General features: G+C 36.4%; 2 protein-coding genes across 7 annotated transcripts; one reads left to right on the top strand and one right to left on the bottom strand.

The window, feature by feature from the left end:
* Positions 1 to 62,467: 62,467 nt before the first annotated feature.
* LOC128857493 (protein GVQW3-like) lies at positions 62,468 to 62,902 on the top strand. Its single transcript, XM_054093245.1, has one exon. The coding sequence runs from the start codon at positions 62,468 to 62,470 to the stop codon at positions 62,900 to 62,902; it is 435 nt and encodes a 144-aa protein (XP_053949220.1).
* A 15,340-nt stretch (positions 62,903 to 78,242) lies between these two features.
* LOC128857928 (serine-rich adhesin for platelets-like) lies at positions 78,243 to 143,813 on the bottom strand. Of its 6 annotated transcripts, none has more exons than XM_054093785.1 (2): positions 100,669 to 104,724; positions 78,243 to 85,313 (listed from the first exon to the last, which is right to left on the bottom strand). In XM_054093785.1, exons 1-2 carry the CDS (start codon positions 101,839 to 101,841, stop codon positions 85,257 to 85,259), a joined length of 1,230 nt encoding a protein of 409 aa, XP_053949760.1. In that variant the 5' UTR covers positions 101,842 to 104,724; the 3' UTR covers positions 78,243 to 85,256. The 6 variants fall into 6 exon arrangements, with proteins under 6 accessions (XP_053949760.1, XP_053949756.1, XP_053949757.1 ...); XM_054093781.1 differs by lacking the exon at positions 78,243 to 85,313 and adding an exon at positions 141,934 to 143,813 and having other exon boundaries at positions 95,087 to 102,230; XM_054093782.1 differs by lacking the exon at positions 78,243 to 85,313 and adding an exon at positions 141,934 to 143,813 and having other exon boundaries at positions 95,087 to 102,218.
* Between the last annotated feature and the right edge of the window lie 366 nt (positions 143,814 to 144,179).

The following is a 144,179-nucleotide window of genomic DNA, read 5'->3' as shown; positions in this document are numbered from 1 at the left end:
ATTTGTATTCTTAGTTTTTTGGTTTGTTATAATTTTTTCCAAATTATTCGCCTGATTGCATTTGTTTTAAAACGATCGTTCAATTTACTGAAAATAGGTATTGTGATTTTGAATTCATTGATTTTCTATAACCTTTTTTTGACGAATTTTGATGAAATACCCTTACAATATGAAGAAGACCAAGTCTGTGTATATTTTCCTATCTTCGTTGTTTATGATATTATTATATTTAGGCTACTGCCAAGCCCACAATACAGACTTGAATGTTTCCAATGAATTCCAATCCAATGATAAATTTATTAATTTACTGTGTTTTCATTGTGGGGCGCAAAACATTAAAGGCGACCCTCGTATTCAATCATCTTTTCAACCAGAGTAAAATGATGCGCTCTCTAGTTATAAACACGAAATTTCATTGATTTTAATGCGTTTTATTAGAAAAAAATTCTGTTTTTTTCAATTAAACACCCGTTAATTGTACACTTTAGTTAATTTAATATGTAAGTTACCTATATTTCTTTCTATTCATTTCTTTTATCTGCATACAATAGCAAAGAGGACCTTGGCATTGTAAAACTTGAGCACTTCTTGCGTAGCTTAGCTATAAAAGCCACAAAAGGACATTTAAGACGCCTGCAAGCTAAGAAATTTATCTTCACACACACACACTGAGAGCAGTTGAACGTGCATTGTAGGTCTACCGCTTTGCACGTACAAATCATACGAGCCATACGTGTCTAAATTGCAAATCACGTTCATTGCAGTGGCACTGCGGTTTATGGGGTTTCTTAACTCCATAAACACGTACACGTACACGCACACACATACATATCTTACTTATGGTATACACAATCAGCCTTAATACCCAACCACTATTATTCTCTTAGACTCCTTTCTACTACTCAAAATCCACTACCAACACAAACATCCAAGCATTTGGTATCTTCATTATGCACCAACTTCCAGCTTGAGCATTTCCCCTGTTTCTCTTTGCCTATCTCAAACTTGTCCTTCAACCGCCTGGGCATATTTGAATTTCAGCTCGTGTCATTGCGCTTGGCCTACCATTACATGGAATACTACCACAAAATGCCAATTCGTTCACTAAACGAGCTCTGCCCGCAGGCGTTTGTTGTACAAATAACATATGTACATGATTTGTAGCAGCATTTTAGGCGTCACAACTCTTTTGTCTTTTTGACAGCACACAAACATTGCAAACTAAAAAGTAAACAACGTTGTTTTTTTTTGTGGAGGATACGAGTATTAAAAGCGCTTGACTTTTATTTGGTGTGTTTTGGATTTTGTTTTGTTTTGGGTATTTCGTACTGTAGTTTGTCCTCTTCTACGGTTGTATGCGGCTATAAATTGTGATTTATTTGTGCTACATGCGGTAGTGCAAGCATGGTACATATACTTACACACATTCACATATACAAATGCAGGTTCACAGATACCATGTTTGCTTAGAAATGCTTTAAACGAGTTTCTGGTGTTGCAGCTTTCAGATTTATTGGAACAATTACGACAAAACAAGGTACAAATGAATATAAACCTCGGCAAGCAGTAAGATAATGCAAAGGCAACTGAAAGTTTTGATAAATTGCTTTGAAAGTGTAATAGAATAGAAAACAAAATAAAAGAAAAGAAAGGAAAATATGGAAATTAATTAAGCGGTTACGTCAAGTTTTAATTTTCAGAAAATCAAAGAAAAATTTCTTGATTTAAAGGTTTCTGCAGCAGAGTTATCACTGGGAATCTTTTGTTTAATATAATTTAAACAAATTTTTTAGTGTAAACAGAAGTCGAAAATTTCAACAATTTATAATGTATTATTGACCACCACAGTTATTGCAAAACTGGTAAAGAAATATTCTTCAAAATGGGTACGCTTTTTTCAAGACATAAACAATTAAACAGGGTTTTCTCGAAAAAAAAAAATAAAATTGTACAGGGTTTCATTGAAAAGTAATGAGCCTTCCCGCGCGGAGCGTCTGCCAAGCGTTCAACCGAATCGGCTGGTGGGGGAAAATGATCGTTGGACCTTCCCCTTCCACTAGAAACCGGTCCCAGTTCGCTGGCAACAGCGGTGCAGTCAACATCGCTCCGCGCGTGAAAGCTGTTTACGGTCGATCAGTTTATTGAAAATTGAACTGTTGATTTTGACTTCGCCTACGATTTTGTTTTTTTCTTTTTCTAAAAACAAACACAGAATTTAAGGGGGCAAATAGAGTAAAGTCGGGTATTGTGGGCACCATTTACCTTGATCTTAATTTCTGCCAAAATTATCGTAATGGAAAAGCGATTTTTTTTTCTTTCCAACAGATATTGAATTATCCTAAGTTTTTATTGAAAAATATACCTAATATAATCGTTTTCGTCTGATCATATAGAAAAACTAAAACCAACCTCAAAGTTGATTAAAAGAAAAATGGTGAGTAATGTGGCCCTGGGTCACTATATAAAATCACCAAAAACAATTGTAAGAGTTAATAATAAGTCAATGAATTTATTTATATATTGTATTTCTTTAATTTTAATTAATGCCCTTCTTGGTTGACTATTTAAAAAAAAATTATTAAACTTAGGTAAATATAAATCAACATTCTGTATAGCAGATGGTGGAAATTTGTGTTTCTCATACTCTTGCTTAAGTAAATCGAAAAACATTTTTACATTTTCTTTTGTGAAACCCATTGCTATATTAAAAGACGTTCCCGTTGGAGAGCGAAAACTTAACTCATTTTTTGTGCCTGCGCAGGAATCCACGCAGCCCACCTTTACCTGCACATTGCTTAAGGACCGAACATTTATTTGGCACTTTCTATCTTTCCGCCAATTGATATGCCAGGGAACGAATTTCGTGTCTTGTTAGGTCGCAAAGTCTTGAGTCTATTTCTAATGTATATTTTACAAGGTCTTTTTCTGTGGCTTCCCCCAGTATTAGCTTACGTCCAAGTGGGATTTTTAAAAGCGAGCTAGGGGATGCATTACTCCGTGCCATTCTTTGCAATGTAAAACGCAGCACATCAAAAGTCTTTGACGCAAAAAGTGTGCCCATCTCCTCATTCCTAAAAGCTACAGTGGATTTTTTCAACATACCGGGGCCCCATTTCCCTGTTTCTCCATTTTTGGCTAGTCTAAATACATTTGTACAGTTGGGAAATACAAAACAGGAAAATTAACGAGAATTAGGAAAATACTAAGGGAGTTATGTGGGCTACTGGTTCACAATACCCGACGCAGACTAGCCCACATTAGCCACTGTACCACTTACAAGAAAAAAGTATTACAAACTTTTGCTTGAATACTTTAAAAAGAGTTTCTTACCGCAAAAATGCAGAATATTTGAATAATTCTATCTGAGCTTTCACACTCTACAAATAATCACTTGCTAAAAAATACCATTAATATTACACGCCACTGAAAAACAAATCGACTGCACTTCACAAAATATTTTGATCAATTACTCATCAGTAAAGAGTCCAATTCAAAAGGCGAGCAGCGTAAAACAGCCGTTAGATGAATTTTGAAGTTCATAAGCAATATTTCTCGTGCATGTTCGTTATTATGAAAAATACAGACGTTGACCATTTTACCCGTGCACGATAACTTGAAAAGTTATTGACCGACCTCCCTGAAATTTGTTGCACGCATCTTTTTTATGATATCACTTTCTATGTGAATTTACAATTTCGAAAATTTTTCGAAAAAATAATTTTTTCGAAGCAAAAGTAGAGAAATTCGCCCCATAATTCATTTTTTTTAAGCATTTTATTCCGCGAAATTTTTTTTTCATTTTTTTAAATTCATATAGAAATTATTACATTAATAAACAAAAAAATGTTTGGTTTTTTGTATTCAGGCCACTGACGCCGATGCTATACTGCTACAATGCCCGCCGTTTGAGAAACCCCGCTGCGACCTTCCTGAAAAAATTGGTCGTACATCCGCCATTTTAAATGATTAAAAAAAGGAAAAATTATATTATTTTAATGTTTATAACCCAAAAACCGGTCCATTGAGTTACTGAGAATCGAAATTTCGATTTTGAATTTACTAAGTTGTTTTAATTTTATTTTTTTCCTATGCTATCAATTTTTTTTCTGAAGGAAATGTTTAATATAACCAAGTGGTCGATGAGTTTACTGAAAACTGAAGTTTTGATTTTGATTTCCGAATTGAAAAATTCGACTGAAATTTTTCTGGAAAAAAAAAAATAAAATTTTATGACACAAAACGGTTGTTCAATTTGCCGAAAATAGACATTTTGATTTTGAATGGATTGATTTTTATGATTCTTTTTTTCAAATATCAGGTCAGTCCATAAGTTTGTGCGTATTTTACCCATAATTTCACTTTTGTAAGATTTTTGCATACAAAAATTTATTCGCGGAATATAACGGAACTATTTACATTTTCTTTGATATATTGTACATTTAACAAGTGATTTTAATCGCGGATAGAAGCACGTGTTGTTAAAAAATAAAATGGAGTCTTCGAACGCGTATAAGAGGCATATTTTGTATTTTTTTTATGAAAGTGGTGAAAATGCAACAACTGCTGCTGCTGAAATAAACACTGTTCACGGAGAGGGTAACGTGAGTGTAAGGACTGCGCAAAAGTGGTTTTCCAAATTCCGAAGTGGTAACTGCGACGTGGAGGATCCCCCCGCGCGCTGGTCGTCCTGAAGTCTTTAACTCCGACGCCTTGCTCGAACTCGTGGCAGCTGAGCCAAATTTGACAGTCGATATGATAGCTCAGAGGTTAAATTCATCACATGGAACAGTTCACAGGCCCCTGGTGCAATTGGGAAAAGTTTCAAAGCTGGGAAAATGAGTTCCGCATAGACTTTCCGTCGCCAACCTTCAGCAGAGAGTGAATGTGTGTTCTCAGCTGCTGCAACGGCTTGAAAATGAAAGTATTTTGAGCAGATGATGATGAAAAATGGATCCTTTACAATAATCCTGTTCGCAAACGCCAATGGTTAGATAAAGATGAAACACCAGAACCGACCCCTAGAGATGGCCTTGACCCCAAGAAGATTCTCCTGTCTATTTGGTGGAATATGGCCGGTATTGTTTATTATGAACTACTGGAACCAAACCCGACGATAACTGCTGATTATTATTCCCATCAGCTACTTAACAGAAATCGACCGTCTTCAGTGAATCGACGCAAAGTTTTGTTTCACCACGACAACGCAAACCTCATACCGCAAGGCAAACATTAGGCAACCTGAAGGAGCGCGGATGGTAGCTAGTGCCGCATCCACCATACTCTCCGGATATTGCACTTTGTGATTATCACCTTTTCCGTGGACTTCAATCCCATATGAGTAATAAGAACTACTACTCAAAAAAAGGTATAAAATGGGATATCGAAGCGTATTTTGGCTCCAAGGACAAACAATTTTTAGAGCAGGGAATTAAAAATTTGCCTAAACGTTGGGAAGACATTGTAAACAATGAAGGAAAATATATTATTGATTAATAAATACTTTAAACATCTTTTTTATTAATTTTAAAACCACCTTTAAAAGCGCACGAACTTATGGACTCGCCTGATACATTGAGCGCTTCAGTAGGACTGGTGCTAAGCGCTCCTGTAGTTAAGATACACGCTGTTCTTTGTGTCTTGTGCAGCTTAGTTTTGTTGTATTTCTTTTCTGTTGCAGGCCACCAGACTAGTGCCGCATAAGTTAGTATTGGCCTTACAATGGCTGTGTAGGTCCAATTGGAAAGTTTTGGTTGGATACCCCATTTGTTACCCAACATTCTCTTACACGTTTAAAGTGCTATATTCAGATTGCTATTGTTCAGTACTATCAACAGACTGACTTATACCAATATCAAAAAAAAAAACAGTAACCGTTTTTTGTTTACCAACCAAAAAATAAACACATTTTATCGAGTTAATTTTCATGGCATACTGCTAATCTCTTCAGATTATGTTATTTTATTAGGCTTTGATATGAAATAGGTGGTAAACTAGATTTTTAAAATTTTTGACTTATACCACTTTCAAAATCAAGGGCTCAATTGTTAATTTTTTTTTTTGAAATTTTTCTAAAGTCAAGTCAAAACATGATTTCATTATGCTATGTTTTTATTTTTGTAAAATAAAGCAATTGACTAGCAAAAAAACAAAAATTATTGAAAATCCTCAGTTTTTCGGTTCTCCAATCCATTAAGCAAAAAAACTCATGATGAGTTATTTTAAATTGCAAAGTAAGTAAAAGTAAGAAAGTAAGCACATCTTGAACAACTAGTGAATTTTTGATACGTTTTGGAATAAAATTCAAATAACACTTACAGTAAGCAAACAGCAGTTGGATAGGCTATTGGAAACTCACCTGGAAATAGACATAAAAATATGAAGAGTTATTTAAAGTTTATTCAAATATAGAATATAAAACTAAATTCATACACGCATGAAAATATTAAATTGAACAAGCAAGTAATGTTTACTTAATAGTAAATGAAATAAAAAAGTTTAATAATCACTCATTATATGTATTTACAGAGCCATATCTCACGATGTACAAGAATACTTTGCAAAGGGTATACTAAAAAGCAATTTGTGTGTTACATCGTTTCAAAATAGAGGAAAGAAATTCTTATATATTCTACCACGTGGGGGAGAATTCAGAAGGTGTGGTCTACATCGGACCATTAACCGGCTCTCAGCAATTTTGAGGGAATGAGCTGATTTGCTGACGTCATCTGAGATGTGCCGGCGGTGTGTTTACGGCAAAACTGAGATTGTATTAATGGGTGCTCATTTTACTTCGTTGCTGTCTGAGCCACGATTAATTGGACGAGCTTAAAAATTCGTGTGAGATGAGTGCGCAGGATTTTTCTGCCGAATCCCCTATGACTTCGCAAGTGAAGTTACTCTCACAATTTTGCTTGACGGCCAAGCCTGCTGGATCAGCAAACCTTGTAATCTATCTTTCTTGCTTTCTACAGCACTGTCAAGACCCAGAAAAAAAAACGGAGTAGATGACCACAAAACGTATTTTGCTTCAAGACCAAATGCATTATTGAATGCAACTGCAAAGTGGTGATTCCAACAATTTCTTTCTGCTAAAATAAACGGCGAAACACGCCTTGGTAGATCTATTGCCAAAAATGTCAATGAAATCATTAAAATCGTCAAATCGACGCGGCACGTGAACAGTTATTACTAGGTTCTTTAATAAGTGTCGCGGTTCGATACGAAAATCACGATTTTTATGGTTTTAAATGCATTTTATTATTCAGTATAGTCTTCCTGAACATCAATTCACTACTTCCAATGAGATTCCAATTAATGAATTCTATCCCTGAAGTGAGCATCTGGAAGGGCTGCAAAATACACTTCCACAGCTGTTGTGAACTCATCATTTGATGACAAACGCCTTCCACGCATGAATTTTTTTTGGTCTAGTAACAGATGGAAGTCGCGAGGAGCCAAATCTGGTGAATACGGTGGATGCTCCAACAATTCGAAATTTAGTTCATGCATTTTAGCCATTGTCAAAATGCTCTTGTGACACGATGTCTTGTTCTGATGGAAGATGATTTTTTTCTATGGCAAACTGGGTATTTTTGAACGAATTTTTTCTTCAGCTGGTCTAAAAGGTTATATTAATATTCAGAATTTATAGTTTTTACCAGTTTGCAGATAATCCACAAATAACATTCCTTTCGCCATCCCAAAAAAAATTTTTTTTTTTTCAAGTTGACGCCATTTTGTGAATTTTCATTTTTCTTTGATTTGGCGTAATCCGATAGCGACATTCTAACTAATGAAGAATTTTTTAATTTTTTTGTTTTAGATCACTACAAGGGTTGGAATCAAGTCAACCATGGAGGACCGTTTTTTATGTAGCCCCCACTCCGCCAGGCTTGTAATTCCACGATGTTTTTGTTTTTTGTTTTTTATAAATGTTTTTTTATACTCCGCCAATATTAATAAAAACCATAAAAAAATGAATAGTAAAAATGTTTTTCGTTTTTCTTTTATCTTAGTTTTAAAAATACTTAAAATCAAGGCGTCTAGACCAGAATACCCCCTTAAGTTCAGCAACCCATATTTCTATTGCACTAATTGATGGCGAAAAGTCCTTATACATTTTCAACATTCGTTCATAAATTTTCTTTGCTTTTACACCTCCTAAAAATAAAAACTCAATCCCTGCACGATACTTGATTTTTTTCCCGGGTAGAAAATACTATGACACGTCGGCACTAAATGGCTTGTAAACAAAGAATGAATTGACAGATTGAAATGAAAATTCACATATGTTCATATGAAAAGTGTAGCAACTTACAAAAAAAAAGTATGCTAGTAGCAACTGTCCCCTAATAGAACCACAAAACTTATTGAACATCCTAGTATATTTTCTCAATTCATAGATAGCCCGCCCATACGGAGGGACCCTTTATAATCCTCATAGAAATCCTTGACCTCTTAATGGTAAATTGCTATGCAAATTACCTACATATGTACTGCCCCTAAGAGTTATCCGAAAGGTTAAACGCACACGTAAACATTTCATATGGTAATCCACTGTTTGGCGGTTAGCCACTATTTGCATAATTACAAAGTAAATATGTGGCGCAAGAATAAAACAGGCCTACGATCCCAAAGCAACATAGCAACAACGAAAGTCAAATTAAGCGTTAAACAGCAACAACACACTACAAGCAACAACAACAAAAATCTACATGTATAAAATTATTTCTGTTTGCTCATGAAAACAATTAGTTGCCACATAAAAGAGTAATATCCCGTAATCGAAAGCCATAGTGCGCGAAACATTCAATTTTACGCCATTCCACCAGAATGCTTTGGCATATGATAGGCATATCAAAATATTTATTTGATTATGAAAATGCAAATCATCATAATGCGAATTTGCATTAATCAAATGCAAAGCTTGCGGTTGGAGTTTAAGGGAATGCAGGCATGTGAAAACACATCTAATTTTAATACGGTCATGAATATGTACATATGTATGTGTGGAGCAGCATGTGCATACATAAAAAAGAGATTGTGAAGAAGAAGGTAAATCATGCGAAAATTATGGAAATTACTTCATGACACTGAACATATCGAAACAATACACGAATGCAAGCGAAACCGAAGTGTGAGAACTGCTCGGCTGAGTAGTTAAGAGCGGGAGCAGGTAAGTGAGTAAATACCCTGTAGGTTATTTACACGAATTGGGGAAACAAATTTTTGGTGCTAATCCAACATCACTTAGCCATATGAGAACCATTTCGCCAGTACCCCTGCGCTCCTGAGTAGAATCAAACATAGAACAACTGGAATACCAGGCATGTTGACTATTGCCCAGCTTAATGCGCAGAGAGAACAGTTTAAGGTCTCATAGATAAAATTTTCGAATTTAATACTGGTTATAAACTATCGAAAGCCAAAACAAAGTGTTTTACAGTAAGAATAAACTATGAGCGCTAAGAGCTCCTCGCAAAATTTAACATTTTGTGTAGACTTTTGGAGGTCAGCCCAAAACATCAAAGAAAAGGTTGAATGATAAGAAGGAGCTCAACAGCACTATGACTATGGTTATACCTCTTCGTGCATTTCAGGATTGTTGCAAAATGTTTTCATGCACCCTTGCAGCAAAAATAATAAAGATTTTCATGCTATTTACGTTTTATAGACCGAGGCTTTGCATCAGGAAAAAATTAAGCCCATCACAATTTTTACTTGTTAAAGACTACCTGTGATGAATGCCGTGTAGAAGGTTGAACGTAGACTTAGGAGAAAAAGGGATCAGTTTAAGGGGGTATTTAGGTCTTAGAAGTTTGAAAAAATCGATTTTTTTTTTTTCAAAATTCGATAGTTTAAGTATTCAAAAATATCTCCATAAAAGGATTTTTCAAAATTCGAATTATTTTCAAAGTAACAACTATTTTAGTGACGCGACAGCTTGACTGGTTTGAGCGGCCGGCGAAATTTAAACGTGTTTTTCTCGAAACTACTACTTTCGATACGGTCGGCACGATACCTCAAGTTCTAATCAACCGATTTGCTTGAAGTTTATCATGAATATTCTGTAAATATATCTCTACCGGATGACGCACGAAAAACTGGAAATTTCAATTTTTTAATATGTGTAAACAATTCGAGAAAGCTTAAAAATTAGGTAAAAATCGACCTGAATTTTTGAGTGGTCGCCATTTAATGAAAAAAATGTGTTTCCCTTTTTTTCTGCGTCATACGATAATGACATTCATATTAATTAAGAATTCGTCATCTTTTTTTGTTCAGATGACCACAAGGGTAGAAGTCCTGACGCCTTTGTGCGCCTTAATATATAAATAAACAAATGATAAAAAAATGGATAGTAAAGACATCAATAGCTTTTTTTATTCACCGTCAAAAAATGCTTGGAGTTCGGGCCTCTAGACTAGAATACCCCCTTAATACCTCTTACGTTCTTCTAATACTGTAAAATCAATTTTTAGTGATGATTTCGACCTTACCTGAAGGACCTTTCGACCAACAACGAAGGAACAGAACCGTGTTAAGAATTTAAACAATTACAGTAGCGGTCAAAATAATAGCAGCACAACATATTGCAAAGTTTTGAGTATTTAATGTTTTCTTTATATTTTTTTTATAAAAATATATTTCATGCTGCAACAAAAATTATAATTCTTAGACTTTCAAACTTTGTACAAGACTTTTAACAAATTTTGGTTGCCGGTGTAGAACACTGTTTTCCATTAACAAAAATTTCGAATGATGAAATGAATAATGAATAATGAATTATATGGAAGCAAATGTACAAACCGTCAACAAAAAAAAAAGCAACAACAAAAAAAGAAAAATCTACGCACACTTTGAGTACAGTTGAGTGAGTGAATAGTAAATCGGCTAGAAAATTGTAAAATCAGAATTTTTTTAAGTTTCTTATAAAAAAATTAAATAAAAAACAAATTAAATTAAAAAAAAATTTATTAAAAATTTGAAAATTTTATGAGCATTTTTTGAAATCTGTTTAAATATTGTAGAAGTTTTTGTTGAATTAAAAAAAAAATTAGATAAATAAAAAATGCAAATAAGAAAATAAATAAAAAATACAATTAAAAAAGCATTTGAGCTAATATTGGCAACAAATATAGGCAAGTAAATTGGCTACAAAACTGCGAAATCAGAATTTGTTTAAGTTTCTGATTTACAAATTTGAAGATTTTATGAAAATTTTGTGAAATTTGTAGAAATTTTATACAAAGCTCAAAACTTTGCGATACATAGTTTTTGTTGTATTTAAAAAAGTATATAAAAAAATGTAAATAAAAAAAATAAGAAAAATTTGTATAAAAAAAGAAGAAAAAAAAAGAAAAATTTAAATAAAAAAATAAGAAGAAGAAAATATAAAATAATAAAAAACATTAAAAAAAATTATCAAAAGTCCACTTTAATTTGGGGCAATATTATATTAGCAAGTAAATTTGCTAGAAAACTGAGAAGTCACAATTTGTTTAAGCTTCTGACTTAAAAATTTTAAAATTTAATGAAATTTTTTTTACAATTTGCTTAAATTTTATACAAAGTTCGAAATTTTGAAATATATATTGTAGTTTTTATTGTATTACAAACAAAAAACAAAAAAAAAAATAGAAATAAAAATATAAAAAATAAGGAAATAAAAACTAGAAATAAAAAAGCAAATAGTCGAAACTTTGGAATATGTTCCACTGCCATTCTTTTGACCGCCACTGTATAGTTATTTGCACTTGCCCTAGCTACTTTTATCCCTACCACTACGATTTCTTATCATATTGCAAAAATTATAGGCACAAAAATGCAGAGTTATAAACAATCTACTACAGTGAAACCGGCCTTGGGCGGACAATCACTGTCAGTCAGCTTTTGCCCGTCCACGAAAGCTGTCCACTCAAAAGAGGGTATATTCTGCCGATATATAAGATTTGGTATAGAAAAAATGTGCGCTCAAGGGAAGTGTACAGCTAATGAGGTATCCATTAGGGGAGGTTTCATTGTATTTTTTTATAAAAATATAATTCAGACTACAACAAAAATCATATAATGCAAAGTTTCAAACGTTGTATAACATTTTTCCAAATTTCATAAAAAAATTTCAACATTTTTCTAGAATTTTTATAATTTTTTCGGTATCTAATTTACAGCGCAATGAATTTTAGGGTAACAAAAATACAATTGATTTTTGACAATTTTTTTCCCCGACGTATCACGCTTATTCTTCCCACACAGTATATGCTCAAATTATTTGTATTGAAAATGGTAGTGTTTAAACCACATAAAAATATCGAAAAAAGGATATGGCGGCGAACCAAAAAACTCAATTAAAATTAGCGTAAAGAAGCTCGATCTGTGGTGACTAAGAGCGTCATTCGTAAGCACATTGGTCGGTGCATACATATGTAACTAAAATGGCACATCGCCAGTAGAGGGTTAAACAAGAAATCAGGCACTTTTAGTTCGTAAAAGAGAAGAAATTAAATACAGGAAAATAATTAATATAGTTTAACATAAACTGAAGAAAAATGATTTTCTGATGGCTAAAGAGGCAACTTTTTCAGTGATTATAAGCATGCCTGCTATATAAGTGTGTGTATGTACGTGCGTGGAAGTGAGAAAGCAATAATTTTGCACTTTTTTCTTATTCTTCCTTTCGAATTTTCTCTCTTTTCACACTTGGCTGCAAAATGTCTTTCGTTATTTCAATTAAGTTGAGTGATAGTACAGTACAGATGGTAAGAAAATTCAATTTGTCTCGACGCTTATTTGCATTTTAATTACAACATACAAGCATACATATGTAGCGCTCTTATAATAATCACTTCAATCACTTACACGATATAACTACATACAGCACTTTCTCCTCACAAGCACACACATGTGGCGAGGTGTGTTATAGCTTAGGAATATTGTTAAGCATAAGAATATTGTTTTTTTTTTGTTTTTTGTTTTGTAAGTGCATTTCATCGACAGCAAGAGGCTGCTGTCTGATGGATGAGCACAAGTGTAAACATCTCTCAACAAATACATAAATACATGCACACATATGCTTTCATACAAACATTGCAGTTGATAGAATGCGACAACTCAAGCAAGCATATGTCTTCATAGAGCTTAAGAGCACCACAAATTTACATGCACGTATACTCGTATCACAAGGCACGTAAGTATTGACAATTCGTATAGTACTCGTAATTTTTCATTTGTGCACTCGTTTAGCATGAGCAACACTTTGTCAACAGCATTAAGAATACAACCTCCTGCATTAATGAGAGTGCATAGATAAAAAACAATAGCTGTTGGAAAAAATGTCACCTGCAATCATATTTATTAACAATGATACTAAAAAGCAGTGAGGCAGCAGAAAAAATTGAAAGCAAATGTTCCAGGGAAAAAAACTTTGAAATGATTTGCCTAAGCTGTTCTGCGAAATACGCAATGGGTATTGCTAAAAGTTTGCAGCACGCACAGCAGCTGATAATTGAATGACAGAGATGCTATGTATGTATGTATGTATGCATATTCGCAAGAAGTAAGGTGTGAAAAAGCAATGAAATGCGAAGTTGTGAGTAAATGTAGTGGAGTGAGTAGATGAAATATTCTTAGTAATCAAATACTTTGAATACTTTTAGTCAATTTCTAAATCAGTGACCCTCTTTGTTTCTTTGACTAAGACCAATTTTTTAACTGCGAAATATAGTACATTAATATTTTTTTTATAAAATTGTTTTTTTTTTTATAAAGATTTTTTAACAAACATTTTTTTTTTATTTTTTTCTATATTTTTTTTTTAGTTTTTATAAAAATAATGGACTATATCACATTTCCACAAAATTACAATAAAAAAAAAATCAACAAATTTTATAATATTAAGGAGCGCCCGAGCGCCTTTTGTTAATTGTTGAATAACTCGAAAAGTATTTGTAGGATTCACTTCAAGTTTTCATACAATATTTTTAAGATATTATATTTTAAGAAACTGCAAAAAACATCAAATTTTTTGAAAATTTTGACTACCCCTTTAAGCAAGTCTTTGTTTGCTTTTATTTAAAAAAGTGTTTTTCCTATGAATTTGTTCTCATACATTTTTTTTAATGTTTTTAATACAAACATTTTTTTTATGAGTTTGCTTTAAGACATTTATTGTTTCAATTTTTTTATTAAAAATTTGTTTTTATAAAATTTTTTTTACAAAATGTTTTTATAAATTTTTTTTTACCCAAATTTATTTTATATAAAAGTTTTTCAACAAATGTCTTTTTAAATTGTTTTTAATAAATTTTTTTTAGTTTTTATAAAAATAATGCACTATACTTTTATTATATACAACACAAAGTTTCAAACTTTACACAAAATTACAATAATAAAAGTCTACAAATTTTTATAATATTAAGCATGTTTTTGTTTGCTTTTATTTCAAAAACAGTTTTGTTCTATGAATTTGTTTTCATAATTTTTTTATACAAATTATTTTTGTTTAAATTTTTTTTCTAGGTTTTTTATACAAATTATTTTTGTATGCATTTTTTTCTATGAATTTGTTTTCACAATTTTTTTTTTAATTCTTTTTTAATTTTTTTTTAAATTTTTTTTTTATAAAATGTTTTTTACCAAATTGTTTTTTTATAAACATTTTTTATACATTTTTGTAAAATTTTGTTTTTAAATAAAATTTTCTTTATAATAAAATAATTTTTATTTATGATATTTTTTCTATAACTTTTTTTACAGTCCATACTACATGCAACACATGATCGGCCACAGCAGCCGAATGGGTTGATGCGTGACTACCATTTGGTAGGTTCGAATCTCCGTGCATGAATATCAAATATGTAATAGAAACAGTTTCTTATAAAAGCGGTCGCCCCTCGGCAGGCAATGGCGAACTTACCGAGTGTATTTCTGCCATGCAAAAACTCCTCATAAAAACAATTTGCCCCCATTTGTAGAGCAATATCAAGACGCACGCCAGAAATAGCAGGAGGTTCTCGGCCAAACACCTAACAGAAGTGTAGGTGCCAATGATTTACTTTTTTTAATCCCTACCATATACCATACAAAGTTCTAGACTTTGTACGAAATTAAAAAAAAGTATACCAATTTTTATAAAATTAAGTAAGTCTTTCTTTGTTTTTTTTTTTTCAATAAGAGTGGTGTTTTCTAAGAATGTGTTTTAAACGCCTTTAAAATTTTTGTTTTTTTAATTTTTTGCCCTTTTTATTTAGTTTTTTTATTTATTTTTATTGAAATTAAAAGTTTTAATATATTATTTTATAAATTTTTTTTTTAATTTTTTAAATGACATTAAATTTTTAAATTTATTTTTTTATAAGGTTTTTTTTAATAAAATTTAATTTTTTAATATTTTTTTTTTTTACAGTTTTTTTAGTTTTTTTAATGAAATAAAATTTTTTAATATATATTTTTTTTTAAATTTTTTTTTAGTGTTTTTAATAAAATTAAATTTTTTAATGTCTGTTTTTATAAAGGCGTTTTTTCAGTTTTTTTTATGAAATTAAATTTTTGTTATATTTTTTATAAAGTTTTTTTTTAGATTTTTTAATAAAATTAAATTTTTTAATATATTTTTTTTAATTTTTTTTTTTTATTTTTTTAATAAAATTAAACTTTTTAATACAATTTTTTTCTATATCGTTTTTTGTGTTTATAAACTGTGCCCAGACGCTGTCTCAAAGAGCTGACATACCCTTTACCGTTACATATATTGTAAATCACCAATTTCAAAGTTTACTGCAAGATTTTCTGATAAGTAACATTAAAAGCTTCAACAAAGGCGATAAGTAATACAAAAAGACTGCCCATAAAACTGTATTCATTTAAGAAGAAAAAGAGTGATCATAAAAAAAATCGACCTAAAATTTGTCTACAAAGAAGATAAGCATGCACTTTGTCGTTGCCATTTTCTGCAGAGTGAGAGAGAACATAAAACATACAAGCCTTTTAGCGAGCACTGTGCGAAATAATAATGACGCTGGCACCAAGGGAAGGTGCCGATGACAGCAAGAGCAACATCCGCAGGAAAACAGGATGCAAACAAAGGAATACCGATGCGAATGGAATGAAGACAAACACATATTAGGAGTATGTTTGTATGCGCGTGTATGTGTGTATGGGTGTATGAGTGTAATTTACATAACAGAAAATAGAAAAGAGAATAAATAAATAAAAATAAAGGGCCAACACAATGCAGCACCAACAGCCAACTACATAGCAAGAAACAACCACTACAACAACAACAAAATACCACGACTATATGCTAATAGCAACGCATGAAACCACTTAAAAGCTACGCCAATAATGGCATCTACACAGCAGCAGCAGTCGACGTCAACAACCACAACGACAATGACAAGCACAACGACAAGAACAACTATGCCAAGAGCAGCAGCATAACTGCTTGAGAGGCGCATGTAATGCAGCTGGAACTGGTGGCTGGTGGCTGGTGGTTGGCGGTTGACGGTTGGTGCTTAACGGTTGGAAGGCTCCGACAACCAAATGCCACGAGCACTCGAATAGAGACACTCGAAGCGACTTGGAACGCTCTGAATGACGTTTGCACCGTTTGGCAATTACGCTGACAATTGCCTTGTGCATTTAAGTGGCGCGCGCAATGGCGTCAACAACGGGAGCAATGACAGTGTTAACAGCAGTAACGATACAACAACAACAACAAACAACTACAATAAAAGCTATAACTATCACTGAAGGGCTGTGCGATGCTGAAACTATAACCTGCGTTGTATAACATTTTTACTGCGCACAAAAAAGCAAACACGCACGCACACATCCATGTGACGATGTGACGATGTAAAAATGTAAGAACAAAAGCAGAAGCAAGCGCTGGAGGACGAGGAGGAGATAGAGACGAGAGGTTGTTAAGTGCTCGTGTGACATCAACAAATAGAACGTGATCGAAAATTGACAGGCAACGGTGTTGTAATAAAATGACAACTTAAAAACAAGCTAAAGTAGGAGTAGAGCTCGAAGGATGCGACGAACAAAAATAGTGGAAAAATGTGAAAAATAGTGAAAGAAGCATGGCAGATGTAACACTCCCTCCTCAGGTATAAAAGGATAGTAGTATAAAAAAAGTAAAAAAAGAAGAGCGAGAGAAAGTATTTTAAATGCAATAAAATTTACTCAAGGTGGCACAAAATTAGTCATCCAATTTGGAGTTTCAATGACTTTAAAACAAAATAACTACATATACACTCATAAACCAAAACTGTAGTAGTTATAAGAGGAACTAAATATCGGAATAGAAAAAATGATTTCGAGTAATGGACATCTTTATTTTACCTTTTACGTGCTCCATTGCTTCCCTGTTTGTGTACTGCAGCTGCCTAATTCACAAGTGTCAATTATGTTTGACGTAGGACGCCATTTGGAACAATTATAAGTCTTCCTATAGGGTGATTAATTTTGTGCCACCTTGTACATATTTAGTTGAGTGGTGTTTTTATATTTTCTTCACTTTACAACGGTTTGTTTGCTGTTTGGCAAAGAGTAAGTATTCTTTCGATGGAACTCTTTCTGCTCTACAAAACCATCTTAATTGTATTAAGTACGCAACTAAGTTCTTGTTGTTTGTCAACAGACGGCGCCAGCAGTGTGTGCTAGTCGACTCTAACATAACCTAAACGTCATAAACCAAGCTTAGACATATTGTAAACAAACTGCTTAGACACATTAGTGATTTTGTTTTGGTGTCATAAACATCCTTTTGGTTTTGTGAAAATGTCTGATTTTGTGCCGAATAATCGTCGTTTGCGGGAAGTGTTGATTTTCCTCTTTCATTCGACAAAACGGCGGCTGAAGCGCATCGAGAGCTACAAAAAGTTTATGGAGATGCTGCTTTAAGTGAAGCAACGTGCCAAGATTGGTTCCGTCGGCGGTGATTTTAATGTTGAGGACCGTCCGCGTGAAGGAAGGCCAAAAACCTTCAAAGACGCTGAATTGGAGGCATTGCTCAATGAGGATCCGTGTGAAACGCATGAAGCGCTTGCTTCAGTATTAGGAGTTACCCGCCAATCCCTTTCCAAGCGATTGCATGCTTTGGGAATGATTCAGAAACAGGGGACTTGGGTTCCTTATGAGTTAAAACCAAGGGATGTTGAACGTCGGTTTTTCGCCTGTGAACAACTGATCCAGCGGCAAAAAAGGAAGGGTGTTCTTCATCGCATCGTGGCGGGTGATAAATAATGGATTCTTTACAGCAATCCAAAGAAAAGAAAGTCATGGGGACTACCCGGTCATGCTTCTACGCCGTCGCCTTGGCCAAATATTCATGCTGCTATGTATTTGGTGGGACCAAGTTGCTGATATTTATTATGAGCTGTTAAAACCAAGCGAAACCATCACTGCATCACTGGGGACCGGAGTACTGCGTGAGAAGCGGCCACAATACATGGAGAGGCATGAAAAAGTGATTCTACAGCATGACAACGCTCGGTCTCACGTTGCTAAACCCGTTAAAACCTAGCTGGAAACACTGAAATGGGAAATCCTACCCCTCCCGCCATATTCTCCAGATTTTGCGCCGTTCGATTATCACCTGTTCCGATCGATGGCACATGGTCTAGCTGACCAGCAGTTTCATTCATATGAAGACATCAAGAAATGGCTTGATCCGTGGATAGCCTCAAAAGATGAACAGTTTTACCGCGACGGTATACGAGATCTGCCAGAAAGATGGGGAAAGGGAGTAGCCAGCGATGGGCAATACTTTCAATGATTCACATGTAACCATTTTTTCAAAATAAAGTTGTATTTTCATCAAAAAACAGCGAGAACTTAGTTGCGCACCTAATATTTTTGAGTTATCTATTTTTTTATTACTTTTGAGGCTTTTTAATGGAAAACCCAGGAGGCAAAAATCAACATTTTCGACATCTGCTCTTCCTTGCTTTGCATCGAGGTCAAAAAGCTGCCGCAGTAGCCCCGGATATTTGCAACGTGTATGGTGAAGGGGTCATAGGAGAGTCTTCAGCACGAAAATGGTTTGCAAAGTTCAAAAATGGCGACTTTGACGTCGATGACACATCTCGCAGCGAAAGGCTTTCTGAATTCGATGAAGAATGTCTCAAATCACATTTGAAGGAGAACACTGCCCAAACTAGTCATGAATTGGTGGAAAAAAGGAACTGCGATCATAAAACGATTCTCAATCACCTTGACTCAATGGGATTTACCGAAAAATTGGGAACCTTGGTGCCTCAGGAGCTCAACGAAAAAAACAAGGAAAGTTGCTCTCAAATTGCTTCTCAGCATCGCGGCCACCATCGAGCAATACGCGGTCATAAACAGCGCTTTTGGACCGAATCGTCACGGGAGATGAGAAACGGTGCCTATGCATCAATATGAAGGAAATAAATGAGTGGGTGGCTCCAGGAAATATACCGAAGTCGAGAGTCAAGCCGGGTCTTCATCCAAAGAAGATCATGATATGGGTTTGGTGGGTCGGCGAGGGCATGGTGCACTGGGAAATGCTCGAAAAGAATACCACGGTCAACAATGAGCTTTACATTGCCTAGTTACACCGCGTGAATCACACTATTCGACTGAAAATACCTGATCGACATGACCAAACCATACTCCTTCATAACTAGGCCAGCGCCATGTTGCACAAGTCGTCGAAGCCGCACTCCAAGAGCTCGAATGGGAGGTTTCTCAGCATCCGCAAAATATTCATTTAGCATCCCCCAAAGATCCTTTAGCATCCGCTCCTTTAGCAACTGGCTCAAGACTTCTTTTATACCAGACCAGTCGATTTTTTTCGGAAGGGGATCAACAAATTAGTCGAGCGGTGGGAAGAGGTGGTAAACAGTAACGGCGAATATATAATTGATTGACTTATTGATATAAGTATTGTTTTTTGTTTATATAAAAGTTTTCGGTAAAAACGGTACGAACTTATTTTCCAACCTAATAGCAAGTGCGCTTTAAGTGCTATGACTACTTGCACAGAGTTAGGATGGTAGGTTCCAATAATCTTAAAATCTTTGATTGTTTCTGAACTTTTCCATGCTAAAAATTTTAACTTTCAATAAGGTTTGAGTATTGTCAGACCTCAAACATTTTTTTTTAAGTCACACTGCGTTCACTTCATTAATTTTTCGTGACCATTTGACCAAAAACTCAAATTCACATTCCCTAACTTGACGCCTTCTGCATCCTGGGTATTCAATAAGCTATTCGGTACTTGGCAAGACCGTTCCAAGTTCATAGAAGACATTCAGTGTGCAATCATTGCGAGAACTGAATACCGTTTCGAAAATCGAGTAAAACAATTGACTCCAGAGTGGGGAAAAACGTTGGCAAAACTATATTTGGTCGACGAGGTAACACTTTAGATATTATTTAAATAAATTTGCTAGAACAAGTAAAAATTTTAAAGTTTGCCACCACTCACCATTCAATATGATCAAAACAGTATTTGAATTTTTTTATTATATTTTGGCATTTAAATAGCTGACCGCCAATTTGGTTTGCCACTAAACGTCATTTTATTATGACTGCATTACATTTATTTTAGGTGTGACATAATTTAAAAGCATACTAATTAATAAAATTATTAATTATGATGTTAATGCACTTGAAGTTGACACTTGAGTGGGAGCACACAATGGCACTAAAGGGAAATAAATCATACTTACAGCCATACAAATACAGTTGCGAACATTGAAATCCGGTAATGTGAAAAATCGCGATGCTTGCTGAATTTTGGTGCAAAGGAAAGGGGGAAAAGTTATAATGAACGCAATTTGCCTGAACCACAAGTAAGCTCAAAATATCTCGAAATGAAGATGAGGCGGCAAACCACCTGCCATCGCCTACCTGCGAAAAGTGCAATTGAATTTATTAATACTTCCTTAAGCGGGTATTTAGTGCAGAATTTTGAAAAAATCGAAATTTTTGTTTGCATATTTCCAAAGTACAGACAACTAAGAATATGCTATTAAGAGGATTTTCTAAAATTTCTATTATTATGACATTGGTTGCGATCCGACCGCTTCTGAAAATTTAAACGCGTTTTTCAGCCAGCATATTGTGAAAAAAATTTTTTTAACTTGTTCAAGGCTGATTCGATAGCGGCATCTATAGTAATTAAGAATCCGTGTGGTGTTTATTTTTCAGATCGCCAGGAAACGCTCTTTTTTTGGACCCTTGCATTGACAGCGCATAATTTTGTCAATTAAAATTTTTTTTTTTAGTTAGTTTTTAATGCAATCATTAATAATCAATAAAGAAATGATACAAAAATAGATAGTAAAAATTAGTTTGTTTGCTTTGTACAGAGCTTCAAAAACCGGCCGAAATTCGTCTCTTTACACTATAATACCCCCGAAAAAATTATGATTTTCAATGATTTTTTTTCCTAGTCAGTTGCTTTATTATAGGTACAAAAATAAAAATATAGGGTTAATACAACATGGTTCGGCTTGACAAAAGTTCGGCAAAATTTCACAAAAAACTTAATAATTGTAAGAGTTATCGCTGTTTGTGTCGAGCCCGTTTCTCCAGAAGTCACTTGCGGTGGTCATCACAAGTCATTGGAGATTCATCTAAAACCAATCGGACAAGCGAAATTAGTTTTGTTAACTTAAAATGAGAATACAAAAATATTGCGAGAATGATTTTTTTTTTTACAATTTGGTAGGTAATTTCATGCCATTTAATCAGTCCATTCAATCAGTCGCTTTTTGACTACTTTTTCCAATAAGTCTGCATAATAAAGGGTTTTTCAATAACAGGTGTTATTTTGAATAGCCCGCTATTTCGGTAGATGTCACTTTGAAGCTGTCATTTTTTGATATTTGACAAGTAGAAACAACGCCATTAATACAAATGGAACGACACTGGCTTAAACAACGCACTGAAATTATTAAAATTCACTATAAAAATGGTGAAAATGTGGCAGAGACGATTCCTAAAACTCGAACATTTTCGGGCCATCGTGAAGCACCTTGTCGGACCGCAATAAAAAAAATTCGAGCTGTTGGGACAAGTTAATGATGTGAAGACTGAAACCCGTGCACGTCGCTCAAGGACAGCCGAAAATATTGCTGTTATAGTCGAAAGAGCTCAACTTCCCTCACTAGGGGGCGCTTCTCTGATGCTTTCTGACAAGGTGAAGTACCTAGGTATTATCCTTGACAGCAAGCTTACATGGAAGCCCAATATTGAGGAAAGGGTGAGGAAGGCAACAATCGCCTTGTATGGGTGCAAGGGCGCAATTGGCAAAAGATGGGGCCTCTCGCCTCGAGTTGTTTTCTGGCTGTATAATACTATTGTAAAGCCTATCTTGTTATATGGAGTCATAGTCTGGTGGAACTCACTAGAGAAGACGACATTGGTGAAGAAGCTGGAAAGAGTTCAGAGGTCGGCACTCATTGGAATCAGTGGGGCCTTCGAACGACTCCTACTCTGGCGCTCAACGCAATGTTAAATGTGGTACCCGTAGATATCGCAGGCAGAACTGCCGCTACACGTACCGCAATCAGACTGAGGGGCTGGAGCTATAAGTTCAACCGCCCTTATGGGCACTCAAGCATCCTTAGAAACTTTGAGTTCATCCCTCTGTCAACAGACCAGTGTATACCCTCATTTAGTCCAACCGGAACATTCTCCACTCACATCCCGTCAAGGGAAGAGTGGACGGGGGGCTACACTTGCGGGCAGGGCCTGGTGAACTTGTTCACGGATGGATCGAAGTTGGAAGGAAAGGTTGGCGGAGGAGTCTTTTGCGAAGGGCTCCCCATCAGACTAAAATTCAGGTTACCGGACCACTGCAGTGTGTTCCAGGCAGAGGTAGCCGCAATGAAGGAGGCAGCTGAGTGGCTGCTCAAATGTGTACTAACAGTCAAGAAGGTAAATATTTACTCCGAAAGCCAAGCGGCAATAAGGGCCCTCGGGTCTATGACGGTGCATTCGGAATTGGTCAAGGAATGCTTGACCTCACTTTCGACTGCGTCCGAATTCTTTGACATCAGCCTCATCTGGGTTCCCGGTCACAGCGACATTGCGGGAAACTGTGAGGCGGATGAGCTGGCCAGACAAGGGACATGTGAGGTGATTTCCCTGCGGAGGGAGAAAATTGGAATCCCCCTGACTACCTGCGGTCTGCTCCTGGAAAGATGGGCATCGCGCAAACTCAGCGAGCGCTGGGCAAATGCACAAACGTGCAAAGTCGCGAAATCCTTCTGGCCACGTGTGGACCGAAGGCGCTCGGGTAAGCTTCTGAGGCTGACAAAATATCAGCTCTCCAATCTAGTGGGTTCTCTCATAGGACACAATGCGCGAGGAATGCATGCTGTGAGACTTGGAATCTTCTCGAGTCCTTTCTGTGCTGGATGTATGGAGGATGAGGTGGAATCATCTCAGCACCTTCTCCTTAGCTGCCCTGCCCTGGCGGGGCTAAGATTCAGGCATCTTGGCTCTTACTTCTTTGCCACGCCTGCTGAGATAGCTGGCGCTGACATTAAAAATCTGATGAGTTTCATCAGCAGCATTAAGCGGTTGACGCAAACATAGTCATCGTTCATAATCCGCACGCTCCTAACCTTCCCATCACCACCTCTCATCGGTCCCTCCCCTCTCCTCACTTCCTTGACAATGGTATCACAAAGGACGAATCTCACTTCGTCCAAGTGTGCCCACTCCCTGGGCAACCACACTAACCTAATCTAACCTAGTCGAAAGTGTTGAAGAAAACCCAGGTTTGTCCATTCCTCGTCGTTCTTTGGAATTAGGCATTCCACAAACGTCATTACACCGTATTTTGCATACAGATTTGGGTCTTAGGGCTTATAAAATTCAGTTAATACAAGAACTCACGCCGACCGATCATCAAACAACGACGTGCCTTTGCTGATTGGGTCGTTGAAATGCATGAAAATGATCCGGAATTCCATCGAAAAATCATATTGAGTGATGAGGCCCATTTCCACCTCGGTGGCTTCGTCAACTAGCAAAATTGTCGAATCTGGGGCTCGGAAAATCCAAGAGTTATTGTTGAAAAGCCTCTCTATCCTCAACCCGGCGGAGTCACCGGGCTACTACCTTAAGGGATAACATCCTTCTCTCTTTTTTTTTGTTGCATTGTTTTTGTTTATGTTCTTTGGTTATTTTTTTAACAGATCTTAGAACAAACCAACAAAAATCGATCATTATTTCTAAATCGGCATACAAAATTATTGGAAAATATTACTTTATCGGAAAATAGTAGGAGTTGAAAAAAGGAAAACTAAGATTAAAAGAAATTATATAGAAACCGTTATTTTTAACCGATCGTGAAAATCTTGTGATTTATTCAAAAAGCTACAACTAATATTTTAAGTCGACTAGATAAAAATTGTAGGAGTTATGCTTCATGAGAACCATCGATATCGATAACTATGGTTTGAAAATTGTATTGACATTTCAGTTCAGTAAGATTTGGCAGTCACCATAAATCGTTTTAATTTACTTTAGAAAAGAAAAAAATTTTTTTACGAAATTCATAGAGCAAAGTGTGGAAGAAGACTTTGGCTTTTGTGCTTCGACTACGTGGAAAATTTTGAGTAAGGATATTGGCTTATGTGCCTATAAATTGGTCGTGCAAGAATTGAATCTAAATGGCCATCGCTTGCGTTGCAATTTTGTTCATTGGTGTCATTTTTTTCAGAACTAAAGGGGAATAAGAGGTGTTATTTTAATAAAAGATCAATGGTTTCGTTGTTAGTGTGGCACGTAGCGCTGCCTTGTTAAAAATAAACGTTGCCCAGATCAATACTATCCAATTCCGGCCATAAAAAATCGTTAATCATCTCTCGATAGCGCAATCCATTCACCGTAACTGTTGCTCCAGCTTCATTTTCGAAAAAGTAAGGTAGTAGCCCGGTGCGACGGGTTCAAAAAATCGATTTTTTTTTTACAATTTTCGAAAGAAAAACATCTTAAGAATATACTATAAAAATTTCAGACAAATTTTAATTATTTTTAAAGTTATAGCTAAAACAAGAGAGCGCGCCGTAGTGAGTATGAAAGCGTGTGACACGCCAGCAGCAGCTGCTCTGACCGCCTTTAAACGCGTTTTTCTCAAAACCACGTTTTCGAAATTTCGGGGAATCACTGACTCAAAACTATTTAACCGATTTGGCTAAAAATTTAACCCGTTATTCTAGACACACATATCTAGATCCCGGACCTTTAAAACATTTAATTTTTTAATAATAAACTATTTAATTTAACAATTTAGAAAAACAAGAAGAAAAAAATTGAATTTTGAGAACTTTTTTCACAAGTCCGCCATTTTGTTTTTATTTTTTTTTTATTTTTATGTATATTTTAGGTTCGGGACTTAAAATAAAGTCTACAGAATAATAATCTCTTTGAATTTTGTATTTCAGATGACTTTGGAAGGCTGTGTGTTTCCCCGAACCAACTCTTTTTTTTTTTAAGGACTCCACTTTGACGCCAAAAATTTTAAACAAATTAATATAAAATTCACTTTAAAACATTTTTTTTTATATACTTCGAAACATCAATAAAAACATGTAAACACTTTAAAACGATCGCATTTTATTTTCTTTTTAAAAAATATTCATGAAGAAACGTCGAAATTTCGGTCGGACTACTACCTTAAGTATCTTGTACATAATGACGTTTATCATTCCATCTCTTTGAGTCACCTGGGATTGAATTTCGACACATTTCTCGGGGATTTTTTGCTAACCAAATGGGATGCAATTTTGGAGCTTTTTCACCCATCGCAGGTGATTTTGATAATTTCTTCCGTAGTCAACATTTTTATGTGTCAGCATTCCTGAAGTTTTCGGTGCATAGTATTCGAGGTAATTTTTGATGACAACTTTTCCTCTGAACTCCCTTTTAATGACATCAGAAATTTTTGAATAATCCTTAAAGCCAATACGTTCTGTAGGTGGCGAAAATTGATCATCCCATTTTGTTATTGAAAAACTTACATTTCCCTTAAACATCTGGTTCATTCGTAATTAATTTAAATCAAAAAATCTACGACAAAACACTTGCTGCACTTTTTTTTGCATTAATTTAAATTTTTCTTCCTACGAAGGCAAAATGTGTATATTTTTTGATTGTTTTAAGTTTCTTAAAACAAAATAAATAAATAATAATAATATATAAAAAAAAAATTAAAAAAATACCCGGATTTTAATGTACGCAACTGTATCTGTACGTGCGTTTTTAATGCCTTTTCACAACCACGCACTCCGCCTTTCACGCGCTTGCCGCAAAATCACTCACTTTACGCTCCACTTGTCGGTGTGATAGATTATTCAAGCCTTGGGTCAAAGTGGATAATTAAATACGCGCCTCGACAAATGATGTCAAAGGCAATACGCCCTTATACATGTGCGTGCGTATATGTATGTCAGCATATACTTATATACATACATTTTATCCTTATTGAGTTGGCTAGATTCTAATTTTATAATTGCAATATTAACCTCATGAGAGTGGAGCTCAGTAGGTTGTTGGTACTGCGGGTCGTATACGTAACTAATTACTAGAGCGACAATTCAGAAATGTAACATACGTACATATATACCTACATACATAATACACATACATATGTCTGCTGTGCTCAACTGAATAAACATGAAATATTCTCTTGCTTAGGGGTTTGTTTCATTTTCCATCAAATTTTGGCATAAACTTTAAATAATTAGCGCGCTCAGGAGCATTCAAAGTACATATGCAAACTGTGACGTGAATTACAACTCGCTAACGAAGTAGCCTTATTATATAAGTAATATTTTTGAAAACTGTTTTAAGCCTTCGCCACATTTGAAAAAAATATGTGAGGTTTGTTTTTTTTCGCTTATTTATGTAGATTAAATATTTAAAAATATCGTCCCCAAGCGATTTTTATTTATGGTGCAGGCATAGCTGACTAGCGATATGGAGATACCTATGAAATGAGACTTTTTTTCAATTTCAAACGTTTATTAACAAAAAATAGTTACAAATTTAATCTTCAAAATAATAGCCATCGCTAGCGACACATTTTTCCCATCTCTCAGGCAATTTGTGGATGCCGCGCCAAAAAACATTGGCCGTCTTTGGCCGCAAACCAATTATCGAGCCATTTTTTGGCTTCTTCGTGATAATTGAAGCGCTACTCGGAAAGTACGTGGCCCATCGATGCAAACAAATGATAACCGGAAGGCACCAAGTCTGGCGAGTAAGCCGCATGCACCAGCGGTTCCCAATCGTACGTCTCCACCAATTCCCGGGTCGCTCTTGTTGGATGTGGCGGTGCATTGTCATCAAGAAAAATTGCTTGTGACGCCGATCCACATATTCTGGGCGTTTTCGGTGTATAGCGCTGTTCAAATCGGTCAATTGTCGTTGGTAGCGTGCACCGTCAACTGTTTCACCTGGTTTTAATAGCTCGTACCAAATCATAGCACGCTGATCCCAGAGAACACACAGTATTGCCTTGCGGCCGAAGCGATTTGGTTTGGCCGTTGTTTTTGGCTTGTGGCCGGGCGGACCAGACGATCGTTTACGCTTGGGATTGGAGAAGTACACCCATTTTTCATCACCCGTAACGATTCGATGCAAAAAAAGACTTCCTTTGAACCGGGAGAGTAGCATTTCACAAGTGGTTTTTCGGTTCTCTTGCTGCCTTTCAGTCAGTTCATGCGGCACCCATCTTCCGACCTTTAAAATCATGCCCATGTCTTTCAAACGTTTGCAAATGGTTGTCTGGGTCACTCCCGACTGCTCTGCCATTATTTCTTGCGATTGACCATCATCTTCATCCAACAAGGCTTGCAATTCGGCGCCCTCAAATTTTTTCGGTGGCCGGCCACGGTCCTCGTTCTCCACGCTAAAATCACCACTTCGGAATTTCGCAAACCACATGAAGTACTGTGCTCTTCTTAGAGGATGCCCACCATAAGCTTCTATAAGCATTTGATGAGTTTGAGAAGCGTTTTTCTTCAATTGTCCCCAAATCGTAGTTTGAAGGCACGAAATTCGACATTTTTAAGAGCGCCAAAAATGCGTTGTTGTATGAAACGTAACAAACAATGAACTGAATATTGTTGACAGATGACAGACGAAAAAACAAGACATTTGGGAAGGTTTAAAAATACTTCTAGCTACATTTATGCACTAATAGCTGAAAGTCCCATTTCATAGGTATCTACCGTTTTTATGGCCAGTTTTACATTTTTTAGTATTTTTTTCGGACCTTTACAGTAAAAACGAAGGGTCAAAAAACTGTTTTTCAAATATTTACCGTCCGCCATTTTGTCAAATTTTATGTTTTTTACCTTTGAAGTGAGCATCTGGAAGGGGTGCCAAATTCTCTTCCACGGCTGTTACAACCTCATCATTTGATGTAAATCGCTTTGCACGTATGCACTTTTTTAGGTCTGGAAACAGATGGATTTCGCTAGAAGCCAAATCTGCTCAAGCAATTCGAACTCTAATTCATGGCTTTAACCCTTTCGTCCCGAGTGGTACACATATGTACCAGCACTTTTTCATGTGCCCTAAAAGCTTTAAATTACACTAAAAACGGTATACAATTGCACCGTCTGGTAACCCTGAATGTTGATGAAAGTGAGGTTAGTAAAACTTCAACAGCTGACTTTTTATACACGTGTTTATGTTGCGAAGTTTGCCTTATTTAGTATTTTTTAGCAAAAAAAGTGGTAAACCATGTAACTACATACTTTTGTAATATTTTGGAGCACAAACCCTATCAGAATAAAGGTATGTAAATTTGATATTGTATCTGATTCGTATTGAAATTTTATTAACTACTAAAGTTTGTGGTACATGTATGTACCAACAGTAGTTTCTGCTGGTACATATATGTACCCCTAATGGTGTTGACAAAGTCTATTTTACTCCAGGACGAAAATGAAGAAGAGATCGTTGAGCCAAACGAAGCTAGAAAGCACGATGGAAGGTATGCCAGATTTTACTGCGGATTCATCAGACGACTACGTACCAAGCGGAGATGAAACAGAAGTGAAGACATTAGCTTCTACAATAAAGGCTCCTGATGTAGTTCTATGCTTTGATCGCTTTTTTATAAGTGTAAATTTATTGGAAACTATTAGCTTTGCTGCTGTTGTCACTTGCATGGCTAACCGCAAAAATGTTCCATCAATGCCAGGAAAACTTAAACGGGGAGAAGCACTATTTCGGTGTACTGATACGGGACTTATGTGTACAAAATGGCAAGACACAAAAGAAGTGTTGTTAATGATTAATTGTCATAAACCTTATATGACTAAAATTTCAAAAAAAGACAAGTCAGTTCATCAAGTGGAAATAGACTGCCCCGAAGCAATTGCATTCTATCAACAGAAAATGGGCGGAGTTGATCGGGCTGATCAATTCATAAGTATCTACAATCATGTTAGAAAGTCTACCAAATGGTGGAAGAAAGTCTTTTATACTTCCCTTGGTATGTGTACAACCAAAGCATGGATACTTTACAACGATTTGAGGCGTAAAAATGAGAAAGTTCCTTATCTTACATATGTTGTGAATCTTGCTGAAGAACTGATTGCAGAAGGAAAGACGACTACAGGATTTCCATTACCAAGAAGAGGTACTCTTTCCAAGAAGAGAAAACGTTTTGGCTCATCATTACAACTGCCTGTCGAAAGTGCTACAAGAAGACGTTGTAGTCGTTGCGCGTTAGTAAAAATTCAAAAGAGAACAAAAACTTTTTGCGGGGAATGTAATGTTCCATTATGTAAAGATTGTTTCAAGCTTTATCACACACAGTAAATGATATTTCTTTATATTATAGCGATAACACTAAGAATACAATGTAACTTGTTGTACCTGTTGGTACATATGTGTACCGGTTAAAAACGCTAGGGGTACATATATCTATCACACCTTTTCCTCCCTCCACGGCCTCCCGCAAATAAATTTCTTTGCTGTTTCATCTAAAATAGTGTATATTAATCTAACATCGGCTTTTAAGGTAATTATTTTTGTTGGATATACGAAATTCGAATTCAGGGACGAAAGGGTTAAGCCATTGTCAAAATGCTCTTGATCAATTGATCAAGGTGATATCCTCTATCATTTGCTATCCATAGATTGAGTATAAGTATTTAAAACTATGTAATTAAAGTGTAGTCCTTTAAAACTTTAAAGTCCTTTAAAAAGTGAATTGATGAGTCCCTGAGTGCACAGTTTATGCTTCTAGTTTTAAGTGCACATGGAATTTTGCGAAGATACCTTTGACTGTTGCTTGGTGTTATTTACATTAACCTACCCAAAAACAATTTTTTGGTTGGATTTTTAGGATGCATGAGAAGTTTAGTAAAAGAAAAGTATGCTTCTTAGTTTTACTGGACTAATATTTCTCGTCCTAGCGAGCACTCGCCTAACCTACTAGACCTACAACTTGTGCTTGGCTTCCCAAAAACTATTGGATCAGTGCCACACTGCAGCTCTCAAAAGTATAAAAGAGAAGTTGTAAACACAGCAACGAAGCACCTACCCACCTACTTACTTAGCAGCTTAGCTGTGGAAGAAAACCATATCGATATATTTTCTTCGCATTGCTTCCTCTTCTGCCTGTGATACTCTATACACAAAATGGAAAAATGTCAGCATAAATGCTAATTTCAATCCAATAGGAAAAAATAAGTACTGGTATATTAAAAAAAAAAAAATAAATAAATAAATGAAAAAAGCAACAAAGCAAATTTCAGAAGTAACGCAAAACATAGAGAAAGTGCAAAAAAACAAAAGAAATACAGTAAAAAGATGTGAAACATGCGCGTGTCCTTTCGTATTTTGCTCTAATATGCGCTAAGCTGCAGCTCTGGAAAGTCAGTAGAGTGAGGAAGCTTTGACATGTCTTATTGTTGCATAAAGTTCTGAAAATATGTCACAGATAGCCAAAGCAATATAGTACACAAGCACTAGTAGCAAGAAAACAACAACGAAGTAAAAGCTAATGGCGCATACGTAGGGATATTTGTAGATTTCGCCAGACGAGTGGCCCTTTATAAACGAAAAATTTGCAGAACACAGTTTGTGAGTCGTGCTGCAGGTACATATTGCAGGTTTTTCTGCTACTATATGACATGCAAAATACGAAAAGTTTCTAAACTGCAACGCATACATGCACTTACTAGGAATCGAGAGTTGCAAAGTTTTGTTGCAACGAGCAATAGATGGGGATGAAGCGTGTACAAAAAAAAAAAACAGAAAAAACCAGAAAATGTTGCAATAGCATTCATAGAATTTATCTGTCAAAAAAGCTGGAATGCGCATTTCATGACACGCTGCCATCGACTTACAGTCGGTTTAGCGTATTTACAGACATTTTCTGAAATATTTTTATTTAACTATTTACTTAGATTTCAATATTCGTATGCTCCTCCATGCCGCTATTCAATTATGCAATCGCACAAAGCCACATAAACGCAATAGAAATCTGAATGATTTTATGGCAGCAGGATTTTTGCAATTGCAAAAGAAATTGTAAAAGTTGAGATGCGACTGCTGTTTGGACTCCAAGCTTAGCTGGAAGTTAAACGTCGAAGAACGGGTAAGGAAAGCAGAAATTGCTTTATATGCCTGAAAACGTATGCTTGGAAGAAGATGGGGTCTTCATTATATGGCTGTATAAGGCGGTTATACGACCAATTTTAACGTATGGTTCGGTAGTTTGGTGGAAAGCTATAGGGAGAGACTACAATACCAAATTATTTGGCACAATACAAAGATCAGCCTGTGCCATAACATCCGGTGCGATCAGACTATGTCCTAGGGAGGCCCTGAATGCTCTGACATACGTTATTCCGGTAGATCTACATATCAAGAAGATGGCAACAATGAGTGCATTTAGGTTAAATGAAGCGGGTCGCTGGAAGGAAAAAGCTCATGGTCATGCCAGTCTATTACTGCGACAAACCCAGTATACCTCGAAGAGGACTGACTACATCGTTTAATAGGAATTTTGCCACTCTCTTTCCATCTAAGGAAGAATGGAATAAGAGATTCTCTTTAAACAACTTCGATACCACAGTCTACACAGAGGGCAGTAAAATGGATTGTGGTGTTGGAGCTGGTATATATTCTCATGGACTTGAAATTGAAAAATCTGTGCGTCTCCCTAATACCAGCAGTATCTTCCAGGCGGAAGTACTGGCAATTGGGGAAGCTTGCAGGCTACTAATAGAAGATTTCTCTTTCAAGACCAATATCGCTATTCTTTCGGATAGCCAAGCTGCAATCCAGGCACTGGACAAAGCAGGACTAGCCTTACCACCTTGAGTGAAAACCATAAAGTTACTTTAATTTGGGTCCCGGGACACCGGAACATAGAAGGTAATGAAAAAGCCAATGAACTGGAAAGAGGGGGATCTGCCATGAATAGCGTTCTTGCAGTACCAGTATTCACACCATTAGGTGCGGTTAAGAATGCAATTTCCCTAAAATACCTTCGAATCGCAGATTGTAGGTGGAGAGACTAGACGAAATGCATACTCAGCAGGACGTTATGGACCACCTACAACCTCAAAGCAATCGTCGGCATTGATAAAAATGAAACGATGGGATGCCTGTAGACTAACGGCAGTCATAACTGGCTTCTGGTCTATCGGAGAACAAGCCGCCAAAATGGGCATCTCTCACAAAACATACTGTCATAGTTGTAAACAACCGGAGAATATGGAAACATTCTTCCATTTCCTCTGTGAATGGCCTGCCCTATGGAAGGACAGAATGTTAACCCTGATAAACCGCTCTTCGAGAGTCTTGAGCAACTGTCTGGCTCGAGAAGACTCTCGAACAGCCTGATAAGGTTCCTAAACCGCACAGACTGGATATAGTCTTGCTGTAAATAACTGTTAAACAAGTTGGTAACGAGAATGTGGCAACAAAATGGTGCGGAAGCGCTAGTTGGATTCTGGGTGAATCTCTACAAAAACCAACCAACCAACCCAGCTGTCAAGCACCTAAATGTGTGCTGCGGATTTCTTGCCATTTTCTCATGGCAAAATAAAAAACAAATGTCGGAGAGTGGAAATTTAAAGCGACGGCAACAGCAGCCTTTTCTTTGCTCAAGCAAAGTTGAACCGCCTTAAAGCATGCAACAGACTTCAACTCTGGCAGGCCAATAAAGTGGCACAAAATATCGACAAACTCTTGTACTTTACAATCATTAAGCAAAGCCCAATAACCCTGGGCAGTAAAAAATATTATTGACTACAAAAGTGACATTTCAAGGTCGTAAAAAATTATATTCAACTCAAGCCATTTGTGACTGTAGACTAGATAATCAAATGTCTGTTATTTTCTTAGTGAATAAACACGAACATTTCGTCTATTCAGCTATTCGTTTAGTCTATTGAAAAGACAGCACGTTTCTGAATCGCTTAGTAAACAGAAAAAAATGTATTTCGGACATAAACATTTCATTAAAAAAGGCCTACGTGTACTCGTAGCAAATAAAAGCTGCTCGTAAGTAAAGTAATAAAGAAAATTCAGTGTGCTTGTGCGCCCAAAAGTATGTGAGGCATTGCGAAGCAATATAAATTTCAAAATTTATGATGTCAATACATCCATCAATGTTTTCAGTTGAAAATACGAAACATTACCAAAAGGCAGCTGCTATGTTTACAAAAAATACGAAAGTGTGAACCTGTGGCCACAGAGGAGGCGAGCGACAAAGAGAGAGCGTATGCGTGTAAAAATAAAAGCAACCAAAAAGGAAAACGCAAAACCTTGCATTTACAAATAATTTTGAAGTCAACAAGTGACAGGCACAATGCACAACACGAAACATGCCAGCGACATTATCAATAGGAGTGAATGGAAATGGGCGTCTGGGAGTTGTAGTGCGAAGGGCAAGAGCATTCCTAAAAAGTGAAAAAGAGGGTGAGGATTGTTAAGGCAGGCACTGCAAAGTGTAAAGGGAATGGTGCATCAATGTCTCAGGAAATTGTAGAACTTCAAAATGAATTGTTGCACGATTTATTTCACGACTGCACGACTCAATACAGGCGACAGGAAATGAGGGCAAGTCGTAAGCGGAAATGTTCTTGTTGTCATTGTCATTGTTGAATTCGTCTTCGTGTGCATTTTCTTGTCCTCCCTCCTTCCTCTCTCTCTCTGCCAACTTTATTACGCTTCATTGCTAAGAACATTTCCTGTCGACGCATAAGAAATTCTTTTGAGAAGAATGCAAAGAAGAGGGGGAAATATTTAGGGCTACAGATATGGCATGAAGGAATGAGTGCTAGAACTTTTTCTCTGTTAACTACGCAATTTGTTTGTCCAACATTTCGTAGAGCGCAAATGGTATACGCATATTAGAATGAGGCAAAAACCAAATTTTTTTTTTACAAATTAAAAAAAAACATTTTTTTAAACAACACTGGGGTAAAGCACTTTTTATAGTGGCTCTGCAAGACGCAAAAGACTAAAAAAAAATGTTTTTTTTCTTTCTTGTATCATTTTTTGCCATTTGTGAAGCGAAATTAAAAGAGAAGTTTAAAAATATCGATCTGTAAAAATTGCATTGAAATTAAAATGTACCCCCATGGGAATTCAATTGAAATCTTCCAAATATAGGCGGCACGGGTAAATATAAAAAAAAAACTTTTTTTGGGCCACCCTAATGCTTAAGTACATAGTTATGTTTATTGACTCTAATGTCTGTGGAAATTCCACTGGGATGAAAATAAAATCAATTTATAGAAATTCATGGCCTTAATTTGTTTTTGAGGTGAAACCTCTTAGGCGTCGATGGACGAGTGAGAATGGAGAGTAAAATTTTAAGGTCATGCAATGTTTTGGGCATTTTCGTTCCACGAGAGAGAAAAAAGATATGACGTAGAGGAAAAGGAGAGAGAGAGAGCTATACCTCATATATACTATATATCTTAAATACACTTTAGGCTATTTTTCCTGAGTTATTCCTTGTGGTTGCTAATTTCTAGTGAGAAATAACACTGCCTACTTTTTGGCGCTTGTTTGTTGGTGCAAACTTGTAGGAAATATATATTTGGTACCTACTTTTTGGCGTTATATTTCCTTGGAGCCTACTGTTTGGGGCGTTTTTTGATCCCAATTTTTTTGGCGTTTTCTTTTTTCTTGGTGCTTACTTCCGTTTCCTGGCTAGTGCTTGTGCGTACCATAAAGAGCTATCCATTCCGGCGTCGGATTTATTGGTATTGCCTTACAGTAGTTTGTGCCGTTACAGCGGTCCTGAAATCGCTGCGTTTTTGTAGGTGATAAACGTTCAGAGTAGTGCGCATTGTTGGCACGGTTTGTGTCCGGCGTTTACCTACACCGGTCGCCCATTCTCCGTTTTTTGTAAATTTTGTCTATTTGTATTCTTTGCAAATGTTGTGTTAATGTTATTAAGATATATATTTTCTCTCTCTCTGTCTCTCTCTCTCTCATTCTCTCTCGGGTCTCTTCCTCTTTCTTTGTCAGCATTGAAAGTTTCACTTCTGTTATGTGTACTACGCTACACGCTCTTTTTTGTTTTTAGATACTTTTCTCAATAGGTTTATAATAGGTACATAATTTTTTTTCAGTATTCATTGACATTTCATCATGGAAAGACATACTTACGTACTCGTACAATTGTATTACGAAAATCGATGCTCTGTGAAAAGTATCCAGTATCGCGCGATCAAGCTAACATAACCGTCCTACGCACTATTGGGCAAATCATCGGCAAAGTTGAGAATAATTTAACGTTTTTGGATGTAATTGGACTGCTTAGACTATATGCACCCGAAGTGAAGAAAATAGCGGCTGTAAATGAGAGTTTTGTCAAAGACCCAGAAGAATCGATTCGGCGCTGGTCTCAACAACTTGGCCCATCTTATGGCACTAATTGGGCGATTTTACGCAAAGATCTAAGATCTTGATTTGAAAGCGTACACAATACAGCTGGTCAAAGATTTGAAGCCCGCCAATTTTTCAATCATTGGGCTCTTGAAAAACTCGCCGAAGATCTACTTTTTGGGGCCCGAATTATGTTCAGCGATGAGGGCCATTTGGCTTAATGCATAATAAGCAAAATTGTTGTATTTGGGCTGAAGATATCCGTGATCTCCACAAAATTTGGTTCGAACAAGACAGCACCAACGCTACTTGCCTTACAACCCGGAAAACAATGGATTTACTGCGTCGTCGTTTCGGTGAGCAATTTTCCTCACCTCTCGGACCAGAGAACGTGTGATTTCACACCTTTGCACTTTTAATTGTGGGCGTAAGTAAAGTCCAATTGCTTTGTGGATAAACCAGTTTCGATTGAGGCCCACGGAGCCAACATTACTAAAGTTATGCACGAGATACCGACCGAGATCCGCCAGCGAGTCGTTCAAAACTGGTGTTTACGGATGGCCAAATTACCGCGTAGTTGCGAGCAAACATTTGAAAGTGATTGTCCTTAAAAAATAAATTTCTTGAATGGTTCTATACAAAAATAATAAAGATTGCCCAATTAATTCGAATTGTCATTGTTTTATTTCAATTTAATATTCGATACCTCTAAATTGATCACCCTTTATATTTATTTCTACCAAATATGTATTTACTACTAGTTTCCGAACAGTCATCAATCAAAGTCGCGGTTACCAGCCTGATGGTTTGCCATTTGGTATTTCAATTAAGATTTGACCGCACAAAATTTTAACGCGACCCAAACCATCAGAAACAGAGTACAGCGACAAGGCCAACAACAAATGACGGGGCGAATGGCAGTCATGTTAAAAAGTCAAGTCAATACGAAAAGCTACGTGTAGAGCCAAATAATATCAACAAAAACCACAAATATGTATAGGTCAAATGCATTGGCGCGTTGGTGGAATTGAATCGCGACTAACCGCTTTCTAATCAATTGAGCTATGGAATTTGTTGGTTAGTTGATGAAGTAGCCACAACCAGCAAATAAAAAAAGGTTTTTATGATTGCAAAGCCAGACAGATGCTAGGTATTTTATTTATTATTCTTTGGTATGAAACACAGAGATGGTTTACTGGAAGTGTCTCATAACCCAAAAAAAAGATATTCAAATAAGTATGCAGAAATGATAGCCAGGCTATTCCGTTATTCTGTACAAAAAATTCACAGCGGCATCTATTAACATTATCTATTAGAACAGTAGAAATTCCGAAACAAATCAATACATCTACAGTGTGTAAAACTAGTTTTGGCACAGTGAGTTTTTTTTTAATTAGGTTTGTATGAAAATATAGCTTTTAGTACAATAAAAGGGGTAGAAATCGAAGTAACGAAAAGTAAAAAAAAAATGTTTTACAGTGAGTCAAAACAGTTTTGGCGCAGTGAGTTTTTTTAATTAGTTTTGTATAAAAATATAGTTTCTAGTACAATAAATTAGTACACTAAAAGACGTATAAATCGAAGTAATGAAAAACACAAACAAATATTTTTACAGTGAGTCAAACAAGTTTTGGCACAGTGAGTTTTTTTTAATTAGTTTCGTGTGAAAATATAGTTTTTAGTACACTAAAAGACGTATAAATCGAAGTAATGAAAAACACAAAAATTTTTACAGTGAGTCAAAAAAGTTTTCGCGCAGTAATTTTTTTTCGTCGGGTTTTATATCTCATTCACTTACATTTACAAGGTCTAATATAAAAGTTGCTATAACTCCAGTTAATTTTTGATATTTTTAGTTTTGCTAATAGTCTTGTACATACAACGCTTGAATGTTTGAAAGGAAGAAAATACAGAGACCGTCAGCAAAAAAATTATTAAAAATTAATAGTAGTTTTCAGCAGTTGCAAACTTGCACTTTGTGAACTAAATTGAAAGTGGCTTGAATTGAATGAGTTATAAAATTGCACGTATATACATATATATATATATTTATACACAATTGACGCGTGCACTTGCGTTAGGTCTTTGGCCAAGCTCCTCCGCCTATTTTGTGGACGGTGTTATTTCACCAATGGAGGAAGCTAAAGGTTTAAACCGACTCCGAAGGGCAAATGGTTTTTCTTTATGAGGATGTTTTTCATGGCAGAAATATAAAATTGCATATCAGAAATAAATTTGAAAATTCTGAGTAAAAAGTTGGAAATACAGATGAAAATTTCATGAAGTTTTCAAATTTGCGACAAAGTTTGAAGGTCCCATGTATAAGAATTTGTTTATACTGAAACCTATATTTTCATATTTTCATACAAAATTAACGAAAAAATTATAGCATGGAAAACATTGTGAAAAAAACTCGTTGTGCCAAAACTTTTTCGACTGATTATAATATATATACTACTGCTGTTAGATACCAGCAGGAAGTCAGTACTTCTATATATGTAAATATATGTGCAGAAATTGTTTGACAAACATTATTTCTACTACCAGTTTTATGCGTGTTTTGTTTTATATTTTCCCAGAAAGGTGCCAAATATACCCACATGTGGAAGATGTAGCGGGTTAATAATTATGTTTTATGCAAATTAATCTCGCCGTACTCTACATGAAATTGTTAAATATGCGAGGGGAGGCTGACAAGTACCTAGCAAAGACATAAATTACTTATAGAAAGAAAAGTGGAGTTTTATATTTTTTGTTTTTCACATCGCCCAATTTTCCACGGCCGCTTTCAAAGTAGGTCAAAATGTTTGTCCCCGTAAATCCCCTATTTGATTTGCAGAGAGGAAAAAGTCACTGGGACCCAAATCCGCACTGTTTGTCAGGTAGGTTGCCTGTTTCTGTGAATCGCCTGGCTTTTAAGACATCCATCGCAGCCCGAATGATGTAACGATCTTATGATATCATTTGCTGTTTTAGCTTAAGAAAGGATACATTTTGACCTCCACTAAACAAAAAAAAAAAAATTCCGACGTATACTTTAAAGATGGTGTATAGGTATGACAGACATTACTGTCTGATCCACTTAAGTATAAGAATTTTAGAATTTAATTTTTTTTCTGTTGGTGTTGCACGGTACAGTGAGGGAACTTTCTAGAGCCGGGAAAGAGTAGATACCGCGCTGTATAACTATAGCACACATACTTATTGACACGTTTTGACAAGTTATTTGTTTCTTATTTAGGTAGGCAGGTAGGTAGGTTAGATGGCAAGACTACCATAGGTACACTACAAGTAGCACTAGAGTTCCCTTTTAATACCATAATGTCTAAGTGGACCACTACCTGCGAAAAATTGCAGGAACAAAAACCATCTACAGCCATCCAGTGCCGTTGATGTAGTGGAGGAGAGAAACAGGATCTCGCCTGGAGAACTGCCTCAGGCTATGTTTCTCTGTTCGGTGGATCCCTAGCACTTTAAGCCTCCTGCTTCTGCGTGCTTAGGTCAAAGTGATGGCCGATAAAATAGAACTCCATCTGTTATGAGCTTTTTTAAGAAAGAAATTGTGCAGTTTCTCTTTTTAACAACGGTCAAGGGGACACCAATGTCTGAGATGGCGACAACTGAAACCTGTTTTGTCGACCCTTTCCTAGCAAGCACATCGGCAATTTATTTTCTCTTGATTCTTATTTAATTTTAATAGTTTTATGCAAATGTACTGCAAATTTTGTGCAAATTTAAAAAAAAAATTGCCAAATTTTCATAAGAATTTCCGCCTTTTAATTTAAATTTCTAAAAAAATTCCGAGCATGCAGTTTTATAGCTCACGGAATTTTAATGTAATAAAATGCAAATTTCAAGTGGCTATTCGGATGACGTGACCCAGACGGTGTAGCCTCTGGATCTTCATTTGCTGCGCTATGTCTACGTTGTCGTAAAGCTCATACAGCTTTTTCTTCCATCGGCTCAAAAAATATTCGGCAGAATCTTTCTCTCAAACACTGAAAGGCATGCCTCATCGGATGTTGTCATGGTCCATGCACAGGACGGGAGCATGATAGAGTGTTACTTTTGTTCGTCGAGAGAGGACTTTACTACTCAACTGCCTACTTAGTCCAAAGCAGCATTTGTTGGCAAGAGAGATTCTCCGCTGGTTTTCATGACTGTTATCTTACAACCTCGAAATCATAACTGTCAACAGTGACGTGGGTGCCAATACATGAAAATCGAAATAAAAGTACACGCAAATGGATCATAAACAAGTTAAACCCAGCGACGCTCCTTGCAACTATTGACGAAAATAAAACGGCGATCTGTACGAATATTACAGCAAAAACACTAGTCAAGACAACAATGCGATGCATTATGATAGGTTGCAATGCATCTATGCCTAAAATAGATAAAACAAAAAAAGAAATGATGTATTATGGTGGACACACGAGATCGCAGAACTTGGAGATATGTGCATCCATAAGCGTAGAAAGTATACTAGATCCATAAGAGTGGGCCCGGCGATAACGGAATCCGAAGAATACAAGAAAAAGCAGAAAATAGTTGAGGAAAGCTATAAGCCAAAGCAAAAAAGACAAATGGGAAGAGCTAAGAAACGATCTAAACAGTTCCCCATGGGGGTTGGGCTACAAAATCGTTATGAGAAAGCTAGGAGCCAAATCCCCTGCTGCTGATATGGACACCGAAGTGGTAAGGAAAATAGTTGACACACTCTTCCCAACACACTGTGTTGAGAGGGAAGAACTCGAGTGTGAAGCAACGAAACCTGTCCCATTCACAGAAGAAGAACTAAAAGATGCTGCAAGAGCAATGAAATTCAATAAAGCGCCTGGACCTGATGGCATAGTTGCGGAAATATTGAAACTATTGGCAATCGAACGCCTTCTTTTGCTGCTAGACATGTATCATACAACGCATGCCTAAAAGAAGAAATTTTTCCAGAAATATGGAAAAAAGAAAAACTAGTACTAATCAGTAAGGGAAAGGGAGACCCAACTTTAGCGTCCGCTTATAGACCGCTATGTATGCTGGATAGCGCAGGAAAACTATTTGAGAAATTGATAAGGTGTATGCATAGCGAAGCCGTAGAGAACTGTGGCGGCCTGTCTGATAGACAGCATTGTTTTAGAAGTGGCAAATCTACCTTAGGGGCCATCCAAGATGTAATAGGTAGCGTAGAACATCAGGTAGGTAATCGATACTCCAAACGCTTAGTACGAGTATTACTAGCTACTTTGGATATTAGAAATGCTTTCAACAGTCTAAGTTGGACTAAGACGTAATTCAAGCCCTAAAGGTAAATTCAAGATCCCGAATAATCTACTGAAGATTATTTGTAGCTATCTAAGCAATCGCGTGCTCTTATACCAAACAAATAACAGCAGGTGCGGTCCAAGAATCAATACTCGGACCTGAACTTTGCAATATAAGCTACGATGAAATCCTTCGAATTGAGATGCCTGAGGATGTGCACTTAGTGGGATACGCAGACGACATCGCAGCTGTAATAATCGCTCGAAACACTGACGAAGCCAAAAGGAAGGTAAATCAGGTGATAATCCGAGTTCAGACATGGCTAGAGGACCATAAATTAAAGCTGGCCACAGAGAAAACAGAGCTAATCCTTCTAATTAACAAGTGAAAACTTTTAATGGACACAACGAACTCGATTCTCTCATACGGATGTGCAATATGGGCCGATTCGCTAAAAGTGCAATGCCGGCGGAAAACTCTGCAATCTGTGCAACGCACCTGTGAGACGCACACAGAGAGAACAGCTCTGCAACGAGCTATTGGTGTATTTACACTTGAAGAAGTGCTCGAGAAAGTGTCCTTCCTAGGACGCCGTCTTGGCCCTCCAGGAGAAGAGGAGGGATATTTTAAGTTGAATCACAACACACGTAGTAGCGATGGTTACTAAATGGTGCGAAGGCATTTTTAACCCAACCTCACCGCCAAAGAAAAATACGCGAGTGCGCCTACTCTTTGTTTGATGACAGGAAACAATTATGTAAAACATAATATAACATAAAGTAACATAGCGTTACATAGCATAACATAGCACAACGTAAAATAACATAACATAATATAACATAACAAACAAAGGGAAATGATGGCACATGACTAATAAAACAATTTTTTTTCTTGTTTTTAAATATAAAAATGTTTTGAAAAATGAAGTTTTTGTCACAAGCATGGGCCATTCGTACTTAAAGTCTGCTTCAAATAGACGCTAAGCCACTATAGACTCGCACATACAAGTACCTATAACGGTTTACATTCTTCGTCCATGTTCTTCCAACGGAAAAGTAAATAATGCGTAGTGCCAGAGGGTGATTGTGAAGTCAACTGTAAAATTGTACCACAGACAGTTTGGTCACACATGCACCGTTAATGGACCACTTGTCCATTGAGGTCAGTCGGTGCGCTTACTCGCATATATTTTGCAAGCAGGCAGGCAGTTGATCGAATTCCATTTATTATTCGTATAATTTGTGTTACTCTTGCCCCATATGTCTGAGTAGCAATTATTGCTACTGGCCTACCGTAGAGAGACAGGCCATCTTTCACCAGCAGCCAGAGGGTCTGAGTGGCAACTAATAGCCGATAAGCACAAATTTATATGTATGGCACTAACAAAAACACAAGCGAGTACATGAAAGTATAAGAAAGAGTAGAAGACTCAAGCATTGCTGCTGATGCGAATGACGTTATTCATTTAATTCGATTAAAAGTTTGCAGAAAAACGAGCAAGCTGGGCACAAAGGACAATGAAGTGCGGCAAAGTTATACACATACACACTAAGTATGCATTTTAAAATATGTATGTCAAAATGTAAAAGGGAGTATAGAACAAAAGCAGTAGCAATAACGGCAAATCGTAATTAAACTTTTTGAATTCATTCTTGTATTTTGCGGCATGTTTACAACAGCAGCAAGTAGCAAAAGTAATACATATATACATACATATATCAGGAGCACATGCAACCTACATATACATCTATACGCATCTGTATATATTAACAATGCCAGGCTGCATGCATAACTGCCCTACAATTGAATGGAGCCGAGGCTGGCTAGCTGGTGAGACAAGCGAAGAGATTGCAATTGACAGCAACTTGAATCGTTGTAATTAAGTTTTAGCCACCACAGACAGACAACAGCAGCAGGAGTAGGAAAACAGCACAACAACAAAACTACAGCTGCCATAACCACAAACGCAAATGTAACCGCAAAAACAACAGAATCACTAAAGGCGTTAAAGTGTTGACGACAGACTGTCACTGCGAGCAGATCGATGAACGCACAAATACTAAAATACTCCAGTAAATATGTACACATGTTCAAATACAAATCTCAATATATATGTATGTACTAGGTCGGGTCGATTTGTGGAAAGGCAAAAAAATCACCCATTGCTCTGTGAAAATCATATTCTAGGGATCAAAGTAAGAAACTTTGCCGAAGGAACCATACCTCTAAAACGAATTCTGATGTCCCCCAATTTGGGTCGAACTTTTTAGTTTCTTTTCTATAACTCACTTAAATTATTTTTTCATTTACATATGTTCTGACTAAATAAATTTCTTAAGAGAAAAAATAGATATTATTATAAATAAATAATAAATATTATTATAAATAAATAAAAATAAAGAAAAAAACATAGCCATTTAGCTGATTTTTCATGTAAAGGCCAAAAATGGTGATATTTTGAAATGGGAGACATCAGAATTCGTTCTAGAGGTATGGTTCCTTCGGCAAAGTTTCTTATTTTGATCCCTAGAATAGGATTTTCACAGAGCAATGAGCAATTTTTAAATCGACCCGCCCTAGTATGTACACATATACGGAAGATGGCCATCGCAAGCTGGAGCAAAAGAGAAAGAGGGAAGTGTGAGACTTACCATTTGCCAACTAAGCATTGAGACTAACTTTAGACATATACTTGAGTGCATAAAGAAACACACAGATGTAGCTCCATGCATTTGTCATGCCCAAGTGTGCTTATACTTAACTGTCAAACTCATATTACGCGAAAGTTTTCATTCAAAATGCCGTACAAGCTGACGTAAATCTGTTACCAATCAGTTTGGACGACCCAGTATAAGTGAAATTCTGAAGATGAAATAACAAAAAAATGCTAAATCAAGTTACAAAAATGGTAATCTGGTCATACTGGTGCTAACATGACGTCACTCATTGTCAAATTCGCTGAGAGCAAAGTAGCGGTACCACGATAGGCGCATCTAATTATTCTTTCCATCATGGATGTAAAATATCCTTTCAGCATACTTTGGCGTACATATATGACTGAAGTTATTATTTTTGAATGATTTAGAAAAAAATAAAAAATTGTAAGTTGAGCAATTTTGCAGTTGCAAATTTTTAATATTTCCCTGCTCCCCATTTTTGTAAAATTTACGATGACATTAAAAGTCTCCTAAAGCTATTTGCATTTTTTCTTTCATCAACTTGACGAAAGTAACACCTGACACAGTTCTTCTAATGTATGCGTGTATGTATGTATGTAGGTGTTCGTATGAAATGAAAATGAGGTAATTCATCAAAACGTCAAATGTCGAACTTGCAAGTACAAGTTTGCCAAATTTCATGCCTACCTAACATACATTTTTACAAGCACACATAAACACGCGTGTACATGCTTATATACAGAGGCTAATTGTGAATCGCCTGGAATCTGCCAACGGTGCCGGAGGGTTATCGCCACACCAATTTGGCTTCCGTAAAACACGCTCTATCACAGATGCTGTAATAGCGGTTAAGCGCATCGATCAGAAAGCGATCGAAGGTTCTCGCTGGCTCTACGGAGTATGGGCTAGTCACAACGTTAGATGTAAAAAATGCATGTAATACAGCAAACTGGGGCAAAATCCTAAATTCGCTGGAGAATTTCCGAGTCCCAGCCCACATTCGGAAAATGGTTGCAAGCTACTTCACTAACAGACTGCTGCAATATAAAACCGACGAAGGAATGAAAAGGTACAGAGTAACCGGAGGAGTCCCATAGGGGTCAGTGCTGGGCCCAATTCTCTGGAATATAATGTACGATGGAGTCTTGCGTCTCCAACTACCTCCAGGATCCCAAATCATAGGGTTTGCTGATGACATTGCAATCGTAGTCGTCGCTAAGTTCCTTAACCAGGCTGAAGCAATTTGCAACCAAGCGGTCGAAATCACAAAAGATTGGATGAGCAATAGTGGTTTAAGCCTTGCAAATCATAAAACAGAGGCAGTTCTCATCAGTAGCAGGAAAATAGTTGAAACAGCAAATCTCATAGTAGGTGACCACACACTGGAGTCTAAGCTGTACATCAAATATCTTGGGGTAATGATTGACCACAGGTTGAGCTTTAAACAGCACCTAACATATGCCAGCGGTAAAGTAGCAAAGGCTGTAACTGCATTGACACGTATTATGATGAATACGAGAGGACCTAAGCAGGCTTCTAGGAAGATGCTTAGCAGTGTGGTATCGTCTATCTTGCTATATGCGGTACCAGAAACAAGCTGCAGCACATACATGAAAGGCATTAAATCGGTATACCGGGTGTGTGCCCTCAGGGTGTGCTGCGCATTCCACACAGTATCGGAGGATGCTATATTAGTCCTCGCGGGAATGCTACCAGTTAAGCTGACTTCACTCGAATTCGCCGAAATAAATGGTTAGTAACCTAGTAGATATCATGCTTGACTCAGAAGAACATTGGTCCGCTGGCAAGAATAGTAATTGCCAAACTGCGACGCGCTAAATAATAGCGCAGATTTTCATGAAGAGGCAATAGGCCGCTCCCCCTCTCGGTGGGGTGGGTTTTTAGTGGATGAGTCGAAAGACAAGTCTCACACTTTTCGGCTTTCAATGCTTTTTGCCACCTTCATAAAAAAAAAAACCTACACACAGACACATTCATGCTAATGCACATACACACATACATATTTCCATCCATGTTCTCAAACAGGCCTCATGTTAAAGCAAAATATGTGACGAATTGGAATTATGAAAAGCTTTCATCATCACTAAAGGGTGCTGCAATAAGAGTATTCACCGACAACTGCAGTAAATTTTTGACAACACGACTGCTATTGCTCATTCATTCTCTGACATAATTAACACTGCACTATATACTAGTAAAGCACTGTGCAACAAAAACCAATCTTCTTCTTTTTTCCCCCCAGAAAAACATTCACATGCACGAGACTCTATGGATCTAATGTAGTAATATTTTAAATATTTTAAATGAGTTCAACATTGCAGAGGACTAAATCTTCAAAGAATTGTTTTAAGTATTCCATGCGCCGCTCCGACGTTTAAGCAAAGTATATTTGAAAGAGTGGGTTAGGTTAAGTTAGGTTTTTGTGGCAGTCGGTTTAGCATAGCCAATTCACTTAGACTATGTAGATCCCATGTGGTATCACTGTATATATAACACAGGAAACTCAGTGTTTATTCATCATGGAACCGTTTAGACGTTTTTATGAAGCGTAGGTTAGGTTGTATCCCAACACCGGATAGTTCCGCAAGAGAGTCAATAGAGTATTTTAACAATCTGGCTTCACTCCTAGCCAAGGCTGAAAAATTACAGATGAAGTTTTCAACTGTTTCTTCCTTTTACTCGTTTTTACAACTTCTGCAGTATTTAGCTTAGAAGAGTGCCTGCCTCCCTAACAGCCAATGACTGGTGACACAAGCCATGACCTTCGAGATGTTCGCTCTTGAGAGGTTGAGCAATTATCCAAAACTTTTCTTATCTATTGCGGTCAAATTACTCTGTTGCTAACACAAGAATTTTGCTTCTCTCCATAACCTATTGGCCTCCTGGAGAATATTATTTGTTCTGCTCCTAATCTAAGCGGTTTATCTATGGTCCCTTCGAGATTCAACAAGCCAGATTTCCCTATGATGTTGGGTAAGTTTACGGTGGATGCTGCTCTCCAGGATGGTATAAAGCAGCCTATTTAGAGACTCATTATGATATCACTCGTTTGTGCTCATATTTCCCCTCTAATTCCAAATGTGGTGGAACCACTTCTCTAAAACTTGAAATATTGTGAATAGTTGAAAATTCTAAGACTGCCAGGGAGCCAAAGAAATAAAGGTTAGAGAGCGTTTGACAAGAGGCACAAAATCTATATATGATGAAATCTCGATCGAGATTCATAAGAGCCCTAGTTCTGTGTTCATTCTTTTTAGACCAGACCTGTATAGGCACCTTACAACTGGATGCCATGATCTATATACTGTTGGTCTGCGTGGTGAAGTCCGATGCCATCCAGATAATCAAGCAGCTATCTTAGCTTTAAAGTCACCTATAACCAATTTAAAAATCGTCAGACGATGCAAAGAATTTAATACTTTAGCGCACGCTACAGACATCACTCTTATTTGGGTGCTTGGCCATAGGAATATACAAGGAAATGAGAAAGCTGATGAACTGACAAGACAGGGGGTATCCTATAACGAATCTCAAGGACTAGAAATAACTGTCCCCTAGGCGTGCGCAAAAGGGAGATCTTCTGCTGCTTCCCAAACAGGGCGTTAACAAATGTACTAATGCCGGTACCTACAAAATAACTAAACAAACGTGGCCCAATTTCAACAAATCCAAAACTGGCAAGGCGTTAAGAAATCCACGAGCAGACATATTCGAATAACGTCAACAATAACTGACCACTGGTCTTTGGAAGGCCTTGCCAGGCAGATGGGGTGGCCGTATAAAGATAGATGCAGAAGTTGCAATCAAGAAGAATCTAAAGAAACAGTATTTCACTGTCTGTGTGAGAGCCCAAGGCTGGGTGAGTGCCCAAGGCTGGGTGCTCTAAGACATAGAACACTGGACGAATTATCGATGGTTAACTTGCAAGAAATTGCAGAATAGAAAATAGACGACATAGGCAGATTCAGTGTCAAATCAAGATGGTCGACTAATAAAAAGCAGTGGTTCTACCAATGGTGTATCAAAATGGCATCTTTGTGCTAATGAGCTCTGAGCTGTGTCAGACTTCCATCACCACCATGCCCACATACTGAAGCCGAATTCATTTACGATCGATTCCCCGCCTAGCCGACTAATGCGCAATGCAAATTCCACTACTGTCTCTGTATCGAGGCTTCCAAATCACATTCGTCGTGCTCTAATAAGCCAGATCATCAAAAATGTGTCTACATTCACTGTACAGATTTAGTGGCAGCTTGACTGTACGAGCAGAGAGTAATCGGTTGCGCCACCCCGAGTGAGTAGCTGGCCCACAAGACAAATCCCACTATTGCTAGCATTTCAAAACTCACTTTGCAAATTTATGCAAGTGAATAAGAACGATAGCCAGTGGCACAAAAATCAGCAATCAAACAGACGTCATAACCACGAAGCAACCAACCACATCAGTTACTGTAAACCCAAGTGACAACTGCAAACAGCAGATACCAGCCACAGCTCACACGCTTTCTTGCCTTTTAACTGCGGTAGACCCAAAAGAAAAATAAGCGATTTGACTGAGAATAGTTGTCAAAATAAGTGACTTGGAAAATGTGGCTTTTAGTACCTACGGATACGAACATGGAGGCAGTAGGAAAAGGAGAATTGAGAATAAATGTGAGAAAAAGTATGGAGAGCCAACAGCTGTTAGGTGAAGAAAATATAGCACAACTGTTGTTGTGGGACATGGTAGTAAAAGTATATAAGTATAATTACATATATACATACATATATAATAAATGTACACCAGCGCACTTTTAGAATGTACAGCTGTGTTCGCACTACTAGCAGCGCGACATATTGCAAAGTTTTGACTATTTATTTTTATTTTTATTTATTTATTTTAATTTTTTTTTTATTAATAAATATATATATTATAAATAAGAAAAGAACAAATTATCACAACAAACAAAAACAAATAAGAAAAACACACTATCAAAAAAAAACAAAAAAAAACCAAATGAAAATAAAATAAAAACAATAAAATAAATAAAGCGGCGATGCCAATAGGCCGCCAAGATCATGTGATTTGATACCGTTGGACTTCTTTATTTGGGGTTATTTGAAAGAAAAGCCAGCAACAATTCAATAGCTAAAGGATGAGATAATTCGGCACATTAACGGCATAGAACCTCAATTATGCCTCAGCGTCATCGAAAATTTGGACCATCGGATGGAGGTGTGTCGACGAAGCTACGGCGGTCATTTGGCCGATATTTTGTTCCATACGTAATTGAGCCATACCAATATTATCATTATAAAGAGAAATGGCAATCATTTCTTAAAAAAATTGTATTTTATTCAAAATCAACACCGGCCCTTGAAACTTATTCACCCTTTATATATATGTTTTTTTTTTTTTCTTATTTGTTTTCTTTTTTTTTGCTAATTTTTTTTTCTTATTTTTCGAAATTAACAAAAACAGACAAAAAGTTTCAAACTTCGAACAAAATTAAAAAAAATCATCAAATTTTCATAAAAAATTTAGTCAGAATCTTTAGAAAAATTTTGGCTATGCAGTTTTGTAGACGATTTAATTTTGATAAAGTAATGTATCAGTTTAAAGCGGCTAAATTAAAAACACAAAAAAGGTGCAATCGTATGGAGAAAATGCGTAAAACCATCGAAGAAAAAAATCGCAAAAATCAAAGCGACGTTTGAGCTATACGAAACTTGCACTTCGTTATACTAAAATTTAAAAAAAAAATGCATATTCAAAATTTTTCTAAACATTTTGACTAAAAAGTTTAAAATTTTTACTAAAATTTTTTAATTTTTTTTTTTTTAATTTGCACTAAATTTTAAACGCTGCGTTTTATGGTTTTTGCTGTAGTATTAGCTATATTTTCATAGCAAAATAAAAAATAAAATATAAGTAAATAAAAAATAAACAACTAGTCAAAACTTCGCATTATATCGCGCTGCTATTATTCTGAGTACTGGCGTATATGCAGCAGCCACAAATGGTTAAAGGATTGTGCAAATAAATCGAGATGCGACAACAACCCAAAATACCACAAAAACTTTATGGCAAACTGCCGCTTTTTAACCACGATTACGACGCGTCACATGCCAACAAGTTGCTGCTGCTAACTGTTTCTGCTATTGTTGCTGGCAACGTTGCACATTGACTAACTGGCATTACCGTTATCACAGTACAACTGCTTACAATTGACGAACTTTTTAACACTTGTTTCGTGTACTTTTTTCTGGTATTGTTATTTTTTTCGCCTGCTTGCTTTTTCATGAAACACAGTAGCATCATTAATTTTATAATCTTTTCAATGAGAAAACTTAACAGACGTGTGGCAAAACAAAAAATGCTGTTACGGACATTGTCAACTAAGTGACAACAACAAGCCACAGACTTGTGCTCAACATACGGCTCTGGTACATATACATATACACATACATATACACACTCCTGCATGTGCTTGTAGATTAATTTGAGGAGAAACAACAGAAACACACACACATAGAAATTCACACACTCATACAAATTCACACACACATATCCGTAGGAGCAAAATATTTTGGCAGTCTGTCAACACAATTAAGTTCTTTTGGTGTTGCTGTTTTTTGTTATTTTGGATTAACAAAGGTGACGTCTTTGGACATCTACGATAAAAGTACATTGCAAAGAGAGATTAATGGGGCAAACTCATAATTGTATGTATTTAAGTGTTGATTGCAACTCAAGTGAAGATTAATTGTTAGTTAATGAAAAATTATGAACGTTTTTAGCTTTGGGGAGCCTCAAATAAATATCTCAATTAAAATTTATGAACTCGAACTTAAATACAAGGCGGCACAAAATTAATCGAAATAAAGCCGGCTACGGCTCTGAAAGTATTCTATGCAGTACCAGGAGGTGGTAGCAGAGGAAGAGGGAGTCCTCCTGTGCGTTGGAAAGATCAGGTTGAGAAGGACTTGACTTCACTTAGCGCAGAAGGAGACGACTGGCGCGCTTTGTTAAGCTCGTTCAAAATTGCTTACGTGTTTATTGCGCCAATCAAAGAGAAGAAGATTTCACCACTTAAATCTGAAAAAAAAATACCACGCTTATAATACCAAAAGCCTAAGCGTGACCCATATTGGATAATCGCAACAACCTGACCTAACCTATCGAAAAGATCGCCCCACGTTATTTGGGGATTTCTCGACAAAAACGAGTCCATCGAGTTGAGATATGAATGTGCCTGATTCCATAGGTGAATCTTATAAAAATTTTACGAATTTGATTGCCGAAAAGTTGAAAAGAACTTTCTCAAAGAACTTTTCAGTTGCTCACATAGAAAGGTAACATAGTTTTTGACAGTTTTGAGAGCAATTGAGAGTAAAGAAAAAAGTATTTTGCATGCCCTGCCTATTCGCTCCTTAGGAGTAGGCACGCCGAGCTCTAACATGCGGCTTGGAATGACCATTACACAAGTTAATGAAAAACTGCGTTAGTCGTCTGCTAAAACAGTGTAATAAAAACAAAAAAAAAACTTCTGTTTAAAAAAAATGTTCAAAAGTATTATCATTTTATTGCTTATTGTCGGCATTTCTTCTCTTCTTTGAACATCTAGAAATTTCAGTATAAATATTGACTAAGCGAAATTTTTTAGTTTTACAAGGTGAAGTCTATAATAAACAAGACAGAGCTAAATTAGAAACGAGTTTATTTATTCAAAACAGTCCCCCCAGGCATCGATACACTGTTTTGCGCGATCTAAAAGCTTTTCGAAAGAGTGTTTCAGGCCAGAATGTCCTTCAGGATGTCGGTACAAGGCTCTTGGATGGCCTCTACGGACGCAACACGTTTTACTTTCATGACCAAATGCGATTTTCCGAATAGGAAGAAGTCACAGAGAGCCATATCAGGCGAATACGCTGAGTGACTGATGGTTAAAATGTGATTTCTAGTCAAAAAATCAGTTCAATGAGATGGTGCATTTTCATGCAATAAGCGCCAGCTTCCTCATTCGCGGTATTCTTAAATCTACTTAGCTTTTGAGTAAATGTGTGCAATCGTTTAATTGTAGGATAACTACGATATTCGTAATTGAATGCATCATTTCCTCAAGCTTCTTCATTAGCGGGTTCGCTGCTCACTGCGGGCATTGAAGATCAAATTATAGCAAAAGTATTCGAAAAGCGTTTCTTAGCAGGCAATGGCAAACCTTCGAGTGTATTTTTGCCATGAAAAATATTCCTTTGGAAAACTATCTGCCATTCGGGGGCGACTTATAACCGTAGGACACTCTATCCGTATTAACATATCATTCTTGGAGGTGAGCCTAAGCCAAGCAAAGCTTCTCAAATCTTTCCATCTTTCCAGGCAAGGATGCCTTCGAAAACTCTTTGGCTACAGTACAATAGATGGAGGCCTCAGAAAGTTCTGGGGGCTCAACGCCATTCAACTTGCAGACTCGTAGCTATGTTTATTGGACGATTGGCACACATACGAAAAAGCTGGGTTTACCATTAAAACCCCATTGCAGAAGCTGTGAGGACTTTTCAGAGAAGGAGAGTGTTGAGTACTTTCCCTTTCTCTGTGAATAACCAGGTTTGGCAGATAGACGATAAGGTCACTGGGTGCTCCTTTCTTCGACAGCCTGAGGCAGTGCATCAACCTGAATCCCATCAATTTTCTCCATTACATCAACAGCTTTGATTGGCTGTAGACATCTGTCTATTGGAGGTCTCATAATGGTATCAAAATGGCACTTTAGTGCTTCGTGGGGAGAGCCAGAGTGCTACATCAACCATTTTACCTACCTACATCCCCGTATTGATACCACCTACGCTAATAACTTATTCCCGAACCGCATTCCATGTTGCTTCAAATGCCTTTCTTTCATCGAGCATCGGCGGTTAAACAGCCATTTATCGTCTCACTTCATCTACGTCATATCTATGTAGCACCTCTTTGCGTGATCGACCTGACCCTGTCGAAGGCGAGCGTTACAATAAATTCAAATAAATTTGATTTAAAAGTTATTTTCTACTGCTTACTATCTACTTATTATAACTAATAACGAATTTGCATAACACTTCCTACTAAATATTTGTTTATTGCAGAATTTCTTCCAATAAGTTTAAATAGGAGAATATCTCTGAAGTTTTCCAATATCGCTTAAGGCCATTATTTGCGCTGCACGCCACGTACAACTTTGCCTTTCTTGGCGCTCGACATGCAATCGACCCAATCAATTTGTTGCAACCAGTATAGTATCCACTATCGCGCCAGTGTCAGACTTCTCCGTTGTTCATTCATTTTTCTTTTATGCTCATTTCACACTATTTTCTGTGAAGTTTAATTGCCGCAAGTGAAAACATTTTCCACTTTATATAAAGTATTCGCGCCAAAGTTTTCACTTTTCGATTTTATCATTTTGACAAATTTTTAATTGTTGTTGCCATTGCACGTTGCAATGCGCGTTGGCATTGACACTACACTATTGTGTAACCCCAAAACCCTACGCCACTTTCTGAAGTTTTCAATGAAGTGGCTGCACTGACAAAGAGTGCTGCGATACGACTTAGGGAACTGTGCGTTGGTGCAAAGGGAAAGTTTGCGCTTTCAATTTAGTGAGATGCCCCTTAGCGGAAAGAGCAAAAAAGGGGAGTGTGTGCATATGATAATTCCCTTCTGCAGATAAGTGGCAAGCAAGAAAGCGCGTTCTTACAATAGTCAATGAACAGAAGGGTGTGTGTGTGTGTGTTGTTACTATAGAGAATTGTCGGAAAGCTTCATTGAATGGTTTTCTGGTAAGGATTTGTGGGTATATGGTGGGATTTGTTGGGCACTTAAATATCTGCTAAATTTTCAATCCGCTCGCATTTTACTTAAATTAATGAGTCCATTACAGTAGAAGCGATGTTTTGTATTGTATTTGCGCACAAGCGTGTAAAAAACAGATTTTACGGTGAGTGATAATTGAGAGGCTTTAAGTTTATTTGAGTTTATGATGCTGGACTCTCAGCAAACTATCACTTTGGTGTCAAAGCCGATGGGACATTGAGCCAAGTGGCAGATGGACAGCGAAACAATGGGCAAACGGGTCCAAAAGAACTTGAGGGAAGTGAATTACTTCTTAACTCAGTTTCTCTCGATCCAGGGATACTTCCGGAGACACTTATAACGCATAGGCGGTGCAGAGATACATCGAGGACGTACTACGGAAAAATAAGACAGACCTCGACACAGTGCAACAAAGCGAAGCCTCACAAACAGAGACACAAAAAGACGTGCCGAATATAGCACGCAAGCTGGCCACAAATACGGCGTACCCAGACGTCTGTGAATAGAATTGATTCTTTATGGATACCGTTCCGGGTCCTCTCGATGTAATGCAGAAAGTAGTCCCGCAAGGATGTCTTCCAGAAGTAGAGCAAAGATTACTTTAGTGGCCACACCACTCGACGCAGTAAACGACGGTTGCGGTAAGTGTAAGGCATTTTGAACTCTACTTTTACCAAAAACAAAAAAAAAAAAATCACTTTGGTGTAGCAGTCGAGGACTCGGTGTAAGTCCAGAGAAAATGAATATTTTTTTTTTTAGCAGTATACCAAAGATCTCTGTTCTTAAACCAATATTCCTAGTTGGGAAAAAGCCCTATGAGTAACGAAAAGGGCTAAATATCTAGGCCTTGCGCTAGATAAGAAGCTAAATTGACGGCTTACAGATGCAGGTAGAGAACGTAAAGTAATGACGACGTTGTATTCCTGCAGACGGTTAATTGGGTGAAAATGGGGAATGGAAGGCAGAATGCTACATGGGCCCTACACAGCGGTAGTTAGGCCGATTCTCTACTATGGTATTGTACTATGGTGGAATGCGCTGTACATTAAAAGAGCTGGCAAGGTTCAAATACTCGCAAAGACTCATAACCAGCATTCATGAAGATCTTCTGTGCCACTGTCCTGCTCTCTCCAAACGTAGGTAGACCACCTCTTTAGGTAACTTTTTTATGAGTTGGAGGACCTCAGTTCTGTGGACTTCAGGGATCTTCTAAAATTTTTGAAATGTTCTCTTTGGCTCCCCAAGCGGCATCACAGTGGGCTATGAATCTGAGTATAGTTGCGATAATGGGCAGCCTAACCTAACCCACGCTTATGATGGGAGGTAATTTATTTAACGATGCGTTAAATCATAAGCTGCATAGCAAACTTTGTATGCACATATACATACACTTGTTTTCAAAACAATCAAACAATTTTCACTATTTATTTTTATTTTTCATTTTTGATTTAATTTTTTTTTGTTTTTTTTTTATTTTATTTTTTTTCTTTTATTTTTCTTTTTTTTTCTTTTATTTTTTTTGGTTTCAATTTTGTTTTTGTCCTTATTTTATGAAATTTTCAGATTGTGGAAAACATTAAAAAAACTCTCTTCAAAAACTAATTTTTCATAATAATTTCGGATATGAAGTTTTAAGCCCATTGAATTTTTGCAACCCATTGAATTGCACGTTTCAAGTGGCTAAACAATCGCATTGATTTTTAGTATATTGTTTTTTTTTGCTGGCGGTTTTGGGAAATTTTTCCCATCTTTGGTTTTTTGGAAAAAAAATCCATAACACCGTAAAAAAAAACTAACGCTAAGTCACTTTAAACTGGCACAATATTTTTTCTGCGGTTTTGAGATGGAACTCTATAGTGACTGCTCAGAGATGAACTGCAGCTTCGGGGCAGATTTCTACTCTGAGTCCTTATAACTACCCAAATCATGCGCCTTCCGTGCAAAGCTAGCGTACTCCAAGTAGAATTGCTAGGAAACCTTGAAAAAGGTCAGTCAAGGGATGGATGTAGTAACTCTGGTATAGCTTCCAGATCATAGGAAGATGTAGGGAAACGAGAAGGCGAGTTAGCTTAAGCTCAATGGGAGCGGAAAGAGTAAAAGTTCCCTTCAGTCGGATTGAGGCGGAACTACAGTCCCAGCATTACTGCATTGCAATTACACGATAGGAGGGGCTATAACGTATCAAAGACCTCATAACTGCTGGAGGGTGGCCGATCAAACATCGCAAGACTAGCCACGGTTCTCAAGAACAAACAAGGTTACGAGCTTTTGTCAAACCATTCATAAGCAAAATTCAGGAAATTTTAGGTTAAGAATTTAGGAATCTTCTTCTCTTTCGAGATGCAACGTAGGGGCTATAGAAAATAGCCTCTTGGAAAATTAACTAGCAAAAAAACAGAGGGTTGCGGTGTTATTATTTTTTTTTGTCTTGCAATTTATCATTAATCGCTATAAAAGGAGAATTTTGCAGATTAATGCCAAACGGCAGATGGTTTTTTTTATATGAGAAGCTTTTATATGCAGATATGCATTCGCAGGTTTGCCATTGCCTTCCGAGGGGCGACCGCTGTAAGAGGGAAACCTTTTTTATTATTTTGATATTTCGTGCTCACAGTGGATTTCAAACCCGGGCTCTACCGATTGGTAGTCACCTGGCGCTTACATCTTTTGGTAGGTATTTCGCCGAGCTCCTCCTACTAATTGCGGCGTGCTCGTTATGTTGTGCCACAAATGGAGGGCCTCCGGGATTACGAACAGCGATTGGCTTTTATGAGCAGCTTTTTCATGGCAGAAATACACTCGGAGGTTTGCCATTGCTTGCCGAGGGGCGACCGCTATTAGGAAACACTTCTTCTTTATCATTTCATGTTTCATGCCCGGAGGAAAAGAGATTCCTTAATCAAAAGAGATGCGCGCGCTTTCGCTTCTGGAGCTGGAAGATTTGTGAAAAAGAAAAGATAAGCCTTTATGTCTGCGAGGTATCCTGCACTGTGCAAAATAGACTCGATTGCAACTGGGGTCCGACCGATTTAAATCGGGTGGCGGATGTGTGAATGAAATCCCTAATGAATTTGATCAAACGCACTGAACCATTCCATAAGGCGGATAAATGAGTCAAGCTGTGGGTCTTTTTTTGTGCCATAAAATCCACTCTCCTCAGCAGCAGCCAATCAGAAAATAGCTTTAAGCCCCTTTCAATATGTGAGTGTAGTGCTGAAAGCACTTAAAATACACAATCTTCCAGTTGTCTAACATCTGCTCTAATGCCAGTTTAAGCGATTCGATGTGTGTACCTCCGCTTTCCAACGATCATCTAATCTAATAATTTTCCTCAAATACTTCATTGTTCATTTATAATGCGCAAAACACATAAATGCCAAGTAACCAGTAAATATCGCACTTAAATTACTTTCATAGCTAAGCGAGAAGTGTCATAAATTTTATGTGACTATTAAATGCCATAAAGCTTACACTCCACTTAATTCGCCAAGTACGATTACAATATTGCAAGAAATTGTATTTGATGTCGCTTCGAAGCAAACGCCACAAGCCATTAGTTTTTGAGCTACACTCGCAATTCATCAACGCCATAACGAGACACAACCATTTGGAATTGTTTCAAGTATGTTAACTGTCAGATTGTTGTAAAGTTTGTGATGTGACGGCATGACAAAGTGGTGACGATGTAGGCGGACAGTAGGACTTTCAACGCTTTAGTTGTTTATTTTTTTATTTCGAATTTTTTTTTTGGTTTTTTGCTTTTAGAAGAAACACAAATTCCTACAAATGCGAGCGCACGGAGGCGAATGATGATTTTTGTGTTAGGCACAAAAAAAAGTCCAAAGAATTTAAGAACAAAGTGTAGGGGTGGCAGAGAACAGGAGAGTAGAAAAAGAGCGAGAGAAACAGGACGGTTAGTTATACAAGTATTTCCATGAGTAAATGAGTGTGTATGTGAGTTTGTGTGTGTGCAAAAACTTATTTTGAAGAACTTTGTGATTTTGAACGACCACAACAATGCCGTCGCTGGCAATGACATTAATTTTACGCTGCTACATAGCCAGCCAGCAGTAGTTGGGATGGAGTGACGTCAGTCGAATTAAACGAGAACTTTGAGTACTCGCAAGTGCAGAGCTGTGTAAGTGTGTTTTTAGATATGTAAGTGTACAAACTCAACTTCCAAGTGTTTCTTTGCTCTGCTTTGTCTTACTTTTACTGAGCTGCAAGCCTTAGCTGAATGTGAGGCTAAGCAAGCAAACGGGGAAGATGATTTTCGAGTAAACTGCAAAGTGACCAGCATAGAATAGAATACATGCATACATAGACACATACATTCATATACACAAACAAACTTATGTGCGAGTATATGAGTAAGCTTAATTTGATGAAATATTTAGATATTTGAGGAATGCAGATTAAATGCTTTACTCTCTGCACACAGAAATCAAAACAATTCTATTTTATATATTAATTAAGTGGCACCGCCTAAAAGTGTTGTAGCTTAAGTGAAAAGAATGCCCAATTCTAATTTAACCTATTAAATATTTACTATAGCTATTTTTATAATGAAAAATTATCTTTTTTTATCCAATTGGATGTAAAATGCGAAAGTGTAAATTATAGTTTTTTTATATATAGCAGCTGGACTTGAGAGCATCTCATGAAACAATCTATAGGGTTAGGCATGGATTGGAGCACAAACCAGCGACTCTGCACATATAAAAAAAGTAGTTAACTAAAATAAAAAGTGCGTAGCGACGCTTCGATTGATTTGCAAGCGTGCTTGAAAAATGGTTAAAAAACGAGTTTAGAAAGCATATTTTAGCACACAGCATGAGACCTATTACATGAATGAAAAAAGCCGCACGCCTTGCTTGGTATTTCTACATTTCTTGAGGCTTATGATTCTTATTTAGGTACGCACCATTCATATCCGAGCTGTCTCGATGAATTCGCATTTCAAATTTCGAAAGATGTACTTAACTGGCTTTTCTTTTTTTTTTGTTTTTTTTTTTTTGTTCTTGCTGTTATACTTCTAATTACTATATTTCATACATTTTTTCTGCAGCACTTCGCGTGTCAAATCCATTACAAATTTATTGCTCCAGCAACACAACTATTTTTTCTTACTGTATGACACTTCTAACGACGCACATACAGGTATTTGAAAGATCTACGGGGTCAAAAGTCCATTTAACAAAACAATAAATACATTTACAAAAATGACTTCCTGGGGTACCTGACCCTTCCGAGAACAAAAGCCAGCCCCTCCCGCGCACCCTACAAGCATTTGACATACGATAACGGCAGTCGGAATTCGATCGTATCACCTCGTGTACGTTATCTGTTCTCGGCACTCTTGCAAAACTCAAACTTTAAAAGTGAAATTTTATGTTTTTGTGTTCAACAGTGGAGTAAAGAGTTATGGCTTCTGAAGCATCAGGTTAGTAATGAATGAAATCAATTAGAATCTTTATAATTTTCAAGTATTAAAGTTAACTTTTCAACCCTATAAGTACACACCTTCTCAAACTACTGTTTTTTTTTTTTTCTTAAAATAATATTTGTTAGTCAATAAGTAATGCTATCTAGATAGATCCGGTTAAGATTCGATTGTAATTGTTTAGTATGTACCTTGTTTTGACAATTCATCAAAGAATTTGATCCGGATAAGTCCGGATAAATGGTATTTTAGTACTTTGAATGTTGTTGGTAAAATTTTATGAAAGGTCTTTTCCATTACAAGGGATTAAGCGAAATATTTATTTGTTGTAGGTTCAATGGGAACATCGGGAATGAGGATTGTGACTAGAAAATACTTGTTTGACCTCATGAACAATGAAAATTTACCCAACATAGAGGCAAGGCTAAATTTTTTGAAAGATCAGTGTCTATTAAAGGATTCTCTGACAATCAAATTGAGACGTTGAAAAGCAATTTTGAACATTTCAAATCAGAATTTAAAAATCGATGGACTAAAGCTCATTATAAAGAAGCGGTATTCCTAAAAAGTAATAAATCTTGGCTGAACGGAACCTTCACCATTCCCGTTGTTGCTGACAGTCCTTCCAACCATACAGGACGACCGAGTAAATCTTTTGGAGATCTGAGCGAAAGAAGTAAAAGAAGAAAAACTGAGAAAATGCACTCTAATTTAGATCAAAACCTTATCGTGCATGCTGCGCAAGTATAATTAAGAAAGTCAGGAAAACGAGATGCTTCGAATGTGCTAAAAGAAATCATTACTTCGCCAACTCGCGCAACCAAATATAAAAAGGCCTAATCGAACAAAGTCATCAAAAGATAAAATTTGCCCCTTATCTGTCCAGGAAGCAATGCAAATGTTCATCGATGCAGATCTAACACGAGACCAAAACGAGACAATAAGAAGAACAAATAAGAAATTCTTTCCTTGTTATAGTCTTTTACAAAAAGAAAAAAAGAAGTGTTATCCGCCACCAGAATCTTGCACTGTAAATAGTACAGGTGCGGAAGCCGAATTGCAACCTTTGGTCGACCTTACCGTTAGACGATTATCGGACTACCTGGAAGAGGTACAAACAACATTGAAGGTCCAAGAATGTAAGACCCTTAAATTAATTTGTAAATGGGGCTGCGACGGGTCCCAACAGACCCAGTTCAAACAAAAGATTGAAAATGATACGGATCCAGATACGAACATTTTTCAAAGCTGCTTTGTTCCTGGAAAATTAGTATGCGGCCAAAACATGGAAAAGACTATACGGAAAAATCCAACACCATCTTCTCTTCGATTTTGTCGGCCTATAAGATTTAAATTTATCAAAGAGATTACTGATGTAACGGAGCAAGAAATTAATCACGTCAATAATCAGATAAACAGTCTGGTTGCAACAGAATTTGACTTGAGTGGCAAACATTATTCAGTGAAACACGAATTTATAATGACAATGGTTGACGGAAAGGTCTGTAATGCTGCCACAGGAACCACATCAACCAGTCGTTGCTACATTTGCGGCACAACCTCAAAGGATTTAACAATTTGGATAAAACAATAGATGTTAATTTCGAGGCTATTCAATTCGGCCTTTCGGTACTACATGCCAAGATAAGAGAGCATTCTCCATTTGGCTTATAAGTTGCCAATAAAAAAATATAGAGCAAGAAAATCAGAAACTGAAAAAAGCCTCGAGAAAGAGAGAAAACAAGAGATCCAGGACAGGTTTCGCCAAGAAACGGGATTGTTAATAGATATGCCAAAGGCGAATTTCGGTAATACCAATGACGGTAACACAAGCCGAAGATTTTTCGACAATCCTCAATTAGCATCCGATATAACAGGCATCAGCTACGAATTAATATATAGACTGAAAGTTATTCTAGAAACAATGTCTAGTGGTCATAAAATTAATCCTGAAAAATATGATATTTATGCAACAGAAACTGCTCGATTATATGTGGGTCTTTATCCGTGGCATCCCATGACACCCACAATGCACAAAATACTTATTCATGGAGCTGTTATAATAAAGAGTGCTTTGTTACCAATTGGCCAGCTCTCTGAAGAGGCTGCAGAAGCCCGAAATAAGCATTTCAGCTCTTACCGGCTAGATTTTGCCCGAAAATTTACTAGAGAAAATTACAACAGGGATATTTTTAACCGCCTCCTTTTAAGTTCGGACCCCTTAATGAGCTCTAGGAGGCAAATAAAAAGAAGAAAGTCCCAATCATTTCTGCCAGAAACATTGGAAATGCTCATGCCTGCCGATCCAAACCTAGAATTTTCTTCACGTGGCGATGAAGAAAATCTAGATAATACCATTTGATTGGATGCTTTTTTTAATTGTTTATATTTTTTTATGTTTGATCTTGTAAATCTTTCTTCATTCTCATATTATATTTCATTCAATAAATGTTTTAAGTTCATTATTTTAGTTGGTTTTATTCAGAAACATCCATTAGCACACGTTAAACCCAAAAAATACTTTTGGCCCCTTAGATTGTTCAAATCCCCCTATGTACGACGCTCACACGCACAGTTTTTGTCGTTAAGAAACTTTTTCATCTCAAAGCAGACAACATCAATCGGTTTCCTAAGCGCATTACAAGCGTACTTTGCCCCACTTAATATTTTGAGGAAAGCGCGGTAAAATAAGTAGTGGGAGATAGAAGAAAATAAACGAAGAACTAAAATTAAGAAAATGAGGAATTCTCTCGTGGAAGAAGACTACAGCCTTGACTATGTAAGTAACAAGTTGAGTTCAATTGGAGGCTCGCGACTAACATGAACTGCTAATGTCCCAGAAGGCATTTGTTAAAAAAACGGCAAATGCACACACCCACACACATACATATGTTTACTCGTATATACAGTTGTGTTCACAGAAATAGCAGCGTGAGAAATTGCAACGTTTTGATTAGCTATTTATCTTTTATTTAATTTTGTTTTATTTTTTAATAAAAATAAAGTTCATACTAAGTTTCATTTAACACAAAGTTTCGCACTTGATACAAAATTTATAAAAAATTAAATAAAAATTGATAAAAATTTCAAACTTTTTAGTCAGAATTTTTCTACAAATATGCAGTTGCCAGTTTAAAGCGGCTCAAAATTGGCTTTGATTTTCGAATATTTGTGGTTTACATACGAGGGTGGATTGATAGGTCTTTAGAATTGCGACATCTATCGCTCATTAATTTACTTACTGTAATTATTGTGATCGTTAAAAGCGAACTGTCAAAAGTGAGGTGTCAAAATTTCATAACATATAGTCAAACGGTCCTTTTTTGAGAATTATTTTTGCAAAACACTATTGTATTTTTATTAGAAATGGAAGAAAGTGAACTTCGTGCTGTTATAAAGTACTTTCATTTGAAAGGTTTAAACCAGAATCAAATTATTGAGGAGTTGCAGACAGTATTAGGGGAACATTCACCCTCAAATGCAACAGTTTACAATTGGGTAAACGAGTTTAAACGTGGTCGGATAAGCACCAAAGATGAGCCACGCTCTGGGAGGCCAAAAGAGGTAACGACTCCAGAAACGGTGGAAAAAGTGTACAAAATTGTCACACAAGATCGAAGAATTAAATTGAGAGAGATTACTGACGTTGTGAACAATAGTTATGAACGTGTGCATAACATAATACATGATGAATTGGGTATGAAAAAGCTTTCAGCAAGATGGGTGCCGCGTTTGCTAACTCCTCTGCAAAAAATGAACCGAATGTCGACTTCAAAAGTTGGTTTAGATTATATACAATAGATTATGATAGATTATCTTGAAAAGGGTAAAATCATCACAGCTGAATATTATTCATCTTTGTTGGATACATTGGACCAAAATATTAAGCAAAAACGGCCACATTCGAAGAAGAAGAAAATCCTCTTTCATCATGATATCGCTCCTTCACATTCATCTTGGAAAACGCAGGAAAAATTAAATGAGTTAGGCTATGAATTGCTTCCTCATCCGCCAGATTTAGCTCCCAGTGACTTTTTCCTTTTTCCAACTATGACAAAATGGCTCGGCGGAAAAAGATTTGTGTCAAATAGTGAAGTTATAGCTGAAACAAATGCCTATTTTGAAGGTTTTGAAAAAACTTATTTTAGAGAAGGAATAAATATGTTAGAAAAGCGTTGGAAAAAAATGTATTGACTTAAAAGGAGATTATGTTGAAAAATAAATCAATTTTTTGTTAAAAAACCAATGTCTAGTTTTTCATTCTAAAGACTTATCAATCCACCCTCGTACATTTTTTCCGTACAAGGAATGATCGGAATTTCTTTTACATGCTGAAAAAGGAACGCCGAAAAACGTTATTGTCAAAAATCAACGCGATTTTTTAGGCACTTCAAACTTGCACTTTATTGCACCAAAATTGAATGGACTATAAACGTGCGTACTCGAAATTTTTCAAAAAATGTGCATTAAAAAGGCCATAAATTGGCCTGAAATCTCTAAAAATTTGGATTAAAAAATGTAAAATATTAATACAAATATGCAAACAAATTTTTTAAAGTTTGTACAAAGTTTGAAAAGCTATAATTTCATGAAAAAATAACAAAAAATTAATAAAAAATAAAAAACTAGTCAAAACTTTGCAATATATCGCGCTGCTATTGTTATGAACACAGGTGTAAGGGAAATGTTCGCAATGCCATTTAAGACTAAGACTAAGAACTTGGAAAATTTTATTTGGTACAGAAGCAACTGCATAAGTCACATTTTTGTCTCTCATTCCTTTATTGCTAATGTCGCAACACTTGGTCGGACACAAGAGACTTGTTACGCGCAGACTATAAAGAAAACAAATAACGACAACAATAATTTCTTGCCCTTTTCAACAAACAGAGATAGTCAATAAAGGAATTCTTTTGTGGAACATCGTTTGAAACATTTATGTATGTTGTTGTTATTTTAGTGTAAATTGTTGTTGTTGTTACTAAGTAAAATAACGCACCAAACAACAAGAACAAAATATAAATAAATGTTAGCACTGGGCATATGAAATTAAAAGAAATAAGCGGCTGCTGCTGTGCGGTTATACGGAGCGTATACGCAACGCCTAGTGGGAAATTAAAGTGAAGGAATGTTGGCGATATAAAAGCGTCGAGCACTAAGAGGCACAACTTTTTTGTTCTCACCGCATACAAGTTGTGTGAATGAAAATGGCACGATTGGCGGGAAAAGACAAATTACGAAAGGCCGAAACTTGTGAGGTGATTTATGTGCATGTAGGAGAAGAGAGGAGATATTGGGTATGAGAGTTATTTAAATTTATTTACATTGAAGTATCTACATTATGTATATACAAACACGTATTCCCATTAATATCAGTCTATACTATTTGCACAACTCTACTAAAAAGCAAAAAAGAAAAGAAGCTTCACTTAAGTGGCAAGTTTACATACGGGTATACGACGAAGTGTGCAGCTCTGCGGTTAATAGAGGTGGAAAAGAAAATATTTATGCTGCCGTTGAACATTTCGTTGGCTTACGAAAAGTTGTACAAGGACATGTTTTACGCACGAAAACATATACATGCACACATATATGTAAATGGAAATGTATGTGGTTACATGGAAAAAAGGTGGCGGCAAATAGCTAAGGGGCAAGGCCGTAGCAGGCGCTGACGCAAAGCGCAGTGAATACAAATCACCGCAATGCAATTTGGGCCGCACAAATGATTTAAGTCGGTACTGCAATGCAGCGCAAGAAAAAAAGAGGAAAAAGAGAGGTAGAGGAAGAAAGATAGGTATAAATAAGAGGTATAATGCTGAGCAGAGGCGAGTAAAGGAGCGCAAAACAAGCACTTATGAATGTGCGTATGTGGCAAATGGTGGCAGGCGATTTGCAATTAGCTACAATTCTTGGTGATCAAACTATGATACTTGCTGAGAAAGTTATCCATACATATTTAAGGGCATTAACATAAATGCTCTATCAGGGCTTACAGGTAAGTGCATAAATAGTTTGCGCGAATTTCTCATTGAACTGTAGGTGCGATCCGGAAAAGTGTATTTTTTCGATAATATTTCCACATCTTAAAGTAAAACATGGAAAATCACATTTGAAAAATTGTGAAAATATGAGATATTTATCATAGATTTGGATAACTTAACGGATTGTATTCAGCAAATCAATTAAGGTATTAGCTCTAAAAATATTTGCGTCACCATGAAACCCTTTGTGAAATTACTTCTCTTATCTACCTATAAGAAAACTCATCTCGCTGTACACCAATGAACCAGCAAAGCAAATCAATGACTGCTTCATACACTACCAATACTAGGTTGGGTATTTTATTAACATTAGATTATTCATCACACAAATTTGATATTTAAATCTCCAACCAACCACAAATTGGCTTGAAATCTCAGTTAGCCATTAAGAATGGAATATTTAAGTCAAAAAACCTTGAGAAAAACTGTAGATAAAACACACTGCAAGCATTTTCCATACCTACATTCGGAAAATGAGCGGTAAAGCAATGTTGGAAACAGAAAAAGATAGCTGTGTATACACTTAATTTGACATCGTTTTAACAAGAAAACTCAAAACAAATGTGGGATAGAAATTTAGATGGTCCTGACTCCCAAATCAAATTTGATGGGCCTGGCTCTCAAATCTGTAAAAAGTTTATGGAGATGATTTTTAATCCTGTGTCATGAATTCTCTTCATGGGAGTACATATGTATGTATGAAAGTAAATGATGAGCAACAACCGGGCCAATCGAAATCTGTCATCACATCAAAGTCCATTTAAACGAGTCTGAATCGATCAAAAATGAACCAGTTTATTCAACAAAAACCATTCAATTGGATTGAGTATCTCAAAAATATAAATTAAAAAGCATTTTACGGAAAAATTTGACGAATGATGCGGATGCGTTCCAGCGATGGACTCGATTAAACAAGTTTATACTTTCACTCGAGAAAATATAATTTTCGAGGTAAACAATTTTTTTTGGTTCAGAAATGGAATTGATTTGAATTGAGCTATTGAATTAAATGGAGTTGATTCGAATTGAGCTGACTTGAATTAAATTAAGTTGGCTTAAAAGGATTGAATTTAGTTAAATTAAATTGAGTTGAAATTAATTAAATTCAATGGGATTAAAATTAATTGAACTCCACAAAATTGAATTGAATAGGATAAAAAAAAAAATTTAAAGGAATTGAATTGAGGCGAATTAAATTTAATCGAACTAAACAGATTTGGATTAAATTAAATTAAATTGAATTTGATTAAAAAAATGATCTGAATTAAATTCATCTGAAAAAATGTAACTGAATTGAATTGATCTGAAGTAAATTGAATTGAATTATATTGGATTAAATAAGTAATTCAATCGAGATGAATTTAATTGAATTGGATTCGTAAGAATCGAACTGAATTGAATTAGATAGAATTGGATTAAATTGAATTGGATTAAAAAAAGGAAAAAAATTGAACCGATTGAACTGAGTTGAACTAAACTGAACTGAACTAAATTGATTTCAATTGAATTAAATTGGATTAACTTTAGAAATTTAATAGAGTTGAATTAAATTGAATTTGATTGAACTGAATGGAATTAAATTGAATTGTACTAAAAAGAATTGAGCTAATTTGAATTGAATCTAATTAAAATGAATTGGATTAAAAAAATTTAAATGAATTGAATTGAATTAAATTGAGGTGAATTAAATTGAATTGCACTAAATAGATTAGAATTGATTTTAAATTAATTAGAAATTCCATTAAGCTGAAGTCAGTTAAATTGAATTGGATTAAACAAGTTTAACTGATTTGAAACGAATTGAGTTGAGGTGAGTTACCTCAAATTTGAATAAAAAGAATGGAACTGGATTGAATTGAATTTGATTAAAAAGAATTGAATAGAATTAAAAGTAAATGGATTTAAAAGAATTTTTTTAATTGAAACAAAATGAATTAAATTGTGGGGAATTAAATTTGAAATGATAAGAAATGGAATTGAATTAAACTAAATTGAATTGCATTAAAAAGAATTGAACTGAATTGGATTGGAATTAATTAGAAATTGAATTCAGCTTAACTAAATGGAATTGAATCAAAACAATTGGACTGAATTGAATTGAATTGATATGGATTAAAAAATTTAACTGAATTGAAACGAATTGAGTTGAAGTGAATTAAATTGAATCGGACTCTATTGATTTGAAGGGATTTGAAATTAGTTAGGAATTCAATTATGTTAACCTAAATTTAATTGGATTAAAAGCGATTGAATGGAATCGAATTGAATCAAATTGAATTGTATTAAAAAAAATATAATTGAACTTTATGGAATTTAATTAAAAGAAACAGAATTGGATTAAAAAGAATCAAATTAAGACGAATTGGATTGCATTGGGTTTGATTTGATTCACTTTACTTTAAATTAGCTTTAGTCAATTGAACTAATTTAAGCAGACTTCCGTAATTCAAGTTAATTTAATTTGATTAAATTTTATTTCATTTCATATTTTCATAATTGAATTGAATTTAAGTTTAATTGTTTAATAGAATTTTAAGTTTGTTTACTTCAAGTTAAGATGATTTAATTTAGTATTAACTTATTTGTATTATTTATTTTATTATATAAATTTAAATTAAATAAAATTAAGCTAAATTTAATTGGACTAAATTAGATTAAATCAAGCTAAGCTAAATTGGATTATATGTATTATCGATTAAATTATCAGTTTTTAAATTAAATTATGATACTATACTTGAATAGTAATCGGATCTCTTGAAACTTTAAGTGCTTTTAAACCACTAAAATCACAGAAATAATTGCAATTGACCGAATTAGTCAGTCGAATGGCTGATAGAACAGCAACTAACAAGGGTTGTAAGAGAAATAAATACCAATTAAGCCCACCGGAGTCATAAAGGCACCAGTGACTTGACATAAAATACCAGCGAGCATTTCGAAACGATGAAAAAGAGCAAAGCGAAAAACGGAGATGGCGATAAGTGCCTTGAAGGAATCAAAATGCCTCAAAAATTTAAAGCAAAATCATATTAGAAATACCTTTAGGCGAATTTTCTAGAATAAACGCATTGGGCAAAATTTCAAGTTTGTGCTAAAAATTACGTAGCATCACACAGGCGCCAGAAGTGCTTGCTATGGGAAATTACAGAAAACACAAGAAAAGAAATTAGCTAAATAAATTCAATTAGCTATAAAAATAGCAAGAGCCATTAGTAGTTGGAACGACTCCGCTATGTAAGAGAATGAAACTGAAGATAAATGAAAAAAGGAACAGGAAGCTGAAAAGAAGGTAAATTAAATTGAAAAATGCAAAGGTTAATTTCAGGCGTCATTAGGCGCCGCATTAAAAGATCTTCAATAAAAAGAAAACGAAAAAAAAAGAATTGATGTAATTACCACAAAAAAGAAATATTAATGCATGTAAATGCAATTTCCTTAATTACCTCAACGCCAAAAAGTGTGCTACACAAAAGATCCAAAAATGCTCCGTTATGGGCGGTAAGCAGGTTGCAACGATGCACAAGAGCCTTTCGCAGGTTATGATGACGACGTTAAATTAAAAATTATACAACGAAGTAGAGCATAATTTTACAGTGTTTTTTCAACGTAAACGTTTCTAGGAGTGCATAGATACAGGGTGTGCTTTATTAGGCACTAAATCGAAAATTTTTGGTATTTGGTTCACAGATTTGATTGGATGGCTTTTGCCGGCTGGCATTTTAAAGACGTGGATATTGAAATATTGAAAAAGTATTAAGCAAGTTGCGGAAGTGTTTAGTCGTGAATGAGCGGAAGAAATTATGCGATATTTTAATGCGTTGATATACTGCGTAAGCAAAGCAGTGCAAGTCTGCGTAATGAATAATTAAAAACAAAATTTGAATGAAAAACTTGCTTACTCTGAGAAATATAAAGCCTTACAACTGGGGCAAACGAACACTAAAAATTATTGTTTGAATTGCTAAAAACGTCGGTATCTCTTTTCGAAATGAGAATCGGAGAAAAATTGAAACATCTGCATGAAAAAGCTCACGGCCAAAGGTGGCCACTTGACCTAATATACATACGTGCATTATACGCCACGACGCAAAACTATAAATTTTTTTTTTACAAAATGTTAATATAATCCTTTAAGAATATGTCAAAAAACTTTAGAACCTAAATTTAAGTATTTCTTATATTATAGATCGTCGTGACGATCTATTCTTTGCGTTCGAACGCTGGGAGTGGGTATACAGGGTTGCCCATATTCGACAGACTCATCAGGCAACCCTGTATCTTTTAACAGAGACGTCAGATCGCTTTATGGCATACCGCGTTGGAAGCGCCGGTCCAAGCAGATTTTTATCATCGGACACGCCACGCGAGCGCTCCCAAATTGTTGAAATTCACATTCAACAAAAGAAGTCAATTGTGATCGGATGAGAATATTGCTCTTGTACGGGCCAGTGTTGAGACGTCGTCAAGGACATCCAAAAATCGCCGTTCTCAGCAGTTGGGCATTGCTCGGACCACTTTACAACGAATTATCCGCATTGATTGGCATTTATTCCCGTATAAGATTCAATTGATGCAAGGATTGTTGCCTGCGGACAAGCCTCGTCGATTGGAATGGGCTCAAAGAGTCATCGAAATCCGTCGGGTCCGTCGAATATGAGCAACCCTGTAGTTACGTTGCCGACTTTAGACGCGTTTTTTCTCAAAACTATATTTTTCCATATTACCTTTTTCATGATATTACTTTCTATGTGACTTTACAAGTTTTCGAAAATTTTTCGAAAAAAAAATTTTTTCGAAGGGAAAATACTCGTAGTAGTTAAATTCGCCCCAAAATTCATTTTGTTTTTTTTTTTGAAGCATTTTATTCCACGAATTTTTTGGTTTTTTGTATTCAGTCAGTGACCTGATGCTACAATGCCCACCGATTGAGAAGCCCCGCTGCGACCTTCCGGAAGAATTGAGTGTACATCCGCCATTTTAAATGATTAAAATAAAAATTAAAAAAAATGTATATTATTATTTTTATGTATGAATAAACTGTATGCCAATTTAAAAAAAAAATATATTGACCTCTTCATTTTAAATAATTTTAATGAAAATCAGGGAAAATATGGCCGTTTACAGGTATCTATCCCCTTAACTAATTATTTGGTTATTTTTTAATTTAAATTTTTTTTTATAAAAAATATATTCTTTAATTAAAATTTTTTTTTTATAAAAAATATATTTTTTAATTTCAATCATTTATGTTTCATATTTTTTGATTTAAATTATTTTTTATAAAGAAAATCGCGCATTCGTTATATGAAGAAAATGCGCAACACCGTCAGGAGGAAAAATTATCAAAAATCAAAACTCGCACTTTTTATATTAAAATTTAATCAGCTATAAAACTGCAAGTCCAAATTTTTAAACTCTGATTAAAAATTAAGAAATTTTTAAGAAAATACAATATATCAAATTTTTATAAATCTTGAATCTTAGATTAAAACGCCTATTGCAACTGAGTCTGTTATGTACATAATTTTTAGGACGCAGAATCAGAAGAACTTAAAACACACCCTGTATGTGTGTATTTCGCGTGTTTATAAGTAATTAAAAATAGTAAAGGCTTTTAAATACATAAATCGTGCCAACAGCATCAACAGCCGCTTAAAATTCACTGCAGCTCCGAGGAATAAAAAGTTCAGAAAAATTGTAAAATAAATTACGAAGCCAGGCGTTGGCACAAAGCTGTAAACTGTAAACTCTAAACTGTATACCAACGAATATACGCTACAAAGAGTTAGTGAAATGTAGGACAATTACTTGAACAGCACCAACTAAATCATTACGTAGCGTGAATGCTCGTAAACCAACACAAAACAAAGCTGGCATTCATTCCGAATGTACTTACATATTTATATTTCGTAAAATTTCATTTGATTTATGATTGCCGCAGAGGCAGCCAATGAAAAATGAATAATGAAAAATGAGGAAGAAGAAACGCTATGCGATTACAAGTGCTCTGTAGGGCGTAACTTGCCAAAATAGTGAAAATAGAAATGTGGATTAAATACTTGAGTAATTCAAAGAGCATAAATAACCAGACTTAGGAGTTGGATGGTGTGTGATGTGAACAAGTGGCTGAAACAGGCAATGGAAGTTGATTTTCAAATTAGTGTTCTTTATATTTTTTATAGTACCCTATCATCATACATATATTTATATAAAGTACCCCATGATCAAAAACTACCGGGAATGTTTAACTTAAACGAACTGCGGACGTGGGAACCGGTCCATATTTTTTTCTTATGTTGGTAGGACTGTGAGACACACGTCTGTTACTATTTACCCGTTTTGAAGCGTTTGAGAGATGCTGTACGTCGCAAACGACCGAAAATGTGGGCAAACAGTTCTTGGATTTTGCATAATGATAACGCGCCATCGTACCAAGCACAAATTGTGTTGGATTATTTGACCAAACACCAAGTTAATAACATCGTGCAAGCACCGTATTCACCTGATATGGCCCGGTGTGACTTCTTTTTGTTTCCCAAGTTGAAGTTACCACTTCGCCGAAGAAGATTTCACTCGATAGAGGAGATCAAAGAGAATGCGACGAAGAGGCTGAAAGCCATCCCTTCGTCGGCCTACCAGCGGTGCATGGAAGACTGGGATAACCGGTGGCACATGTGTGTTGCTTCAGACAGGTCATATTTTGCCGGAGATAAAATAAATAAAATTCTGAAATTTAACTCTGTTTTGTTTTATTTAAACATTCCCCGTACTTTCTGATCATAGGCTATATCGCTCTACAGCTCTTAAAATACACTCCCACAATATGTAGAGGTGGGGCAAACAATTTTTTTATGCTACCCCTTACATTTTAGCCTATGGCCAGCCAAACATTAAAAAAAACCGAAATAATTTTTTTAATTTAATATTTTTAGTTAAAAACTTTTTCTTTTATATTTCATAGTTTTAAGTCATATAATTTTCATACTACCCACTACATTTTTTCTATGGCCATAAATAGGTTAGGTTAGGTTAGCCTGGTTGGCAGTAAGCCACGCATAGACCTTTTGGTCCCTAGCGATACCAGATGGAGACCGACCTCTATGAATACCTAAAGTAGACATCATGTAGGATGTCAGCGCTTTTGGCGAATCTAAGTAGGGCTGGGAGCTCCGCTTTTGAGACGTCTTCCAGACCCTCAAACAGTGGGGCTCCCAGGCATCTTAGTCGTGTTTTTGATAATGCCGGACAAATGCACAGAAGGTGTTCTAAAGTCTCCTCAACATCCTCTCTGCATTTTCTGCATTTGTCCGTGTTAACAATACCTATCTTGTACGCATGTGCAGCCAATAGATTGTGACCTGTTAGCATACCTATGATAGTTCTGCATTCCTTTCGCGAGAGCGTAAGTACGAATTGAGTAAGTTTTTTGTCGTTAGTTCTACACATGAGTTTTGCTGTTTTGCATGTGGTCAGGTTAGTCCACCTAGCTTTAACTTGCCTTTTCATGTGGTCGTCCATTTCATTGTATATTGTGTTTAGCGGTCTCGGTATGTCGTTCTCTTGTTCAAATGGTAGTCTCACAGCACTTTTTGCTATCTCATCTACTATTTCGTTCCCTATAATGCCTTTGTGTCCAGGTACCCAGTAGATATGCAGCCTACTGTTTCTGGCTAGCCTTTCTATGGCCTCCCTGTTCCGTTGAACATTTTTGGACTTGCTACAATATGAGCTTATTGCTCTTATTGCTGCTTGACTATCCACGTATATATTAATTGTTGAGTTCTTTCTTGTTCTAGTGTAGGCTAGCTCCGCGGCCTTCCCCACAGCAAAAACTTCAGCTTGGAAAATACTGCTGTGGTCTGGCAGCTTGATAGACTGCCTTATTCCTAGTTTTGAGCAGTAGATACCCGCTCCCACTCCGTCTGGAGTTTTCGAGCCGTCTGTATAGATGTGAAAGGTTCTATGGCCAGGCTTCATGCCTTTGTGCCATCCCTCCTCTTCAATTGTAGTGCGGAACCTTCTTTCCCAATTAAAGTACGGAGTCATGTAGTCTGTGCCACCTGAGCTCCACTTTCCTATTGTGCTGTGACCGAAGGTTCTGCAGATGAATACCCCCGCAGCCATTAGCCTCCTCGCGGATTTCGCTGCCAGGTTTTCTGCCATGAGGTCAATAGGTGGCATGCTGAGTATAATTTCCAGCGCCGCCGTTGGAGTGGTCTTCATCGCTCCTGTTATGCACAGGGCAGCGAGTCGTTGAATCCTTTCCAGCGGCATTAAGTATGTCAGTTTTTTTGTCGCAGTCCACCATACTAAGGTTCCGTACAGCAATATCGGTCTGACTACTGCTGTGTAGCACCAATGCATCAGGGAGGGTGATAGACCCCAAGTAACGCCCAGCATTCTTTTACATGCGTACAACGCATTACTGGCCTTTTTCACCCTCTCCTCAACGTTGTGCTTCCACAGCAATTTGCTGTCCAATATTACTCCGAGGTACCTTGCATAATCTTTGAGAATTAGTTCGTTGTTGCCTAGCCTCGGGAGGTTCCACGCCGGAACTTTGTACTTCCTGGTAAAGAGTACGTTTTTCCCGCGTTTATCACTAGCCATAATGGCCATAAATAAAAAAGAACCGAAATAATTTTGAAAATTTTGTTTTAATATTATATGATTTTTTATTAAGCTCTCAATTCAAACCTTTATTTTAATTTAACATTTTTTTTAGTTTTAACTTAAATTTTAGTTAAAATTTTTTTATTTAAATTTTTTCTTACATTTTTTATTTAAATTTTTGCTTTTGAATTTATATACTTCTTTTTGCAAGTGTTTAATTAAAAATTTTTTGAAGTTTCTACCTCAATTTTTTTTAATTTTTCGATTCTCCTCTGTTTTGGATTTATTTTACGTTTTATAATGTTTTTTTCTTCTTTTAATTTTATATATATTTTTTAGTTTTTAGTTTACATATTTCTTTAAATTAAAAATTGTTTTTTGTAATTTTATATTTCATTTTGCGTATGAATATTTTTTGTTTTTTTATTTCGAATATTTTTTTTTGAAGTTTGCTTTTGCGTTTTTAATTGAAATTTGTTTTTAATTTTACAGATTTTGTTTGCAAGTGCATAATTAATTTGTTTTTTTTTTTGTAAGTTTTTAATTAAACATTTTTTTTTTTTTTAATTTTATATTTTTCTACAGGTTGTGCCTTAAAGTTTTATTTTTATTTTGAATTTTATAGTGTTTGTTTGCAAGTGTTTGTTTTTTTAAGTTTTTAATTTAAAAACTTTTTTTAATTTGTATACGAGTATATGTTTTAGTTTTTAGTTTACATTTCTGTTTAAATTTTTAAATAGAAGTTTTTTTTGTTTTAATTTTATATTTGATTTTGCAAGTGCTTAGTTTTTTCGTTCAAGTTTTTTTCTTTAAGTGTTTAATTTAAAATTTTGTTGTATATTAACTTAATGATTTTCTTTGGAAGTGTTTAATTAATTTTTATTTTTATTTTATAGGGATTGCTTGCAAGTGTTTAATTAAAATTCGTTTTAGTAAGTTTTTAATTTTAAAATTTATTTTTTTTTACTTTTATATTTTTTTAAAGTTTTTAATTTAAAACTTTTTTGAATTTTTTGATTTCACTCTTTTTTGAAGTCTTTTACTTTTTTAAATTTCATTTGTTTTTTTTTTGTTTTTTGTACACTTTAGTTATTTTCCTGTTTTTTTTGCAATTTTTTACGTTTTATGATGTTATTCTTCTTTTTCTAATTCAAAAATCAATTAATCTATTTTTGGGCGTTCGTGCAGGGAAATTAAAAGAGAAGACTAAATAATATCTACAAACATTTAACATTAGAAAAAAACAAATTCCGGAAAGATGGATTTTTTCCTATACAATAAAGTAGTGCAACAAAAACTTTTTTTCTTGATACCTTACATTTTTTCTAACTTTTTTTTGGAAATTTAATATTTTTTCTTTTGGAGTTTTTAATTTTTAATTTATTTTGTTTTATTATTTTAAAAATTTATTTTTTTTTTATTATTTTAAAAATTTACTTTTTTTTTTATTTTATACAATATTTTTTTTTTTAATTTTTTTATTTCACAATTTTTTTTTTATAATTTTCTTTCTCAGCTGTCGAAGGTTATTTTCTGTAGCGGACAAGCAGTTATACTTAGGTGTATATAATAGACAGTAGACAATATCAAGTTCCTTACTCAATATCAATCAGATCTTTAAATTAGATGGCCCAGCCATAGCATTAACTCATATGGAGGTCGTTAACATCGACATATCCGAGATGTAGTTTCACCAAGAGGGCGCTACATGCCATGAAGCGAAGCATTTCTCGAAGTAGTGAAGAAGAACTTTTACAACTCTTTCCCCATCAATTCATCATAAATTGGTGGGCGTGATCATGCGACTTTACAACGCTCGATTATTTTCTCTACGCTAACCAGCCAACCACTTTGGACGATCGAGACGCTATTGCCGGAATAACCCCGCATATATTGGACCGAATCATCAAAAATTAAGAAAATCTTCATCACACTAATTCTGCGGGCATATATATATATACGAATTTTCGCTACATTTGCAACTGCGCTTATCTGAGATGAAAAAGCGTCTCATGAAAAGCAGCTGTCATTCAGTGGTGACAATAAACTGTACATGACAACAATAAAACGCACAGCATACATTTTTGTACATTTTGCTAACACACAAATTGAGTGTGGGAAGAACTCTATTGTTATATTTCAAATTTTTGACGAAATTGGCTGCAAGACATGTAACGAGTGACGTGCGACATGTAAACAAAAAGTCATAAAATCACTCCAAACCACAATTTGCTGCTGTAATATTATGTATAATATATATATATACATATGTGTGTGTGTTTATGTTTGCTTAAATTTTTGCAGTGTAAAACTAAGCTACTCAACAATCATTCTCGAACATGAACTGGTATTCAACTGGTAGTCATACTAGACCGACAGTAACTAGTATTATACCAGTTACAGGAATGGCCAATTGAAGGTGGATGCAAAAAAAAATGTACATTAAAATATGTAAATAAGAATGCTTCAAAGGCTAAGAATACACGAAAAGAGGAGTAGACGATTTTATTAGTAAATGTTGATGGAGCCAATCATCTGCGTTATTACTAAAATGAATTGATTAAAAAATTTTAGATTGCGATTTTGAAGACCAAAAAAAAAAGGTAATATAATTAAATGATTTTGAGCTTACCAACGCTGAGGTTGTGATACTATTTTTGGACACCTTTTCTTAATAATTAAGTTATTTATTCATTTTTGAATTTAAAAAAGAAAATTTATTCAAACCATTTAAATTTTTTTAATTAATTTAATTTAATTTTTAGAATTTTGTTGCATTATTTTTTTTTACGTTTTTATATAATATTTCGATTCTGAAGGCCAATAGGACAATTTAGTACTATCGCAGTACTATTTCGAGGGGTCTCATTAATTAATTTATTTTTTTTCTTTTATTTTATACATTTTTTTTAATGTAAAAACCAAATTTTTACATTAATTTTTTAATTTTTTTTATTTAGGTTAGGTAGTAATGGTTGCCCAGAGAGTGGGCCCACGAAAGAAGTTTGGTTCATCCTTTGTGAAACCATTGGAAAGAGGTGAAGGAAAAAGGACGATAGGACGAAAAGGAAAGGGATGGGCAGGGTTGAGTGTTTGTGGACTACGCACGGTGACTAATCTGCGGTTGTGTTAGCCTCTTTATGTTGCTGATGAAGTTTATCAGACATTTGTTATGAAGACCTGCTATATCAGCAGGCGCAGAAAAGAAGTGAGAACCAAGATGCTTTAATCTTAGTCCCGCGAGCAGCTAAGGAGCAGGTGCTAAGATGATTCCACATCATCCTCCATACAGCTGACGCAAAAAGGACTCGAAGTAATTCCGAGTCTCACGGCATGTATACCTCGCGGACAGTGCAGCGTGAGGATGCTTACGAAATTTGAGAGACGAGCTTTTGTCATCCCCAGAATATCCCTCGAACGCCTCCTAACCAAACGTGGCCAGAAGGACTTCGCGACCTTACACGTTCGTGTACTTTCCCAGCTCTCGCTGAGTTGGTGCAAAGCCCTTCCTTCCTTTAATTTTTATAAATTTGTTTCAACATTTCTTTTTTGTTTTTTTTTTTTTTTTGCCTTTTTATATTTCGATTCTGATGACCAATAAGAGAATTAATTAAATGATTTTGACCTTACTGATGAGAAGGTATTATTTTTAGACCCCTTTTAGCTTAAGTTTTTTGTTTTTTTTATTAAAATTTTTTTTTTTTAAATAAATTTTTAAATTTATACTTCGTTATTTTAAAAAAATGTAAAGGAGGAGGACGTCGCGGTATTTTTTAGACCCCTTTTTTATTTAATTAATTTGTTTATTTTTATTTTATTTAATTTTTGTTTTTATTTAAACAAATTTTTTAATTTTAGTAAATGTTGATGGAGTCAATCAACTGAGTAGTGAAGCCGAAAAGTAAAACTGATCATTTTTCAAATATTGTTTTCATAATAAATCAAAAGGCAATATATTATATATGAATATAGCAGAATATTTAGATTAAAGAAATAAAATATAAAACTAATTAAATTAAAAAAAAATTAAAACAAGAATAGATAAACAAAAATAAAAAAGAATAAATAAATAAAAATAAAAAAGTAATAAATACAAAAAAATAAATAAATACAAAAAATAAAAAAAAATAAAAAAATATTAAAAAAAATACAAAAAAAAAAAGAATAAAAAAATAGAAATTTAAAAAATACAAAAAGAAAACAATAAAAATTGAAAAAATGGATAAGTAAAAGTCTACAAAATAATTAAAAATAAATAAATAATTAATTCAAAACGTTTGTTGATTTTTCTGAATTTTTTTGCTGACGATGTTTAGCATGTTTTCCGCATAAAAACAGATGTCCCACATTCGCTTGGGACTTTAAAGAAAATTTGTCGAATTTTTATAGATTTTGATTATTATGGCCCTTGTATAGCTGAGCTATATTTTTATAAAAAAAAAAACAAGTTAAAAAATAAATATGTTAATATAATTATATATAAAAAATTGCGTAGTACACATAACAGAAGTAAAACTTTCAAGCCAGACAAAGAAACAGGGAGAGACCCGAGAGAGAATGAGAGAGAGAGAGAGAATGAGAGAGAGAGAATGAGAGAGAGAGAGAGAGAGAGAGAGAAAGACTATAAATATATAAAACGATCTGTCGTATTCAAACTATCCGTCGCTCTCTCTAGCTCCGACGCATTAGCGAGGCGTTACAACCGTGCGCACATATACTCTCTCTCGCTCCGATGTATTAGCGTGGCGTTAGAGCCGTGAGCACATATGGCGTCTAACACTATAATGTTCATAGACAAGCCGCGCGCATGCGCAGTACTATCTATCCTATTCTAACAATAAGTTGCTCTCTTTCGCTCTACTATAGTAACTTAGACTAGAGCTTTAGCGTAGGAGTGGGCGAAAAGACGAAGAACCGCACAAAAGGGCGACGTGAATAGCCTAAAGTGTATCTAAGATATATATAAGGTATAGTTCTCTCTCCTCTTTTTCCTCTACGTTAAATCTTTTTTCTCTCTCGCGGAACGAAAATGCCCAAAACGTTGCATAGCCTTGAAATTTTACTCCCCATTCTCGCTCGTCCATCGACGCTTAAGAAGTTTCACTTCAATAATAAATAGTGAAAACTTTTAATAGTTGCGGAGAGTGCATATTTCACTTAATTCTTCAGTTTTTCTTTACTTTTTCAATTCACCCAAAACTGGTGATTTTCGTCACAAACTGGACTAGAATTTTTTGGCTTTATTATAAACCAGTTCACTAATAGGTAAGATGTTGAAGTACATACAGGAAGACTAGCTTGTTAAGCGTCATAATATGGCTGCATGGACTGATAATTAATCGGCACTTCGCAGGAATTCGGCTTGTTAAAAAAACCAGTTGCCAGGATTGTAAAAATACAGCAGTAAGTTAAATCAGAACCAGTGGGTTCGCCTGCATGGGTACTACAACACATCTATAAGTTTGTGCATATGTACCTATGCTGCCACTGTCAACGCCCCGACCAATGTAATGAATATGCAACTCTAACCATAAAACAAATGACTGAGATTTGTGTTTGCAACGATGTCGTGTAGACAACTCAAAAGCGAATATTCATTCACGTGCATACAGAAAAATGCATTTATATACATAATTTAAATGCAAAATACATATTTTACTGAATTTTCTACCAACACAGCTAGGCGAGAATAATGACAGACACAGTCAAATATTTAACTTATACGTGTGCAGTATTGTATGTAGGTGTGTGTGCGTGAGCGTGCCGACCACTGCAAGCTGCCTATAAACGAGCAGGAAAATCGACACTAACAATTTCAGACAAATGACTGGCACTCAATTGTTGGCACTTACCATCAGATACACTTAAGTGGAAAATATTTGCATATACACATGTAGCAAACAGGAATAAAGCTAGAATTACATGCCACGCATTCTATCGTAGAAGTGCACTATGGCTCAGAAGCACTCAAATGTGGCAAAAGTATCAATTCAGCTGTACAGCTGGAGGTATTAGCGAAACGATTTTTGAGGACGCCGATTACGAATCTGCAGTACGCTTTTTTTAAATTCATAATGGCAATCAATTTTTAAAAATAATCAGCCGATTTTAATTAAGCTTCGCGTAGCGCTTGTGTCTATTTGGCTAGATGAAAATCTTATTGTTTGGCTGGCAGAAGCAGCGATTGCCATTAAACGCCGTCGGGTCGCTTTACTTCAAATATTTATTCTTAATTATTTATTATACAAAAATCTTATTATATAATAATTGATGAAAAGGTCTCAAGCGAAAAAACAATGCATCACCACGCTCTGACTACATCTAATATTTTTCGTACGCTAGACCTAAGATCTTTTAAAATCAAAGAAGAATGTAAACAACGAAATTAAATCGGGTGGGGGAATAAGTTCATAGCGCTTTTATATTTTCATTTATTTTACAACGATTTGTTTGCTGCTTGACAAAGGTTAAGTATTCATTCGATAGAACTTTTTCTGCTCTATAAAACTATGTTGATTGTATTTTTGAGTTATGTAATTTTTTATTATTGTAATATAGTTTTGAGGCTTAGAAATGGAATACACACGAGGTAAAACTTAACATTTTCGACAACTGCTCCACTTTCCCTTTCAGCTTTTCATCGAGGTCAAAAAGCTGCCGAAGCAGCCCGGAACATTTGCCACGTGTGTGGGCGAGTCTTCAGCACAGAAATGGTTTGCAAAGTTCCAAAATGGCGATTTTGACGGTGACGGCGTCCTTCTCCCGCAGCGGAAGGCCTTCTGAATTCGATGAAGAATGTCTCAAATCGCTTTGGAAGGAGAACGGCTGTTAAAGCAGTCGTGAATTGGCAGGAAAAATGAACTGCGATCATAAAACGATACTCAATCACCTTCATTCAATGGGATTTGCCGAAAAATTGGGAACCTGGGTGCCTCAGGAGCTCAACGAAAAAAACAAGGAAAGTTGCCCTCAAATTGCTTCTCAGCATCTCGCACGCCATCGAGCAACACGCGGTCATAAACAGCGCCTTTTGTACGAATCGTCATGGGAGATGAGAAATGGTGCCTATGCATCAATATGAAGCAAAGAAAAGAGTGGGTGGCTCCAGGAGATACGCCAAAGCCGAGAGTCAAGCCGGATCTACATCCAAAGAAGATCATGAAATGTTTTTGGTGGGAGTGGGAGGGTATGGTGCACTGGGAAATGCTCGACAAGCATGCAACGGTCAACAAGGAGCTCTACGTTGCCCAGCTACACCACGTGAATGAGCCATCAAGCCATCAAAGCCGCACTCCAAGTGCTCGAATGGGAGACCCTTCAGTATCCACCGTATTCTCTGGAATTTGCACCGGCTAATTACCATTTTTCCCGCTCCCTGTCAAGCAATAAGAAGGCGTTACCTTCGATACCAAAGAGGTTCTTAAAAACTGACTCAACAACTTTTTTTACACCAAACTATTTTTGGCGGAACGGCATCAACAAATTGGTTGAGAGATGGGAAGAGGTTATAAACAGTCGCAGCAAAGGCACAAATTACCGCAAGGCAATACTAAGGCACCAAAAAAAAAAACATGCCAAAAAAATTGGGACAAAAAAACGCCCCAAACAGTAGGCACCGAGGAAATATAACGCCAAAGAGTAGGTACCAAAAATATATTTCCTACAAGTTTACACCAACAGGCAAGCGCCAAAAGGTAGGCAGTGTTATTTTTCACTAGAAATTAGCAACCTCAAGTACAAACTCAAGAAAAATAGCCTAAAGTTTATCTAAGATATATATAAGGTATAGCTCTCTCTCTCCTTTTCCTCTACGTTAAATCTTTTTTCTCTCTCGCGGAACGAAAATGCCCAAAACGTTGCATGGCCTTGAAATTTTACTCTTCATTCTTGGCCGTCCATCGACGCCTAAGAAGATTCACTTCAAAACATTTAAATTTATTTTACAGTGCAATAATTCAGCCAAAATATTGAATTACTGGTTGAGTTCACAGCCGTGTCATTGCCTATGCCTCTAAGCATTTTTGCTGTCTGCATATTGACAAGTCTGCTACTCCTACCCTCCATCTCTATTTCTAGACATATTCAGTCGCAAAAATCTACATCATACACACACTTGTGAACGGCCTCTCTTGTATGCTCTGCTTGCATACTCATTTGGTGTGCCAATACTTTTTTTTCTCCCTATAAATGTGACACAGGAATACTTTATATGGATTTGCGTAAACCAAAAATGGCAAGCGTTAAAACCTTTGATTGTTGTTGGTAACAATAAGCACAAATACACTAGCAAGCAATGCCTTCGATGATCTCTAGAAATAGACAAAATGTATGCTGGAAATTGACAAAAGATATTCGCATGTAAAATATAAATAAATATTTGATGAGATTTTGTGTAAGTAAGGTAAGGTTTCTTTTTATAGAAAAATTACCACACACATACAATAAATCTGAGATCGTATTTTATACGCAAGGTAAATATAATACAATCTGCAGTAAGAGTAATCAATAGCTCGACAGCTTAAATATTATTCATACACCTTTGAGCTGTATTTGTAAATGCACACCTTCATACGTTTGGTATGCATGTGCGTAGTATTGTAAACATCCGCTTGCAGCCTGCGTGTCATCAGGTACTAAAAGGGAATTTTGGCAGATTTTTTGATTAAGCTGTCACTATTTAAAATTTATTTATTACACCTCAGAGGAAGATTTATTGCAGAGTTGTACATAGAACCATTTCAAGGAAAAAATGTAGTTGGAAGGAAGTGAAATTTTTTACTTTGGGCTGTAGAAAAATGAATTTGGAGACATGGGTTTATGGTGTTTATATGAAAATACAAGGATGGGAGAACCTGAGAACTGAGGGATCGTATATAAATACCAGAATCAATTAATAAAAGATGTTTGTCAAGAGACAAGAGCGAAAGGCCAAGCAAATTCTTTTTTAGAAACAGAAACTGAAATTTCATGCATTTGGGGTATAATTTTTCGTCAGCAGATCAACGAGAATGGCATCAATACGAAATAATTATAAACACTAAAGAGAATAAAATCCTCTCAATCAATTAAGGTAAGCAGCATCAGACTTACTCAGTATTAAATTGGGCTAAATTTGCATTACTGTAGACATTTCATGAAATATAAAAATAGGAAAAGAGCTACTGCTACTTAAAGTTCTACTAATTTAGATAGGTTTAGTTGCGGCCTGTTTTGCAGAATCTCAGTGTATTTTCTAATACTGGCCGATGTTTCATACGACTCTATTATTAGTCCAAGCGGAACTTTCTCCACCCATATTCCATCAAGGGAAGAGTGGACGGGGGGCAACAGTTGGGGACAGGGTCTGGTTAACCTGTTCACGGATGACCCGAAGCTGGACGGTAGGGTTGGAGGAGGAGTATTCTGCAAACTCAAATTCAGGCTACCGGGTCACTGCAGTGTGTTCCAAGCAGAGGTGGCCGCAATTAAAGAAGCAGCTGACTGGCTACTTACTTGCGTAATAACTGTTAAGAAGGTAAATATTTAATCTGATAACCAAGGGGCAATTAGGGCCCTATGCTCTATTATGGTGCATTCGAAACTGGTCAGGGAATGCCTGGCCTCTCTCTCGATTGCATCAGAATTCTTCGATATAAAGATAATCTGGGTACCTGCTCACAGTGACATTGCTAGAAACTGCGAACCGACGAGATGGCCAGACAAGGGACCTGTGAGGTAGTGTGCCCGCGAAAGGAGAGGATCGGGATCCCCTTGACAACCTGCGCTTTAATCCTGGAAGGATGGGCTTTGCACCAACTCAGCGAGCGCTGGGCAAGTACACGAAAAAACACGACTTCGAGATAGTCGTGTCTAAAGTTTTGCGTGCACTTCATCTAAGCCTCATTCCAAGAAAGGTCGCGCGCTTCCACGGTCTGTAACTTTCGTTCTAGTGCTCCGATCTTTATGATCTTTTGAATTTATATTTTTAAGATGATGTACTTTTAGAATATGCCATCAATTTTTTAGTCCAACACAAGGTATATAACCCCTTAAGTTAAAGTTTTTTCTCGCAAGGATTTTTTTTTAAGGATTTTTTTTTCTCGCAAAACGATTGCCGTCCTATTCCTATGCTTGTTTTAATCTCTGAAGAGAAATTCGAAGTTTTCATTTAATCAGCAGCCTAGATACTTAAACTCTCTTACTCCTTCGATACTTTGTCCATTCATACTAAATTTTATATTATTGTATTAGTATATGTTTTTCCTACTGACCACCATGAAATTAGTTCTGCTTACGTTTAACTTGATGACATATTTCTCACTGCATAACTCTCACAGCCATTAAATTGAAAGCTTCATATAAATATGATAGATTATTGTCATGTGCTGTGTTTCGATAAAGAAGATAACTGCAACAGCAACACTTACAATCCGCGGCAAAACGATGAGCTTCCACATTTTCCACTTTAGACTATTTTTAATTTTTATTTCTTTTTTTTATTGTTATTTTGAATGTTCATTATCCTAGTAATTATAAAAGAATAGCTCGTTGCGTAAAAGAACCAAAAAATTCCAATTTTAAAATTTTGCGCAAAACTTAGAAAAATTCCAAAAACTTTTCATTACAATTCCACACCTTTTTATTAGAATTTATATATAGATTTTTCGGATGCAGTTTAAGAGCTCATTAAATTTTAGTAAAATAAAATACATCTCGTTAAATTTTTAGAATTTTTTCCTAGGCAGTGCGGCACTTTTTCACCATACAGAGCAAACGTTCATGCATTGAATGTGAGGGGAAGCAACTCGGTACAGGGGACACCAAATTTTACGACAAATAAGCTGATGCTCGTTTACGAGGAAAATCCCACATAAACATGCACGCGTATGTATGTGTGCAGGGAAGTAATGTTGACATTATGTTATCAAAATATTACATATGCCAGGCATTAGATTTCTCAGATTCTTGGAACACAGCAGTTGTGCTGTCAAATAATAAGACATTGGAAAATGAGCAAGGCACGAGGCGCGAGGTGCAAGGAGCAGCGCTAGGTATAGAGCAAGGACAAATGCAGTAGCAGCGGAGTGCAAACACACCTCTCTATGGAGTGAAATTTATGCACAGTTACTTACTGGTATAATTTTTTCTATGCAAGAGTGTATTATGCATGTATGCGTGTGTGTGTGCGCATATTTGTATTATTTGCATGTCAAACACGCAGTTGCTGTCAGTTTGTATGGAAATTCAAGCGCCTGCACGGTCATAAGACACTCAAGTTTATGGTGAGTTGAAATTTTACACCCACGCATACGTATGTATATATGTATGTATCAGTATCAGCTAGCGAGAGTTAAGTAAGAAATTGGTTGGCTGGAGGATGTGCACATAAATTAAGTTGGCTCTACTTCGACGTGTGCAACTTGTGATATTGAAATTAATTTAATAGGGTTTGTGTAGTAATTAGGAATAGCAAAGGCTTCTGAGTTGATGATAAAATTTATAAAATTGAATTCGCTTTTGCATCACTTACATAAATAATGATGAAGAAACAGTGGCTGGGTAAATGTACAGAAACTCACCTGAAAAGAGATAAGAGAGAAGAAAAAAGGATTAAAATATGTAATTGAGTAAGAAACTTTAGTGAATTGTATTAAATTACTCGTATGATAAATTAAAATTACATTCTGGTAAAGAAAGATGATTTAAATGAAATTTGCTTGAGCATAATAAATTTTAAATGCAATTAAGCTTGAAAGGTTGTATTGAAGATGTACTCACAGATGATTGAAAGTTGTGAAAGAGAAAAAAAATATATCACGCAGAGCAGTTAACAGTAAGCAACTTTGTATGCACAGCTGAAATGTCAAAGTAACGGGTATTTTTATAAGGACGCCATCAAAGTTGGAATTAAACAGTGAAAAAGGTTACGCGGCTGAGTTAATATTTGAACTACCTTTTACAATAAAAAAATATGTATACAGTTATTACTTTTTGTTTTGGTTGTTTTATTTTTTTATTATTTTTTTTTTATTACTTTTTTTTATTTTTTTTTAGCATCGGATAGTTTTAAATTCTTAAAACTATTTATTGGTTATTGTAACAGGTCAGTCCATAAGTTCGTGCGTTTTTTAAAGGTGGTTTTAAAATTAATAAAAAAGATGTTTAAAGTATTTATTAATCAATAATATATTTCCCTTCATTATTTACAAGGTCTTCCCAACGTTAAGGGGTTATACGCAGTTATGACTTTCAAAAAAATCGATTTTTTTATTGCATTTTTGTAATGTACATATATTCAAAAGTATACGCACGAAATTTGAAGTAGATCTAAGCAATACTTTCGGAGTTATACATACATATGTAGAGATACCTCGGCACGTTTTAAGGTGGGTATTGAAACTTTAAACGTGTTTTTTTTCAAAACGGCATTTTTCAAGTCGGTGTACACGATATCTCGAAAACGGCTTGTTTGATCGGTCAACCGTTTTAACTCAATCTTTAAAGATACATTTTCTAGTAATTAATCGTTCCTTTTGTAAATCTGATACTTATTTTCCATTTTATAATCAATTTACGGCCAAATTTTAACGTAAAAATCGAAATAATTTCTTTTAAAAGCTGCCATTTTGTGAAAATTCACTATTTTGATTAGCCGAACGATTAATTACTAGATAATCTAATATATTAACAAAATTTGTTTGGTTTTTTGATTTCAGATAATCCAATCCTGAGTTACGATGTACACCGTAAATCGTCTTTTTTTAAAAGAGGTTCCAGAAATCGCCTGCAGCGCGCTCTATAATCAACATTTTCATAAATAAAAAATTTTGTTATGTTCTTGAAGGATGCTTTTATAACCGCCAAAAATTTTCAAATTAAAATATTCTGAAGTTTCTTCAGGATAAATCCTTGACAACCCGTCTTTTATTTGCTTCATAACTGCGTATAACCCCTTAAGGCAAATTTTTAATTCCGTGCTCAAAAAATTGTTTGTCCTTAGAACCAAAATACGCTTCGATATCCCTTTTTATAGCTTCTTTTAAGGAGTAGTTCTTGTTACTCATATGGGATTGAAGTCCACGGAAAAGGTGATAATCACAAGGTGCAATATCCGGAGAGTTTGGTGGATGCGACATTAGCTCCCATCCGAGCTCCTTCAGCTTGCCTAATGTTTGCCTTGCGGTATGACGTCTCGCGTTGTCGTGGTGAAACAAAACTCTGCGTCTATTCACTAAAGACGGTCGATTTTTTCTAAGTGCCTCATTCAGGTTTGATAGCTGATGGGAATAATAATCAGCAGTTATCGTCTGGTCTGGTTCCAGAAGTTCATAATAAACAATACCGGCCATATCCCACCAAATAGACAGGAGAATCTTCTTGAGGTGAAGGCCATCTCTAGGGGTCAGTTCTGGTGTTTCATCTTATCTAACCATTGGCGTTTGCGAACAGGATTATTGCAGTAGCTGAGAACACAGATTCACTCTCTGCTGAAGGTTGGCGACGGAAAGTCTATGCGGAACCTATGTTCCCAGCTTTGAAACATATCCCAACTGAACCAGGTGCCTGTGAAATGTTCCATGCGATGAATTTAACCTCTGAGCTATCGTATCGACTGTCAAACTTACCTCAGCTTCCACGAGTTCAAGCAAGGCGTCGGAGTTAAAGACTTAAGGATGACTAGCGCGCGGGGCATTTCCACGTCCACGCACGAACTTATGAACTGATCTGATATTTTCACTTGGCAATTCAGCATGAGTCGACTGACGCCAGAGAAATATTTTCAAATAAAAAAAAATTTTCAAATGTAGATCAATGCGCGCTGATAATCCACTGCACTGGCTATAACCTTCATGTACGCCCTATGCACCGATTAGGAGGAATAAGATGTATAGAGAGATTTTTTTGACAGGGTTCGGCACTCGAAGTGTAACCAATTAAAAAGGCCACAAATTTAGTTTGGAAAATTACTTTTATTCAACTCAAAGTAAAAAATATATGAAAATAACACAAAATTAAGAATCAAATTACTTTTGCTCGATATGGCCACCTTTTACTCTGACTATGGCCTTGAGAGGGTCCAGAAACGAAACGCAAGCTGCCCGAATGTGACTTGCAGGTATTTTGGTTTAAGTACTAATAAACAATACATAAAAAATTTGTATATTTATTTCTATTGTTATCCCTTCTAAAAACAGTTTTTCTTTTAACGCATTTTTGGCGCTGCTGGACGTATGTAACCCCTTAATACTACAACAACAGCCATGTAAATTCAAGTTTCAAACTTAAAAAAGAAAGATATCAAATTTCAAACTTTTTAGACAGAATTAAAAAAAAAAATTCGATGCTGAAGTTTCTGAAAAATTGCGTTGATTTCTGACCCTTTTTTTTGCTAGCGCTCTTGCGAATTTTCTCGATATAAAGGATGGTTAAGTTTCAAGGGCCGGTGTTGATTTTGAATTAAATACAATTGTTTTAGAAAATTATTGTCATTTTTCTTTATTATGATAATATTGGTATGGCTCAATTACGTATGGAATAAAATATCGGCGGCACACCTCCATCCGATGGTCGAAATTTTCGATGACTCTGAGGCATAATTCAGGTTCTATGCCGTTAATGTGCCGAATTATCTCATCCTTTAGCTCTTGAATTGTTGCTGGCTTATCGACGTACACCTTTTCTTTCAAATAACCCCAAAGAAAGAAGTCCAACGGTGTCGTTGACGTTTAGGTGTGGTTCAGATTCAACATTGGCCCTTGAAATTTAACCACCCTTTAGAAAAACATTTCCCAATTCAATGCTTAGTTGCAGCACAAAAATTATTAAGCCACTTGAAACCTAAACTTTAATACCAAAAGTATGTAAGCGGTCCGCAAAGCTGAATGTCAGGAATTTTCCAACAAATTCTGACTAAAAAATTTGAAATTTTGATGAAATTTGTTTATTTATTTTTTTAATTTTTACATAAACTTTAACTTAAATGATTTTTTGTTGCAATGTAAACTTTATTTTTATATTAAAAAAAAAAAATAAAATAAAAAAAAATAAATTTTAAAAAGAAATAAAAATAAAATTAAAAAACTAAAAATAATTATACAGTCAGACTTTGGAATATGTCGCGCTGCTACATAATAGCTCTTTCATAAAACTTAAACACCTAATATTTCAATTATTTTTGAGAAACTCTTACGCATAGAAATTACCACTTCATTCAAAACCAGCTGTGTCCAATTTGTCGCATTACAATTGTCCCCATGAAATTTACCACTATATTGTTGCTATTGTTTTATGTTGTGGTCAGTAAATAAAGACCACCAATTACCAATTGTATTGATGTGGGTTGTAAACAAAACACTTTCCTTTTTAACCACAAAACAATTTCTTAACAGCCAAATAAACAACTCGAAAGGCATAAAAGAAAATAACAACAAAAAGGAGAAAAAAATAGTGAAAGGCAGAGAATAGTCAAAACATTACAATACTAAACTACAAGTATCAATTGATTTCCACACACACACACACACACGCACAAGTGCCAAGCAATTTTACATGCACACATCTACCAATTTGTGGGTCTGCATGTATGGGTACGCCCACGCATATGCGTACAACCGCAAAAGAGGCTAATTTGAAAATACACAAAACCAATGCATGCGTGCTTCGAGTTGAACACGTGTTGCCATATGGACATAAAATATTATTTACATCCTTAAATTCACGAACAAAGAGAAACTGAATTCAACTATTTCTTTCTTTCGAACTTCACACAAAATCAATAGACTTGTGCCATTAGCTGCAAGCACACACACACGCAAAGAAACATTTCATGAACTGTTGTATTGTTGTAAAGTAGGTGTTGGTAGACATTTTACGAGCTACTTCATTTTATCGATCAACCACCTTCATGAATCACTCGCCTTTTTTTTCTTGACGCGTACCTTTATTTCTTTATGGCAGGTCACTCCGGTTCAGCGCTGCATTTAAAGTTCCATCAACCCAGCTGCGTCGGCGGTGTCGGCAAGCCATTTGGGTGCTCTTTTGCTGAGTTTTTGAGCTTTACGTGGATGAACACTCTTGGTGTATAGTATATAAGCGCTGACGATTTTCAGCCTTTACGCCTTCGCATAGCGCGGCTGACAGTACGCCAAAAGAAAAATACCCGCTAACGCCCCCGCGTTGCCTTTTTCCCGCTTTCACGCTTTTTCAATTGATTCTTTGTAGTTTCTTTCGATTTCGCCTTTCACTTTGATTTTCCTTCTGTTTTTGTGTTCGTTTTTTCCTCTCATCTTGGTAAACAGTTGAAGGCCGTGCACCAACTCGCAAGGACTCAGCTGCTCAATTTCTTCCGTGGCCTTTGTGGCGACGTTATAAGTTGCCAATAGCTTGGTTAGTCCATTTACTTTATCATTCTTGGCTTTTTTTGTCTTTTTTCTTGCTGTTGAGACAAAAAGCGGCATGGAAAAATAATTGCATTTGTATATAGGCCCCTTCGAGCGGCTGATATTGCAGTAAAGCAGAGTCTACATCGTGCATGGAAGACAATCAGTTTTATGGTTACGTATACGCACTGCAGTACTGTAACGTAAGAGTGCAATAGACGAGAGCCAAGTAAACTGCGGCAGCACTAAATCGGATTTGTATAGAACCAGCGCAGAACTAGAAATTGAGTGAACGGTACCGGCTTCTTCTGATGGCTCGCACTTTATTTTCATGCCATGCTTTCACTTCTTTGCTTTTACATGGCTATCTCTTTCAAAGTGGTAAATTCTGTAATACACAACTTCTTCGATAGGTTGGAATATTGGAGGTTATAAGCTCGATTTTTTCTAATGAATTTATTGCTATTACTCTTTTCTACAATATTATTTTTGCTATCATTTTCTGCTATTATTTTCTCCTATTACTTTAATGATCAAAAATATATGGCATTGTACAAGGTGGCGCAATATTGAAGATTTATAATGTCTGCTATTAGCGTCGTACGTCAAACATATTTGACATTTGGAAATTAGGCAGCTGCAGTACACAAACAGACAAGCCAAAGAGCGCGAAGGTCAAAATTAAGATTTCTTTCCTTTAGTAAAAAAGTTATTCAAAAACATAATTGGATGATTAATTTTCCACCATCTTGTGCTTAGGTAGGTAGGTAAGATGGTAAGATGTACCACAGGCACACTTCAAGTAGCACTTACGAGCCGTTTTAATACCATAATGTGGACGAGTGTCTGTGAAAAGATTTAGGGAAGAGAAAAAACCGTCTACAGCCATGCAATGCTGTTGATGTAGTGGAGGAGAGAAAAGGGATCTAGGCTGGAGAATCTCTTCAAGTCATTCCCAAAGGGCACGCTAAGGAATCTCAAGCGCCTAGCCGCCAGAGCCGGACATTTGCAGAGAAAGTGTTCCACAGTCTCTTTCTCTGCAGGATCCCCACAGCTTCTGCAATAGGGGTATTACGGAATTCCAAGCTTCTCCGTATGAGTACCGATCACCCAGTGAACACCGCAATGAGTTTGGAAATTGAATGGCGGGGGATTCCCATCACCTTAAGCGTTCTGTTTCTATCGTATTGGAGCCAGAGTGTTTTCGAAATAGCATACGATGAGACAGACCTCCATCTATCTATCTTGCGCTTTTTTTTAGAAAGAAAATGTGTAGTTTCCCTTTAACGACGGCCAAGGGGACACCGATGTCTGAGAAGGGGACAGTTGGAACCGGTTCTGTCGACCCCTTCCTGGCAAGTTCATCGGCAATTTCATTTCCCTCTATACTCCTGTGCCCAGCAACCCAGATACGGGAAATGTTTCCTGAACGTTCGAGACGTTTGAGTTCCTTCTTAGAGGAGTTCACCAGAAGAGTGCAATACGGCGACGACAGGGCCTTGATCGCAGCTTGACTATCGGAGCACCTTCCAAAATTTCAGCCATTACTGATGGAAAGGAACCTGAGACCATTAGGACCAAGTCATCGGCATATGCTACCACCTTTACCCCACCCCTGTTTAAGCGAGTTAAAGCTTCATCCACAGCTACTAGTCAAAGGAGAGGCCAGAGGATGCCGCCCTGCGGTGTACCCCTATGCACGAATCTCGTGATTCTAGCCCCTCCTGCTACAGCATTTATTTCCCTACCACTAGGCAGGCTCGAGATTCAGAGGTAGATAGGTCTTTCCACCCATAGCTTATTTAGAGCAGTGACAATTGACTCGGCCATAATATTATTAAAGGTGCCTCTATGTCTATAAAGGCCGCCAAAGTGAATGGTTTTCCCTCCAGAGATTTCTCTACGGTCCCTACTACCTCATGTAAGGCTGACTCGGTAGATTTCTCTTTCAGGTAAACATGTTGCGCTGGAGAAAGTCTGGTTTCAAAGTGCTCTCGGATGTGATAATCGATTACTCTTTCAAACACCTTGAGCATAAAGGAGGTAAGACTTATAGGTCTGACGTGGCCGCTACTGTAGTGTTTTGCGAGAAGAACCTCAACATTCAAAACATGAGTTTCATTCTTGGCTGCTAGCACAAAACCAACCATCGACTGTCCTACACTTAAGCCATTTTGGACTAGGCCGGCAATAGCCATATTACTGATATATGGCACTAGTGATTCGGGTGCCGAAGTGACATTGTAATAAGCCTTTAAAATTAATTTAAGTCCACAAAAGTTTAGTTTTTTTTTTTAAATGATTATACGGTTTGGAGAACGTCTTAGGTCAAGTAAATGTTTTTCAGTATTTTTCATGTTATGTCGAAGAATAAATTATACAAAATTATGAAAGCGCCACATATTTGGACGGCCTATTTGTCAATTGACTTTGTCGACTGATTTTCTAGTCGCAGAATAGTAGCCGTCAATTCGGTGTAAAATTGTTGTTTTGGGGAAAGTTGCGTAGCACCCATACGAGCTTCTTCTTGAGACTTACCTGATGTAAACTTCTTCAAAACATTTGCTGGTTAATCTTCGACTGCTGGGCCAACTTAAAAGTTTACTTGTGTTTCATGGACAGATTTGACGATTTACCAACCAGAGCGTGTCTCACTTAGATAAATTACTTCAAGTTGCGCACTATGACCTCATGGCCTTTTATGCCCTCCGATCATAACAGTACCTCATCCAGACCGTGTTCATTATTATTAAACTCAGGGTAGAGCTGGATTGGATTGAGCGTATGTGACTTTGTTCTGCCTGCAATTGGCCGATATGTCTCAGCATCAATGCGAAAGTACATTCCTGGAATTGGCAGTCTGCCGTGGCCTGTAAGAATGCCCGTGAGCATTCTCAGTTTATTCCTGGGGAGAGGTATGAGTCTTTTAAACCTCTTTTGGTTGTATCCACCTAATAAGGATTTCGCCCAGTAAATCTCGGTATCCTTATCTCTTCGTTCCTTAGCTTCTCCTTGATGGTTTGTTGTCCCATAGCAAGAAAGCACTCGGGTCCTATTCAAGCCGAGGTCACAGCCTCTCTTCGTTTTCAGTTATATTCCTGTATGCTAGGATCCAAATTAGCTGGATGCGAATGTACATACATTCATAGTAGATTCAGTTTCTCGATACACTTAAGGACTAGTGCAGACTTAATCTTATTACTTACGACGCCAATATTATCAAAATGGAATCGTTGGAACCGCCGCTTTGCCGCTGCATTCAGGTCCATGAGCGTACTACAAAATGGCGAGTATATTTTTGTTGTCTTTTTTCCGAGAATCAATAGAGTTCGCTGGTTACACTAACGTGACGGACTTTTTTGCATCACAGAATCGCACAAAAAAATATATATCTTTATCTTCTTCTTTATATACAAAAATGAATATTGTCTGTTTGTCATAGATGAACTCAAAAACTGCTGGACCAATTATTATAAAAATTGGTATAAATATGTATTTTTCCACGGAGAAGGTTTTTAAAATACGCTCACTGATGCCACTCGCCACCAGGTGGCGCTGCAGAGTAGCAACTTCTGCCTCGTTCAACCGATTGTCATGAAAATCAGTATGACCATGTATTTTTACACAGAGGAAACGAATATGGCATGCAAAACAATTATCGGATATTGGAAATGGGCGAATGGAAATTGATGAATCTACACAATTTATCACCCTGCCAGCAAACTTCTGTAAGATCACAGAAAGCATCGACGAATTGGTGCAAAAAGTTTTGCCAAACATTGCACAAAACTACAAAAGCCATCAGTGGCTCAGTACGCGTGCTATATTAGCAGCCAAAAACATCGATGTCAATACCATCAACTTCACCACTCAGCATGGAATACCCAGTGAAACGACAACATATTAGTTCATCGATACTGTGGAGAATCAAGACGAGGTTGTCAACTATCCAACTGAATTCTTGAATTCGCTTGATTTGCCACGTTCTTACATTGAAAATTGGCGTACCCATCATTCTTCTTCGAAACATCAATCCACCACGACTTTGCAATGGAACCAGACTCTCAGTCAAGAAAATGATGAACAATGTTATCGAGGCAACAATTTTGACTAGAAAATTCAAATGTGAAGATGTACTGTTGCCACGTATCCCATTGATCGCGACAGATATGCCATTCGAATTAAAACTAAACTTTGTAATGTCACAATTTTTTTCGAAATAAACAAAATCAATAAAATGGTTTAGAATGAATTCAAATGTACTGATTTTTCTTTAAAGTTATACTCTAATAAACTAAGTGCAACTACCCTATACTCTGGGGGTTTCGATGGCAGGAGCTTCAACTGGAGAATATATTTGTGGAATTCCTGATATGAAGTTGCATTCTTAAAGCTCTTTTTAAGTACCTCTGCCTCCACGAAATTTCATTGAATTAGTTTTCAGTACCAGGTTTTATGTGATACGCATACAAAGAAATTTAGAAAGTGATGATTTTTAAGTGAGTTCTTTTAAATAGGGAAATATTTCAAAAATATGCCGTGCACAATACTGCTGCCTTTATATCAAGAGAATATAAGTATTTAAGCTTTAGCCCACTTAAAATCCTAAAAATTTAATATTATCTACTAAATTTTTCGCACGCAATTCACTCAAAATAAATTTAAAAATTTAAAGCTACAATTATTTGTATACTCTTCTCTGTAGAGTCACTCTGCCTTAATTAAATAACTCGACAATTTTAATTTACACGTTGGGTTCTAAACAATCAAACAAATATTTGCGTAAGAGGAGGCGGCAACTTTTTGCAGCGCAAAGCAATCGACAGATGTATTCGACACTGTTGACGCGACGAGCAATAAATTCTGCGCCGACGACAGAAAATACATACAAAACCATAAAAATGAAAAAGGATAAACAAATAAATATCAAAAAAACAAAAAAAAAAAAAACAAAAAAAAAAAATACAAATACAAAGTAAATTTTAAATAGAAAGTTTGAAAAGTGTCAGTTTAATTTCCGACACACAGGCACACACTCGCATTCAAGCGCTAAAACACACATTCCCACATGAATATTCATAGGAGTTCATACCTGCCTATATTTGTTTTGCTAATTCATTTTACTAATTGTGCACATATTTACACATCAATGTGTACACACACATACAAAGGTGCGTTTGTATACTACTCAACCACATAAACTCATCCTCAAGTGGCCAAAGCTCTAATTCTCATGTCCTTTTTATTACTTTAACGTATTAGAAACGGGTTCGGGGGATGCGTGTACATGCATGTTTACTAAGAAATTAACTCCGGAGGCTACTAATTTCACTTCTCCGAAATGCGAACGCATACACACATACTCATGTTTGTATGAAGATATGTGCCCTAATTTATGAACCAAAAAATGGTCATGTTCGACGCCACGTGCGACAAGTTGATAAGGTGAATGAAATTGTATGCATGTATGCGTGTATAACTGTATTCACAATAATAGCAGGACGACATATTTATTTAATCATAAATTTGAATAATTTTTTTTTTTTATAAAAATGTTTCATACTACAAGAAAAGCCATATAACTCAAAGTTTCAAACCACATTTTAAAAACTTCGATAGACCACCTGATCCCAATGCCAGACTCCATATTAGTTATAAAGGGTTTTCCAATAAGAGGTGTTATTCCCGTAAAAGATCAACAGTTTCGTTGCTTGTGTGGCACGTAGCGCCCTCTTGTTGAAAATAAACGTTGTCCAGATCAATACCATCCAATTCCGGCCATAAAAAATCGTAGCACAGTGAAAAAATCCACTCGTATTTCCATGCGAAATGTTGTGTTGTATATGTCGTTTTAAATTCCCAGTCACTTGGACGAGATTTGGGTTCGAGTTATGATTATGATAGGCTCGAAAAATTTAGTTTCGAAAAACACGCATTTAGATTTTTGAGTAGCTTATTAAATTTTTTTATTTTATTCTCTTGCGTTTTGCTCTGCTTCGCGAAAAAAAAATATATGAATTAACTTTCAAGTTTTTTCCTGGCGGCTTTTCATATGAATTTTTGTATTATGATTGACTGCTTGCCACTAACTGCCCACATCTCACGATTGCTAGTTAGTTAGTCAGTCAGACAGCTATGGCGTTACTCAATCATTCAACTGTCGGTCCGCGTGCTGGTGTAGTTGTGACATTTGGTTGTCAATGTGAATGTCAAAGTGTGGCGAAAGTGTTTTTATTTTTTTTTTTTTTTTTTTTTTTTGTGGCTTTCAATATGCTTTCGAGAACGTAGACACACACACACACACACTTCCAAACATGCGAACATTCATTTATGAAAATTAATCGCCTTTTGACAGCGGAAAAAAATGTTTATTGCGTATGCACTGGCTAGATTAGCATTGAATTGTTGTCGTAAATCGATTTATGATTAAATCACTTCGCTCTTCTGTGGTTGATAGAGTAAAATATTTTATTTAAGTTAATTGCGCTGTCAATATGTTTGTCATGGCATTTTCATACACTCGCCGGCCTGTAGTTGAATGCCACGAACCGCAGTCGATTTCGGTGCTTGCAGTGCTCTTGAGTGGCATTAAATGTTTGGCATGCAGGCATTGGTGAAAGTCAAATCCATATACTGCATACGAGGGTGGGTGCATAAGTTCCTGCAAATAAGCGGAGATGTGACTGCCAATTCAAATCCAATATTGCTAAGCACGAGCATAAACTACATTTCAGACTGTTCTGTAGGATGTTTTTGTTGGAACAGTTCTTTGAAACGGGGTTTTTCGAGCATTTTCATAAAACTAGAAACAAAGGAACTTCGTCCATTGATGAAGCACAATTTTTTGCGCGAAAACGGCCAGTATGCAAAACAAACAGAAGCTTGAAAAGTACGAGTATTATATGAGGGTACCCTTGGCCATCGTTTGGAAACATGAATTACTGGTTTTCTCAGTTTCGGTGCACTCGTAAGATCACAAGCACCTGCTGCTTCAACCAGCATTTTCTCAAGACTTGGCCTCGTCCGACTATTTTTGCTGTTTTCAAATATAAACAAACCCATTTTGGGAGTAAGATAGTTGGGTAAAATGAATAGGTCATCGATTAAAAAAACGTCTTATTTGAATATATATGATAGAAAGCATTAGAAAATTCAAGAAACTTTGGGGAAAGTGTGTTGAGTTTGAAAGAGTAGACTAAGTGGAAAAGTAGCACACTTTAACTCATAATACAAAAATTCATATGAAAAGCCGCCAGGAAAAAACTTGAAAGTTAATTCATATATAATTCATACATAATTCATATATACAACACAACATTTCGCATGGAAATACGAATGGGTTTTTTCACTGTGCTACGATTTTTTATGGCCGGAATTGGATGGTACTGATCTGGACAACGTTTATTTTCGACAATACGGCGCTACGTGCCACACAAGCAACGAAATCATAGATCTTTTACGCCTCTTATTGGAAAATCCTTTAAAAAGTTATCTAAATTACCAAATTTCTAAACACTCCTTTAAATTTGTTATGATAAATCAGTTCCTAAAATTATATCTGCATAAGCAGTTTTAGCATTACACAGCGGAGAAGCGCAACTGAAGTAAGCCAAAATCAGCTGAGCAGTTAAGCTAGATGCTAGAACTCCTGATCACCAATCCGTTAAAGCTTTGCCGCATTCGGCGTTTATGTCACAAAAGATAACCCAGAGGCAAAAATCAACATTCTCGACAACTGCTCTTCTTTGCTTTTCTTCGAAACCAAAAAGCTGCCGAAGCAGCCTCGGACATTTGCGACGTGTATGGAGAGAAGGTGTCATAGGCCAGTCTACAGCACGGAAATGGTTTGCAAAGTTCAAAAATGGTGACTTCCGCAGTGGAAGGCCTTCTGAATTCGATGAATAACGTCTCAAATCACTTTTTAAGGGGATCGGTCGCCAAACCAGTCGTGAACTGGCAGAAAAAATGAGCTGCGATCATAAAACGATGATCAATCACCTACATTCGCTTTCAAATGGCTTCTCAGCATCTCGCCCGCCATCGAGCAACACGCGGTCATACACAGCGCCTTTTGTACCGAATAGTCATGGGAGATGAAAAATTATGCCTATTCATCAATATGAAGCAAAAAAAGATGTGGGCTGGGTGGCTCCTGGAGATACGCCAAGGCCGAGAGTCGAGCCGGATCTGCAGCCAAAGAAGATCAGGATATGTGTTTGGTGGGACTAGGAGGGCATGGTACACTGGGAAATGCTCGAAAAGAATGCCGCGATCAACAGGGAGCTCTACATTGCCCAGCTACACCGCGTGAATGAGACTGTTCCACTGAAAATACATGATTGGCACGGTCAAACCATGCGCCTTCACGACCACGCCAGGCAAAAAAAGGAAACAGTAGCTAATAAAAGATATTATAACTTGATAGTTGATCATTTTTTATGTAAATCCATGTTATCCCATTTACATGGATAGTTCAGAGTCGATGTAAATACAGTTTTTACTCTTTACCTTAAGAGATTTGCGCGCAGTGGCACCTCGACGGACGAACCTTGACATTGTGAAAAACTTAATATAACAAAATTTTTGCACAAAGTCTCCTGAAAATGTCTCGTTGTAGCGAAATGTTTCATACTAACATGCGCCATAGATATAAGAAAGAATTTTAGTGTAGTGCATGCAAATCTTTGGAATATTTTAAACGGAGTGTAGTGTTTTGAGTGCAACTTCTTGTCGGCCTTGTTTCAATTAATGTAAACATTAGTTATCCAGTAAAGTGCAAGTCGAATTGCTAACGCGAAAAAACTTCAATTAAAAAGCTAAACACAAAGCCTTCTACAGCTGCACATTAAGGGTATTCCAAAAGGCGCGCCTAGCTGTTGGCTTCACAATTTTGATTCAAAGCATATGGCTCTAAACAAATGAAAGGAAACAAAATAACATAATTTGAATGTCCACCATGAGCACCAGGGCTACAGGTAAAATCAGTCAAACAGTGGTTTCATGATTGCCTAATAGTTGAGAACGTAGAGAAATCGATGGTGAAGGTTGCTCAGCAACACACATTGCGCTACAGCAGCAATATTCTCAAAACAACGCCCAGTTTTTGGTCTGCCAGTACATTTTCTATGCTCAGTTTCTTGAAATGGTTGCACTAACCTTTGCATCGCGAACTTTACCTTCTTTGCAACAACAATCGTGTACAACTCATCATCTTCTAGCTACTCTTAGAAAAATGCTAGGAATCATATTTACAGTTAAACTGCTCACAGCGTCAATTTCGCTCTGTCTCTCTCTCTCAAATATCAAAGTTGAGTGCTGATTTTTTAATACTATCAGCACATTTCCCCGACAGAAACTTAAAATGGAGAGACTAATAAGGTGACGCCGATTGGGGTACCGCTACTTTACTCTCCGCGAATTTGACAAAATCGCTGTGTGAGCTACGTCGCACTTGGGCAATTTAATGTAATGTAAAATTAGAACACTTAAGCCGTTTGCCAACACACTGATCGGGTCTTATCAAAGCGGCTTCAGACGTGGTAAGTCCACCATGTCTGAGTTCGGTATACCAACGAGGCTCATACGGCTTTGCAGACTGACGTTGAGCAACACAACCCGCTCCGTCAAGGTAGGAAATAACCTCTCCGAGCCATTCAATACCGTTCGAGGTTTCAGACAAGGCGATCCACTGTCATGCGACCTCTTCAACTTCGTGATGGCAATTGAGTAGTCGAGCCCTCTCTCGCATGACCAAACTGACACTTTTCAAGACGCTCATCATACCCGTGTTGCTTTATGGCGCAGAGGCATGGGTAGTGTCACAAAGCGATGCAGCCGCTCTTGGAGTGTTCGAAAGAAAAGTTCTTCGTAAGATCTTCGGTCCTGTGCGCGTTGGCGAAACTACCGTTCAAGAATTAACCACGAGCTGTATGAGCTCTACGCCGACATTGACGTAGTTCAACGCATCGCCATCCAACGCCTGCGTTGGCTAGGGCATGTCGTGCGTATGGATGAAAAAGCTCCAGCAAAGAAGGTGTTCGAGGGCGAAGTCCAAGGGAGCCGACGCAGAGGAAGAGCATTGCTCCGGTGGAAAGACCAGGTGGAAGAAATCCTATGTTCGCTTGGTGTACAGAATTGGAGAAGGCGCGCGCGGAGCAGAGGCGCCTGGAGAGAGTTAGTGAGGTCGGCCGCAACTCGGTAACGGGTTGTTATGGCCACCTATGTAAGTAAGTAAGTAATAAGAAGAAATAATGGTTCAATGCCATTTCGTGCCCTAAGCCAAGAGCTTAGCTGTCATTCAGCTTGACTTTACCTCCATCAACAAGAGTCGAAAGATGACTTCCTAAATCAAGTAACCAAAAGGAATGCAACCTGTCGCAATGCTCTTCGTTTCATAATTCATCATACAACCACATACTCGTATATAAATATAAATATATGTTAGCGAACTCTTACTAACTTACAGACTAATGCAAACAAAGAATAAATTAAGTCAAATAAATTGCATTACAATTCCACAAAAACATTTGTGATTTCTTTTCAATTTTCTATTTACCTTCACAACGCGATCACGTTTTTCCTTATCCACACCTTTCCCGCCGCTTGGCGGCACTAAGACGCGACCAGTCTGTGTAGGGCTAACGCTCGATTGATGTGTGCCAGAAAATGTGGTTCGATTATCACGTGGAAATCCCCAAACGGTATCAGCTGCAAAACTGTGCTCTTCGTTCTCATTTTCATTATCACTGCCTGGTGTTATCCTTGCGCTGCCATTGAGAATCAATGGCAACATCAATTTAGCGACTATGTCAACACCAGCTGATGGCATTGATCCTGATTCTGACACTGATGATGATGCTGCTGTTACTGCTGATGGTGATGAAGTGTTTGTACTCATTTGCAGCGGACCTGCATCACTAAAACTACTCACGTTGCTTGGTGTGGACGAAGAGGCAGCAGCCGTGAGCACTATTGACGCACTGGATTGCACCGTGTTTATCTGTGGATTATTGACCAAAGTCGATGATGTATCTACATCTGCATTTGTACCTACAATTGCAGCTGTATCTGTATTGGTATTAGCATTGCTGTTTGTGCTAGTGGCGGTAGCGTCTCTACTCTGCAATTTCCCATTCTGTTTCAGCCAATTCAGAGTGGTGAAGAGTCCTTGTTGACGTCCATTCGCCGCTTGAGACCGCACTTCGATAATCGGATCTACCGCCGCATTACCACTATTCGCTTCGGCATCCACTAATGCAACGGCTGGTTGTCCAATCACCGTACCACCTGCCGGTGGTGTTGGAGTGGTTGGAGAAGGTGAGCGCGTGTGTGACTTTGTGTACACATTTTGTGGCGCTACGCTGGCGCTAACTGCTGCCGCTGCTTTTGCCGTTGCCGTAGTTGTTGCAGCTGCTGCTGCTACTGAGGAGTGCGGCGATGAAGACATCGAGACGGTGTGTTGAGTGTAGGAGGCTACGGCCAACGCATAAGGCGCTGAGAATTCATCGAATTTGTATATATTTTTCGGATGATTATTGGCGTAATTAATATCGTGCAGTTCGGTGTCGTGTGCGCTCATGCTGTCGCTGGCGACTTTTTCATTCAGCTTGATGATGTTGGACAAATTGAGATTATTGATCAACGTTACGCCAGTGATGCCGACTAGCACAATGACGAAGCAGACGCCACCAATTAAGAGTAGAGGCGTTTTCGATGTTTTCGTGCACATTTTCAAGTGAATTTTCTGTTTTCGGTGCTGAGCAAATTAATGGTTGTTCGCCGTTTGTCGTTTGGATACGCAACTTTCTGCTGGCAATTGGTTGATGTTTCGTTCTTTTGTTTCTTTTTTCTTTTGCTGGTTTCTTTGCTTTCAATTTAATTTTATGTGTGCAAAATTTATTGTAAAAATTTATATTTTTTCGAAGTAAATTCACTACTATTTATTTTTATATTTTTTTTTGCTCTTTTTTATATTTTGGTTGCGCTACTTTTGATCCATTATTTTCGTTTTGTCTTTTATACTCTTTTGTAAATATCACAATTGTGGTTTTGGCTTCACTTTGGTCAATTTATTTCTTAGCGGTTAAACGTATAATTTTTTGATTACTACAAATGGTGCTTTAAGCGCACAAATTGAGATTTATGATATTTTAATTTAACTGCCCCAAAAGTGTGCAACCGAAAGCTGCAATTTCTACTTCATCGCCCAGTTTGAAATTTCATTCTAAAAAAAAAAATACAGTGACTCACACTGAAAATCGTGCAGCTACTTTTTGTGCATTTAATGATTGGAATATTTTCAAAGCTTACTTTTCTGTTGTTAACTTATTAGGGAAATATTTCGATTGCAAATATACAAAGGATGCTTCGTTTAGCATAGAAATTCAGCATTGAGTCAGCACCTTAATGTTGGATCAACACCTTAATGTTGGGTCAACCCCTTAATGTTGGGTTAACACCTTTAGGTTTAAAGAGAAGAAAAGAAGTACTCCTCCTTAGCGCATAGAAAACGTTGATGTTACCCTACTAAGCGAATCCCCCTTTCTTCTAAAGCCAAACTCTGCTTTACATGAATTTGTAAAGATTCTAGCGCCTTCCAGATCACATTCCGAAGGCCCAAGCCTATGGTGCGTGTCTGGTATTAGATAAGTCGCAATTTAAGTTTCAAGAAATGGTAACACCAGTGTGGATAAGTTAAATCGCATATTGTCATCGTAAAGTATGCTATTTTTTTTATTATTTTACTATTTTTTATTATTAGTATTTTTTAATGTTTTAAGTAAAAGTAAAGACAATAATGCATTCAAGGAAGTTTGCGGATATTTTCTTTACCGATGGATCCAATAATGAAATAGGCGCTGGAGCCAGATGGCACTTTCACGATAGTAATAAGTATCACTATGCTATGGGGGAAATGGCAACTGTTTTCCGAACGGAAATTTTTGCCATCCTGAAAGTAATCGAATGGATAATCCAGAGGAGATGGAGCGGGAAACAGATTGGAGTTTTCAGTGACAGTCAGGCTGCATTGAAGACCCTAAAGAACGCGAAGCAAACCTTAAAAATTGTTCAAGAATGTAAGAAGAAGCTTAATTATGTCGCAAGACAAAACAGGCTTGTACCGCTATGGGATCCAGGACACTCCGGTGTTCAAGGAAACGAGATTGCCGATGAATTGGCCAACTGTAGATCAGCGGTTCCAGCACAAGGGCCAGAGCCAATAATCGGAAACAGTTCCGTAGGAATCATGAATCTGCATAAAGAGCGATGGCCCGGTCAAGAACACTGCAGAACTGCAAAGTGTTTTGTGACACGTCCGAACAGAAAACTGTCAAACAATCTACTAAAACTTAGAAGGAAAGACGTTCGGTTGATGGGCACAACCCATGGGGTCAGAATATGACCACTATTGGAATCATTGAGGATCCAATGTGCCTGTCGTGCTTGGGGGTGGCGGTTAGCACTGAACACTTTCTCTAAGAGTGTCCTGCCTTTGCTAGAGCACGGCTACGAGTTTTGGGTTCCGATGTCATGAGAATGAGTAATATTCGTTCTTTTAAACTGGAGGATATTTAAAGATTTGCCAAAGAATCTAGAAAATCCTCACAGGTCTAACTATCTCTATCTCTGTCTCTATTCTTTGGTATCTCTTCCTCTGATACTTTTCTCCTTCTCCCCTTGACTATCTACCCTCTTTCCAGAGCTTTAAATACATTGAGCTTCTTAGCCCGAGTGTTTTTGGGAGCCACAAAATCTCCTGGCTCTTTGACTCGACCTTTTCAAATTTCAATTTCAAAGACACTTTTCTATCTAAGGAGATACTGTCAATGCATAGCGTCATCAAGCTTTTTTTGCAGTGGCGGTAATTTCTGCATTCGAATCCAACAAAAAAAGATTAATTTAGTTTTGCCACTCTTACAGCAAATGAACGAGACAATATGCTAATATACTAGCCATGTGTTCACCACTTTCATACCATTGCCCAATAGATTTGTGGCTGCTGATGGATTTGGAAGCCACAACCTCACTCTCCAGCCTTCTAATTGGTCATAATTTCTAATTTTCTCTTACAGTCTCTACATTTAATGTAAATTACTTGAAAATGTATGCAATTTAAGCAATTAAGTCTTTCAACGTTTTAAATTACGCAAATAAAAACAAGAAATAAAAAATCACATCTACGATCTCTTCTCAAAACACTCGACACCTAACAAATGGCCAAGAAGAACAGCAGAGAAATGCCACAATTGCCACACTCAACGCGCAGCACAACATTTTATGGCGTTTATAGTAATAAAAATGATGAAGAATGAAATTTAAATAACAGCAACAATAAGAGACCAAGTCAATGACAAAGGCACGGACAACTTAATTTCGTCTAAACAATGGCCATAATTTGGATGTAGAGATGCAGAAGGAAGCAACAATAAAAAGCACACAACAGTGAAAGTGGCAACACAACAATAAATAATGAATGTGGAAAATTATAAGAGCAGAAATGAAAAGTCATTAAGTAGAAGAAAGGACGAGCGCAAGGACAAGTGAAAATTAATAAGCATCTAAGTCTTAGGTAGCAAACCAAAAAAAAACAAAAAGAAAAAAACAAAAAAAAGCAAAAATAAATGAAAAGAACAAATAAAAACTAATAAGCATTTTAATGAAGAAGAGTAGGTAAGTGAAAAATATTGTAATAATGCGTCCAGAAGTAAAAAACCAGCAGCATAATTTATGCAAGGTGGCGCAGATAGCATCAACCTATTTGAAAACGGTCAGAGATCTGCACATAATGGCTATTTTATAATACTCGCAATGATTTGTATGTTGAAAATTTTTAGTTACTTTTTTAATAAAAACATAATTAATTCACTAACAAAAATAAACCATATAAATCGTGGTCTAAAACTTAACGAAAAATTCAAGAAACTTCAACGATTTTTTTTTTTTTATCCATATTTAAAATTTGATAAAAGGAATTTTCAGAAATTTTCTTGGTATGCAGTTTTAGAGTTCATTTAATTTCCGTTCATAAAATGCAAATTTAAAGTGCCCCAAAATACGCAGTCGTTTTTGATAATTTTTTCCGCTAAGGGTCTAACGCATTTTTACTAAAACAGAAACCATTTCATGCCTACATTATGGAGTGAATCCAAGTATTTTGGGCATTGCCGAACATTTTTTTGAAAATTGGTTTATTTGTAGGCATGAGTATAATAAGAAGTAAACTGTTTGAAAGCTTTGGAAAAAATTTAATAGTTTTGAGATTTATTCAACGTTTAAAATTTTGATACAAAGTTGTTTTAAGTGAAATACAAAATTCTTTTTAAAAATTTTAATTATTTTCTTAAAAAAGTTTTTAGGAAAACATTTTATTTTATTTTTGTTTTTGTCCAAAATTGTTGGTAATTTGTAAACCACATTTTTTTGTTTTTTAATTTTAAAAACATCTAATGGTTTTGAAATTTATGCAACATTCAAAATTTTGGTACATAATTGTTTTAAATGAAAAAATTATTTTTCACATTTTTTATTTGTTTTCAAGATTTTGGGAGATAATTTTATTTCATTTTTGTTTTTCTTCAAAATTGTTGGTAGTTTGTAAGAAACACCCTCAGATTTTCACGTTGAATAAATCTCAAAGTTATTAAATTTTTTCAATATTATAAAAAAATTTTCAAAGTTATTAAATTTTTTCAAAATTATACAAATCTTTCAAAGTTATTAAGTTTTCTCAAAATTATAAAACTCACTTAATTTTTTGAAAATTATAAAATTTTTTTCAATATTATAAATTTTTTTTTAAATATATTTTATACTAAAACAAAGGAGTAAAAATATTACAAAGAATCGGAGATATTTCGCTTTAAAATGAATAAATCTCAAAGTTATAACATTTTTTTAATTATTTAATTTTTTCAAAATTATTAAAGGTTTTCGAAGTTATTAAATTTTTTCAACATTATAAAATTTTTGAAAATTACTAAATTTTTTAAAATATATAAAAATTTTTTAAATACATTTACAATACAAACATCGAAAATTTTTCGGTTCGTAAGCAACACGCCTCGGATGTTCACATTGAATAAATCTCAAAGTAATTAAATTTAATCAAAATTATAAATATTTTTCAAATTATAAATTTTTCTCAAAATTACCTATAAATTTTTTTTTCAAAATCATTAAATTCAAATATATTTTATACTAAAAAAGGAATAAAATATTAAAAAAAGTGAAAATATTTCGCTTTAAAAAACTACAACTACATTTTTTAACGTTGAATAAATCTCAAAGTTATTAAATTTTTTTTAATTATTAAATATTTTTCAAAATGAGTATTTTTTTTTTAATTATTAAATTTTTTTCAAAATTAGTAATTTGTTTATGTTTTTGTTTTTAATTATAAAATTTTTTCAAAATAATTATTTTTTTCAAAGTTTTTTCCAGTTTTCTTTTTATTATAAGCAAACCAAAAAACTTGGGTTGCAATTGCTTTAAGTAGAAGCAAATGCATGCAATCCTTGCGGAAAAAATGATCAGAAATGGATACCTGGAGCCTTTTTTTTTTTTTTTTTTTTTTTTTTTTGAAGTTTTAGATCTTGTTTTAAACGGTTTATGTTATTGAATGAACTAAATTTTCATAAAAAAGCAAAAAATATTTATCGTACAAATTATTGTGATTACTGTAAAAATAACCATAGAAAGAAGACTTCTGACGCTGCATGAAATTATTTTATACTTTTTTAATGTAGTCGGCCTTTTATAATATATTTGACAGATGACAGACACCAAATTGATTGCATTTCAAAGTGGAGAGGAGTAGGTTACGCGAAATAATTAATACAATAGTTAGAATGTTTTTGCGTAATAATTCGTTAGTGCTTTCAATAAACGTGAATTTCAGACACATAATTCATTTCATTTAAAGACACATAACTAATCCTCATATCTTCCATGACGGTACCAGTCTACTTTCAGTGAGCGTTATTCAAATCGGCTATTCTACGTAACAAACCGCAGTCTCTTCAGCCATTCAAGAATAACCAACCGCCAAAACCCGACACTCTGACCAGAAATCTTGCCCAAGGGGCTGCGCAATGCCGTAAATTCTTCCAATTCCAATTTAGCACTAATTGTGGTATACTTTTTGAAACCTGAAAATTTTTAAACCTCAATACTTGAAATAAACAAAGAGCTTTAAAAATATATATATTAGATATCTTTTTTCAGCTTTTGGAAGCATGGCAAAAGAAAATCGAATGCCACTCTTTGTTCCACCTTGCAAGGCAAAAAATTAAAAGGACCCAAGTGCAAATTTTATTGCCTGTGCATACCACTGTGGGCAGCAAAATTAGGCGAATAAGCGAAGCATATTAACATTTTCATTTTAATTGCAATAATTTTGTGATATAGTCAATGCCACACCAATACACACGCAGGCAGAATGAATGCTGTAGTAAACATAATATATAAAGCCCTGTAGTAAATATTGGAATAGTTGCATAAAAGGATTGCAAGAATATTTATGATGGTTCGGATGGCTAAACGCAAAGAAAAATTTTCTTGTTACGACCAGCTACATTTTTTAGCTACTAAGAAAAAACACAACAAAAACTAATTAAGGGGGCAGATACCAGTAAAATTTAGAAAAAAAAAAAATTTTTTTTCATAAAATGTTAATATAATTCTTTAAGAATATGTCGAAAAAATTTTAGAACGTAAATTTTAGTATTTCTTATATTATAGATCGGCAACCGTGACGACTCTTTTTTTTGCGTTCGAGCACTGGGAGAGGTATAGGTATTTACGTTGCCGAGGTTAGACGCATTTTTCTCAAAACTATATTTTTCGAATTGGCGTACACGATAACTGACCGATCTCCCTGAAATTTTTCAAGCATCTTTTTTATGATATTACTTTCTATGTGTCTCAAGTTTTCGAAAATTTGTGGAAAAAATAATTTTTTTTAAGCAAAAATAGGAAAATTCGCCCCAAAATTCTTTTTTTTTTTCAAGCATTTTATTCCGCGAATTTTTTGTTTCCATTTTTGTTTAATTCATATAGAAATTATGACATTAATAAACAAAAAAATTTTTGGTTTTTTGTATTCAGGTCACTGACGCCGATGCTACAATGCCCGCCGATTGAAAAGCCCCGCTGCGACCTGGAAGAATTGAGTGTACATCCGCCATTTTAAATTATTAAAATAAAAAAAAAACATTTTTCTATTATTTTAATGTATAAATAAACTGTATGCCAGTTTAAAAAAATATATATATTGACTTCTTCATTTTAAATAATTTTAATGAAAATCAGGGAAAATATGGCTGTTTACAGGCATCTGTCCCCTTAACACCTTCTTGTTTGAAGTTTTTTGTTTTGTTTTTTATTTTTTTTTTTAATTTTAACAACTGTTTTCTTTAATTTGTGGACTTCTAAATTTACTATACAAAAAATGTGGACCTGTTTTTTTTTTAATTGCGTCGGGAGGCCATTTTTTGAACATTTGTGAAGCGAAATTATTTAAAAGCGGATGTTAAAACATATCGAGCTGGTGACATTTTATACCAAATTTCCGCAGCAGTGCATTTTTTCATTCAATTGCTTTGCTTTTTGAACTGGTGATCACTGTAACTTAAAAACCGCTTGGTCGATTTCAATTAAATTTATACTGCTTTTGAAAAGCATAAAAAATTCGTGCCTGATCGAAGGAGTTTTTTTTTTAATAATTTCGATTATTTTTAAACAATTAATTGTCGGTTCTTTTCTCGAAAATCAAAAATATTCCCTGAGGCCGCCAAATTGTTAGTTTTGAAACTTTTACAATAACTTTTACAATTTTTAATTTTTTTTGTTTTTTTTTAATTTAGCTAAAGTCAAGTCGAAATATGATGTTTTAATGCTATGTTTTTATTTTTGTAAAAGAAAGCAACTGACTAGCAAAAACAACAATTAAAAAACATCATTTTTCGGGCCTATAACTACCCTAACCCCTTAATGAATAATGGAAATCCTTTGCGCTGCTGAGTTGTTGTTGGAAACTTAGGCTAAATAGAAAAATTAAGTGTTTTTGAGAGTATTTTATAAAAATAATGGCATCGCCAATAAATTATTCCCTGATCTATGACACTGTGCAACAAATTTTTTGAAGAGGAGAGCGATTTCCAAAATCATAGTTTTGTTGCTCATTTCTTGTTTTGTTTTTTTTTTTTTTTTTTTGCAGTGGGTTCTGTTGCTGAAATCGGAAATCTTTATATTACGTATCAAAAGTGTTATAAATCGATTTAGGTTAGAAATAATATTAACAATGCTTTACAGCAAAATTTCATGCGGATAATTCTTCTACAACCCTTTAACCCACTAGTTACCATTTATACGGACAAATTTTAGCCTAGTGCAGAAAGTCCTATCAAATATGGCATTTGAAGAATATTTAGAAAACTGCTGGGCATGCAGTTTTATAGACCATTGAATTTTGTTTTAATGAGTGCTAGTTTAGCCACTCGCTTAAAAATCTCGTTGATTCTTGAAAGATTTTATTTGTATACTTTTTTGAAAATTTTCGTCCATATAAAGCGTATGTTCGGAAGCAATTTATATAGAAGAAAGCTCCATTAACATTCTTCGCTCCTCCAGCATAAACTATACTATATGTGAGAGAGAGTTCAGTGAGGCAAGCAATGATGATCAGAGTTCTACATAATCGATTATTGTGACAGTTGAACTGGTTCGCTTGCAGTCACGACGCATAGACCGGTTCGGTCCATAGCGAATATTGTGACAATTATGCAAGCTAAGTCACAGCTTTCTAGGAAGAATTTACTCAAAAACCATTCCCCACACTTTAGCCTATGTCCACCTAACCACTGTAGCGCCTTTCAAGCTGATCTGACAGCAAAACCATCTTTGACTGTTTGCTCTGACCGCCAAGCAATTGAATGTACGACGGCCCCGAACGAAAGTTTCTTCTGATCACAAGTGCAATCTAGGCTACTACGAAGTGGACAAATTAGACGACGAGCTCTGCTCAAAATGCGGGCATCCCATATTCTCCTTGTAAGTGCTGGCAAAGACATTGATGGAGTGAATGGCAGATCGTTTTTGGAACAGACTTTAAGGTAAAAGGACGAAAGCAAATCTAAGTCACCAAAACATATCTCGATTATGTCTCGTTACTGTCAGTGATAGACACTGTTTAAAGAAGATCCATATCCTCTCCGTTGGCTTTCCTATCAAATACTGCAGAGACGAAGAGAAACTGGAGAGTTGCATTACCTTCGTAAAAGCCCGTCTAAAACTCATCAAATACGACATAAGAAGAAGTCATCGTTCACCCTCTAATGCTCGAAAAGCGCAGAATTTACTTTCTTTTAAATATCCCGGCAGGGTATGCTTGAACATCCACATGGAGCTGTAACTAAAATTGGCGAACCGCAGAATGAAAAAAGACATCACATTTTATAGCAGGCGAAACCAAAAATATTGCACCTGCATAGCCGAAAAGGTTGCATGCAACACGAGCACATACAATGCAAAAACAAGCGCGTACAATGCCGCAATGAGCAAACACACACAAACATCCGACACCTGCCACCACACAAAAAAGCCCAGCACGAATGGGTACGCAGCAATGCACACACTTAAGAGGGATGGAGGAGGAAAACATGAACAATCGTGCGCGCGAATGGCAACATTCAACGCTCATTATTTGCGGTTTTCAAAAGGCTTTTCATTATTATCTCACTTGCCAAAGCGCGCGAGGCACAATGTCATGCCGGTGCTGCAGCCCCACGCATACCTAAGTACAAAAACAAGTAGAGCCTTAGTACTACCACTTGCCACCCAGCACTACGAGAAACACCGGCGACGCATTTCAACTACACCCCATTTCAACATTACTCTTCTTCTTCCTCCTCCTTTTTGCTTCCTTTTGTAAATGTTGTTTGGTGCACTGTGCACTATCGCCGTTTTCGCTATTTTGTTAAGTGTGTTACTCTTATGTGCGCACAAAAGTATGCTACTTTTTGCAAGTGTGCGCTGTTTTTATGTGGTTGTACGCCCTGCGTTTGCATGCGGTTTTATTTGCGATTGTGTGTGCTGTTTTTGTAGTATGAGTGCGTGCATGTGATGTGGTTGCGATTTTATGGTGGCGTTATAAAAAAAAAACAAATCTTTAATTTTACTTTTTGCGCTTCGTTTCGTTTCTATCTGCATTCTTTTATTTGAATATCTCTGACCGGCCTTGTGTTCCAGCGCTGAACTCGCATTTCGGCTGCCTGCATAACATTAACTACAAATTTCGAATACACAAAGATGCACTTTGTGTAAAAGAAGCTAGCCAAATATGCTAGATCAAAGGAAATCCGCAGCAGCGGCAGCAGAGTAAGTTGGATATTTTGTTAATGCTTTTCGACTATGAATACCGGCCGACAGTGGTAGTGCAAAAAGTAATATTTTGAAATGAAATGGATGAATAAAACTCCTGAATATTTTCAAAGCAAGCAAATGCTTGCGCAATCCAACTGGGAACAGCTACAGTGGCAAACAAAATATTCTCGATGCCACCGCTAAAGTTCGGGAGTAAAAACAAAAGCCGCCGTCAACGCTTAGAAAACTTCCATTGAATTTGCATTGGAAAAAAAGTACTTTTCCGTAAATATGGTACAAAATGTTACCAGATCGCTATTCTTTTATCGCCTCTTTTAATTTTTCTTCACAAATGTTCAAAAATTGTTACCGGACCCTGAAAAGACTACAACTTTCTGGGTGTAATAAAAAAGTTATTACAAATAAACAAATTTTTTTTTTTTTAAATAATGTAAAAAACATTTAACAGCAAAATTTCTTAAGCGAAAAATAAAGAAATGAGTTCAAATTTATATTCTTTATTTATAAAAAATTGTTTTTAATTTAGGAGGTTTCCAGGGCCGTTTAGTATTATTATTATGTTTTTTTTTGTTTTTTTTTTTTTAATTTTGGGAGGTTTCCAATTCTACGACATTGGTAACATCAGGAAAAACACGGAAAAGATTTTTTTTTATACTTTTGTTGCACATTTTTTAACGCGAGGATGTTTTCAAGATCGTAAAAGGAAAAAAAGGAAATAAATATAATATTTTGGGAGGTTTTCAGAAAGGCTGTTTTTTAATTTTAACATTTGTTTTTTGTAATTTGGGAAGGTTTTCATGCCGTACTTAAATTTTCTTTTTTTTTGTTTTTTTTTTTGTTTGTTTTTGTTTTTTTTTGTTTTTTTATTCTGGGATGCTTCCTGAGCCGTAGAGTATAGCATCAGGAAAAAATACGAGAAATACATTTTTTTATAATTTGGCTATGTTTTTTTAAGGTAAAGATGTTTCCAGGATCGTAGAGGGTAGCATCAGGAAAAAGAGAGAATACATTTTTTTTTCTGTAGTTTTAAAAAGTTTTTAGAAGGTTTTCAGAGGCGTAGCGAGTAGAATCAGGACTTCAATCAGGACTACGAACAAGACAAATTTTTTTATGTTTTTCTATGTTTTTTAACGTGGCAATGTTTCCAGGGTCGTATAGGGTAGCATCCGGAAAAAACGAGAAAAAATATTTTTTTTTGTACTTTTAAAAAGTTTTTAGAAGGTTTTCAGAGTCTTCGCGGGTAGAATCAGGACTTAAATCAGGACTACGAGAAAGAACTTTTTTATAATTTTTCTATGTTTTTTAACGTGGGGATGTTTCCAGGGTCGTATAGGGTAGCATCCGGAAAAAACGACAAAAAATATTTTTTTTGTACTTTTAAAAAGTTTTTAGAAGGTTTTCAGAGCCGTCGCGGATAGAATCAGGACTTCAATCAGGACTACGAACAAGAAAATTTTTTTATAATTTTTCTATGATTTTTAACGTGGGGATGTTTCCAGGGTCGTATAGGGTAGCATCAGGAAAAAACAACATTTTTTTTTTCTTGTAGTTTTAAGGTCTTTATTGGAAAGTTTTCAGAAAAATTTTTTTCAAGTTTAACATTTCGTTTTTGTAATTTGAGGACGTTTCCCTAGAGTGTAGAAAAAAAAAACATCATAAATATTTGGTTTTGTAGTTTTAAAAAGATTTTATGAGGTTTTTAGAGCCGTAGAAAGTAGTCAGGAAAAAAGAAAGGCATTTCTTTTTGTTGTTTTATACAGTTTATTCGAGAAATAAAAAATTTCTTTGAAGTTTTGAAATGATTTTCTTTATTAAATTTTGGGAGGTTTCTAGGGTAATTTTTTTTTTGTTTTTTGTATTTTGTCGAAGTTTCCAAAGCCGTAGAGGGTAACCTCAGGAAAAAAAAACGAAAACGAAATAAATATTTTCTTTTGTAGTTGTAAGAAGATTTTAGGAGATTTTTAGAGTCGTAGAAAGTAGAGTCAGGAAAAAAGAAGTACATTTTTCTTTGTTAATTTATTTACAGTTTTTTGGAGGTTCCCAGAGACGGAGGAGGCAGCATCAGGAAAAAAACTAAATAAATAATTTCGTTAAAATTTTGAAACTATTTTCTTTATTATTTTTGGGATGTTTCTAGGGAAAAATTTTTTTTTTTTGTTAATTTTTAATTTTTTTTTAATGTGGGAGGTTGTCAGCGCCATAGTGCGTAGCGTCACGAAAAATTATATCCCAATAAAAATGTATATTATACTGCTGAGTACTTTACGTGCCACTATGAAGCCTAGCTCTTACTGCCGCAGTTCGAAATTGCACGCAATGAATCGCGGGTGAATAAGACACGCTGACTGATGGAGACCTGTAACCAATTATAGGTCGCGAATGAATCGCGGTGACCAGGCTATCAGAAATTCTAATTTAATTTAATCGAGCCCAATCTAGATTAGATTCTAACGAATGCGAAGTTCCGCTAAAATTATCAATACTTCCCTACTCCCCTCTTTACTGCTATTAGCAGACCAAAATCGTAAAAGTGAATGCCAAAAAATAATTTCACCGGCATAGCCAGTAATTCTTCTTCTTTTCGATTTTAGCCGCGTTTAACAAAGCACGCCAGTCGTTGTTTTTTTCACTAATCGGCGCCCATTAGACACCTCAAGTGAAGTCAAGTACTCCTCCATCCAAACTATTCAACGCAGAAGAGACTTTCCACTTTCTCACCAATTCGTGCACTTCTCTTATTTGCATTCCTTTTAAAAAACTTAAATATAAATAAGAATATATTTTCATTATGCAATAAATTGTATTTTATGAGAAATAAATTTTATTCGTGGATTTTCACTAAATATAATCAGAAGAAGTCTCTCTCTGCACTTAAAGATGATTGTTAAATTTAGTCGCTAGTATAAAAATACACGCCAATTACAGGTAAGTGCAGGCCACTTGCAACGGCAATGGACACAGCTAAAACAAGTTAACATACAGAAATACACAGCCGTGTATGCAAAGAGCCATGCACGATTTTCAAGGAGACACGCAGCTATCACAAAGTGTAACTACTCGTATAATGACAAATTGCGGCCGGATGTGCGTGAGCACAAAGTGTTGGCCGTGCAGAAATACGACAGAAGAAACGCAGAATAAGAAAAAAGGAATGAGATGTAGGTAAAAAGCAAGTAAAGTTAAAGATATGGGACTGTGCAAGTATATGCCTGGTGATGTGAGGTGAGTCTTATTATTTTTTATTCGTTCAAATAATGTTAAGCTGGCAATTTAAAATTCAATTTCTTTGCATTCTCTCCTCTCCTCTTAAGTGGTATATAACACATAGATGTTGAAAATTGAAATTGTTGAAACGGAAATCGGTGACTAATCTACTGCTTATATATTTCCTTAGTCATGCAGTTCATTAAATGCAAAAGTGTTGAAATTAAATTTGCCATAATCTGCTAAAAAGCTGGTTTCTTATTACTTTCGAAACGAGTATTATTTGGATAAAGGATTACTATTCTCTAATGCACGAAATCCAACATAACCGTTATTAGAGTTTGTTTTCTTAATTGCCACTTGTGCAGGTTTCAGTTGCATTACAGATACGGTCAGCTATATGGAAAATGCGGTCAGCTGATTGGAAAAGTGCTACCTATTTTCATGAACTATTTAAGGGGACCCGGTGGTCTAGAAATTTCAAAAAAATCGATTTTTTGTTTTTTCGATATTTCGAAAGTATAGTAGCTTAAGAATATACTGTGAAATTTTCATGCGGAAATTTCCAATATTATAGCTTATACAGCCCATTAACTAGATAGAGAGCGGTCCGCGCGTTCCTGTACCTCAAACTTTAAACTCTTTTATCTTGGGCCTGGTGTTGCCAAAAACAAAAACTATTCAACCGAATCGAATCGAAATTTTAATATGTTATTCTTAATGTCAAATTCAAAACCGCACCATTGCGTACATTTTTTGTATTCTAGTACGGGACATAACTACAGTCATACTGATTACTAATTTTTTTGGTTTTTGTGTTTCAGATAAACAGAAGAGCCAAAATGGACAACACCGTCCAGGTCCCATTATTCAGGAGAGTCAACTTCAGCGCTATTTTTAAAATTATTAAAATTAAAAAAAAAATTATTTTGCATTTAAAAAAAAAAAATACTGAAAATACCCTAAATTTTCGAGCTCTAGACCACCGGGACCCCTTAATACAAAAATGGGTCAAATATAATAATTTTTCCATCTCTAATTAAGCATCAAAAAGGTCTAGGTAGGTAGGTAGGTAAGATGGCAAGAGTACCACAGGTACACTTCAAGTAGCACTTACGTGCCATTTTGATACCACAATGTGGACCACTACCTGTGAAAAGATTTAGGGAAGAGAAAAACCCGTATAGAGCTATCCAGTGCTGTTGATGTAGTGGAGGAGGGAAAAGGTATCTAGGGTGGAGAATTTCAAGTAATCCCCAAAAGGCAGGCTAGGGAATCCCAAGCGCCTAGTCGCCAGAGCCGGACATTTGCAGAGAAAGTGTTCCACAGCCTTCTTCTCCGCAGGATCCCACAGCTTCTGCAATAGGGATTGTACGGAATTCCAAGCTTCTCTGCATGAGTACCGATCACCCAGTGAGCAGTGAACATCGCAATGAGTTTGGAAATTGAATGGCAGGGGATTCCCAACACCTTAAGCGTTCTATTCTATAGTATTATTCTAGTATTGAGGCATCATCGTGGGCTGTTTTCGAAATAGCACACGTTGAGACAGACCTCCATCTGCCTTGCGTTTTTTTAAAAAGAAATTGTGTAGTTTCCCTTTAACAACGACCAAGGGGACACCGATGTCTGAGAAGGGGACAGTTGGAACCGGTTCTGCCGACCCCTTCCTGGCAAGCTCATCGGCAATTTCATTTCCCTCTATATTCCTGTGACAAAAAGGTCTAGTTTTTTTAAATTTAATTTAACAAAATTTTAACAAATTTTTACCGAACTTTTTACGAAACCAAATATGCAGTTTATTACATAAGTTTCGAGATCTGTCAACTCAGACAAAGTTTGATATTTTTAATAGTAAATGTGCTCAGAACGTTTTGTCATACGAATACTATTCTAATCACTTACATGTACTTGAAAAATTCATCTTGGCCGAAAATGGAATCAAATAGTGAACATTTTCGCGCTGATTTGTAGTATGAACCAAACCAAAAATAAAACAAACCAAAAAAAAAGTTTAAATTGTTTAAACTTTTTGTTATTAGGCACCACCATTCGAGCCAATGTGCTTCACTGGTTTACTGAATTCAGTCTCTCTCTCGCACTTCGCTACAGGACCGATTTCACAGGAGCCCTCCAACACCAGTTGCTGTGCCAGAAAAAATATTTACTGGCATTTCACGATCGTCACGTGAGCTTGAGGCATACATAGGAATAGTTATTGTTGTAACAGCATTAAGAAGTTTGAGGAATGTTGCTGGAGAGACAGTTCTTGGCAGGTTATAAAACCGGCTCGTTCCGGTAACATAGAACCGACTTGAGTAATCGCACGCCATGTGGCAAATCGCTAAGAAAAGCTCAAGTCCGTTGGTGCAAAGAAACGCCAAACGCCAGCAAAACTGCAGTTTCATGGGCAATGCTTTGTAAGGCACGAAAGTAATTTGTAATTATAGATATTTGTTTTTACTTATCTACCTTAAATTTTTTAAATTGCAACCCTAGGAGCAGCGCCACCAGCTATTCAAGGACATGGTTTTAGTTTGTGATTTGCCATAAAAACAAACATAGGAAATGTTAGATGTTTTATGCTTCATAATCGCCAAATAGCCACGCCAAAACTTATTTCGGTGAACGTCCGCTCAATCCGTGTTCGTGTATTTTTCAGTTTTTTGATGTTATTTTACACTGATACAGCATGATTCATGATTCCTGTAAAACTGATTCCGGTTATTGGCTCTGGTCCCTGTGAGGTCACCGCTGATTCGCAGTTGGCCAATTCACATGCTGTGCGTGTATAATTTCTTGTGTTTGGTAGTTTCTGTTGCTTTCATCTTTAAGTAGTTCCCCTTCCTTTTGTTTGTACATGGAGCCTGACGTCACAGCAAATTCAGAAGGCGCAATACCTATTATTCTATTACTCTTCTTGAATACTGATATGTTTTTACGGTCAGTAATTCATCAGTGCGAAATTCCCCGAAAAAGAAGGCATGTGAATTGGTACTAATTTTAGTAGAAAATATTTCCGATTTCACTACCAAATGACCACTGATGGATTTTCCTGCATGGTGGTTAAACTGGTATATCATATAGACACTAGTATGAAAGAGGTTTGTTTAATACAAAAAAAAAATATATAAAAAATAAAAGAAAATTAAAAACAAAAAAGAAATAAAAAAAATTTTAAAAACATGCGAGCGAGTTGTATGAATATTTACATCGCGTCGCCGAAACGAGTCAACTCAGCTAATATCTACACACATACATACATACCTATGTATGTAGTGCAGAGGAAGCTCTTTTGCATGCATATCCTTCTAGGGCCGCTTGTGACGCTTTTGCTGCATTTTGCCCATTCATATGCATGACTTGGCATGTTACATATGCATATGTGTTTGTATGTGTATGTAAATTCATATACTATGAGCCCACACGAGCGTGTGTGTGTGTGTGGCACATTTATCCATACTTATATGCAGAAACACGGCCACGTTTCAGTGAAATTGCATAATTTTGCATATTAGATGGACGCCCATTGCTGCAATTTATCAAACGTCAAGCATAAAAACGTCAAATTGTAATGGGCACAGATTTTGTGCTTGTATACACAGCAAAATACGCTAGCTCGCCATGATAGGCAAAATTATGTTATTTTAATGCTTTTTGTACGGAATACAAAAAAAAAAGACATCCTTTTAAAACTGATTTACTTGTGAGCGTTGCGCAACAAAATTTAATCAACATTCGAACGAAAAAAAAGGGAAAAAAGGAAATTCAAATGAATTCAGCGCGGAGAAAATTCGCAGGAAATAAAAAAAAAAAAATGTATCAAAAAACTTTTCTATTAACAGTAACCCAAAAAAGTAGATAGTCCGGTACACACAAGAAATATGAGCATAAGCAAAAACCCCAAAAAAAAAATTTTAAAAAGGACAAAAAGACACGGAAACATGCAAAAGGTAAATACAAATTTGCGCACTGAAAGCAGTGAACCATTGATGCCCCAAGCAGTTTAATCCGCCCACGCCACCAAATAGCACCTCAACGGAAATAACAGCCAGGAAGGAAAACAACCGTAACATCCGTCAGACAGCTCAAACAAATAACAATACGAACGTGAAAGGATAAGTATTTACATACACATACAAAGGGTAGGCCAACGGCTGGTTACTTTTTGAATCGCAAGCTAGTTTGACAGCTTTCGCTCGCTCACTTAAATCCAACCACTCAATAGATCTCCTTCCCACTACGAAATAGATAGCAGTTCAAGCAGCGCCAAAAAGAAATTACGCACTTGGCTGTTAGAAAAAAGACCGACACCTACCACAGTGGATAATTGAGATTTGTTAGTCATAGCAGCTCTCTCAACTGCCTCCGATTCATCCATGGGCCTAAGTATTCCACGTCTATGTAAGTGTGAGCTCTTGCCAGGAACAGATCTTAGGTAGCCCTGGGCTCGCCACGCAGTTCGCCCGCCTAGGTAGCGTTTCGGCCAAGTAGCGCCGTAGTCATAATTACTTGTACTCGTAAAATATAATGACTTGTGAGCTGGTACCTATTTGACGTCAATATCAAAGTTTTCGGGTGCGACAGAAAAAACAAGTTTCGAACCCTTCATAAGCGAGCCCAGAGATTAGCTTGCCGCTGGATTTTCGCAAGAGATGTTTACAGGGTGACAAAAAATTGCTGTATACAAACTTCTCTGTGCAATTAGATGAATGTACAATTTTTTTAGCGAATGCTCTTATTTTGTGATTGTTGTGTGTGTTCTGAAGTACAAAAAAAGTATTTGTTTCTGTTCCAGCTCTTTTTAAACACTTTGTGTAACGATGTCAAGTAGTCGCTCAGCTATTATAGCCCTGCGTCAGCTAGGGGCACGCAACTGCGAGATAGCACGGAAGCTTGCAATTGCACGTTCATTGGTTTCTCGTGCAATCAAACGATTTAAGGACCTTGGTAATGAAGGTGACCGTCCTGGAAGAGGAAGAAAACGGACTCTTAACACTTCTAACAACCAAAAAATCATCAAAAAAAGAGTTCAACGAAATTCTATGGTCGCGATGAGGAAAATTGCTCATGAGACAGGCATCAATCGTGAATCAGTTCGCCATACAGCAAAAAAATAACTTGGACTTAAGCCTTATAAACTACAAAAATGCCAGCTGATCACGAATGAAAACAAGAAAGTAGGACTCGAAAGATGTCGCTCGCTCCAACGTCGGGCCGCAGATACGGGCTGGGAAAAAATTGTCTTTACGGATGAGAAGCTGTTTACCGTTGAACAAGCTCACAATCATCAAAACGACAGAAATTGGTCTACAGAAGCCCCTGGACCTTCGTTCATTGTTGAACATCGTCAAAATCCGCGATCTGTAATGGTATAGTGTGGAATTTGCGCCAGTGACAAGACTCCTCTGAGTTTCATAGACCAAGGAGTCAAAATCAGTAAAGAAGTTTATCGTCAAGACATATTACAGGGTGACCGACGGGAATCTGACGTTTTTGGGATGGCTAGTACTCTGCCGGTGAGAGGAGTAGGGAGGCGAATTACAAGCCAGTAATCTCGCCATTCGATGCCGTTTCAGTAGCTATGGAGCGGTGAACGATTGAACATCGCATGTTTGCGTATGACGCATTTGTGCAGAATGGCGGGTCTGTTATTACCGTGCAGCGACTTTTTCGTGTGCGTCGTAGAACCGTTCCAAGCCGCAACACGATTCTCAGTTGGGTTCATAATCTACGAACAACAGGATCTATTGTGAAAAAGAAGCCACCAAGTCCGACTAAGACAGCAAGAACACCAGACAACATCGAGCGTGTGAGAGCCGCGCTAACTCGTAGCCCTGGGCGCTCTGCACGTAAACACGCGCGCGAATTAAGAATCACTTGTGACTTTTTTCTGTGGGGGTATCTCAAATCACGTGTATACTCTCACAGACCCCGCACATTGGCAGAACTGAAAGAGGCAATCAGGAAAGAAGTGGCTACAATTGATGTTGAACTGATGACTCGTGTGATGGCCGATTTTTGGAGAAGGCTGGAAAACTGCATTTAGGAGGATGGGCACCACTTACCCGACGTAATTTTTCACAAATAATACTCATCTTCAAATGGCATGTCATGACAAAGAATTTTGTGTATTAAAATAAAATATTTCATTTAAAATAACTGTGTACTGTTCATTTCAAAAACGTCAGATTCCCATCGGTCACCCTGTATAAGCAGTTGTTCTTCCCTGGTCCCATCAGCACTTTGGTGGCGATGAATGGACGTTTCAACAGGACTCGGCACCAGCCCACAGAGCAAAAACAATCCAAGAATGGTGCAAAGCCAATTTCCCCTCTCTCATTACTTCCCAATAATGGCCACCCTACTCACCTGATCTGAATCCGCTAAATTACAGCGTATGCTCCATTTTGGAAGCAAGGGCCTGTGCAAAACGCCACAAAACTTTGGAGTCCCTGAAGCAAGTGTTGCGTCGAGAGTGGCATCGCATAACGGTAGACGAACTACGGCCTATAGCCCAACATTTTTTGAAACGTTTGAGCTTGTATATTCGTGCTAAAGGTGTCCACTTCGAAACTAGCTGAATAGAATGTTACTCAAACATTGTCTATTAAAATTTTACAATTTGTTTTGAGCTACTATCAATGATACATTTTTTTCATTAAAAAATGTTGTATACACTTATATTTTGTCACCCTGTACAATATTTCCCTGGAAGTTTTTACACTACTGAACTGCTTTTGATTACACTAATAGCTACATCTGCTTGAAATATATTAGAACGAGGTGCTCGGGTAACTTAAACTTAAGCTTCCAGGGAAGCCGCTCACAGATACTCCACAGAATCCTCACCAAACATTACCGTCCAAATTCGAGCCATCTGTGAACAGATTTCCTAGAGACTGTCTCCAAATGCTACATTTCACCCATCCCTCAGCTGGATTTAGCGCGCCAGATTTTAAAGAAAATTACTAGCGAGTCTCAAACTGGCAGACAAAAAACAATAAGGCTTGTATGATGTCAGTTTTCGAGATGTCTGTTAGCAACCAATTTGCGATTTGACATTTTTAGATTTGTTTTTGGAGCACAATAAAACATCGATGTTATGTCAATAATCCAGCAACGATTCAGGCATACTAACACAATACGAATAAAATTGAGGTCGAAATATTTGAAAATGAAAAAATGCTTTATCTGCATGGGCTACTGCAGGGCTAGCCAAGGCAGTGAATTTGATGAAATTACAAGTACAAATTCTCCACAAATATTCAGAAGATTTACTTTTTTTTTAATTATTGATTGGTGCATTTTATAGCTTTCTGAAAGGAAAGCCATTCGGTGGTCTACCCTTTGACAGTATAACAATCGTCATAACCAGCGAAAATGAGTGAAATGAAAAAAATGCGTTACAGCCAAACTGACTGTGTGGCAGAGAGATAAACTGGTGAAAAAACCATCAGCCGTCAATAGTGACAAAAAATAGTCACATAAAACACTTTTTCGGTGCAGTAATGCGTGAAAAATTCGTTTGCTTCAATTTGTTCGCATACAACAATTTGTTGTTGCTTATTTATTTACATTTATTGTGCGCATACAACAATTTGTTGTTGTTTATTTATTTACATTTATTTTTTGTACAGCGTAAAACATTGTAAATTCAACGCATAATGCACATTCAAATCTGTGTAATAAAAAATTAATACTGGAAAAATTCGAAGAACTGGCATGTAAATAAATACTTGAAAATATTTTAGCGCGACTATAGGGAAAATATTTTAAAGATATTTACGACGATTATTGCAAATAATTTTTTTAGAGCCTTTCTTTTGTGACTTAATGCAATTTTTACGTTTCACGATGGTGCCCTAGGGTTGCAAGCCAAACGCGGCTAGATTGCATGCAGAAGAATTAAGTGAACCTTTGAAAAAGTTTACACAAATTCACTGATTTTGCCAAAGTGAAGTTAATTTTAATAATCGATGTGCAAAGCCGCATGGGAGTAACTGTTGCGAAAGCTATTCAAATTTATTTAAACTACAAACTGCACTCACATTAATATTACGCTAGATTTATTTTTGCATGGAATTGGTTAGAAGGTGGTTGTTGTTGTTGTTGTAGCAGCATACTAACGTACGGGTAATGCTGCTGCAGTGACAGTCCTTGACCGGATATAAATCCGCGTCGTTTCGGTAGCGTAAAACCGACTGTCGTGAAAACGGGTTACAAGGTGGCATCCAGCTCGCTCGATTGGATTCAATATCTAAGTTACGCGCGGCCGCACGCATATCTTCAAATTTGGTTGATAAATGCAAGTTGCGGCTAAACTGCGTTTCAAAGTGGAATGAGCTTACACTTTTGGGAGGTGCCGGAAGACTGAGATGTGTTTAGGGCAACAAACCGGCTGATGAATTGAGCTATGGGTTTTTGAGCATCCAATCGTACCGAAGCAGATTTCGAGGCCAAACGCAACAGGAACAACCGAATGCGTCTAGGCTTCCATTAGTAAAGCTAATGAGAGCCTTTGGTGTAGTACTGAAGCTGCAAAACAACAAAGTACTTCCAGAAAAGATCTGAGGAACTGAAGAACTGGTGTTAAAATTCCTTCTTTCTCGGACAGTGAAGGACTGAGCCTAGAGCACTGATTGAACTATTTACGGGGCACAATTCATGGGAGTGACATATATACACCATACACATCATTGACGATCCACTTACATTTTGTTTGGAGGATGAGGGAAATCCTACTGAGAATTTTCCCTGCCGGTGCCCGGCTTTCTCGAGATCTAGATGGTGCAAGCTTTGGTTGGAAGTGTTGACTTTCCCTTGATAAACCGCAAAGATAATCAAACATCTGGGAATTTTCTAGAAGAGTAATAATATTTAAACCACTTCTCTCTCTCTCTCTCTCTCTTTCTCATTTAAATCCTCTCTCTTGGATTTAAGTGTAAAAGGCAATACTGCGTGAAAATTTCAAGCTTTCCCCACTTCGCCGCTTTTTCCTACCTCAACGGCCTTCTTTCCAATCCAGTTCACCTAGAAAATGGCACTCCTCAAGGGTCACCTTTATCGGCCTCCCTGATCTTGAATGATTTCAATATAAGTATTGTAGATCAACTCAAAGTTCTTGGATTAATTTTTGATTCTAAGTATAGTTTTCAGCCGCATTGTAATTATGTCAAGGACTGTCTCTTAACAGGATTAAACATAATAATATATCTTTAATCTAGGAAAATACACGTTCATCCGTCCACGCTTATTCATGTTACACGAGCCTTAATGCTTTCAAAGATTGACTACGCACTACCCATTTACGGGCACTGTCCGGCCTCTACAATAAAAAAAAATGTCTGCACCTTATCATATTGCAATAAGGAGAAGTTTGAGGGCATTTCCGACTACTCCGCTAATAAATAATTTGCCGACACTTTTATGTTCTTCAAATAGCCTTCTGGCAGAAGATGCATGCAACACTATATCAAGAAAACGGCAACCTGCACCTGTCTTTTATCGCACCTTAAATCTTCTATTACAAGTCCTGCAAATTTCGTTAACCCCAAGGTCGAAAATGCCTGCCCACCTTGGATGATAAAAACAAAAAACAAAGGCAAGCACTTCAAAAGAAAAATTTAACACTATATTTACGAAGAAAAAAGAATTTTACAGCAGCATGGATGGAGTTTTATATTCATTGATGGCTCCAAAACGTCCCACAACACCTCTTTCGTAGTAACAACAGAAAATGCAGATATCATCCGCTTAGCTATACTAACGGGTGGTTAAATTTCAAGGGCCGATGTTGAATGTGAACCTAAACGTCAAGTTTTTTTCTGCACTTCATTTGACATTTTTCAATTTCAGACTAACTCAATTTGAATCATAGAAAGATATAGAATCTAGCAACGCGTTAAAGTTATTCAGGCTTATGCAAACGGGCGTTCAAATCAAAATGCATATCGCGCACTTCATCTTCAGCGATGAGGCACATTTTCACCTCAGTGGATTCGTCAATAAGCAGAATTGCCGCATTTGGGCGAATGTTAATCCAAGAGCGATTGCCGAAAAACCAATGCACCTCCAAAGAGTGACTGTTTGGTGCGGTTCATGGGCCGGCGGCATCATTGGGCCGCATTTTTTCCAAAATGAAGCCGGTCAGGCAGTTACTGTGAATTGTGTTCGCTATTCTGATATCAATCCATTCAGAACAAAACTCAATATTCCCGCTGACATTCATATTCCAAAGATAAAGCCTTTCATTCGTGGATGCTACCTGGTTATCATTAACTGAGCGAACCTAACCCCACCCGGGGCACTTCAATGGAAGAGTTTTGCTCTGTTTTGGAAGAGCTGTATTTCGATAAAGCAGCTGAATGCGACGTTACTGGCATAGAAAAGAAGAAGGAGACCTATTACGCAAAAACATAGCTCACAAAATCTAGGCTGATCCAATTTATACTTTGGGGCTTTCCGCCAAGGTGCAGCCAAGAGCGAATCAGAATTTCCGTATTACGATGCTTAGGAGAATCCTTTATTTAAATAAATAAAAAGTTAATCAAGGCAAGATTTCAATAAAGTATGTAGCTCTAAAAGCCTGCAGCAAGCATTACGCCAAATAAGAATATTTCCGCTAATTTTCTTTTTCAACTGAATAACCCTTCAAGTAAAAAAAGGCTCAAGCTTAACATTTCCGCGCGCGTTTCGTTACCTGAATTTGCGTTGTGAGGATGCAAAGGGCACGAGAACACAAGAACAAAGCAACAAAACGAAATTATGGCACGTATAAAATTTACAAAGTCAAAAAGTTATATGCCTAAGTAGGCTGGATAGTTTCTAAAGCTAAATAAGTAAACTGCTGTACGTAAGAGGTGAGGCAACGAAAATGAAGGGACTGTAGGTGCATAAGCTAAACTAAGTGAAACAAAAGAAAAATAAGAAAACTACCTAAAATTACCGCAGGTTATAAAACAGAAAACATTTATAGGACATTGTTGTTGTTGAAATAGAAGAAAACCAGCTGCATGTAAAGGGTAAAACTAAGATCAGCGTAGCAGTAGCAGCAGACGGCCCTGCGAACACATACAGCGCGGAAAGAATATATAACACCACCTCAACATTGTGATTTAAAATCAAATGTAATTTTAAGCAGTGCTGCCAAGATATGCTTATTTATACTAGTTGCGAAAACGTTTGGCGAAAAGAAGAGGCCTACTATCAAATAATCATCAAGATAAGATATCAATGCCTCACCTTCTGGGAGCTTGGAAAGCAAGTTAAACAGTAGTAGCGAGATTTTTTTCCCCCCAATCGTTTTATCTTAAAAAATTACTTGTCGGTCAGATTGATTCTGTGAATCAATGCAATTAATTTTTCAGATTTCTTTTGGAATAGCTGAAAATTCCATCTGACACTTTGTCATCACCAACTGGAACTTTGCTCATTAAATGCTCCCAGAGGTTATCGATAAAGTTCGAGCAAGGATTGCATGAAAATCAGCCCGAAATAGGCAGATATTAATGCTAATCCATGCAACCCCCACTTCTTGTAATGGGCCTGATTCTATGCCCTAAATCATAATATCATAACTATGCTTCACTAAACGGAAAAGATACATTTTTCCATTTTTGCGACTTGCGGTGATATTTTCTGCCGAAGTTTAATGTTTCTCGCAATTTCTCTCTGAGAAATGCCCCCAAATTTTCCAAACTTTCCACAGATACGATAAAAATAAGATCGGACATTTGGTTTTTGAGCGGCACTGCCACCGAGAAGATCGTTTCTCTAAGGCACTAAGACCAAGAGGCTAAGATGATCTTAGTAGCCGCATTCCCTACAGTTTTCGAGACAACCATGTACTTTCTAAAGAATATTAATCTGGACCCAGCCAAGATTGGCAAATAAAATGTATTGAAGGATTTCAGAGTCATTCACTAGACTGGATTCAATTTACGCTACGGAAAAAGTTTTGCTATTTAAATCAATAATCATAAATTAGTTCCTGCTGTACTACATAATTATTGATAAAACTCACAGAGAGAGAATGCAGAAAACTACCCGGCTACTCGGCTCTTAGTGAACTCAAAGAAATTCTAAATTTTTGTCACCTTTTGTGTTTTTTGCATTAAACTTTAAACAATTTTTTTTTTTTTTTTTTTTTTTTTTGTTTACATAAACCGACCAATTTTGACATTTTTTTTTATAACAGTATGCCCCGTTATCTAACAAAACAAAACATAGATCGGTATCTTCAGGATGTAGTGGAGGAGAGAAAAGGCATCTAGGGTGGAGAATTTCTTCAAGTCATCCCGTCATCCCCAAAAAGCACGCTAAGGAATCTCAAGCGACTAGCCGCCAAACATTTGCAGAGAAAGTGCTCAACAGTCTCTTTCTCTGCAGGATCCCCACAGCTTCTGGAACAGGGGTTGTACGGAATTCTAAGCTTTTCCGCATGAGTACCGATAAGCGTTCTATTTCTACCGTATTGGGGCCATAGTGTTTTAGCACACGATGAGACAGACCTCCATCTGTCTTGCGCTTTTTTTAGAAAGAAATTGTGTAGTTTCCCTTTAACAACGGTCAAGGGGACACCGATGTCTGAGAGGAGGGACAGCTGAAACCGGTTCTGTCGACCCCTTCCCGGCAAGCTCATCGGCAGTTTCATTTCACTCTATATTCCTGTGCCCAGGAACCCAGATAAGGGAAATGTTTCCTGCACGTTCGAGCCGTTTGAGTTCCTCCTTACAGGAGTTCACCAGAAGAGAGCTGCAATACGGCAACGATAGGGCCTTGATCGCAGCTTGACTTTCGGAAAAAATATTAATGTCTCCCTCCCAACAACGATCCCGAAGCATTTTGTATGCTTGCAGGATCGCGAAGACCTCTGCTTGAAAACGCTGCTCATTTCCGGCAGTTTAAAAGAGACCGAAATGCTGGCTGATTTAGAGAAAACCCCCGCTCTCACTCCAAACTCCATTTTGGATCCGTCAGTGAAAACAGAGGTATCTATATCCAAGCCCACTCTCCCCTCCTTCCAATCTTGCCTGCTCGGAAAGATAGCCCTAGCACAACACTCAAAACCGAGTTTGTGTATGGAGAGATCAGTGCGCAGAACAGAGAAGGAAGGCAGATCTGCTTCAAGATGCTACTATGTCCTACAGGAAGGTGTCTCCAGAGGCCAATCTCCTTGGACCTAATAGCGCTCTGAGTAGCAATGGATTTAACTTGCAGATCCACAGGAAGTAGGTGCAGAATAACGTTGAGCGCAGCAGTGGGACATGTTCTAAAAGCACCAGTGATGCCCATACATGCAGTTCTCTGCACTCTCTCTAGTTTGGTGGTGTTGCAGCCCTACTGAAGAGCTACCCACCAAACTAGCATACCATATGTCAAAATTGGCAGAGCCACTAAGTTGTACATCCAAAGTACGACACGTGACTTGAGACCCCAGTTTTGGCCTAACATAGATTTACAGGCGTAGACGGCTATAAGGGCCTTCTAAACTCGATATTCTATGTGCAGCTTCCAGTGGAGCTAGGGGTCAAGTATTACACCAAGATACTTAACCTCCGATGAGACCGGGAGAACGTGGTTGTTTAATTTGGGAAGTCCAAAGGGTGGAGGTTTATATTTTCTGGTGAATAGCATCAACTCCGTTTTGTCAGAGTTTACTCTGAGACCGCAACTGGCAGCGCAACTACTGAGTGTAGCCAGTGGACCTTCCGGTATCTTCAACTTTATATAAAAATTATCCAAATTTTCAACAGTATTTCAAACTTTTTAATCAGCATTAAAAAAAATTAGGTATGCAGCTATACAGCCCATTAAGTTTTAAAATAATAAAGTGCAATTTCGAAAATTCCATTCGTTTTTTTTTTTCATTTTTTTCATAGACTCTGTGGCACATTTTCTCCATGCAGCAAATCGACGGATTGTTTGTTTTTTATATGAAGAAAATACGTAATAACGTCAAGCAAAAAAAATTACCAAAAATCAACTAGAATTTAAACAACTTCACACTAAATATTAAAATACTAAAATTTAATGGGATATAAAATTTGTTACCCGAAAACTTTCAAAATACAATTTTAATTCTGATTAAACAGTTCGTAATTATGATGAAAATTTGTCGAAATTTTATAGTTCTTGAACAAAGTTTGAAACTTGGATTTATATGATTAATCATTTTAAATTATATTAAAAAAAAATAAAAAATTGAAACAAAAATTGTTTGATTAAAAACACTAAATAGTCAAAACGCGCCAAAATGTTAGGCTTCAATTTTTCTATATTCTTTGCGCGAGCTGTATACACAAATACATATAACATATAGCACATAGGCAAGTGCAAAGGAATAGCTACGATTTCAGCGAAAATTGCAACAACAAAATATATAAGGTAATTGCAGTGCTCATGGGTTGATTGTTGGTATTGCCGTTTGAGTAGAAATTATTGAAAATTTGTGCATATTCAAGTGATTTTATTCAGAAAACAAAAAAAAAAAAAACACTAGCATTAATACAGCCAGTGTCTAAAACCAAGTTGGATGGATATAAGCGCTCAAAAAATTTTTGAAACCATCAAAGACCAACCTCGCATCCTTAGTTGCATTGCCTATGCCCCTCAGAATGCGATAAAGTCCTTAGGAGCGCTGCTGACTGTATCGAGATTTAGTCGATTTCAATGAAATAAACACAGATACCTACTTTGACAAATTTAACATCACTTTTAAATGAATTTGAAGATAAAGCTGAGCAGTTGCGCCAACCTGGGCACGTCTCTCTCCTTATTGTAGATGAGCGAGATTACAATCTAGTTGCTAATTTATTACCGAAAACGAATTTTTGAATCCCTTTACTCACTTGTGGCAACCCTGGTGTGGCAGACAGACCAAACCCCCACACACGCTGGCAAGTTTGCATAGCAGCAAAGCGGCATTTTAGGCGCACTAACTTACGACAATGCCGACAGGTAAGTCAAGGCGCTGAATGTGCGTAAGCGAGGTGTTGGCAAGCATGCAGTAGCCGTTAGTATGAACACATACACATACATATATGCACCAACAGCGCGGCCTTGCTTGATATTTACTTCTACATTTTGCTTGCTTGAGTTTACACAGCCTTAACCTGTATTTAATGGGAGGCTGTAGCAGCGTAAAAAACAAATAGAAAATTCTTGCGAATTTCTTTATGACTTGCGGCACAAACAGACGAATGCTTGGCAAAGAAAAATTAAAAAATTATATAAAAATTGAGCGGCATATATAATTTCAAAAGTCAAGTAAAAGATGCGAAACCCTTGAGCAAAATGAGTTTGAAATTGAAAACAAAATAAGAAAAGGAAAAAACAAATTACAGAAGTCGCCAGTTATAAGAATTCAACAAGCAAATGCGAAGCAAGCAAAAACTTGCTGCTGGCAAAATCAAACAACACTTGAATACGTCAGAAGTACTCCCATCGATAGCATAAAGCAGTAGCAGCTGCTTCAATATCACTGCTATTGACGGACTTTTCTTTTTTTTTTCTTGTTTGCTCTTTCAATCATACCTATATCCCACTTATGTACTTTCTAGTGCATATCCTTCTCTAACTGCTGTTAGTACAAGCAAATGCCACCTATCAGCGACATAACAAGCGCTACTTTTGCCAATAATGCCAATATGTAAGGACACCAGTTGACTCGCTGTCTGAGCTAGCCGCCAACATCCAGCATAAATTCCACTTGTCCACTTGCCTATTCCATATTACTTGCAGAATTTTTTATTTATATAGAGCTTGAAAAAGGCAGATGCTGCTAGAGAAAAGGTGAATTGCAAATATGTAGGAATGCGCCAACTCCTGCACGGCAACTCCAATCACTACCCACTTTGCAGCCAACCACCAACATACCACCCCCTAAAGTTAATGCTTTGGAAAAACGCGTATTTTGTACTGCTTCGTGGAAAGAAAATATCGGAAATGTGAGAAAGCACTGGTTAGCAGGCAAACTACTGGCTAGCATACAAATACAGATTCCGAGAAATATTGCGGCATCAGATTATCGCAAAAAAGTGCCAGAGGACATTTGGGAAAAAAAAAAAAAAAACACAGCAACGCTTGGTTATCTGCTTATAGGTTGTGCAACATCGCAACAAATATGCACATCATGTCCACGGATCAGATAACAACACGCACTCTCAAAGTGTAGAAGTATTAAGTGTTTGCTATCCAAAGTACATATAACTGAATCAATACGGCAAGGAGAAGCGCGTTGTAGCGCTGAGGTAGCTGAGGTAGAAGGAGCAACGAAATATAATAATAATACTACTTCCTATCACATACGGCTTGTACAGCCAATAACCAAATACACCTAAAAGCTACGATTCACCACCTTCGGGGGACTCTCCAACTTCATGACTAATAAAAAAACTCTGCTATTCACTTCCTAACGGGGGACCCGCTAGAGTAGTTTAAAGGATACAGAATCATCAGACCCTCTGTGCTTAGCACTGGCACCTAGATAGTAAGCTTACCTAGAAGAAGCACGTCGAGCAGAAGGTCTCTCCAACACTAAAAGTCGTCTGGCAGTGTAAGAGAACATTTGGCAAGACATGCGGTCTAAGACCGGCGATAGTACACTGGCTGTACTACATCACCCTGATTAGACCAATCATACGCCTCTCTAGTATGGTGAAAAGCCACAATGGTTAATTCCAGAGTAAAACTCCTAAACAGGCTACAGAGAAGGGTGTGCTTGGGTATCACAGGTGCCATTAATGCCATTCTGAACTTGCAGCCTTTAGATCTTCAAATTCGAAAGGTAGCAATGAAAGCGGCGTACAGGCTCAAGTTAAACGGAGTCTGGGGAAATGAAGTAAGCACTGGCCACTGTCAGATATACCACCAGTTGTCGGAGCGGTGCACACTGTTCTCCATGTCGGTCGACAATCGGGTGCCTGTCGATAGCTTCGTGTGTTGTTTTGATCCCAGATAGAGATGAATGGTTAAGTCCAAAGAACCTATTAACGGGATAGCAGCACACTTTCTACGGACGGATCCAAAAACTAGTGATGGAAGCGGATCTGGATGATACTTAGACGAAGACGCTAAGTACTCCTATGCCACAGGTCAGATGGCCACGGTATTCCTTACGGAAGTCTATGCCATCTTGAATGTGGCGTACTGGCTAATTGAGAAAAAGTGGCGGGGCAACAGTATTGGAATTTGTAGTGACAGACAAAACACAACAAAGTTTGCCTTATTTTGGTGCCAGAACCTTGTGGTATTACTGGGAACGAGTTAGCTGATAAATTGACAGTTGAAGGTTCTGCAAGTATGCCACTAGGCCCAGAACTCTTTCTAGGTGTCAATTCTGAATCGATTCAACTATGGATGGACGCCTTCGTGAGGTTTACCCATAGAGGTCGTTCATCTGAGTTGACGTCGTGCAGAGTAGCCAAGTGCTTTGTAAAAGAACCAAACAAGAAAATAGCGACCTTTCTACTAAAACTCAGCAGAAAGGACCTGAAAGTACTGGTGGGCGTAATCACAGGGTACAACACCTGTGGTCAGCATATGGCTACCATGGGGGTCGTGGATAGCCCGTTATGCCTATCCTGTCTTGAGGAGGACGACAGAGCATTTTCGCTGTAGCTTCCCGGTGTTTTCTAGAATCAGACTTAGGATATTGGGTTGCGATATACTGAGTATGGATAAAGTGCATACTCTTCCTCTGCCGGTTCTCTTAGAATTCATCAATGAATCCAAGAGATTTGTAAAAGAGTGACCTCAAACTAATTTTTCCATCTTACCATCCACTTTTTATCTTTCCTATCTCTATTCTTTCTACTGAAATCTATCCGAGTGTAGTACAATGGTCTACTGACTGAGTGCTTGAACTTGTCCAACCCCCAACAACAAATGTAATGTAATCTCTAACTGGCACCGCGTTCAGCGGCCGTGCAATGACAGGATTAGAAGAGATAAATGTAATATTTTCATGTACGCCATTTTTTGTTTTTAATTGGTGGTGTTGCAAACGAAATCGTTAAGCTTTTCGTGTTATTCAATCAATGGGTAACTCCTACCATCTGCCACATACATAGGATTTGGTAGAATAGAATTTAACAGTCACAGTGAGCCCAACTGTCTTCTTATTATTACATTTTTGAAGATTCCACCTCACTACGACTACATCGGGGAAACTTCGGAGCAGTTCTGATCTATGTGCGATCATTGTTGATCTATCCAGTTACCCTAACTCCAGGCACATTGAAGAGATAGTATCAGCAAAATAACTCATTTAATTTTCTTAATCTATTTATTTGGTACCTTAATCGAGAAATTTTGTTTAGTTACTCATAACTGCCAACATTTGTTTATAGATTTTGGCATTTCAGAGACCAAAAGCAACAACAAAATACATTTTTCTTGTTGTTTTTATTCTACTTTTACTCCCTGTGCAATGTGTTTTGCCGTAACAAATTTGAAACAGAGAAATAATTTGACTCAGGCTATTGCGAATTTCGTTGCTGTCAGTGTTCGCAGGGATAAGGTTAGGTTAGGTTAGGTTGAAGAGGTTGTCCTGTGGGACACACTCAGGCTCATAGCCCATTGCGATGCCGCGTGGGGAGCCAGCCCCTATCTCTCGCAGGGATAAAGAGTTCGATAAAGTTACAGTTTCCTCTGACCATATTAATAAATCTTTTAAATATTTAAATTCATAATTTCTAGTTGAATTCAGTTAATTTGTATGAAAACTAGCCTTGAGGTACTGTTATTACAACTACCGACCAAATTAGATAACTCCGAAAGATTGGAACTTTTTCCTACTGAACACATAAATAATTTATATGATAAACCTACATTTGTATGCACGAAATATACGAAAAATCATATCTAAAGCTTTCAAATCCTTTTGGGAAATTCCCTTAGCCATCCAATATCGATACAAAGTCGATTTCCACCTACATTTCCATTTCTCATTCGCTAATTTCTAATGAAAATGTTATGAGCGCAAGCTGATTTCCGCCATGTCCATGTACATTTGCACAATACACAAATACCTGTACAATACAAGCACCTGTGCGCACAATAATGGCAGCACAACATATGGCAAAATTATGCTGATTTGTTTATGCAATAATGTTTTTTGTTAGAAAAATATGGCTAATACTAAAACAAAAAAGATAAAATTAAGCGTGTCAAACTTTATAAAAAAATTAAAAAAAACATTAATAAAATTAAAAAATAATTCAATAAATTTTCATAAAGAATTTCAAACTTCTTGGTCATAATCTTTAGAAAAAATCAGGGTATGCTGTTGCGTAGCGCATTAAATTTCGGTGTATTGGTGTGTCCGTTCAAAGTGGTTTGCAATTTGTGCTGAGTTTTACGATTTTTTTTTTTTTTTGATGATGCACTTTTTCATATCCTGGAAATTACACAAAACCGCTGGTACAAAAAATTCTCAAAAATCAATGCAATTCTTGAGCTACTTCAAACTTGCACTTTATGGTACCAAAATTCAATGAGCTATAAAACTGCGTACTCGAAAATTTTCTAAAAACTAATTTTATTATTTTATTTAATTTTTATGAAAATTTTGAGATTTTTTTTTGGTTTTGTATTTTTTCATTTTATATGGCTTTGGTCGTACCTTAAACTATAGTTTTATACAAAATATTATTAATGAAAAAAAAATTAAAAATAAAAAAACATTTATAAATAGTCAAAACTTTGCAATATGTCACGCTGCTATTATTTCGCACACAAGTGTATGTATGTACTTGCAGCAAAACACACAGGTAGATTATGGTCAGGTTTACCAACAGCAGCCACACTGGGAATATCCGGTTGTATGGCTCCTGGGCTAGATATGGCACAACGGCTGCCACATGATGATGGTTGCACTGTAAATCTCATTACACTTGCAACTAGCAGAAGTGGTCACTGAGAAGCGAGAATAGTGGCAAGCCAACCGCAAACCAACATCATTCATCACCAACACTTGCGAAATAAAAACAAACAAACAAATAAACAAACGTACAGACGCAGAGAATTACAAATAAGCAAGCGAGTAGTCCAAAGAAAACATCTCCATCAGCAATCATGACAAGAAGATGATGATAGAAAGGGTAACGGAAAGAGAGCAAGAGCGGTAGCGAGAGAGAGGTGAAGTGATATATGTTGACTACGGTGAGATGCTAACGACAACTGCCGACAGACTACAACTGCTGCACAAAGTGACCAAGTAGGACTGTTGAGTATGCAGTGGCAGGCAGTTGGAATTTCAGGTGAGGCTAAAAAACCCGAGAATTTCAGACAGAATAAATGTGTGATTACGAGCGAGCTTGTTTGTGCATGAGTAGGCATTTTTGAACGTATGTGTAGGTATGTGTGCTTTTAATATCCTGACACCTCAAGGCCGTTAGCAATTAAAAGCAACTTGAACTTTTACTATTGCTGATGACGCCGACGACGACGAATTGCTCTGCCAGCAAAGGAGGAGAAAAAATATGTGTGAAGAAAATTTTATGTGGGAATGTGGGTGGGCGCAAGCAAATCGTGAAGAAATTCTTAACTGCATCTCTTCCAATATCAACTTCAGAAAGTGTAATATTTCAGAAGGCGTCAAATGTAACTCAGAATAGAGCAAATCCATGTCAAGTGATCAAAGTATTTTGGATATTTTCTTCATTATAGGGCTGAGTATAGGTTAAGCCGCCGTAGCCGAATGGGTTGGTGCGTGACTACTATTTGGAATTCACAGAGAGAACGTTGGTTCGAATCTCGAATCTCTCACCAAAATGAAGAAAGTGTTTTTATTGGTCCTTAGTGGTACCAGATGGAGCTTGACCCTTACGTTTCCTTGTAGTAGGCTTATTGTAATAAGCCTGCGTCTTTTGCGAATCTAAGAAAGCTCTAAAGGTCGAACTCCGAGAGGCATTCTAACCTCTTCTAGAGTTTCCCTCGCTCCTAGTAGATTGCAAAATCTGCAGATAACATTGTTTGTAATTCCCAGAATTGAGTATAAAAAAAGTAAAAATATATGAAAATATTTTGAAAAAAATTAATAACTTTGATATTAATTCTATGTTGAATGACCTCTATCTATATTATTCGTCTATATTAACATTTTTGTAGAAAAAAATTATTCCAAAAAAAATTTTATTTTTGTTTGGTGAAATAAAATATTAAAAAAAGTGTGTCCGAGAAAACTTTTTTGGTCAAACTTTTGAAAAGCAAAGGGTTTTTGGTTAGTTTGAAAGACATGCCCTCAGATTTTTTTCTATTTGTGTTTGTTGTTTTTTTGATAGCAGCTAAAACTGTGCGCAAATACGTACGGGGAATCGAAGAAAAATACCAGACTCTACCTAAACCCCCCATACTCCAACGGAAAATGAGTAGTGAATGAAATAAATGTATAATTCAGAATCGAGTTTTTTTTTATAAATGCGATCATTTGCTGAAAGGGGCTTAAAATATTATTATTATTAATTTTTATTTCTCAATGATTTTTGAAATTTATCAAAAGAGAAGGGTCGAGCGGTGTAGGTAAACGCCGGACACAAATCATGGCAACAACGCACACTACTCCGAGCGTTTATCACCCGCACAAACGTAGCGATTCCAGGACCGCAGCAACGGCACAAATTACCGCAAGGCAATACCAATTCATCCGACGCTGGAATGGATAGCACTTTATAGTACGCACAAGCACTAGCCAGGAAACGGAATTAAGCGCCAAAAAGTAGACACCAACAAACAAGCGCCAAAAAGTAGGCAGTGTTATTTCTCACTAAAAATTAGCAACCACAAGGAAAAACTCAGGAAAAATAGCCTAAAGTGTATCTAAGATATATAGGTATATCTCCCTCCTTTTCCTCTACGTTACATCTTTTTCCACTCTCGCGGAACGAAAATGCCCAGAACGTTGCATGGTCTTGAAATTTTACTCTCCATTCTCGCTCGCCCATGGACGCCTAAGAAGTTTCACTTAAAAAATTTTCAAATTTTGAGCAAGGAATTCAGGAATTTATTTGAGTTCCAGCCTTTTATTAAACAAAAAATAATATTTTTATGCAAAGTAAATGATTAAAATGTGGCATAAAAAACATTGTAGATAATGTTAAAAAAATCACTGTACCAAAATTTATTTGACTGACTGTACCTATCTCAGCTAATTTTTCGAGCAATTCAACAAACGACATACTTTTCCTGTCCAGATTTAACAAATTACCGGTATGACTTCTTTCATCAGAGGTTGGTCCGGGATAAAAAGATAGGAAATAGGTTTACCAATTTCTAAGCTTACAACCAAGCCACCAGTCGAAAAATCTCGCTTTGATACGAAAGTACCTGGCGACGATGGCTGCCTCCCACTATAAATTAACGTCGGATTTGTGCTCCTTTACGTCGCAGCTATAGTAGTCATCACAAGGTCCAATGCACCTCTTGCCTTGCCCAAATAATAACCCTTAGTTCATTTGGGGTCATCATCAGAGTAAGTAGTTCTCATTCATTGGGAGAGATTTTTATGTGGCGGATCGCGAATCCAGCGCACGACCAGATATCCTGGGATGCTTCGCCTGCTCACATTAGCTCGCTCTCAAGCGGATGTTCGGGTGCTACCCAGAGGATACTGGGGCGCAGCCCGGAAGTTGTAAACTGCTGGGACCGTATACAGAAGAATCCCAAGTGAATGGTAATAAAGGGCTTTCCTCCACACTGTCACATACGAAAGTATCCGCCCAAATGCCCGAATTAACGCTTGAAAAAAAATATTAGCATTTTCTGAAAATATTGTATATTTTACAAATTAAACATTTATTTAACAATAAGCCTATTGCTGCTTCCGATCTGCAGAAGATACAACTGACTCTACCTATATACCAAATTTACCTGTTGCTACTATCATAAGAAAAAACAACTGAACTAGAAAGACGATCTACGGGAAGTGGAAGTTTTCCTGCAGGACGTCAGCAGGAAGTCGGAACTAATTCTCTCCTAGAAGTTTGCATGATTTTAGTTGTCTAAAACGCAAGTCCACATCAAGCGAACGACAAGCGCCACAGTTGAGGCGCGCATTAGCATACACAAACACACGCCAGTTCACAAAAAATGCCGTGTCACATGTACGGGCTATGTAAAGAGGAAGAAGAAGAAAAATTAATGAAAAATTATGTGTAATTGTAGCTGGACGAAAGAGGCAGATAAGGGGCTAATACATAGAACTGCGCATATGAATAAAGAACAGATAAAAAAAAAAAGTGTTGCAAGAAAAATATGGAAAGAAATATAAGTGCATTAGGGTGCCTCTTCAAAAAACTTGCAGATTTTTTACCAGAATTATGAATTTATCACATTCTAAGACTTCTGCCAAAATATTGCGAAAAAAAATTAAGATTTATATGAGCTGGACAGATTTGAAATTACTTTAAAAAAATCTAGTCTTTTATATATACTAAAATTAGTGTAAAAACAAACAAAAATTCCAAAATCAGCTCAGATAATAGCAAAGTATAAGGTTAAAAGTACATGTATATAAAAATGTTAAACAATTTTATCAACGGAAATAAAAGAATAAAAAAATATTTTTTTTTGTTATTTAAATTCTATCCAGTATTGTAATAATACTGGTTGTACGGGTTAGGCTAAGGCCTTTATGCACTGCAACCAGATTGATCTATTGTGCGCCCTTAATTACTTAATTATAATTATTTAGTATACCGAGGATTCGAACCAGCTCCTTAGGAGGGAGCAATTGTAGGTACGAGCCCAGGATTCTGTGTCTCCTGTGGCCTAATGCCTCACAGTTGGGGATTAAGTGTTCCATAAACTCCTCTTCATCACAGCAGAACCCGCATACTCATGTACTAGATAATCCTATTGAGTTAAAGTGTTTATTACAGGCAAAGTGACCTCCATAGAGTAATCTGAGGCCCTTTTTATCTAGGGTTAGAGCAGATTTTGTTCTGCTGGCATTGAAGTTCAAAATCTTTTTGGAGTGATTAAGGCTGCTTGTGCCGTCAAGTATTGTAAATCCTAATATTTTACCGAAATGTGTTTTATTTATTTATTTATTTAATACACACAAACGCCAATCGGCAATATACAACTTGGTAACAATTAATGAAAAGAGAAAAAATTAATTTTGAGGGGAAAGGTTTAAATAAATTAATTGGGTATTTGAAACAATTAATTGATTCAAAAAAAAAAAAGAAAAAGTGGTAGAAAATAAGACACTTTGTAAAACCAATGGAAAAGCTCTTTTTTGTTTTTTTTTTTTTGGATGTAGGGTGATGCACCCTAGAATCGTTGGCGTACAAATGCCTTGTTTGGTGTTTGGCTCAGCTCTCCTCCTAGATGTTGTCCCTTTTGGTCCAAGGAAAAGCAGTAATCAGGATCTGCCTAGTAGGCCTCATCAAAGGATACTGTCCTAAGATACTGTCTAGGAAGAGCATCTGGTGTACGAGTACCTAGGAGGTCTTCCATAAAACAGCCGATTGCCATAGCGGCAAGCTCGAGGAATGCAAGGAAACTATTATTCAATACAAGCGTGCAACTATGGTGCACAATATACAGTGAGTCAAAAAAGTTTTCGTACAGTGAATTTTTTGTTTACAATATTCACACTGTTATTGTATTAAAATAGTTTAGTAGCGAGTGCGACACACTTTAAAGTTTGAAGCTTTATAACTAATACAACTTTTCACAAAATTTCGAGCCTTCTACTCAGAATTTTAAATGTTTTTCTGGTACGCAGTTTTATAGCTCATTTAATTCTAGTATAAGAAAGTGCAAGTTTGAAGTGGCAGAAAATTCTCATTGAATTGTGTTGTTTTTAATTTGTTTTTATTGTTTTTGGCTGACGCTCTTGTACATATTCTTCCACGCTTCAAAGCTTCAAAACTTGAAAAAACGTAGTATGAAAAAGTCAAAACTTTTATGACCGACTGTGTGTATGTATATAAGATGCTTGTTTGATTTTAAATGCAGAACCTGAAGATAATTTCTAAGATCTTCAAAACCGATACAACTAACTGAGTCCAATTCAATGACAAATGCAATCCTGACTGCTGCAAATCTCAAAAAATGTTATTTTAGAAGTTGCTTCGTAGGATTTTGGTAGTATTGAGTAGCAGTTCCCTTACACTAAGTACACCGGCATCCCTATATACCTATACACTTATATAGAGAGTGATCAGATTGGATGTACTTTTCCCAATAGGGTTTTCTTGACAGATCACGCGTGGCTACTGTCAAATTTAATACGCAATTTTTTTTGAGTGTTCATTGACATTTTATCATGAAGGCCTTACGCCTCAACACGACCTGCAAACCGTAGAATTTTGTTACGAATATCGACGCTCAGGCCAACTTATGGTGTTCAGCGCTGGGGCCCATGTTTGCCTTAATGGCTACGTCAATAAGCAGAACTGCCGGATTTGGGTTGAAGAGCAACCCGAAGCCATTCCAGAACAGATATTATATCCATTGAAAACAACCGTGCGGCCCATGCGATTGGTTAATATTTCTTTCAAGACGGGATGGCCCCAATGTAATAATGAATGGCAAACGCTATCAGGCCAATGATGGATGCCGGATATTAAAGCCCGTGATCTCCACAATGTCTGGTTTTGAACAAAACGACGCTACTTGCCATACAGCCCGTGAAACAATGGATTTACTGCGTCGTCGTGTCGCCGCTCCGGTGAGCAAGTTATCTCTCGTCTCATACCAGTGGATTTGCAACCAAAATCGAGTGATATCACACTTTTGGACTTTTATTTGTGGAGGTATTGCAATGGCAAACTTCCGAGTGTATTTCTGCAATAAAAAATCTCCTTATAACAAATATGTGCCGTTCGGAGTCGGCTTGAAACTGGAGCTACAATCCATATGTGGAACAACATCAAGACGCACACCACAGATAGGAGGAGGAGCTCGGCCAAACTCCCAGGAACGGTGTACGCGCCAATTATATAGTCTAAATGCTTTGTGGATAAACCAGCTTCGATTGAGTCATAGGAAGCCAATATTACTAAAGTTACTCACGAAACACTGACCGAAGTCCTCCAGCGAGTCATTCAAAATTGGCGTTTACGCATAGCCGAAATAAGGCGTAGTTGCGGCCAACATTTGGAAGGGATTGTCTTTAAAAAATAAATGTCATGAATAGTTCTACACAAAAAAAATAAAGATTTCAAAATCAAATCAAATTTTTGTTGTTTTATTTCAATTTAAAATCCGATACCTATAAATTGATTACCCTTTATAAAACTTAGTATTCATACAACGTGGTCGCCGTAGCCACATGGGTTGGTGCATGACTACCATTCGATAGTGCCCGAGTTCGAATACGTAGGCATGAAACACCAAATGATAGACCAAGTTGTTTAATATCGGTCGTCCTTTGGCGGGCAATGGTAAGCGCACAAGTGTATTTCTGCCAGGGAGAAAAGCTCCTCATAAAAAGGCGCTATAAAATCTGTAGGTCCCTGTTGAAAAAAAATCAAGACGCACATCACACATTTAAGGAGGGACTCGACCACAAATTCCACAAATACAGTGTAACTTCTTCTAAGGCACACCTTTATTAGACAGGCACCTTTACTTGGTCGTACATGTTTTCCTTTAACAAATCTTAGGTATCGTAACAAATTGACGCTTTTTGAGCGGAAACGTCTCACACTCACCAACAGTCAACTTTAGTCCGTTCAAGAGGGGTGACCACTCGAAAGAGGCTAACTATTCCGATACATAAGATTTGACATAGAAATAAAATGTCCACTCAAGATGGGTGTTCGGCTAATAAAGGTGTCTGACCTTTGGCCCGACAAAAGTTGACTGACGGTTAGTGCCCGCCCAAGGGTGGCGTCACTATATTGAGCCAAATCATTGAAGTTTACTAGTTTAGTTGTACAATTAGAAAATGCATGTCGATTTAAGCTAATTTTTCAGAAGTCCCAGATATGATCTTTAAGTTGAAAAAATAAACACTCTCTGGGTATCAGCAAATTTTTTGTTGTTTGTATTAAAGCGAATTTTCATTTAATCAAAAGAAATATAACTTAAATTTTAAAACACATATTAACAGCAAAATCAATTAGAAATAAATTGTTTTTTTTTTTATTAATTTTGTTTTTCAATATTGGATAGCACCAATTTCACTTTGAAGACAATCCAAACTGCCAGTATGAAGTAAAAATTGCATATCTCAGCATCTGCAATGCACTTTTCAAATGCACCTCTCTTCACCCACCACGAATACCTTCATGCACACTTTTATGGCTCGGTGAAGTAGCACGTTTCGTTATCCTTGAACATTCCTTGCATTTGATGAGCACAATTTTAGCTAAGAAATTACTGTTGTTCACACAAAAAACTATCCTAAAATTAGCAGCTTCGTTTTATATTTGGCAAATTTTCACTACTTCAAAATTTAGGTACATCAGTAAAAATATTTTTTATTTTTTTTGTATTTTGGTTATTGAAGACATAAATAAAATAACTAAGAAAAATAACTTTTTTTTTCTGTAGCACCACACAAGTAAAACCGCCCGTTCGTATTTGCGGCTAAAATAAAACTGAATTTAATGCGAGCAACAAGAGTCAGCGAGCAAACGGAACGTTGTGGCAAGTGGAATGCATGAGGAAAATTAGCTTGAAACAAACGGAACTGGATATGGCAAACTAAAATGCCATGGAAATGGCTGCATTGCGGAGTGTTGATAAATAAAATAACGAACGAAACAAACTGGCAAACGATAATATTGTGAATTGTTGCAAGATGATGCTGAGCTGAGCTGTAGTGGCGACTTAAGTGCCGCCAAATTGAAGATGCTTTTGTTGGAGCACAAAGACAACAACAAAAAAAAAGTTTAACAAAAGTCAGAAAATCAAACAAAAAACACAAAAAAAAAGCAAAAATTATACAAAAAATAACAACAACAACAACAACAAAAACAGCATGCCAACTACATACGTCTGCGCTGAATAGAATCAATTAAATTTGATTGGACATGAATATCGGTGCGGCATAGCGGCGTAACAGTCATGTGAATTGCGTGCCTACTCAGTCCATACACGCGCCTCATGTGAATGATTAATAAAAAATTTCCTCTTTTTTTCAATTTTTCACACGCAAAATCTGGCACACATGCAAGGCTGGCTCAAAGGCTGTTCATCTGTGCGAAAGTGCCTTGCAAGATTTCTTTCGTTTTATTTATTTTCCATTCTTCGCTTGCATTTCGCGTACCAAAACAAAATAGTAATAATAACCATAAAAAAGGAAAATGTGAGCGAGTAGTAGATGTTGTCCAACAAAAACACGCGCATGACCTTACACCACTTTTTGACAGTTGACCCGCACCGTCGGCACGCAGAAAACGCGCGTAAATCGGCCAGCATCTTTGTAGCAAATGAAAACAGAGCGCCAAGGGCCGTTACTTGCTCGTTTACCACCTCTCTCGCATATTATTTTTCTCTGGCTCTCTCGCCGTTCGGCCTGAGAGCAGCTATCAAGGCACGCGTATGCGCACAAACAATTTCGAAATTTATAACGTCAAAGTAGTTTGCTGCAATATCCCTGCACCTCCCACACGGTGATAAAACGATGGCTAGCGAAATGTTTTGAAAAAGCTTTCGAAGTTCATATTCTTAAGCAATCGTTAGGCTTTAACAACATTCAAATTTGTTGTTGCTGCTGCTGCTATTTTGTTGTATCACAGCCGAAGTAAATGAAAAAGTTCTGCTTTGTTTGTTTGACAAAATTTGCATCTTATGAATAATTTAAAGAAAAATTTGGCGAGAAAGAGACGTGGAAAAGTGGCAAAGTAACAGGGTTAGGTCAGTAACTGCAAAAGTTTGGCTGCTCATTTCGAAACTTTTTAGGACTGCATAAAAAAATGTGCCTGTGTGTGTGTGAATGTGTGACTGTGCAACTTTTAGTGGTTTTTTTTTTTTGCATATTTTGGAGCTATCACAAATCGCCTTTGGCAGATGGATGTACAGCAGCTTTGAAGTTACCCGTGCAATTAGGGATTTTGAATATTTTTTGATAGCCCGAAGAAAGTCAACGCAAAGTAGCTGCCAGTGAATAAGGATAATCAGGTTGTTTATATTTTTAGACGGGTAGTTAGGCACCATAGTTTTAGATGCTGCCGTAAATTTCAAACATTTTATTTTATTTTTTGTGCTTAAAATAAGGTGCGTTTAATAATCATAAGACATAGATTTCAGAGAAAAATAAAAATTTTACAACAAAAGTTATCTGTTTCATTACACAATTTAGAACTTTTTTTAATATATAAAAAGAAATATTTAGCAAAAACGTATTTCCAGGAGTTTCAAAACGACAAGACACTATTTCATTAAAGTAATCGTTTAACAAAAGTATACTTTTTTCGATTCATTTTCTGTCGTCTAGAATATTTTAGTATTCTATGGAAGCACCATTTGCTTTAGCGACACAAAACAGCCTTTTTTTCAACGATTTTGCTAACTTTT

The sequence above is a fragment of the Anastrepha ludens genome, chromosome 3 (assembly GCF_028408465.1).
Source record: "Anastrepha ludens isolate Willacy chromosome 3, idAnaLude1.1, whole genome shotgun sequence".
Classification (NCBI taxonomy): Eukaryota; Metazoa; Arthropoda; class Insecta; order Diptera; family Tephritidae; genus Anastrepha; species Anastrepha ludens.
This window is presented reverse-complemented; position numbering and strand designations above follow the sequence as displayed.

Excerpts from the sequence above, each read along its gene's own strand:
- LOC128857493 (XM_054093245.1), top strand. The coding sequence starts at position 62,468 with ATGGAAGAAAGTGAACTTCGTGCTGTTATAAAGTACTTTCATTTGAAA.
- LOC128857928 (XM_054093781.1), bottom strand. The coding sequence starts at position 101,841 with ATGTGCACGAAAACATCGAAAACGCCTCTACTCTTAATTGGTGGCGTC.